General features: G+C 45.1%; 4 protein-coding genes across 4 annotated transcripts; 2 read left to right on the top strand and 2 right to left on the bottom strand.

The window, feature by feature from the left end:
* Positions 1–3,347: 3,347 nt before the first annotated feature.
* On the top strand, positions 3,348–6,344 carry LOC109752599 (vesicle-associated membrane protein 711). The gene is made up of 4 exons (XM_020311498.4): positions 3,348–3,717; positions 4,612–4,802; positions 5,070–5,233; positions 5,894–6,344. Exons 1-4 carry the CDS (start codon positions 3,498–3,500, stop codon positions 5,982–5,984), a joined length of 666 nt encoding a protein of 221 aa, XP_020167087.1. The 5' UTR covers positions 3,348–3,497; the 3' UTR covers positions 5,985–6,344.
* Positions 6,345–47,689: 41,345 nt separating this feature from the next.
* LOC109752610 (uncharacterized) lies at positions 47,690–55,256 on the bottom strand. Its single transcript, XM_020311508.4, has 4 exons — positions 55,074–55,256; positions 53,183–53,474; positions 52,801–52,920; positions 47,690–52,727 (listed from the first exon to the last, which is right to left on the bottom strand). Exons 2-4 carry the CDS (start codon positions 53,465–53,467, stop codon positions 47,877–47,879), a joined length of 5,256 nt encoding a protein of 1,751 aa, XP_020167097.1. The 5' UTR covers positions 53,468–53,474; positions 55,074–55,256; the 3' UTR covers positions 47,690–47,876.
* A 24,571-nt stretch (positions 55,257–79,827) lies between these two features.
* Positions 79,828–80,352, bottom strand: LOC109752602 (uncharacterized). The gene has a single exon (XM_073503745.1). It carries the CDS (start codon positions 80,350–80,352, stop codon positions 79,828–79,830), a length of 525 nt encoding a protein of 174 aa, XP_073359846.1.
* Positions 80,353–102,314: 21,962 nt separating this feature from the next.
* LOC109752606 (uncharacterized) lies at positions 102,315–104,026 on the top strand. The gene has a single exon (XM_020311504.4). The coding sequence runs from the start codon at positions 102,446–102,448 to the stop codon at positions 103,112–103,114; it is 669 nt and encodes a 222-aa protein (XP_020167093.2). The 5' UTR covers positions 102,315–102,445; the 3' UTR covers positions 103,115–104,026.
* Positions 104,027–144,179: the final 40,153 nt, after the last annotated feature.

Genomic DNA, 144,179 nt, shown 5'->3' with positions numbered 1-144,179 from the left:
CAGGACATTTGAAGTGGCGAACACAGCCTATCGGACCAGTCCTGGCGCACCAGCTCGGCTTCCATCTTGTCGACCGCCGTCATGGTGAGCAAGAAGGAGCCGCGCTACTGCCGCCACGTCCAAGGTAGTGGAGATGGCCACGCGCGCCACCGATCGGGCCGGGCGCCTCCTCCATCCTCACCGGGCGCCAGTAGGACCGACGGGGCGGCACCACCTCCTTGCCGAGCGGGAAACTGCGTGGTGGGGACACTGGTTGGACGAAACACACGGTCGTCCTGTGCGGCGGCGACGGCGGGTTCTCCTTGACCTCTTTCTCACGCGGCGTCTGATTTGGACGTTGCGGTAGCGCGACGCCGACGGGTTCTCCTTGACCTCCTTTCTCCCACGGCATCCGATTTGGACGTCGCGGTAGCGCGACACAGCTGGCTCCTCCTTGACGTGGAGGTTGCGCGACGGCGAGGGCGGCGCCATACCACGGTCGTGGCGCAACCGCTCGATCAAGAGTGCCATATGCACCGCGAACTGTTCATCATCCGAGGAGAGAACCACCTCCTCCTTCATTATGGCCGTTGATGGGCCCGAAGATCATGGGTGACGGCGCCACGATCCAGACAACCTTGGAGATCCACCTGCCAGCACCGAGAACCATCGGGAGTCGGAACTTGCCCATCATTATGGAGTGCGGAGGAGAGGAGATGAGAGGTGCCGGTGCGTGGATCGGAGAAGATGATGTAGGATTTGTCGACGAGGCTGTGTTGAAATATATTGCCCGCCTTCCTCCATCAGTTTGATTTTTTGGATGAATAGGTTGGTGTATAAATTCAATATGGTATCCGAGCCAACAGGTCTTGAGTTCAAGAACCTGCCAACGCAGTATTAAATAAAACGATTTTGCAGCCTACATCGATCCCACGTCTAAGAACTAAAATAGCCTAGACGTGAGGGAGAGTGTTGAAATATATTGCTCGCCTCCCTCTACCAGTTCGGACTTTTGGATAAATTGGCTGGTGCATGAATTCAATAGGCTGACTCGTGTCCGCTCGGGAGCGGCAGCGCGGCATGAATGAGGGGAGACGGTTCTGGAACGAGACACACGACAAAGACTATTGTTGGGACTGGCAGTCGGCGCCTCCACACACGACAAAGACTATTGGTGGGACCGGCAGTCGGTGCCTCCATAGCGTCTGTCTAGACGTCCGCAAACCTCCCTTAGCTTTGCTTTTGGTTTGCGGGAATTCAAACGTTAAGTCTATCTATGGACGTTTGATACACTTGGACGACACGAAATATCAGGAGTACATTGTCCAGATGTTTAGCGGCTTTTTATGCACAGCGTTGGGATGTCCTTACCTAAAGAAATAGCACGAGTGTATGCCGTGTGCAGAGCACGTTGCTGAATTCCCGAGGACAGGAACGGGCCTGAGCGCGACTCCGTTCCCCAAACCCAACGAACCCGGGTTATCCACCCACCCGCGCACGATCGCCTCCGTTTATCCGGCGACGCCGCCGACCAGCGAAGTGCAACGAATCACCTCGCTGGTCAGCACCGCTCGTAGGTCGGCCGCGGACGACAAAGAGGAGGTAAAACTGACGACGAGTAGTGGAAGAAGGTGACTCTGCCGTGTTTTGAGTTTCATCGTATTGCGCTTGTGTCATTGTCGCCGTGGCCACGCTAAGCTCGGCCAACCCAAGAAGAGTCTAAGACAATCATCATGTATCCATGCATGCTGGATCGATCCTGACATGCATGTCTCTCTTTGGGTAGCTACTAGGAAATCACCAGCACGCGTGCATATCTCTACAGAGCATGATTATTTGCAGATCGATCCGGTCACAGAGAATACCACAGAACTTTGAAGTAATGTGAATGATACTATAAAAATACTACATCCGTCCTGATTTATTGGCCCCCTTCGTATTTTATGTCAAATTTTGATCATAAATTTAACTAACAAAATATTAATGCATGTCATCAAAAATTATATCGTTGGATTCGTATTTGAACATATTTTTCAATGGTATAATTTTTTATAACATGCATTGACATTTTGTTAGTTACGTCTATGATCATAATTTGAACCTAAATACAAAGGGGGCCAATAAATCAGGACGGAGATAGTAATGATGAGACTTTGGACATGATAGGGTTTTGTACAACGGAAATTGCAACAAATATTTCTTTGTTCGGTGTCCCAGTGCTCCAAAAATGCCTCCTGCCATGGAAAGTGTGCCACCAACATGGGTTTTGGTCATGCGCTCGCTGATCGGAAGAGGTTGTCTGGCTTGATCCAGCCAACGATCATGTTTGAAAAGAGGTGGGGAACTTTGGATTGAAGAGGCAAAGATAGTGGGCGAGGAAACAGGGAGAGATTTAATGGGGGGAAATCGACAATGCCACCTGTTGTGTCGTAAATGTGACAATTTATGTTCAGCTAAAAAAAGATAACAAGTGTCAAAGTATTATGTATACCCGTTGCAACGGACAGGCAATTGCCTAGTGGACTTAAACAACATTTAACGGTAATGAATTATGTACCTCTATTGCTGGCAAGTTCTGCCCATATGCCACCAGCTCCTGCATGGTTCATCTCCTATAACATATGCCGCCAGAAGTTAATATGGGAAATAACAGAATATTGTTGAGCAGGGATTGTGATGAAAATTGGGTAACCTCGAATTGCAACCAAGATATGCATCAACATTGACGGTGGGGGGGTGGGGGGGGGGGGGGGGGGACAGTCCCCGCGTTCACAAGGGCATTTTACCGGCCACAAATGGAGCTTTGGAATATACGTGTGCATTGTTTTCGCTTGAAATGGGAATGGGAACCGGAACTGAAGATTATTGTGAGTCAGAAGTAGGCTCTGGAAATAGGGGAGGAGGGGGGGGGGGGGGGGGGTGCACGTCAGGCTAAAAATGCCCAAAAACGACGTTCCAATCACCCGGTTCGGTGCCCATCCGAAACTTTTACCGGCTGGTCACAATGAAAAATACCATATATTAGTATCATGCATATAATACTGTCGTACTATACTACCTCCACAATCCACAATATCATAGTTTGGTATCATAGTGCCTAATTCATTGTCACGCATACACATACTAGTAACTAAATTTTTTTTGGCAGGAATGAGTGTATGCCGTGTGCAAGAGTGCAGAGCACGTTGGAGAATTCCCGAGGACAGTTTTCTCAACAAAAACAAATAAATCCCAAGGACAGTAACGGGCCCGAGCCGGACTCCGTCTCCCCAGCCCAACGAACCCGCGCCCAACCGCAACAGCTCACGTCGGCTCACCGGGCCCAGCCGCCAATTAAACAACGGCTCCACCCAACCCGAGCTGTCCCTCGCTGCTGCCAGATCATCCTACTCCTACTCCTGCCTACCTACATACCCCGTCTCCCCTCCCTCCCTCCCCTTTCTCCTCCCCCTGCCCCCGAGGAAAGAAAGAAAGAAGAACAGAGTCCACACGGCAGAGGCCAGCGGCGGAGAAGCGGGATGCCGATCCTGTACGCGGTGGTAGCGCGGGGCGCGACGGTGCTGGCGGAGCACAGCGCGGCGGCGACCAACGCGGGCGCCGTCGCGCGCCAGGTCCTCGAGCGCCTCCCCGGCGGCGGCGCCGACAGCCACGTCTCCTACACCCAGGACCGCTACGTCTTCCACGCCAAGCGCACCGACGGCATCACCGCCCTCTGCATGGCCGACGACGCCGCCGGACGTAAGCCCCCCGCCCCTCCCCTCCCCTCCCCTCTCTCCCCCCATCTGCTCTGGTGCTCCGTCGCGCCAGAGCGGCTCTGTTGTTTTTTTCTTTAATCGAAGGAAGCGGCCGGGGTGGAGGGAATTTCGAATCTCTCTGGGGTTTTGGTTCCGTCAGCGGGGGAATATCGGAGATCCGGGGGAATTTAATGTGCTGCTGTGCTGGGGTTTGTCAGTACGCGCGTCTCCGGTCTCTGTCTGCTGCTGCTGCTGCTCGAGCCGCGGGCCTGCTGCAGGCCTGTTTTGGGGGATTGCTAGATCGGGTCAAACGGGGCAGATTGTTCGGATTGATTCAGGGCTCGCCAATTGCCGCTCGAGGATACATGGACTCCAGCGGCTGCCCCCCTGGATTTTGACCTCGAGGTCAAACGCATTAGGTGCTGTGAAAGGGCTACTGGTGTTTATCGTTTAGCTAACTCTAGCTGTCTGATCTTTTTAAAATCTCGGTCACCTCGAATTGCAAAGTATTATCGAGCCTAAGCATTCTAGTCAGGAAAATTGTGCAATTTCAGCAAAACTACGCTGCAATTTGTTCTCTGTTCCTTATTACATCGAGTGAGGTTGGGATGATGATGATATTGATCCTGAGGCAACTTTGGAGTAGATGACTTCTACTGTTTAAGCTAGGTTGTCTGGCTTGGCCACCTGGTATATAGCCCACCTCGTTGCTAAGAGCAATCTGCCAAAATCCCCAAGAGCAAATTGATTCTGTTATGTACTAACCAAATCTTTTCACATTAAGTATCAACTGACATCTAAAGGTTCATACCTGTAGTCTTTGTCTCTGCAGCTTACTATGCCCCTCTTGTGATATGTATCAGCTAGCAATCTCCTTATGAGCTTCTTTTTGTTGTAGGGCGTATCCCATTTGCTTTCCTCGAGGATATCCATGGAAAGTTTGTTAAGACATATGGCCGTGCTGCACTGACAGCTCTTGCTTATGCAATGAACGACGAATTCTCAAGGGTTCTCAGTCAGCAAATGGACTACTATTCAAATGACCCTAGTGCAGATCAAATCAACCGAATGAGGGGCGAAATCAGTCAGGTATAACCTTCTTTCTCAGTTGTTTTGTGAACACCATAGATGAAATGTTCTAGAAGTTAATATTGAAAAGCATATGTTCTAGAAGTTAATTGAGCTCATGCTGGCATTCTTAAATCTAGTAAACATGCAGTGGTCTGTGGAGTACTTGAACTGGCATTTTATTTAAGTTGCTAGTTGTCAGACTTGCATTGCTTCTGTGTCAGATGCATGTTACCCAATAGATTTGTCAGTTCAGAATGATACCTACTCTTCATTATTCTCTTGCAGGTTAGGAGTGTTATGATTGATAATATTGATAAAGTCCTTGAAAGAGGTGACCGTTTAGACCTATTGGTGGACAAGACTACAACTATGCAAGGAAATACGGTTCGATTCAAAAGACAAGCTCGCCGCTACAGAAGCACAACTTGGTGGAGAAATGTCAAACTCACGTATGTAGTCCTCTCCTATTAACTTTTGACACACATTTTTCATTCCATAAGTTACTATATTTGGTTCATGAACTTCTTTGCAGCAACCTTCTACACCCACCATAAACTTTTCCTAATTGTCCTGATATTCACTTCAATGTATACGAATTGACAGCTGCAAATTTGTTGTGATATTTGTTCAGTGAGCACTTTCTGACATGGTTCTATTTAGGATTAGTGAATGCAACTTTGTGGTTACTGTAGTGCTTTGAGTGCAACAAAGACTGGCCTGTATGTACTTCAGTACTTGTTAGTTCAATCAATAGCAAAGTGAGCAACATAAATTCTGACATAAATTGTCTTATGGTTGATTCAAAGACTGGAAATTGCTGCATGTGAATAAGTAGATGACACTGATATGTTCTGAATCATCTCTCAGTGAACTTGAAGCCATGTGCTATATGAACTTGAAGCGTAGTATGTTTAGTCTGAAGCTCCTCTGTTTTTTCTGTGCCAAGCAGCTTGCTCACGTAGCTTACACGACCTAACAGCGAATTGTATTTATATGCCAAGGGTGGCTACCTAAACCATTAGCTGTTCTCTTCATCGGCTGCCTTTTCAACCTCTTGTTGGCAAAAATAAATAAACATCTCATATATTTCCTCCTTTTTTTTCCTGCAGGGCCGCGTTGATACTCCTCCTGCTTGTAATAGTATACATCGCCCTCTTCTTCGTGTGCCACGGCTTCACCTTGCCGACTTGCATCAGGTGAGGGGGGCCAGGGGCATATAAATTCGCCTCGTGGTGTGCTTGTGTCCATGGCTTGCCTGTCTCCCAGCCCAGGAGAGCGACCGTTGCAGCACCAGTGCAACCAGTCGCATTGCAAAATTATTTTTTGTGTGTAGAGAGGAAGGGGAGGGACCTGAGCCTGCTATTTATTCTGTAATTGTGACGCCTTGGATTGTGAAGACTCCTTTTGGAACGTAATCGAGTGCCTTGCTCATTCAACGCTGGAGTGGGACCGTTGTGTTGTGTAGCCACCGTTGCTGTGGGTGGTTGTACATATATGGTTTCAGCAACTCGTATGCTGACATGGGTCCAGTCCAATAAGTATCATCTGTACAGGCTGCAACTATTTTGTTTCACCCGGCACGCCGTCCTCTTCATTTGCATCTTTGTGACCATCAGATCGTGACGCCGGGTGGATCAAAGGGGAATTTGCCATATTCGGATCATTGGAGACGCTTGACGCCGATCCTGTACCATGCAATATCGAGCGCCGTGCAAACAGGCTAGAAGCTTGCGGGCTTCGCTGCGCCCTGGACACACTGGCATCTATATTGAGTTTTTCATCGCATCGTACAAATTAAGTTGCCTTTGACATGGAGCTGCAATATGAGAGCTAGAGAAATATGAAATGGTTCTTACCAGCCTAAGAGCAACTCTAGCAGATGCGCCCGTCCCGCAAATCCCCGCAAAAATAAAATAAAATTGTGGCACCACAAGGGTTTCGATGGAACAGATCCTTTAAACTCATAAAGCAAATTTCTTGTGGTATGAGTTTACATGATCTGTTCCGCATTGGAGCCCTCCCGGTACTGCAATTTTTTTTGCAGCCAAATATTGACATGATCTCGAGTTCATATAGATGCACGAAATTCATAGAAAATAGGCATGCCACAATGGTTCACATCCAAAATTATGCGCAATCAAACAAAATACGACATGATCAAGCACAACCGGCCATGATCAGATCAAGCAACATCATTTTTGCCAAGATCGTCGCCACCACCACCGGCCATAGCATCACGAGCACCACCTTCATCAACAACGACCGAAGAATGAGCAAAGCACCACCACCTCCATGGTCATAACCTTCGCCACCACCACCTCCAAAAACCCCACCACCACCACCTCCACCTCCAAAACCACCACCACCACCATGGTTTCAACAATGGTGGTGGTGGTGGTTTCCCGTAAAAAAAACCACCACCACCACCATTGTTGAAACCAACACCCCCCACCCTCCCAACACCACCACCATGGCCGAAGTCACCCCCACCTCCATTACTGTGAGGACATTTCCCTACTTTGTGTTTTGGATGATGATGACAACCCTTTGTTGGTCTAATCTTGTGCTAAGTGCTTCAGGTTCTCGGTGATTAGGCTTACATCGGTTAGCTATTCTCTCTAGAAGGAAAAGATCGAAGACGGTGTTTTTCTACGTGTTTACCTCTTTGGTCGTAGGGAACCCGTACTATTAGGAGGGAATCCACATTGGAAGGAGTTGGGGGAATCATTGCACGTACACTTCTGCCTCACCCTCCTTTGCCTTCCTTGTTTTGAGAGAGAGAGAGAGAGCTCCCTTTCATTTTCAACTGCTTGCTGTGTTCTCCCAGCGGTTGTACCGCTCGTTCGAGCGGTTGTACCGCTGGCCCTTGGCACTAACCCAACCATCACCCCAGGGGTGATACCCTGGGGTTGAACAGCCCAATCATGACCAAGCGGTTGTACCGCTGCTCCCGGGCGGTGGTACCGCCACCGTGCTTAAAATTGGCTGTGGTGTGTCACTGGCAGTTGTACCGGCCAAGTACCGCTCAACAACCGGTCCGGTTTCTGTTTTGATGCGGTACTTGGGCGGTGGTGGCCCGGTTGGTCCGGTTGTGCCCCGCACACCGGTACCACCGGTGCCCTAAGCGGTTCTACCGCTTGGGACTTAGCCACCCAAGTGACCAGGGTCAGGCGGTTGCACCGGTGCTATACCACTCGATCACTGCACACAGGGGTGACACCCTACTGTTTCAAAGCGGTGATTGAGCGGTGGCTGGGCGGTTGTTCCGGTTGTGCTCCACAACCAGTACTACCGCCTGTCTGCCCGGTTGTATCGCTTGATAGGGTTTCTGCAGGTAATCCGTGAGTCCCTGTTGTACCGGGACGAGGAGCGGTTGTACTGCTGCAGTGCTGTTTTCGCAGTAACGGTTGGATTTTAGGGTTTGCTATATAAGGGTGGTTCTTCCACCTACCACATCTACCTCTTGCCTCTCTCACTCCACCATTAATGCCATTCAAGCTCTCTTGCCCGATCTCTCTCTGTAGCCACTCAAACTTGTTGATTTGCTAGGGATTGAAGGAGGAGACCTAGATCTACACTTTCACCAAAGGATATTTGCTTCCCCCATACTTTCTTGTGTGGATTTTGTTACTCTTGGGTGTTTGAGCACCCTAGACGGTTGAGGTCACCTCGGAGCCACATTTCACTATGGTGAAGCTCTGTGGTTTCGTTGGGAGCCTCCAATTCAGTTGTGGAGAGAGCTGCAACCTTGTTTGTAAAGGTTCGGTTGCTGCCTTCATGGGCACCAATAGTGGAATCACGGCATCTTGCATTGTGTGAGGGCGTGAGGAGAATACGGTGCCCTAGTGGCTTCTTGGGGAGCATTATGCCTCCACACCGCTCCAACGGAGACGTACTTTCCCTCAAAGGAAAGGAACTTCGGTAACACATCCTCGTCTTCACCGACTCCACTCTTGGTTATCTCTTACCTTTACTTGTGCAAGCTTATATTGTGTCGTATCCCTCGCTTGCTTGTATGTTCGTTGTTGCTGCATCATATAGGTTTCTCACCTAGTTGCATATCTAGACAACCTACTTTGATGCAAAGTTTAAATTGGTAAAGAAAAGCTAAAAATTGTTAGTTGCCTATTCACCCCCCTCTAGTCAACTATATCGATCCTTTCAATTGGTATCAGAGCCTCGTCTCTTTATTAAGGATTTTGTCATCCGAAGAGTATGGTTGACACCGTAGACGGTGAGGAGGAGCACCCCGGTGTGATTCCGTCCTGTCTACGGCCGATGGGGGAATCTCGGTCTCACGTGAGGAGTTCAATGTGGCTTTGGACAGATTGAAAACCTCCATGACGGCCGAGGTCAAAGGCATGCTTAAGAACTTTCTTGATGGTCTTAAATTATCCACCGCACAGTTGGAAGTGGTCGATCCCACTAACAAGGTGACAGATGCTAACTCCGACAAGGGGGAAGCTACTAGTGATAAAGTTCCTTTGTCTAGTGGTAAAAGTGGGAACGACATCTTTGCCCATGTTGAACCACCTCTTACTTATGGAGGACCGGTTCCCTCCACACGTTTAAATCATGCCGGCTCTCCTCCTATGATTGTGAAAAATGAGGATTTTGACTCTTGGGTCTATCGTTTTAAACGTCATTTAAATCATGTTAATACTAATCACTGGAGAATCATTGAGCAAGGTTTCTATCCGCATGACCCAAGAAACTTCACCCCTAGAGAAGCCGCGGACCATCAATTCAACGAGAATGCTCTCTTCATCATCCAAGATGCAATTCCATCCAAAGATATTGCGCATCTCCGACCTTTCACCGTGGCCAAGGAAGCATGGCACCATGTTGTCTCCCTTTACAAGGGAAGCGCAAGCATTCAACGCTCCAACTATGAAGTGGTACAAGATGCAGTCGATGAGTTTGCAATGAATGAAGATGAAGAACCTCGGGAGCTTTACCGGAGACTAACCACTCTCGCGGTCTCACTCTGAGATCATGGGAGCAAGGATACGGATGACAATTGGATCAAGCGCAAGTTTCTCAAGGCCATGATGCCTTACCATAAGGCCATGTCCTCCTTCATCCGTCAAAGGCCGGACTTCCACACCTTGTCCTCAAGTGAAGTGTTGGATGAGTTTGTGGCAATGAGGATCTTGGACAAGACCACCAACAATGCGGTGTTGCGTTCTCAACGCACCAAGAAGCCCAACCTTGCCTTGAAGGCCAAGGCTAGTGTGGAAGAAGAGTAAGAAGAGGAGAGTAATCCCGAAGATACAAAATATGCTTATCATGAGCACATGGCGCTCGCTTCAAGGCAATTTTGGAGCAAGAAGAACTCAAGGCCAAACTTCAACAAGAACAACTCAAGTGGCACCAAGGGCAAGCAACGTGTGAGGACATGCTATAATTGTGGCAATGTGAGCCACTTTGTTGTGGAGTGCCCATATGAGAAGAGGGAAGGCAATGGTGGCAAGCTTATCCGAAAAGACAAGGCCAAGTCCTTCCCCAACAAGAACAACTTCACCAAGAAAACTCCTCCAAAGGGGTTGGTGGCACAAGAAGAGTACAATGAGGATGACGATGATGATGAAGACGGTGAGACGGTTGCCATGGCCTCCATTGCCATTGCAACAACTCCTCGGGTGTCCCTCTTCGACTCACCCAATGAGAACATCACTGCCAAGTGCCTCATGGCTAAAGCCACCAACAAGGTAACCCCGAACATCAAAACCTCCATCACCACTAATCCCTCTTTGACGGATTGCATTGATGAAAGTGAGGGGTGCAATGAGGAAGAAAATGAATTTGAGTCTTTTATGAGTAAGATTAAAGGTAAATCCAAGAAGCACTTTGTTGCTCTCTTGGAACAAATTGGTGAAGCCAATGACATGATCGAGGCTCACGAAGACACCATCTCTAAGATGAAGGGACATAGCCGTGACTATGCCGATGAGATATCGGATCTCTCTAATGCTCTTGAGGAAGATCATGGTCATCGTTTGGCTCTTGAGGAGTCACACAACGATGATCATGCTAAACTAAAGAAAGATCTTGATCATGCTCTTGTGGTATCTCGTGTGCTCACTTCCGAGAAGGCCAAGCTTGGGGTTGATCTTGCTAGACTCAAGGAGGAGTTTGATATACTCGACAAGGCTCATAAAGCCTTGAAGGGTGCTCATGCTAGCCTCAAAGTGTCTCATGATCAACTCCAAGTGAAGCTAACTAAGGAAAAAGCCACTTTTCCTCATATGGTCTTAATTGATAATGCAAATGCTACTAACCCATGTTGTGAGCATGTGCATCTTGTGGAGGAGAATGCTAAGTTGAAGAAGCAACTTGAGAAAGGCCTTGTGTCTTGCATACAAGGTGAGAAGAACCTCAACGACCTTTTGAGCAATCAAAAGGAAGTTGTGGCCAAGGAGGGAATTGGGTTCGCACCCATGTCCAAGAACAAGAAGAAGAATGACAAGGCCAAACGACCTCCTCCTCTCAAGCAAGCTTTTGTGAAGGAGGGAGAGGGTGCTTCCAAGGAGAAGAAGAACAATGTGAAGGGTGGTGGTGTCAAGAAAGGCAATGCCACCCCTTCCAACAAAGCTGGTGACTTTAACCCTTCTTATGTGTTGTGCCGTGCTAGTGATGGGCATGTTTATGCCAAATTTGTTGGTTTCTCCTTATGAGTACATTGAATGGTCTATTTGGGTTCCTAAGACCCTTGTTACTAACATCAAAGGAACCATTACAAAATGGGTACCTAAAACCAAGCATTGATCTCTTGTAGGTGTTTGCTTCCAGTGAGGGATCATGGTTGCTCGATAGTGGAGCAACTAATCATATGACCGGAAGCAAGAACTTGGTGGTGGACGTGCACAAGATTCCATCTATGCCCACCAATGTCGAGTGGGGTGATGCCTCGTCCTCTAAGGTATTGGGACTTGGCAAGGTTGTCATTTCTCATGATCTCACGATCGAGAAGGTCATGCTTGTTGAGTCCCTTGCATACAATTTACTTTCCGTTCGTCAACTTGCACTCATGGGCTTTGCCAATTTCTTTGATATTGATACCGTGACCCTCTTGTGGAGAAAGACTCTTAAAGTAGCCTTTGTTGGGCATGTCGAGAATGGTCTCTATGTGATTAACTTTTCGGAGCGACCCACTAAGACAGGTCTTGCCTAATGGCTAAAGTTGACGTGGGATGGCTTTGGCATCACCGTTTAGACCATGTCAATATGAGATCTTTGCAAAGTCTTCTCAAGAGGGACCATGTCCGTGGACTAACAAATGTTAGTTTTGCCAAAGATCGTGCTTGCGGTGCTTGTATCGAAGGAAAGCTACATGAGAAGGCTCACCCTCCCACGACTATCATTTACTCGAAGAGGCCTTTGGAGCTCCTTCACTTGGATCTCTTTGGGCCTCCATCCTTTGATAGTCTTGGGGGTAGAAAGTATTGCTTGGTGATTGTGGATGATTATTCAAGATACACTTGGGTGTACTTCTTCAAGAGGAAGAGTGAGACCCAACAAACCGTCATTGATTTTGCAAATGAAGCTCAACGCCAACATAATGCAAAGATCTTGACAATAAGAAGTGACAACGGCACCAAGTTCAAGAACTACACCTTGGATGAGTTTCTTAGTGATGAGGGGATCAAGCATCAATATTCCGCACCTTACACCCCTCAACAAAATGGTGTAGCAGAGAGGAAGAACCAGACGTTGATGGATGCGGCAAGGACCATGATAGCGGAATTCAAGTCTCCATACAACTTTTGGGCCGAAGCCGTCAACACCGCGTGTCATGCATCCAATCGGCTCTATCTCCGCAGAGGCTTGAACAAAACTCCATATGAGATACTCACCGGTAACAAGCCCAACCTCAAGTACTTTCGGGTGTTCGGGTATAAGTGTTTCATTCTTAAGAAAGGTGTTCGTTTGTCTAAATTTGAGGCTAGAGCTCATGAGGGCATATTTGTTGGTATGCTACAAACTCTCATGCTTACCGTGTCCTCAATAAGTCCACGGGACTTATTGAGGAGATGTGTAACATGGAGTTTGATGAGAATAACGGCTCCCAAGTGGAGCAAAGTGGTACTTGTGATGTAGGTGATGAAATTCCTCCCCAAGCCATAAGAAGAATGGGTGTTGGCTTTATCCTACCCATTGAGGAACCCCTTGTGTCCGAAGGAGAAGGACAATGTTCCCCTCAAGTGGAACCATCACCAACCCAACACCCACATGCTTCCGAAGAACAAAGTGAAGGCCCTCAACCTCATGAACAAGATCAAGGGCAAGGTCAACCTCAAGATGGTGTTGAACCACCAAGTGATGCCCAAGGTCAAGTTCTCACCTCCGAGCAAGTTCAAGATCAAGAGCAAGCTCAAGATCAAGAACAAGCTCAAGACGACGCTCAAGATGATCAAGTTACCGCTCCTCAACTCACTCCTGAGGAGGAATTGGAGCGTCGTGCCGCCAAGATTGCATCTAAGCTCACTACCAAGGGTCATCTCATGACGAATGTGCTTGGAAGCATACGAAAGGGGGTAAGCACTCGTAGACAATTAACAAACTATTGTGAACATCACGCATTTGTTTCTTGTGTTGAACCCCAAAAGGTCTATGAGGCGCTCGAGGATCCGGATTGGCTTAATGCCATGCATGAAGAACTCAACAACTTCGAGCACAACAAGGTGTGGAGATTGGTGCCAAGGCCAACGGGGAATCATAATGTCATTGGAACCAAGTGGATATTCAAGAACAAGCAAGATGCTCATGGGATTATCATTCGCAACAAGGCTCGGTTGGTAGCACAAGGCTACTCCCAAGTCGAGGGTATCTACTACGGTGAAACCTTTGCTCCCGTTGCTCGCATTGAATCCATTCGTTCGTTGATTGCTTATGCTTCTCATAATAACTTTAAGTTGCAACAAATGGATGTGAAGAGTGCTTTTTTTAATGGTCCTATTAATGAGTTGGTGTACATCAAACAACCCCCGGGGTTCGAGGATCCCTATTTCCCCGATCATGTGTACCAACTCGAAAAGGCACTATATGGCCTTAAACAAGCCCCACGTGCGTGGTATGAGCACCTTATCGAGTTGTTGCAATATCGTGGGTTTGAAATTGGGAAAATCGACCCAACTCTTTTTACTAAGAAGGTCAAAGGGGAGTTGTTTGTATGCCAACTATATGTTGATGATATTATCTTTGGTTCCCCTAACAAAGCTTTCAATGAGGAATTTGCCGCTCTCATGGCCTCAAAGTTCAAGATGTCCATGATGGGAGAGTTGAAGTTCTTTCTCGGGTTCAAAATCAAGCAAAGAAGAGAAGGAACCTTCATCAACCAAGCCAAATATACTCAAGACATGCTCAAGAGATTCAAGCTAAGTGATGTCAAGCCGGCTTCCACTCCAATACCCGTCAAATGTCAACTTGACATAGATCCCAATGGTAAAGCGGTGGATCAAAAGGTATATCGCTCCATGATTGGCTCCTTGCTTTACCTTTGTGTTTCTAGACTGGATATCTTGTTGAGTGTGGGAATTTGTGCACGGTTTCAAGCCGCACCTAAGGAAAGCCACTATGTGGCGGTTAAGCGAATCTTTCGATATTTGGCTCATACCCCAAACTTTGGCTTATGGTACCCAAGAGGAGCACACTTCAACCTTGTGGGCTTTTCGGACTCAGATTGAGCGGGAGACAAAGTGGATAGGAAGTCAATGTCCGGAGGGTGCCAATTTCTTGGTTGCTCTTTGGTAAGTTGGTCTTCTAAGAAGCAAAGTTGTGTGTCTCTCTCGTCCATCGAGGCGGAATATGTGGCCGCCGGTAGTTGTTGTGCACAACTTCTATGGATGAGGCAAACTTTAAAGGATTAAGGTGTCATTTGTGACAAAGTGCCCCTTTGGTGTGATAATGAAAGTACCATCAAGATTTCTCTCAAACCGGTGCAACACTTCAAGACGAAGCATATTGAGATTCGGTATCATTTCATCCGGGATCATATAGGCGAGGGGAGATCAAGCTCAACTATGTCAACACTCATGATAACCTTGAAGATATATTCATGAAGCCTTTGGATGAAGCAAGATTTCGCGAGTTAAGGCATGAGCTAAATATCATTGATTCGAGCAATGTGGCTTGAACCTTTGCACACCCACCATACTCATCATTATGTCTTGTTCTAGGTGTAGGCATGGACATAGGGGGAGTATTGTTCTCTCAATGAACTCTTCCTTCCCCCATTATGCATAAATTGATCAAGTCTTTCACATTAGCCATTTTTATGGTACTTGTGCTTCAAAGATGAGTTTTGGTCATGGGCCCAAGGTTAAAATCTTCGCGGTGCCATACCTTTACACTCAACCATAGGTGGCCTCGGCCACCGCCCTCCCTTTTGAAGGGAGTTGGCATTGGTTTTCTTGGGTCCTTGTTGTTTTTTCTTTAGTCTTGTTTTAGGCCCTAAGTGTTGTGGTCTCCAAGTTGTGGTTTCTCTCATTGGTTGCTTTTTGTTTTCTTGGAGATCATCACACCATATTCCAGTGTCGTGCTCCATCCCAAGCCTTTCTCCATCTCCTAAACCATCCAATCCAATTGCACACATATTGTTCTTGGTGTTGGTAATGCTGACTGGGCGGTACAACCGGTGACACGAGCGGTTCAACCGCTGGTGCACTCGGTTTGTACCGTCCCAGGAGGACTCCCAGGGGTGTAAGCGGTTCCACCACTCGACCCCAGGCTGTGCTTCTGGCCGGTACTACCGGTTGGTTCCAGGCAGTACTACCGCTGCCTTCCAGGCAACGGAAGTACCGCCCGCAACCACCGGCAAGTACCAGGAAGCGGTACAACCGCCCCTTGATGCGGTACAACCGCTTCGCGTCTGTGGGCTTATAAATAGGGTCGGGGCCGAAGGGGTTATCTTTTTCCCCTCCCCTTCCCTTCTCTATCTCCTGCCCTAGCCGCCAGTCACCATTACCATTGCCCCGGGGTACTTGTCGTGCTCCGGATCCGTGGGCTCTCCGTGGATCCGCTCCGTGGAGGCCCCCTCCTTCCCGATCTCTTCCCATGGATGCCGGTAATGCCCCATTTCCTTCGTTCTTCGTTCTAGGGTTCTTTCCCTTCTTCTAGGGCATTACTTGACATTCCGCATTTATTGTTCAAACTATTGGGTGGAAGAGATCTATATATGCCTCCTGCTTAGTTTGCATTTCTTAGAAGTTAGAATATTGTTAGTTTGATTCCAGTCTCGTGGTTTGTCCTTCTCCAACTGGTAGTGTTGCTTTCCCAGCGGTTCTACCGCCTCTAAGGGCGGTACAACCGCCGGAGCGGTACTACCGGTCGTAGAACCGGTACAACCACGGTGTTTGAACCACGTGGCACTGTTCTATCTTCTCTGTTTTGCAATCTATCTATTCCTCTGCTCGTGTGTGCAATCCTCTCATCTTTGTCGGGTTTCTTGTGTTCTTCTCGTGTGTGTGTGTGTGTGTGTGCAGGTGGCTCTGGTTCTCGCTCTGCTCCTCGTAGCAAGACCAAGAAGAGGGCTAGGGGATGCAAGCGCCCGGTTGAGTCTGATGAAGAAGAAGAGGTTGTGATTCCCACCAAGCCGACTCGCCGTGAGAAGTCTGCCGCTGCCAAGCAAAGTGTGGTTATGCCCTTGCACCAGTGGAAAGCCAAGGATTGGGAAGCCTTCCATTCAAAAAATCCTTACGAGGTTCCCATTGCACCTCATTGGACCACCGTTCAGTTCCGGAATGAGATGCAAGTGCGGATTGTTCATGAACTCTTTGAGCACAACAAGAATAGGTATGCTAGTGGACCATTGATCTTGACCATTGGAGGAGCAACTTGGAGTATTTTGGTGAGGCTTTGGCTCTCTGTGAGGAGTTTGATTTGGTCAAGCTCATGTCAGTCAACTGTGACTTTGATGTTCAACTTATCCATTAGTTTTATGCCACTGTTCATTTTGGAGAAGATGACGCTCGCACAATCATGTTCATGTGCCGTGATGAGCTCTTTCAAGTACCCTGGAGGGCTTTCTGCAATGCTATTGGGTATGACGATACCGAACTTGAAGGGAATGGTGGCATTTGTCCTCACAACCATCATGATTCCATGCCTAAGGAGAAGCTTTCCCCTCTGAACATTTGGGGCCGTGGTATTATTGGAGAATCCAAGGATCTTGAGAAGGTCTATGACATCATGCATCGAGTGTTTTGCAATGTGCTTTTGCCCAAGGTGGGAAATCAAGATGAAGTCCATGGCTACCTTGTTGACTTGATGGTTGCTATGAAGACCAAGGTGGGCTCTGGTTCAACGTTTGATGTGTCCAACTGGATGTGGCACGAGATGTACAACATGGTCATCTACAGAAAGGTCCCTATTTATGCTCCATTTGTCATGTGCTTTCTGAACTCAGTTTGGGCTATTCGTCGTCCTGGAGAGCTTCTCACTTCTCCAGATAACCTCACCGTGCATGAGGTCAAGTAGCTCAAGAAGAAGAAGCACGTCGAGCCTCGCTTTCCTGCCAATGATCCCGAGGATGTCTATGCTACTTTAGATGATGAGGATTTTGAGCTGGATCCTGGGGCCAAGCCCTCTTGGGTGACCAAGCTCACTGCCAAAGTGAAGAAGACTTTCTGCCTCCAGACTGACATTCATAAGAAGATGTATGAGGCCCATGTCAATGAGAAGCATGCCAGGCGTCGTCATATTGCTATGATGAAGCACCTCAACATGCCTGTTCAAAGTGGCTCTGAGAAGAGCATCACACCGGAGGAGCGGTGGATCTCTGCGCACAACACTTGGTCTGATGATGAGGCTCCTCGCCAGCCCTCCACCTCCTTTGCTGCTGATGATGATATCATGCAGGACGCAGATCGGGATGATGATGCGGAGTCTGATGATGATGAGGATCCAGATGCGACCGAGGAGTCAGAGGAGGACTACTGAGATCTAGGGCGCTAGCTTCGCTCTTTTCCTTTTTAGTGTCTTGATGCCAAAGGGGGAGAGAGTTCTATTAGGTCTTGGGATTTGCATGGGATTTGCTTGGGTTTGTGTTTTGTTCTTTCGTGCTTCGTGTTGAACTTTAGTTGGTGGACCTTGTTGCTTATCTCTACTTGCATGGTGTGAGACATGCACTCCTCTATTTATCATTCTTATCGTTAATGTCATCTATTTATCATTATTATCGTTAATGTCGTGTATTTATCCGTTATAGTCTTTACTCTCTTATTATGTGCTTATTGCTTATCTTTGCATGTCTAGTAGGAGTGGTGGGTCTATAAAATCTAGGGGGAGTCTTGCTCCTAATGTGTGCACTTGCATTCGAATAGCAAATTCAAATTAGAGCACACATATAGGGGGAGTCCCATCTATATTTTCTAGACCTCTCTCTTGCAAATCGTGTTGTTGTCATCATCCACCAAAAAGGGGGAGACTGTGAGGACATTTCCCTACTTTGTGTTTTGGATGATGATGACAACCCTTTGTTGGTCTAATCTTGTGCTAAGTGCTTCAGGTTCTCGGTGATTAGGCTTACATCGGTTAGCTATTCTCTCTGGAAGGAAAAGATCGAAGACGGTGTTTTTCTACGTGTTTATCTCTTTGGTCGTAGGGAACCCGTACTATTAAGAGGGAATCCACATTGGAAGGAGTTGGGGGAATTATTGCACATACACTTCTGCCTCACCCTCCATTGCCTTCCTTGTTTTGTGTGAGAGAGAGCTCCCTTTCATTTTCAACTGCTTGCTGTGTTCTCCCAGCGGTTGTACCGCTCGTTCGAGCGGTTGTACCGCTGGCCCTTGGCACTAACCCAACCACCACCCCAGGGGTGATACCCTGGGGTTGAACAGCCCAGTCATGACCAAGCGGTTGTATCGCTGCTCCCGGGCGGTGGTACTGCCACCGTGCTTAATATTGACTGCGGTGTGTCACTGGCGGTTGTACCGGTCAAGTACCGCTCAACAACCGGTCCGGTTTCTGTTTTGATGCGGTACTTGGGCGGTGGTGGCCTGGTTGGTCCGGTTGTGCCCCGCACACCGGTACCACCGGTGCCCTAAGCGGTTCTACCGCTTGGGACTTAGCCACCCAAGTGACCAGGGCCAGGCGGTTGCACCGGTGCTATACCGCTCGACACCGCACACAGGGGTGACACCCTACTGTTTTAAACCGGTGGTTGAGCGGTGGCTGGGCGGTTGTTCTGGTTGTGCTCCACAACCGGTACTACTGCCTGTCTACCCGGTAGTACCGCTTGATAGGGTTTCTGCAGGTAACCCGTGAGTCCCGGTTGTACCGGGACGAGGAGCGGTTGTACCGCTGCAGTGCTGTTTTCGCAGTAACGGTTGGATTTTAGGGTTTGCTATATAAGGGTGGTTCTTCCACCTACCACATCTACCTCTTGCCTCTCTCACTCCACCATTAACGCCATTCAAGCTCTCTTGCCCGATCTCTCTCTCTAACCACTCAAACTTGTTGATTTGCTAGGGATTGAAGGAGGAGACCTAAATCTACACTTTCACCAAAGGATATTTGCTTCCCCCATACTTTCTTGTGTGGATTTTGTTACTCTTGGGGTGTTTGAGCACCCTAGACGGTTGAGGTCACCTCGGAGCCACATTCCATTATGGTGAAGCTCCGTGGTTTCGTTGGGAGCCTCCAATTCAGTTGTGGAGAGAGCCCCAACCTTGTTTGTAAAGGTTCGGTTGCCGCCTTCAAGGGCACCAATAGTGGAATCACGACATCTTGCATTGTGTGAGGGTGTGAGGAGAATACGGTGGCCCTAGTGGCTTCTTGGGGAGCATTGTGCCTCCACACCGCTCCAGCGGAGACGTACTTCCCCTCAAAGGGAAGGAACTTCGGTAACACATCCTCGTCTTCACCGGCTCCAGTCTTGGTTATCTCTTACCTTTACTTGTGCAAGCTTATATTGTGTTGTATCCCTTGCTTGCTTGTATGTTCGTTGTTGTTGCATCATATAGGTTGCTCACCTAGTTGCATATCTAGACAACCTTCTTTGATGCAAAGTTTAAATTGGTAAAGAAAAGCTAAAAATTGTTAGTTGCCTATTCACCCCCCCCCCTCTAGTCAACTATATCGATCCTTTCAATTACCGATAGCAAAACCACCACCCGGCATAAGATTTTGAAATTCCATCCTCCTCCAGCACATGATCTACAGTCTTTTCATCTTCCAAAATTCTCTTGTCATCGCATCCTGATACGTCCATTTTGCTGCATGTTTTACTATTGTTATTATTATTTTTTGAAGTTATATTCCATATTATGATGCAATGCTAATGCCTTTTCTCTCTGAAAATGCAAGAATTAATGGATGTTATTTTCAAGTTGATTCACGGCAATGATTTATTAGCATCTTGAGACCTTGAGTCACAATCTAATGTAGAGGGCCATCTCGGTCTATCTTGGGGCCCAATAACACTTGGGGAGCGCCCCCTAGATTGTAGGACAAGCTAGAGGGGGCGAATTTGGAGTGGGGGAGGAATCCTCCTCCCCCTTGACCGACGCAAGGGAGGGGAGTCCTCCTCCTCCCCCCTTGTGGCGCCCCCTCCCTCTCCTCCAACCTACATATACTAGAGATTTTGCCCCTTGGAAGACACAAGTTTTGGAGCCTCCTCTAGTTCTCTAGTTCTAATTGATCCAACTAGAGCTAGATCTAATCCTCTCTAGTCCTCATAATTAGAAGCCCAATGTGGTTCTAATCTTCTCCCTCTAATTTTCTGGCATCGATTAACTCTGGACGGCGAAGCGCTGCTAGATCATGAAGACCGTACGCTTGCAAACTGTGGAGAGGTCGTGCTTTCGGTCTTCGGTTTGAGGGATCGTTGGTGAACGGTTCGAGGGACTTCAAGTATGATCTACACCAACTCTTCTTCCACTGCAACTCAGAGTTGCTAATGATCCAATCTAAACCGTTAATGCATCTTCATAGTGCTCCTGGTTTGATCATAGGATGGACTTTTTTGTTTTCTATGACGTTTCCCAGTAGTGGCATCATTAGCTCTTCTACGAGTATATGTAGGTTTCGATCTAGATCACATGTGGATGTGAGGGTTTGATGATCTTTTTTTTGTTTTCCTCAAGTGTTGCTTCGGTTCAGTTCACTGGCGGCATGATGTAGCTTTGTACAAAGTTCTGACAATCGATTGACTCTAGCTATTGACGATCTGCTAACAGTTCTTTGGGCTTCATCATAATCAAGAATAGCAAACTATTGCAAACATGAGAGGGCAATGAAGATGTTTGATCTTCACGGGGGTCACGCGTATTAACGAAGTTTAGTGTGGGGTTAGAGGTTTTTAATTAAGTCTCTTCCCTCACATACCCAACAAAGTTAATCCAGCAACAAGAATTGTCATCTTGATGGTGGACGTAGGCAGTGGCGGAGCTAGCGAAGGATCTAAGGGGGATAATAGAAAATATGCAACATTGGGGGGGGGGCAAATGAGTGCACTCTACTAAATTTGAGCCTTCACAAGAAAATTTCCTTCACTAATTAGCAATGGCTGGGGCACCGGCGCCCCCAGTAATACATGCAGCTCCGCCCCCGGATGTAGGTAGCTAGAGTTCTCTAGAAACCCTAGAAGCCACGTAATTAAAATTTGCCAACCCGATTAGAGGACGTCAAACTTGGTTTTGTAGGATGCATGTGATGTGGTATAGCCTTCGTCATGATAATGAGTTTATGTATGAGATGGTTATATGACGTAATGTTAAGTGACTTGCGCATCACAGTATGACGTGATGGCTCCGGAGCCAAGGGATTGTCACTTTAATGACCCACGTGTCAACCTTGTTACTTTATTTTATCGACGAGAGTGATGGATTTGCTACGGAGGACACCAGCGCAAGGAGGCTTCACCAGCCGCAAGAGACCAAGATGGTTTCCACGGCAGCACTTTGGAGTACTTTCATGAAGACCTTGGAGGATCATGGAGACATCCCCAGCGCCAGGGGCTATACCATATCATGCTATTATGAATTGCCTGAGATGTTTATCTTTTTTATTGCACCCTTTGATTGTGCAGTAGTCAATTTTTAGGGTGATCTCTCACTAAAAATATCAAGTTGTTAGAGCATCTCCACTCGTTCGGCCCCCAGCGCATCGGCCGACGCTTTTTTGGCCCTAGGGGCGATCTAGTTCCCAGCCACCCCCCCAGGTGTCGGCCCCAAGACACTTATAAATTCAAACTTGACATTTCCCGGTACCCAAAAAATGCCACAAGTTCAACGATCAGCGGCTGCCACATAGTTCGGTGATCACCATGCAACAGTTTGGCGATGAATCACACTCAAAAGTTCGGCGTTCAAAAGGAAGGACGTGTAGGCAATGCATCAAACGGTGGCATTGTCCTCCCGCATCAGACTGGCGGGAGTCGGCGTGCGCGGCCTGGTCGGCGTCGGCGCGGCTTCTGTGATGGGCGTCATGGAGGCATCGTCGCTCGGGCTTAGCGACGGCGTTGGGGTCGGCGTGGGAGTTGGCTCGGTCGTCGACGACAACTGGTTGAAGATGAGGCCTGATACGTCTCCAACGTATCTATAATTTTTTATTGTTCCATGCTGTTATATTATCAATCTTGGATGTTTTATAATCATTTTATAGTCATTTTATATCATTTTTTGGGTACTAACCTATTGACATAGTGCTAAGTGCCAGTTGTTGATTTCTGCATGTTTTTTACATCGCATGAAATCAATACCAAACGGAGTCCAAATGCAACTAAACTTAACAAAGAATTTTTATGGACCAGAAGACACCCAATGGGCCAAGGCTGCGCCTGGGGGGTGTTTGGAGGGGAGCACAACCCACCAGGGCGCGCCAGGAGGCCCAGGCGCGCCCTGGTGGGTTGTGCCCACCTCGGGTGCCCCCCGGACCGCCTCTTTGCTCTATAAATACCTCAATATTCCAGAAACCCTAGTGGAGTCGACGAAAATCAATTCCAGCCGCCGCAGAGTCCCGAACCACCAGATCCAATCTAGACACCATCACAGAGGGGTTCACCACTTCCATTGGTGCCTCTCCGATGATGCGTGAGTAGTTCTTTGTAGACCTTCGGGTACGTAGTTAGTAGCTAGATGGCTTCCTCTCTCTCGCTGGATTCTCAATACAATGGTCTCTAAGAGATCCATATGATGTAACTCTTTTTGCGGTGTGTTTGTTGTGATCCGATGAACTTTGAATTTATGATCAGATCTATCTTTTTATATCCATGAAAGTTATTTGAGTTTCTTTAATCTCTTATATGCATGATTGCTTATAGCCTCGTATTTCTTCTCTGATATTTGGATTTTGTTTGGCCAACTTGATCTATTTATCTTGCAATGGGAAGAGGTGCTTTGTGGTGGGTTCGATCTTACGGTGCTTGATCCCAGTGACAGAAGGGGAACCAACACGTATCTATCGTTGGTACTAAGGATAAAACGATGGGGTCTATCTCTACATTGATAGATCTTATCTACATCATGTCATCGTTCTTATTGCATTACTCCGTTTCTTCATGAACTTAATACACTAGATGCATGCTGGATAGCGGTCGATGTGTGGAGTAATAGTAGTAGATGCAGGCAGGAGTCAGTCTACTAATCTTGGACGTGATGCCTATATAATGATCATTGCCTGGATATCGTCGTGATTATTTGAAGTTCTATCAATTGCCCAACAATAATTTGTTCACCCACCGTTTGCTATTTTTCTCGAGAGAAGCCACTAGTGAAACCTACGGCCCCCGGGTCTCTTTCTCATATTATTTGCCTTTGCGATCTATTTTATTTGCCTTTTATTTTCAGATTTATTAAACCAAAAATACAAAAATACCTTGCTGCAATTTATTCTTATTTATTTTGTTAGGCGTTCGATCTATGAATCTACTACAATTTTATTCACGTCCGTTGCCTATCTTGGGGCACTGCTACCCGAAAGGGATTGACAACCCCTTTTACACGTCGGGTTGCGAGTATTTGTTATTTGTGTGCAGGTGCTATTTACGTTGTGTTGCTTGGTTCTCCTACTGGTTAGATAACCTTGGTTTCATCACTAGGGGAAATACCTACCGTCGCTGTGCTGCATCATCCCTTCCTCTTTGGGGAAATACCGACGTAGCTTCAAGCCGCAATCAAAAGGAATTTCTGGCGCCGTTGTCGGGGAAGCTCTTCAACATATACCAGGTTCCTAATCACAAATCTCATCTCCTCGCAATTTACATTATTTTCCATTTGCCTCTCATTTTCCTCTCCCCCACTTCACAAAAATTTGCCATTTTATTTGCCCCTCTTTTTCGTTCGCCGTTTTCTTGCCGGGTCTGTTTTTGAGTGCAATCTTGTTGTGTAGTCATCATGACTCAAGAGAACACCAAGTTATGTGATTTCTCAAATACCAACAACAATGATTTTATTGGCACTCCGATTGCTCCTCCCGCCACTAGTGCGGAGTCTTGTGATATTAATACTGCTTTGCTGAATCTTGTTATGAAAGATCAATTTTCCGGTACTCCTAATGAGGATGTCGTGTCCCATCTTAATACCTTCGTGGAATTATGTGATATGCAAAAGAAAAAAGATGTGGACAATGATGTTGTGAAGATGAAATTATTTCCGTTTTCTTTGCGTGATTCTCAAAATTTTGGTTCTCTTCTTTGCCTCGCAATAGTATCGATTCTTGGAATAAGTGCAAAGATGCTTTTGTCACTAAGTATTTTCCGCCCGCAAAAATTATTTCCCTTAGAACCCAGATCATGAATTTCAAGCAACTTGAACATGAGCATGTTGCACAATCTTGGGAAAGGATGAAAATGATGCTAAGGAATTGCCCAACTCATGAGTTAAATCTTTGGATGATCATACAAATTTTTTATGCGATATTGAATTTTGTTTCTCGTAATCTTTTAGATTTCGCCGCGGGTGGTACTTTTATGGAAATTACTTTGGGTGAAGCCACTAAATTTCTTGATAATATCATGGCAAATTATTCACAATGGCATACCGTAAGAACTCGTACTAGTAAAAAAGTTAATTCGGTTGAAGAAATTTCTTCTTTGAGTGAAAAAGCCGATGCTCTTATGAAATTCGTTGCTAGTAAAAGTGCTCCTATTGATTTTAATGATATGCCTTTGTCTACTTTGATTGAGCAAAATAGTGATGCCGTAGATGTGAATTTTATCTCTCGAAATAATTTCAACAACAATGCTTATAGAGGTAATTTTAATCCTAGGCCTTTTCCAAGTAATTCCTCTAATAGTTATGGTAATTTCTATGAAAATCCTTCTTATAATAATAATAATAGGAACACCTCTGATCTTGAGAATAATATTAAAGAATTTATCAACACGCAAAAGGTTTTCAACACCACCATAGAAGAAAAGTTGAATAAGATTGATGATTTGTCTAGAAGTGTTGATATAATTTCTCATGATGTTGAAAATCTCAAGATGAAATTTTTTGTGCCTAAAGTAGCGGAATCAATTAAAGCTCTTTATGTTTCTATGGATGAAAGTAAGAAAAGAACCGCTATGCTTAGAGCTTGAAGGATTTTTTTTGAAAAAGCGTTTTCCAGTGATTGCTTTCACAAAAGTGATGAAAATCTTAAAATGATTGGTGTTTCTTCTATTGATTCCTTGTTTAGTAAAGTTAAGATTGATGAAAAAGGGACTGGAGAAGAGTCAAATTTAGCTACAAGGCATCCCGATAATTCGGAGGGTGAAAATCTTGTTGAGAAAATTGATAAAAGTGGGTTTGAAGAGGTCAAGACTTTAAGTAGTGATGTGCCCACTCTTTTGGATTACAAAGACTTTAATTATGATAGTTGCTATTTGATTAATTGTATTTCTTTGTTGCAATCCATGATAAATTCACCCCATGCCTATGAACAAAATAAAGCTTTTACTAAAAATATTGTTGATGCTTTGATGAAAGCTTTTGAAGAAAAATTGGCATTAGAAGTATCAATTCCTAGAAAATTACATGATGAATGGGAACCTACTATCAAATTCAAGATTAAAAATTATGAGTGTTTTGCTTTATGTGACTTGGGTGCTAGTGTTTCCACAATTCCGAAATCTTTATGTGATGTGCTTGGTCTTACCGATCTTGAAGAATGCTCTCTAAATTTGCACTTGGCGGATTCTACTATTAAAAAGCCTATGGGAAGAATTAATGATGTTCTTATTCTTGCAAATAGGAATGATGTGCCCATAGATTTTATTGTTCTTGATATTGATTGCAATCCGTCTTGTCCAATTATTCTTGGTAGACCATTTTTACGCACCATTGGTGTCGTGATTGATATGAAAGAAGGCGATATTAGTTCCAATTTCCTTTGAGGAAAGGTATGGAACACTTCCCTAGAAAAAGAATTAGGCCACCATATGAATCAATCATGAGGGCATCTTATGGATCTCGAAACAAAGATGACAAAACTTAGATCCTTGCTTTATGCCTAGCTAAGGGCATAAAACTATAGCGCTTGTTGGGAGGCAACCCAATGAATAAAATCTATTTTTACTTTTTGCTTTCTGTTCTTGAGTGTTTGCAAAATTATGCTACTGTTATGATTGTGTTTTTTGTGTTTTAATTAGTGTTTGTGCCAAGTAAAGCCTTTAGGATCTTCTTGGGTAATAATTGTTTGATCTTGCTGAAAAACAGAAACTTATGCACTCACGAAAATAATTTTCATAAATCACAGAAACGTGCTTTTGCCCTGATTCTTTTTGAAGAAGATTAATATACAAATTGCTCAGATCGTCCTTAGTTTTCAGAATTTTTGGAGTTTCAGAAGTATTTGAAATATTCAGATTGCTACAAACTGTTGTGTTTTTTATAGATTCTGTTTTCTTTGCGTTGTGTGCTTGTTTTGATGGCTCTATGGTTTTCTTCGATGAGTTTTTGCCATAGAAAAGTTGGAATACAGTAGATATAATGCAAAAACAAAATATGAATAGGTTGCAACAGTATTGATAGTAGTGACTTAGTTTCTTATACTAACGGATCTCGCGAAGGTTTGTTGAGTTTTGTGTGATTGAAGTTTTCAAGTTTTGGGTTATCTTACGATGGATGAAGGAATAAGAAGTAAGAAGAGCCTAAGCTTGGGGATGCCCCAGCATCCCAAGCTATTATCCAAAAGAAGCAAGCAACTAAGCTTGGGGATGCCCCGAGTGGCATCCCCTCTTTCTTCTAACGACCATCGGTATTTTACTCGAAGCTATATTTTTATTCGTCACATACTATGTGTTTTGCTTGGAGCGTCTTGTATGGTATGAGTCTTTGCTTGTTTTATTTTGTGTTTTAAGTCTTGGTTCCTTGCTGGACACACCTTTTTGAGAGAGCCAAAATTATGTCATGACTTGTTAGAATTGCTCTCTATGTTTCACTTAAAATTTTTATGAACTATGGACTTGCTCTAGTGCTTCACATATTTTTTTTAGCACGGTGTGCTTTAGTATTTTTGAAGAAATGCTCTCTTGCTTCACTTAGATTTATTTGAGAGTTAGTAAAATTTTGAAGAAATTCTCTCTTGCTTCACTTAAATTAATTTGAGAGAAAGAAATTTTATGCTCATGATCTTCACTTATATTTGTTTGAGCTTATGAAAAGCAACATATGAAAATTAGTCCCAAAGTGATAGATATCCAAGAAGGATATAATAAAAACTTTCATAAAGATCATTGGACAAAATAAACTTGATTCTTAAGAATAGTTTTGAGATATGATGATGTGATATGTGAGTTATGTTGATGAGTAATTATGCTTTAGTAAGAATATTGGTGTTCAGGTTTGTGATTCCCTATGCAAGCACGAAAGTCAATAGTCATGCAATGAAATTATATCCTACTTGTGGTGCATTATTCGGTGTTAATTATGCTTAGTGCTCGCTTATGAGATTATTTTTTTCTTGGTTGGTCGCTTCTCAATCTTTTGCTAGCCTTCATTTTGCACTAAGTATGATCACTACTTGTGCATCCAAAAACCTTTAAACCAGTTTTGCCACATGAGTCCACTATATCTACCTATATGCGGTATTCTTTTGCCATTCTAAGCAAATTTGTATGTGCCATCTCTAATTTTCAAAATAAACTTCTCTTTTGTGTGTTCGTACTGCTCGCGGAGCGGTGAGGGGTGGCTAATATGTTCCATGCTAGATGTGTTATTCTCATGATGAGTGTTTATTCACTTGTCATTGCACGAGAGTAAGGCAAAGGTATTAGGGATGCCCAGTCCTGAAATGAAAAATGAATTTACTTTATGTTGTCAAATAATAAAATCCTTGTAAAGTGTTGGTATGGAGGGAACCGTGGATACGGCTAGCCATGGAAAGTGAAAGTATGGTTGAAAAAGGAATACACTTTATTTTCTGTTTGGGAACCGCCTATGATATATCTAGCATGGTAAGTGTTGGGAACTCTAAGTCGTTTTCGTTGGTGGGAAAGACACACCTCGCAAAATGTTTTTATCTCTAAGTTTTTCGCTTTGAGCTCTGGCACCTCTACAAATCCCTACTTCCCTCGACGAAGGGCCTTTTTTACTTTATGCAATTTTTATTTTGAATTTGAGTCTCCATCTTCTCTTATAAAAGCACCAACTAGGAGGCAATATGATCGTACTTGAGTATTGGATGTAGCTAATATGTGAGTGTGTTTCATGAATGGATGGCCCAACCTTCAATTGCAGAGAATAGCAAGCCCCCTTTGCTGAACTGCAGGAAAGCAACTTGATATTGCGATCCAGATCCAGCAAGAAGTAACGTTGCCCTCAAAGCGCTAACAAAGTCGTAAGTAGAGAAGTATTGAGCATGATGGGCTACGGATAACTTATTTTAGCGTTGATATTTTGAAAGACATGGTTGCTTGTTAATATGCTTGAGTATTTAAATTATCGTGTCAAAACTAGACTATTACTTTGAATCACATAAAAGTCCAATTGTCCATGCTATAAAGAAAAGAATATGATATCACATGTTAGGCAGCATTCCACATCAAAAATTCTGTTTTTATCACTTACCTACTCGAGGACAAGTAGGAGTTAAGATTGGGGATGTTGATACGTCTCCAACGTATCTATAATTTTTGATTGTTACATGCTATTATATTATCAATCTTGGATGTTTTATAATCATTTTATAGTCATTTTATATCACTTTTTGGTACTAACCTATTGACATAGTGCCAAGTGCCAGTTGATGTTTTCTGCATGTTTTTTACATCGCAGGAAATCAATACCAAACGGAGTCCAAATGCAACGAAACATTACGGAGAATTTTTATGGACCAGAAGACACCCAATGGGCCAAGGCTGCACCTGGGGGGTGCTCCGAGGGGAGCACAACCCACCAGGGCGCGCTAGGAGGCCCAGGCGCGCCCTTGTGGGTTGTGCCCACCTCGGGTGCCCCCAGACCGCCTCTTTGCTCTATAAATACCCCCAATATTCCAGAAACCCTAGGGGAGTCGACGAAAATCAATTCCAGCCGCCGCAGAGTCCAGAACCACCAGATCCAATCTAGACACCATCACAGAGGGGTTCACCACTTCCATTGGTGCCTCTCCGATGATGCGTGAGTAGTTCTTTGTAGACCTTCGGGTCCGTAGTTAGTAGCTAGATGGCTTCCTCTCTCTTTCGCTGGGTTCTTACAATGGTCTCTTGGAGATCCATATTATGTAACTATTTTTGCGGTGTGTATCCGATGAACTTAGAGTTTATGGTCAGATCTATCTTTTTATATCCATGAAAGTTATTTGAGTTTCTTTAATCTCTTATATGCATGATTTATTATAGCCTCATATTTCTTCTCCGATATTTGGGTTTTGTTTGGCCAACTTGATCTATTTATCTTGCCATGGGAAGAGGTGCTTTGTAGTGGGTTCGATCTTATGGTGCTTAATCCCAGTGACAGAAGGGGAACTGACACGTATGTATGGTTGCTACTAAGGATAAAACGATGGGGTCTATCTCTACATAGATAGATCTTGTCTACATCATGTCATTGTTCTTATTGCATTACTCCGTTTCTTCATGAACTTAATACACTAGATGCATGCTGGATAGCGGTCAATGTGCGGAGTAATAGTAGTAGATGCAAGCAGGAGTCGGTCTACTAATCTTGGACGTGATGCCTATATAATGATCATTGCCTGGATATCGTCGTGATTATTTGAAGTTCTATCAATTGCCCAACAGTAATTTGTTCACCCACTGTTTGCTATTTTTCTCGAGAGAAGCAACTAGTGAAACCTACGGCCCCCGGGTCTCTTTCTCATATTATTTGCCTTTGCGATCTATTTTATTTGCCTTTTATTTTCAGATCTATTGAACCAAACATACAAAAATACCTTGTTGCAATTTATTCTTATTTATTTTGTTAGGCGTTCGATCTATCAATCCACTACAATTTTATTCACGTCCGTTGCCTATCTTGGGGCGCCGCTACCCGAAAGGGATTGACAACCCCTTTTACACGTCGGGTTGCGAGTATTTGTTATTTGTGTGCAGGTGTTGTTTATGTTGTGTTGCTTCGTTCTCCTACTGGTTCGATAACCTTGGTTTCATCATCGAGGAAAATACCTACCGTCGCTGTGCTGCATCATGCCTTCCTCTTTGGGGAAATACCGACGTAGCTTCAAGGCCGCGCTCCGCCAAGTACCACGCCTTGACCTGCTCGTCCATCGTCGACATGTTCGCCCCCATCAGGAATGCCAGGTCGGTGTTCCTCTTCTTCGCAGCGACGTTGGTCCGGAGTAGGTCGACGTTGCTCCGGAGTAGGTCGAGCTTGACGGCGCTGTTCGTTATCAACACCGACCACCGCGCCTCGGATTTCTCTTCCCTCTGGGCAGCGTGGTTCCTGGTGTCAGCGATGCACTGCTCGATGGACGCGTGCAACCGCTCGACAGCCGGCGCGGCATCCTTCGCCGTCTTGGCTCGTTTGTTGCCGTTTAGGCGCCCATCAGCCGCCTCCGGTGTCGGCGTGTCCGGCTTGTATGTCTCCTTTGCCTTGGCGAGGGTGCGCCGGACATCCGCCCACTTCTCGCACTTCTTGATCCGGGAGAACATGTGGAGGTACTTGAACTCTTAGTCAGTGCTGCCATCCTGTCGGTACATGGCGAACATCCGAACCATCTGCGCTGAAGAACAAGAGTCGGCGACGCACACGGCGAAAAGAAATGAGAGCCGGCATCTGTGCATACCTGACCCTCGACGTTGGCGCCGCTTTCTGGGCGAGTCGCGAACTCCTCGATGATCCCATGCCATTTTTGCAGGCCATTTGGATGAGCGCCCAATGGTTCGCAATGGCCCTCGAGACGCGATGCATGTGGATGGTGGCGAACTAGGGGTCGACCAACTTGCGCTCATCGAACTTCGACTTGATGCACTCCTAGTACGTGTCGGCGTTCTGGTTCGCACCGGTGATCGGGTCGATGTAGACAGTCTTCCATGCTTTGGCGAGGCAGTCGTCTTCTTTGGACGTCCACTTGATGCGCGGCTCGCCGGTCCTGGCCCCCCGCTTCTCCTTTTTCCCATTCCTCGCCGGAGCTGGCGCCGGCTCCTCCTCCTCGCCATAGTCGAGCTCGTTTGTCCATGTCACCGGCAAGGTCCATTGTATCGCCTTGCGCCTGGAACCCGGCGGCGGCGGCCGAGCTGCTCGTGATGATCTCGTCCATGTCGGCTTCCGTTGCGTTAGGGTTGCCGAAATGCGACGACGAGCCTTGCGAGAAGTGCAGGGCGCCACGGCACAGAGGCGATGTCGGGGAGGCGGCGTAAGCTGGTGGCGAGTAGGTATACGAGGGGTACTGGACGCCGGGGAACGCGGGCGAGGGCATGCGCTGGTCGGGGTTTAGACCGGAGGGCGAGGCGCGCTGGCCATGCGGCAAGGTGATGTTGGGGTTGAATCCGCTGTGCGCGTCGCCGTCGGCGTAGCCAGGCGAGGGTGTGCACCCCCAGGACTGTGGCGCCGGCGAGAAGCTGGCCGGCGACCTAATGCTCTGCTGGCTCCAGGCAGCTTGCGGGCCGTGGCCATGCCCACCGGGTGGATTCATCATCTCTGTGTGAGACGCCTCTGCCTGCTCCGCCACAGCGGCCGCGTCCCAGTCCTCTTGGCGTTGAGCTTATTCCATCGGTCGGTATTGACAGCCTCCCGGCACTGAATCTCCGCCTTCCAGTCGGCGTTCGACATGCCCGGTGCTTTTGCCGGCGGCGCCTCGGCTTCCTCTGCTTCGACTGGCTGGCATCGGCAACGACAGCGGCTTGAGGGTCCGTATACTTCTTCAGCGGCATGGCGGGATGGCGGCCGGATGGTGGGGAGAGGGAGGAGAATGGCGGGAGAAGCTAGGCAGAAGGGGGGAATGGAGGGAAACGGAGGGGAAAAGCGGGGGTATCAGCAGGAAAAAGATCCGTCTCTCGCTGACAGAGCGGACCCACACACCTTTTTGCTTCTGCCGGTGCCCCAGGCGGCCCTCGGGGGCTTGGGTTCGGCTCGAATTCGCCGGCTGTTATTTCGTCCCAAACCGACGATAAACAAGGTACTGGGGGCGCGACTGGGCCGATTTTTCGGTGCCGGCGCGAAAAATGAGCCCTGGGGGCATGTTGGGGGGGTGAGTGGAGATGCTCTTAGTGCTCTTCCCAGTGTAGCGACCGTCTATAACACACAACTTTTCGGGGTACGCCATGTCCACATTAGTACGAATGGGTCGTTAGGTGTTACGCGGGTGAAGGTCAGACCTCAGGGCGGAAACAATCGGTAGTCTTGAAGTTCTAGCAGGATAGTCCTGAACTCGGAACACAAAGCATCAAAAGATGAACATGAGTCATATATGGAGATATGACCGGCAAAAGTTTGCGTACCAGTTGAAGTTCACGTCATCAGTGATGTCCACATCAATGGCTGTGAATAAGATCAGGGTCTTGAATCACTCACCTTCAATTATGAGAGATATTTATTTCAGTGGGGTTGCACTTTATATTAAAATTTGTTTAAACACTAGTGAAAATTAATATGAACAATGTCTAAGTGAATCATGTGTTTATCATTGTAGATCAATGGCTCGCAATGTTTTCAACTTAGCCCCTATGTTAGAGAAAGACAAGTTGGCTGCAAACGGTGGAAACTATGAGGATTGGATCCAGAACCTTAAATTTGCTCTCATGAGTGCTAAGAAAGAGTATGTGCTGGATCAGCCCCTAGGTGATCCTCCTGCGCTAGGTGTGTCGCAGGAAATTGCAGCTGCCTATACTGCTCGTAGTGATGGCTATGAGTCAGTCCAGTGCCTCATGCTGACTTCATGGATCCTGAACTACAAAAACATTTTGAACGGTCTAGTACTCAATTTATTATTGGGTCACTGGATGCTATGTACAAGAAACAGGCAAGCACCAAACATTTTGAGATAACCAAGGCCTTGATTTAATGCAAGATGACAGAAGGTTCCTCGATGAGTGAGCATATAGTGCTGGTTGGCTATGTTGATAGACTGCCTTCTCTAGAATTTGGAATTCCTCCAACACTCGGTATAGATATTGTGCTTTCTTCATTCCCCCCATATTACGATGGTTTTAGCTGCCACAATTTTGAGTATAGTGAACAACTTGTTTGCACTTTTTTCCATCCCATTCATGTTGTAATTCATGATGAAATGCAAAAGAACAAGCAAGTGTTGCTAGTCAATAAGACCGCCAGTTTCAAGAAGGGCAAGTCCAAGAGTAAATCTACTGGTGCTGGTCTGACCGTCTCCCAGAAGAGGAACAAGGGTGGAGCCAATAAGGAGACTGAGTCTTTCTACTACAAGCAAAAGGGACACGGGAAACACAACTATAAGAAGTACTTGGCAAATAAGAAGACAGTTCTTCCGGCAAAGGTATAAAAGTTATACAAAATAATCTAATTGATATTCTACTTGCAAAAGTCATGGGTATGTGATACTGGATTGGTTGCTCACATTTGCAACATGGTACAACAACCACAGAGAGTTCGCAAGTTGGAAAGGAATGAAATCGTGGTGCACGTCGGGGATGGTGATGGGATCATTGCTCAAGACGTCGGAGTCATGTCTTGAAGTTTATCTTCAGGATTTATCTTAGAACTTAGTAATTGTTATTTCATTCCGAAGTTGTGTAAGAACATTATCTCTGGATCATGTTTAATAAATGACGGTTATTCTTATAAGTCCGAGAGCAATGGTTGTTCAATTTATTATAAGAATATGTTTTATGAATTTGCCCCTATTGTCGATGGTTAGTTCATATTGGATCTTGAATGTGCAAAAATATATCTATAACATTAATTCTAAACATTTCAAGAAGACCGGTAATACCACTTACATGTGGCACTGCCGTCTTGATCACATCAGAAAGAAGCGCATGCAAAAACTTCATAAGGATGGAGTGTTACCATCTTTTGATTCTGAATCATTTGACACATGCGAGGCTTGTCTGATGGGTAAAATGACTAAGACGCCATTCACAGGTCATCCTGAACGGGCGGGTGAATTATTAAAAATAATACACAGTGATGTATGCAGTCTGTTGAACACACCTGCGCGTGGTGGATACTTATACTTCGTAACCTTCACTGATGATTTGAGTAGACATGATTATATTTACTTGATGAAACATAAGTCTAAAACATTTGAAAAGTTCAAAGAATTTCAGAACGAAGTTAAGAATCATCATGGCAAAAACATAAAATTTCTACAATTAGATCATGGAGGAGAATATCATAGTCATGAGTTTAGCGAACATTTAACTGATTGTGGAATTGTATCACAACTTACTCCTCCTGAAACTCCGTAGATAAATGGAGTATCTGAGAGGCGTAACCGAACCTTGTTAGACATGGTGAGGTCAATAATGTCACTTACCGATCGGCCTTTATCATTTTGGGGACATGCAGTTGAAACAACAACATATACACTAAATTGAGCACCGTCTAAGTCTGTTGAGACGACACCATATGGTTATGGAATGGGAAGAAACCCAATTTGTCGCATCTCAAGATTTGAGGTTGTGATACTTATGTGAAGCGTCTACAACCAAATAAGCTCGATCCCAAAGAAGAAGAAAAGTTACTTTATAGGTTATCACAAAGAAACAATTGGGTATTCCTTCTACCAAAGGTCTGACAACAAAATGTTTGTTGCAAAGAATGAACACTTTCTCGAGAAGGAGTTTCTCGCTAAAGTAAGTGGGAGGACATTATAGCTTGACGAGATTACTGAATCTCTGGCGAAAGCAAGCTGGACTAACAAACCGGAATATGTTCCGGAAGTTGTCCACACAACTGAACCCAAAGTTACTACACCGGTTGTAGAAACTCCAGTTAATTCTATAACTGAACTGCGTAGGTCAGGAAGAGTTAGCCAACTCCTAAGTGGTTTCATAATGAAATACTCATCTTAGAGAAAGATGAACCTATGCACTATAGAGAAGTAATGGTGGCGCCCAACTCAAAAGAATGGCTTAAAGCCATGAAATCCAAAATGGAGTCCATATACAAGAATCAAGTTTGGAATTTGGTTGAGCCTCCAGAGGGTGTGAAACCCATACGATGTAAATGGATATTCAAAAGAAAACGGACGCGAATGGTAATCCCGCTATCTATAAAGCAAGGCTAGTTGCGAAAGGGTTTTCGCAGATTGAGGGAGTCGGTTATGACGAGACTTTCTCACGAGTAGCCAAGCTAAAGTCTGTGCAGATTATGATGGCAATTGTTGCTTATTCCGATTACGAGATATGGCGATGGATGTCAAAACTGCTTTCCTAAATGGAAATCTAAAAAAGGATGTATATATGATGCAACCAGAAGGTATTGTCGATCCTAAGGATGTCGGAAAGGTGTGTAAGCTTCAAAGTTCTATCTATGGTTTGAAGCAAGCATCAAGGAGCTGGAATCAATGTTTTGATAAAGTGGTTAAAGAGTTTGGCTTCATTAAAAATGATGAAGAAGCTTGTGTATACAAGAAGTTTAGTGGGAGTTCTATAGCATTTCTAATCTTATGTGAATGACATACTATTGATTGGAAATGATGTAAAATTTCTTAGCACAATAAAAGTTTCATTCAAAAGTGTATTTTGATGAAAGACTTAGGCAAAGCAGCTTATATATCGGGCATTAAGATCTATAGAGATAGATTGAGACGTCTAATTGTGATAAGCCAAAGCACGTACATTGACAAGGTTATAAAGAGGTTTAAAATGGAGAAGCTAAGAAAGGTTTTCTCCCAATATCACATGGGACGACACTTAGCAAGAATCAATGTCCTAAGACAGTTGATGAGCTTGTGCAAATGAGTGGATTTCCATATGCCTCGCCAATTGGATCCATCATGTATGTTATGATATGTAAAAAACGAGATGTTTCTTATGCGCTAAATGTTAGTAGCAGGTACCAAAGTGATCTAGGAGTGGCTCACTGGGCAGCTGTTAAAAATATTCTTAAGTACCTCTAAAAAGAACAAAGTACATGCTCCTTGTCTATGGAGAATATGAAGAGCTCGCTGTAAATGGTTACACCGGTGCTAGCTTGATGACATCTATAGTGGACTATAGATCTCAACCGGGCTATGTTTTTACCCTCAATGGTGGGGCAGTGGTTTGGAAGAGTTTCAAGTAGAACACTGTTGTGGATTCTACGGCGAAAGCAGAATATATTGCGACTTCAGAAGCTTTGAAGGAGGCAGTCTGGATCAAGAAGTTTCTTGAAGAAGTTGGTGTGCTCGCAAGTGCGATGAACCCAATGGTGCTCTGTTGTGATAATAGTGGCACCGTTGCTCGAGCAAAGGAACCAAGATCCCACATGAAGATAAGACAGATGAAATACAAGTATCACATTATTTGATAGTATGTCGATAAGGGGTTTGTGAAAGTACTCAAGATTCACACTGATTTGAATGTGTCAGACCCGATGACGAAGCCTCTACCATGAGCAAAACAAGAGCAACACCAGATAGCCATATGTGTTAAAGAAGCTACTTTATTGACTCTAGTGCAAGTGAGAGTCTTGGAAATATGCCCTAGAGGTAATAAAATTTTATTATTATATTTTCGTGCTTATAATTAAGAGTTTATATTATATATCATAAGTGTTATGATCCTAGAATGTGCGATTTAGTGGAAAACTCATATGCATATGTGGAATGATAAACGACAAAACCTAATTTCTAGTCTCGCCTCTAAGACTAGCTCAAATGTTGTTAGTGATCATGTTTTCTTGATCTTAGGATATCATTAAGTGTAGCAATAGTCCTAAAACAACTTCGAGAATATGACATTGGAAGAGCGATCATATTGCATTAACCCAAACTTGTTTGTTATACTTTGAGATACAATTATCACAAGTCAATCATTATAACACGAAGAGTTAACGCATGCTTTAGTTCCTTAGACCATGAGATTATCGTAGTCACTTCTTACCGTACGATGAACTTTGGGGTTGCTCAAACGCCATCTATACACGGTGATCATAATGACAACTTACAGGTTCATCAGAAAGTTTGACAAGGGCTAGATAGCTCAAGAGTGGGATTTGCTCCTCCGACGATGGAGAGATATTCTTAGGGCCCTCTTGGTGTGACGACATCCATTGTCGTATGGCCAGACACAGGTGACTAGGTCAGAGGGATGCCGGAACATGTCAACGAGAAGGAACAAAACTAGTAACGAGGAGACCGATATATTGACCATGAGAATGAGGATAGTGATATATCTCACCTCGGGTTTTTAAAGTACCACGAAGCAAAGGGAATAGCAGAGATAACCAAAGGTTCACGAATGTCATTCGTGTATTCATAGGGATCAATATGGATGTCCACGGTTCCGTTATTGGTCATTGAACGAAAGGGGTTTTGTTCATGTCTATGTTTTACTGAACCTATAGGGTCGCAAGCTTAGAAATAGTTTCGAGAGAAACGGAAGCGTTCCGAGGTTACCGGAAGGGTTTTGGGGTTTATCGGGTAATACCGAGAATTGATATATAGGTGGAAAATGTATCTGAAGATGTTAAATTAATAATAAAAGGCTCTAATAATGATTAGAAGGCTTTTATAATTATTTAAATATCAATGGGCCATGGGAAATACTTGAAAGGCCAAGTGGTGTAGAGTTATTGGGCCCCCAATAACACTTGGGGCGCCCCCTAGCTTGTAGGACAAGCTAGATGGGGGCGAATTGGAGATGACATGATTGGCATCTATTTCAAAAAGTGTAAATACTTCGACAACTGATAGATTTTGCTTTATTTGTTCACATGAAGATATGTTTACTTATTGGTATCATACAAGTCGATAGCAATAGGCAAGGATTGCAAAGTTTATATGTACTATGCTTGTGTGTTGTAATTTTATTGATTAGTATCTTTCCTTATTCCTTATTGCCAATGTGTTGCTTCCAAATTTAAATGTGGCATATTTTGACAAACTGTATTAGATGGCGCCAATTAATCTTAGATGTCAGTTGACATTTGCAAACTTCACAAAAAAACAGTGGAGCCTAGGCAAATTTAACATGCTTTCTCATATTTTGAAGAAAGGGAAAAACCCTATTAGCTAACTTAAGCTATTTATTATAGATTCATAGACTTCGACGACCTCGAATATTCTGATACATTCAGATATTGTAGCATATGCATGAGGGTAAATGTCAAATTTCTGATTAATTTGAGTGGTAATAACCTTCACTTTATTCTGATGGACAGATTTGTAAGTCTCAAGCATGTTTAGATTGCTAAAATAAAAATATGTTTGTTACCATCTAACATTTTCCAAACCAATTCTACGGATGCCACAATCAAGGCAATAGTTGCAGGAAAAGATTTAGTGCATAAATTCAATCTTACATTGCACATGTGTCGTACGTACATCATTCATGGTGTTACTGTTCGGGCTAACTTTGAAGAAACTGGAGTGTAGGTATATTGAATACACATATGACTCAGTCAAGGACATTTGTTGAGTCGACATATCCAAAGCATTTGATGTCATTCCAAGAAGTTCATAGATGTCAAAAAACCTTTCGTAAGTATGAATTCAGGCATATAACACAGATATAATCTTGATAATTAAATTTGACTAATGATATTTGATACAAACATAGTTGGCATAGTCGTTTATTATGATGAACATGAACAAATCGAGAGATGCCCAACTACACATACCAAATATCAATGAAGGTGACATCTCTATAGATTTCATCAGATGGGTACCTACCGATGTGTTCATGTTCATCATAATGAACGACTATGCCAACTATGTCTGTATAAAATATCATCAGTCAAATTTATATACCAAGATTATCTCTGTGTTAGTAGGTACTATATTCATAAATGCATACCTACGGAAGTCTTTTTTGGACACCCCTGAACTTCCTGAAATGACGTCAAATGATTTGGATACCTTGAAAAATCAAGTGAGAGGGACTCTACAAATGTTCTTGCACTGACGGAACACTCATATGTGTGTTCAACGTATGTACAATCAAGTTATTCAAAGTTAGTGCGAATAGTAACACCATGAATGATGTACTTATGACCTAGGTGCAATGTAAGATTGAATCTATGCATTAAATCTTTTCATGTAACTATCGCCTCGATTGTGGAACCCTTAGAATTGTTTAGGAAAAAGTTAGATGATAATAAACACATGGCTATTTTAGTAATCTAAACATGCTTGAGACTTACAACTCTGTTCATAAGAATAAAGTGAAGTTTATCACCACTCAAATTAACCAAAAATCTGACATCTACCCTTACACACATGCTACAAGTTCTGAATGTATCTGAATATCCGAGGTTGTCGAAGATATATGAATCTATAACAAATAGCTTAAATTAGCTAACATGGTTTTTCCTTTTCTTCGAAATATGAGAAAGCATGTTAAACTTGCCTAGGCTCCACTATTTTTTTGTGAAGTTTGCAAATGTCCGCTGAAATCTAAGATTAATTGGCGCCATTATACAGTTGATCAAAATATGCCGCATTTAAATTTGAATGCAACACATTGGCAATAAGGAATAAGTTAGAGCAACTCCAACAAGCCGACCCAAACGAACGCGCGTTTTGTCCGCTTTTCGTCCGTTTGGGTCGGCCAGACGGACGTGCGCGTCCGCATTTTCATATGTGTCGGCAGGTGTGCCCAACGGGAGACAGACCCAAATTTGTCGGCGTAGAAAAAAAAGGTCACAGAAATAAACATTAAAGTGGCCGGTCAACCGCCGGCCAAAGTCCACTTAAACCGAATTAAACATTAATTCAAAACATAAAAAAGTCTGCACGTTACCCTAGACGTCCTCCGCCTTGCCCTTGCCCTTGACGTCGCCATCGCCGCCGGTGAGGTCGATGAAGACGGGAGCAGGGCCAGCCCACCCGAACGCCGCTTGGGCCTCCTCCTCGATCCTGCTCGCCTCCAGCACCTGCTGTAGGGCTAGCTCGAGGGCGGCTTGGTACACCGCCTCTTCGTCTTGCTCGTGCGGCAGAACCTCATGCGGCGACGGAGGAACGTTGTGGTCGACGTGGACGCCCTGGCGGTGCTCCTCCTCGTGCTCTAGCGCGAACCAGCACTCCCAGCTGGGGGAGTCTGGCGCGTAGGCACGCATCCGCCGCTGCTCCGGAGTGAGGACCTCGTGACGCCGGCGAACCTCCTCGGCGTGCGCCTGCGGCGTGCGTGGCACTGCCGGAATAGGGATCCGTTGCGGATCCAGATGCCAGCCGTGAGGTAGGTTGACATCCAGATACTGCAGTGGAACGCGGTACTGCTAGTGCCACCACGCCTGGTGGATTGGTATGTACAGACGCTGCCGCTCTGGTGGCGAGCCGCGTCTACGAGGCGGTGGCGAAAGAGCCGGCGAGCCACGAGAAGAGCTCGCACCGGGGGTCAGCTTCCCCCTCCCCTTGCCATCGAAAACCCCATGGTGGTTTGGGCTTGCTAGGGTTCCTGGTCGCCGGCGAGGGAGCACGGTGTGGCCAGATGTGGACGGGCATTGGAAGTGGATGAGGTAGGCCCCGCCGCACGCTTCCATTAAAAAGGACGGGCTCGCGGACCTTCCACAAGCTGCCAGGTGGGCCCCGAGGCAGGTGCTGGCATTTAATAAGACGTGTGTGGTGGTTGGGCGGCCGACAAGTGGGACTGCGGCGCGTCCGCGCCGACGCATTTCAGGCGCAATTTTGGGCTTGAAATGGGTCCGCGCGGACGCCATGCAGACGGATTTTAGGAATGGGTCGATGCGTTGGGCCGGTGTTTTTGTCCGCGCCGACCCAAACAGACGTGGGTGGACGAAATCGGTCTCCCCGTTGGAGTTGCTCTTAAGATACTGATCAATAAGATTACAACACATAAACATAGTACATATAAACTTTGCAGTCCGTGCCTATTGCTATGATTTGTATGATAGTAATAAGTCAATATAGTACACACTTTTTGAATTAGATGTCAATCATATCATCCGATACAGTAAGAACACAAGCAAATAGAAAAGCAATGGCAAGACACAAAATCTCTAGTCAGATTCTTTTTCATACCCGGAAGAAGAACCTCGCTGCTCTTTTTCAGTGGTGCCTCCAACTTCCTTCTATAAAACTGCAGTACAGCTTGAACCAGCATTCCTGGGAGCAAAGGACAAGTGAAAATAAATGTTTGTAGAGGCCAATAACTGGAACAACAATAACTTCGAAAAGGAAAATTGATCAAACTTGTACAACAGGGCTAATAATATATATGTGGTCTGTAGGTGCCAATATAAATGAACATCTTTAAGTGAAAACTGCTCTTCCAAAAAAAATGAGAACTCAAGAATCCAAACGAAACCAGGTTACTGACCATTGACTTTTCGAGAACTCAAGAAACATTATAAAATTAAAGGAGAAGATTCGCATCGATCAATGTGTATATGTCAGGGTGCAATATTTAATTGAACAAATTGCAGAAGATAAAAAAGGGTGTTGTTTCTAAGTCAGATACTTCATAATGATCCTCTTTAACAAGCTACTTTTGCCTGAGCCTTGTGACTACATCACGGGAAAGGAGGTTGCACTAACGAAGGACATCAACGTTGTGTTGATAAATCGAGCTAAATTAATTTTGATGACATTGCCTATTCCACTCATTCATGGCGCTCAAAGAAGACCAGTGCCACTAGCCCATCTATTCCTGGATGTGTGTTGTTTCTAGTTGTGAGTATCATATAATTTTTCCTTCAGACTCAAGCATCAACCTGAATTTATCCATGCATACCATCTTGGTATTGGAGTTACAAGTGTATTAATGTGTTTTCTTTTATAGGTTATATCTGGATATTTTGGTGTGAGAGCCTTCAACCAATCGCATCGTTACACCATGCATAACTAATTTTACGAGGGAGCAAATGTTGAATCTCATAGAGCAAGATAAGAGTGGATGACGGGGTTGAAACATTCAGGGCTTTGCGGGTAAATTGCTCAACTATTGTATTCCCCAACGCATTTCTTTGATAACATCTTCTAACATATGGTATTCTTTTAATTTCTTCTTTTACTAGTTTAGGAGACAGCACACCACTTGCTACACTGAGGGTGGTGCATCCCCTTCAACGAGTGTCCCTCCTCCAGCCAGTTCAATAGATATACCTTTTGGATCCCATTTTGCTCCTCCTACATCTTTTGTTAGCATGCATCATCATCTCACTGGTTGCTGCCACAAATCATCAAAGCAACCAACAAAATGATGATGCATGCTAACAAAAGTTGCAGAAGAAGCATAAAAGGATCCAGAAGGAATATCAGGTGAACTCGGTGGAGGACGGACACCTGTTGAAGGGGATGCAGCCAGCATGTACCATGTACCTTGCTGGGACCTCAATTAGTACAAGAAATTAAAAAAATGTTAGAAGATGTTATCAGATAGTTGAGCAACTGAGCGACAAAGCCTCGGATGTCTCAACTCTGTCATCCACTCTGTTATCTTGCTCTACGAGATTCAACATTTGTTGCATCATCAATCAGTTATGCGTGTTGTAATGATGGGAGTGGTAGAAGGCTCTTGCAACAAATTATCCATACGGTAAAACTAGAAAATATCATACATTAAGACACTCGCAACTCCATATCGAGAGGATATGCATGGATAAAATCAGGTTGATGCTTGACTGTGAAGAAAAAATAATATGATAGTCACAACAAGAAACAACACAACCATGAATAGAGGGCTGGTATCACCGGTCTTCTTTGAGTGTCGTGAATGAGTGGAATGGCCAATGTAATCAAAAACTAATTTAACCCAATTTACCAGGCACAACGTTGTGATGTCCTCCGTTAGTGTAACTCTTTTCTTGTGATGTAGTCAGAAGGCCCTAGCAAAAGTGGTTTGTTCAAGAGGATCATTATGAAGCACTTGGCGGAGAAATCAAACTGCAATCTACTCAATTAAAAGGTGCACCATGCTCCTTGATCGATGCCAATCTTTCACTTTTGTTTGTATAATGCTTCTTTCTAAATATGTTTCTCGGGTACAATAATGTGTCTACACCTATTCGGCAAACAAACAACACACTGGATGGCATGCCTAGTAATTTGGAGGCGCTTATCATTAGCAATGCAAGGTAAGCGTACACGCTATCCATAGAAGCATCAATAACTTTGTGTTCTCAATGATTTTCAGTTTCAAATCCAAGAAAAATTCGAAGGTCATACTCTCTGAGACTATCTTTCATGGCTTTATACAAAGTTTTGCCGACAAATACAATTTGTTTGAGAGCACACCTACAACTAGGGCATATCCTTTGAGGATGATTAGATCGGCAGAATGGTGGCTTGGTTGGATGCAAGATGGTGCTCGATCGATCGATCAGGGTGAAGAATAGCTTATTCTAACTGAAAGGATATGCCCTAGTTACAAGTGTGCTCCAAACAATTTGTTTGGGATATGCTAGTTGTTTGTTCTTTAATGCATCTTTTGTGGTCATTGACATACTCTTTTGGTGCATCCTTTGTGGTCATTGACATAATTTATATTTTGTTGACGCACTCCACCAAGTTTCATGTGCTATATAAAAGTTTCTCGTATACCTAGCCAATTATGCATTTGCATTCAAGCGCAAATTTTAAATAATGCACAAATTTAGGGGGAGCTCTTGTATACCACATGCTTCTCAAAGCGTTGTTTATAAATGGTGAATTATAGTAATTTTATTGAATATTTGATCAAAATCTCCAAGGTGAATTTTGGTAATTCATGTCAACAAAGCTCAAAGAACTAATGGCACTTCAAAGTATATTTCAGGAAAAGTTCTTTTAGGTACAACATTGGAATGGAAGGTGACCACTGAAAATGCTTAAAGACAAGTATTGGACAAGCTAAAGGATTCTACTCAAAGTTTTCAACTATATCTAGCTAATTCCATGCAACTCGGTGTTGCCAAAGCATTTCTACTCGGAGCCACCGAAACAAATGGATTCCAAACCCTAGTTCAAACGGATCTTTCAACATTCCATTTGGAGCCACGGAAGCAACTTGGAAAACTTTGTTTACACATCAAAAATTCTGACCCATTCCAGTCGGAACTTCTGAAGCGTAAACAGAGTGTGCCACCACTGAGGTACTCACTTCGGAGCCACCATTTTATTTCATTCGGGCCTACTGATGCATCTAAAAGTTGACTCTTTTGTTCATTACGGAGTCACCGAGCAAATCAGCCGGAGCCTCCGAGATGTGCAAAAATGTGTGTAATTGTCAGATTTCTGGTCCAGCCTACATATACCCCCACATATCCCACCAGTTCAACTCAAGCAAGCTCCACTCCAATCATTTGTTTTGAGAGAGAACTCCACCTCCTTGTGCTGATTTCAAAGGAACATCTACTCCAACCATCCAATCAAACCCTTTGAGATCTGGTCCCCTCTTTCTTTCCACTCCTACCTCTTCAAATCCATAGCCAAATCTTGAGAGTGTATCTTTTGAAACACAAAAGCAAGGGATTCATTGTCTAATCAACCTCTATCTTGCTACTTTTGGAGGGTGTGCGCCTCCTAAATCGACTAGGTGTACTTGGAAGTCTTCAAGTTTGTGAAGAAGCCAAAAAGTTTGTATGGGCCCGAAGATCGCCTATTTCCTGAAGATCTACCATAGTGGAGGCTAGTCCTTCGTGGGTGTAAGTCATGGTGGAATAGGTGTGGTTGCTCCTTCGTGGACACGTCGTTGGTGAGTGTCCTAAATGGACCAATCCTCCGTGAAATCTCGCAACCAAGATCCTTGTGCTCTTACATCCTTCATGGATCGAAGTCTCCATCAGCGTGGACGTAAGATAACACCAACTATCTGAATTACAGAAAAAATCTTCACCAAGCCAATTGTGTTTGCGATTCTCTCAACTCTACCTCCTTGTCTTTTACTTTCTGCTCTATACTCTAGACTTGCAGGTGTATGGTGCTCTATAGCTTTCTAGAAAAGCCTAAACTCTGACAAGAAATTAAAACTTGGGAAAAGAGTGCATTATTGTGCTTAGTATATAGTCTAATCACCCCCTCTAGACATACTTATCAATTCTACATTCATTACTTCGATAAATATATAAATACAAAAATGACATGTTACAACATCACACTAAAAAAGGACTAGAAAAATAAAGGTTTTACACACTGTAATTTCTTAATCTGGATGAATTAGTAAACCAAAGAGAACATAAACTATTAGAATTATGTAAATGTTTAAAATTAGAAAAATTCTACAAGAACTAATGGAACCTTAAACTTTTGATTTCTCCTCCTAAACAAGAAGTAAACATAAATCTCTAGGATTTTGAATTTCAAATCTTGACATGATAATTTACATCCATGATAAAATTCATACAGTTTTTTTAAGGAAAACAATTAATAATAGCATACAAGCTAGTTTGTAGACGGGGATTTTTATTAGTAATGAAGGGGATGCAACATGCAAGCCAATAGTCTACATTAGAACAAGCTAGTACTAACAAAAAAACCAACCATAGAAAAGAAGCCACAAATTCCATATTCAGACTTATGGGCATAAAACTGAGTCTTTCCAGTTTCAAAATTGAAGAGCTTCAGTTTTTGAAGAAAACAAACTTTTTAGGCAAGATGTGCATGGTATGCGGCATTGTTGGACACTCTTCCATCAACCATGGCATCTACATGACGAGTAGAAGTAAACTAATACTGACACGGTCTATGAACAAAAACAAGGACAACACCTGCTCGAACACATACCAACTAGGCAAAAAGATATTAGTGTCGAGTATTAAGCTTGTAGGACATCTATAACCAAAACAAATAAACTGGAGGAGGAGGTCAAAACTGAAACTGCAATGCCTAGCCTATGCCTGTTGGGACATGATTATTAAAATGCAGATACTTAAACTTCTTAACTAAATCAAACATATTATTAGGATAAATGGACACATACTCCTGCAAATTTATGGAGAGGGGGTGATACTGGAGAGCTCCATCGACGAAGACCTGGTTACCAACCGTCTTTGATGGTAGGACATGCAAACCACATCAACAAGCAAGCCAGCGGTCAAAGAAACCTGACGCCGGGAATCACCGGCGCTGCTGCACGACTGGTCGGCCTACTGCGAATTCACAACCACCCACCACAATGGGAAAAATGGAGTATACCTAAGAAAATGAAGTTACAGTGTTAAATACATGAATAGAACCACAAGTGAGCATATTACTGTAAAATGTTAGATAACCTTCTTTGATAAAAGGCTCGATTCCTGCTTTAACAAAAGTGATAGTTCTGTGGGCACCAGCTCTTACAGGAACATCAAACTAGCTACTTGGGAGGAGCATGGCAAAGCAATTTGGAATGAGCACGACAAAGGGAAACCTAAGTGGAACCTAATTGGAATTTTGGAACGGAAATCGCTATAATTGGGGTTGCTCACCTCCTCCCGTGCACTCAAACCCAACCAAACTTCAATTCGAACAGCAGCAATGCCGTCACGTCACGTAGCAGGCCATGCACGGCCACCCTCTGCAGCGCCCGCGGCGATCACCGGCCACAGCGCCGCCCAAGACCTAGGCAGACGCCGCACACCATGCCGCCCCAATTGCCTAGCAGCCACCCCCGCGTCGAGGTCATGCCGGCCCGCCAGCCGGCCAAACGCTGCCGTTGGCCGTCGTCCACGGGGGCTTTCCTCTTGCGTCGCCGCTGTGATGTGATGCTGATGGCGACGGCTCCGGGGAGGCTCTCCTCTTGCCTCGCTGCGCTGGCGGCGCAGCTTCCGGTTGGGCCTCCCCCGACCGATCGGTCACCGGGGTGCGCCGCCGCCTCCCTGCCCTCGACCTGGATCCCGACGCCTCGTCCTGCGTGGTCGGCGCCATTCTTAGGGTTTGGCTGGCTCGGCCGAACCACAAGATCGCCTCCCTCGCTGTGATCTACTACTTATTCGGCAGGGGTCGGTTGTCAGGTCCCTGCTTCTCCGCACCTGACGAAACTGACGAGGCCCGAAGAAATCGACGCTGAAGATTGCTTCGAGGCGAAGATGTACGCCGGGTGGGAGATGGACGGCTACGATGCGCCGCCACGGGTGAAGATCGACGCACCAGATGGACCGATGCCTCCTCTGTTCACCGTCATTTGCCGGGACGGGAGATCTAAACGAAAGGTTCGAACCCCGTGAATTTTGCATCGGATCTTGAGGTTTGGCACTGAATTCGTCCTCGTTTCGGTGCCAATTTGTATCGTCTCATCGATTTTTTTTTACCATCTTGTTCATGGATTTGTTCTCGGGTTCTGTCACTGCTCCCTGCACGGCGCCGGCGCCGGCGCGAACGCTGCCGCACGGCCATCCGTATCCGTTCACCGCCGCTGTCACTGCTCCCTGCTTCTGCTGCGTCAGGAACGCAACGCAATGCAATGGCCGACGACCAGATCAGATCACAGGTCATATCCCCATGACCCCAGCCAGCGCAAGTAAACACAAGGAGGCAACCACGGAGAATTCTGTGTTACAGCAATTCTATGTTTCGTTTCAGGCAGAGGTGCTTGGAAAATCCAGAAAGTGTTACATACACAAGTTCGGATAAATCTTGTTGCTTTGCAGGAATTAATAAAGACGAAGCCGGTTTGTTGGCGTTGCCGGTGCAAATCTCCTCCCAGGTAGTGCCGCCGCAGCAGCAGCGGCACGGTCAGTGCGGTTCCATCTCCACGCCGGGGTCATGCGAGAGCATGATCATCTCAGCAGGCTCGCTCGAGGAGCCGTCGAAGAAGCTCGACCTGGACCCCGAGTTTGTGCCAAGGAAATCGTTGACAACAAGGTGAACAGAGGTGCTGTCAGTTGATACCCCACTCTTGCTTCCGTAACCCTTGCCGCAGACCGTAAATGAGTCCGTGGAGTCAGACATTTCATGAGCAGCTGCCACATTTTTGGTTTGGTAACTTTGGCATCGCATCTCCTCTGCTTTCCTCAACTCAAGATCATGGGGAGGCGAGCTGCTTCGACGTCTGTTCGGTGACATGGTGTTGCTAGTAGTACCTTCATCATCTTCAGAGCCTGTCAGTGGGTTTGCAGCTTCACCATCTTTGCCCTGAGGGATTCCAAGGATCATGAGGGTAATTGTGTCCTGATGATCAGTAGCCACCATTTCCAAAGTTCCATCCTCATCATGGCTGGGCGATGATTCCATGGTTTCAGAGTTTTCGACAATCAACATTTTATCTGCATTAACCCCTCCAGAGCAGCTCCTAGCACTTTGGTTTTGCTTCTCTTGGAGGGATGTTTCAGTGTCCACATGGCCGAAACCAGCCTCACTGCCAGTTTCAACAATGGCCTGCATGTCACCGAGACCAAGCCTGTGAAACAGGTTTGCATTTCCAGAATCTCCGAGAATCGATGATTTATCACCTGTCACATCTTCGCAGCAGCCTTGGATCCTTCGCTGTTCTTCGGCTTCGAGATAAGCTCCAGGCATCTCAGTATAGGTGTCATTAGATAACAAACAGATGCTATTGAGTTTACAGTTCTCATCTGATACTTTCAGCATGTTCTCGGTATTGCCAGCAACATCTTCGCAGCAGCCTTGGATCCTTTGCTGTTCATCTTGCAGCTGCACTTTGGTTTCAAGATAAGCTCCAGCCAGCTGAGTACATCTGTCATTAGATGACAAACTGATGCTCTTGAGTTTACAGTTCTCATCTGATACTGTCAGCATGTCCATAGGTTTGGTGTCGTTTGGAACCAATGCAGTTTCACTTTCATACTCCTCTCCATGGTAAGATGCACTTGCTAACCGCGTCTTCTTCCTTGCTGCTTCCTGAACATCGGCGGTATAATCAGAATCTCCTCCTTCAACATTTGGATCCTTAGCACGCCGCTTAAAGTCCAGGAAAGGGGTACTGATTTCTTCTTCAACAATGACTTTGCAGCTCTCATGTACTTCAGCAAATAGGGGTTTATTTGATTCTCTGTCACAAGAGCTGTCGAAGAAACTTGTCATGGACTCCGTGTTTGTTCCAAGTTCGTTGATGACCAGATGAACAGAGGTGCTGTTAGTTGACATCCCAATCTTGCTTCCGTAATCTTCGGCGCAGACCACAAATGAGTCCGTCGAGTCCGACATTTCATGGGCAGCTGCTATATGTTTGGCTTGGTAACTTTGGTACTGCATCTCCTCTGCTTTGCTCAACTCAACATCATGAGGAGGTGAACTGCTTCGACGTCTGTTCGGGGACAGGGCGTTGGAAGTAGTATTTTCATCATCTTCAGAGCCTGTCAGTGGGTTCGTAGCTTCACCATCTTTGCCTTGAGGGAGGGTGCCGGTGTCCTGAGGATCAGTAGCCACCGTTTCCAAAGTTCCATCCTCATCATGGCTGGGCAAGGATTCCATGGTTTCAGGATTTTCGATGATCAACGTTGTATCCGTATTAACCACTCCATGGCAGCTCCTAGAACTTTGGTTTTGTTTCTCTTTGAGGGATGTTTCAGTGTCCACATGGCCAAAACCCACCCTGCTGCCAGTTTCAACAATGGTCTCCATGTCACCGAAATTGAGCCTGCGAAACAGGTGTGCATCTCCCGAATCTCCGAGAACCGATGATTTATCACCTGTGACATCTTCACAGCTGCCTTTGATCCTTTGCTGTTCATCCTGCAGTTGCACTTCGGTTTCAACATAAGCTCCAGCCATCTGAGTACAGGTGTCATAAGATGACAAACTGATGATATTGAGTTTACAGTTCTCATCTGATACTGTTAGCTTTTTCTCAGTGTCACCGGTAAAAGCTTCACGGTAGCTTTGGATCCTTTGCTGTTCATCTTGCAGCTGCACTTCGGTTTCGAGATAAGCTCCGTCCATCTGAGTACATGTGTTATTCGATGACAAACGGATGCTCGTGTGTTTACAGTTCTCATCTGACACTGTCGGCATGTTCTCTGTATCACCTGTAACATCTTCACAGCAGTCTTGGATCCTTTTCTGTTCATCGTGCAGTGGCACTTCGGTTTCGAGATAAGCTCCAGCCATCTGAGCACTGGTGTCATTAGATGACAGACTGATGCTCTTGAGTTTACAGTTCTCATCAGATACTGTCAGCATGTCCATAGGTTTGGTGTCTTTTGGAACCAATGCAGTTTCACTTTCATACTCCTCTCCATGGTAAGATGCACTTGCTAACCGCATCTTCTTCGTTGCTATTTCCTGAACATCGGCAGTAGGATCTCCTCCTTCAACATTTGGATCCTTGGCACACCGTGTAAAGTCCAAGAAAGGGCTCCTGATTTCTTCTTCAACAGTGACTTTGCAGATCTCATGTACTTCAGCAAACAGCGGGTGTTTATTTGATTCTTTGTCACAGGAGCCGTCGAAGAAACTTGTCCTGGACTCCGAGTTTGTTCCAAGTTCGTTGATGACCAGATGAATAGAGGTGCTGTCAGTTGACATCCCAATCTGGCTTCCATAACCCTCGGCGCAGATCGCAAATGAGTCACTGGAGTCTGAGATTTCATGGACTGCTCCATGTTTTGTTCCGTAACTTTGGTATCGCATCTCCTCTTCTTTGCTCAACTCAAGATCACGAGGAGGTGAAGTGCTTCGACGTCTGTTCGGCGACAAGTTGTTGGTACTATCTTTATCATCTTCAGAGTCTGTCAGTTGGTTTGTAGCTTCACCATCTTTGCCCTGAGGGAGGGTACTGGTGTCCTGGTGATCAGTTGCCACCATTTCAAAAGTTCCATCCTCATCATGGTTGGGCAAGGATTCCATGGTTTCAGGATTTTCGATGATCAACGTTGTATCTGTATCAACCACTCCATAGCAGCTCCTACCACTTTGGTTTTGTTTCTCTTGGAGGGACGTTTCAGTGTCCACATGGCCAAAACCCACCTCAATGCCAGTTTCAACAATGGTCTGCATGTCACCAAAACTGAGCTTGCGAAACAGCTGTGCATTTCCAGAATCTCCGAGCGATGATTTTTCACCTGTGACATCTTCACAGTAGCCTTCGCTCCTTTGCTGTTCATCTTGCAGTTGCATTTTGGTTTCGCGATAAGCTCCAGCCATCTGAGTACAGTTGTCATTAGATGACAAACTGATGTTATCGAGTTTACAGTTCTCATCTGATACTGTCGGCATGTTCTCAGTATCACCTGTAACATCTTCACGGCAGCCTTGGATTCTTTGCTGTTCATCTTTCAGTTGCACTTCGGTTTCGAGATAAGCTCCAGCCATCTGAGTACATGTGTCATTAGATAACAAACTGATGCTATTGAGTTTGCAGTTCTCATCTGATACTGTCAGCATGTCCATAGGTCTGGTTTGTTTTGGAACCAATGCAGTTTCACTTTCATCCTCGTCTCCATGGTAAGATGCACTTGCTAACCGTGTCTTCTTCGTTGCTGCTTCCTCAACATCGGCCGTATAATCTGGATCTCCTCCTTCAACATTTAGATCCTTAGCATGCCGCTTAAAATCCAAGAAAGGGGTCCTGGTTTTTTCTTCAACAGTGACTTTGCATCTCTCATGTACTTCAGCAAACAGTGGGGGTTTATTTGACATTCTGTCAGAGGACCCGATCAATTTTTTACTGCCTTCAGAAACAAACAGCCTTTTGCATGCACCATATCGATCAGGTTCTTTAGTAGATGCATTCCACAGGACTCTCTGAATGTTGCTTGGTTTTCCACCAGAGAACTTGTTGGATCTTCTGTCATCGTCCCAGACAAATGAATAGTCCAATGCTGGACCTTTTATCATCTTATGAGCTGAAGGCATACCCAACGTTGCACGATTATCACATGGAAAGGACTTGCTCTGCTGTGCCCTCCGCCGTTTTCTCCTCTGATTAGGGGAACTGAAAGACTTAGCATTCTTTGATGGGAATGGTTTGGTCTTGAACTTCTGTCTTTGAACAAAAGATTCAGGTCTTCCCATTAACCGAGCAAACACGCTTTTTCGCCCTTCAATGTCAGCGCGAAGCTTTGAATCTGCCAGGGGCTGATGGCAATCATCTTTCTTCCTGACACATGGTTGGTGGAAAGCTGTGTTCTCTTCAGAGTCACTACTGCCTTTCGATTCTGAAGAGTGGCTCTCATCTCCAAGCAAATCAAATAGAGTATCAACACCGTCTGAAGTATCATCCTCCAGCTGTAGTGGTATATAATCATCAGTAAACTTGTCATCCACTGCTTCTTGGGTGCCAGGTTCGGTGACAAGGTCTGTATTTGCTGCAGTGTGCAAGGAAGATCTTGAGCTGTTGGACTTAGCCACATCAGAGATGTCTAGTTGTAACTCTCTGTGCTTTAATGACATAGGCTCAGATAACTTGTGACTCGGCGATGCTGCATGTTCCCCAACACTGGAGGAGGTACATGTTTGACAGGCGCTTTTCAATGAACCATGTGAACTATTTGAACCGGAGTGGTTATCAGTTTGGTTAACCACAGAAGAAATGTCAGACTCCCTTGGAGGTTCAACCTGTAACCTTGGATTTTGACGAGGCTGTAATCTGTTCCTTGAAGAAAACAAGTGAAGAAGCTTTACAACCTGTATCAAAGAAACACCCTGGGATCAGTAGCTAACATAAATTAACATAACACCAGAAGACTCTGAAACAGACCTGTTGATGTGTCAAACCGTAATTAAACTTGTTTCTTGCGAAGTAATAATTATCCTGTACTGCATCTTCAAATTCACTTTCCATCAAAGGCTTGCAAAACCAAATCCTCTTAAAGCGTATCTGTATTTAGTGAACATAGCAGGAAAAGTATTAGTCTGTCTCCCATAATATGCCAGGAAGGGCAAATTTCCAAGCAATACAGAAATTTGCTGACAATTTCTTTTTACCATCGGTAAGATATGAATCAGTGTGAAATATGGAATAAGTGGAGGATAGAGGTTCCAGATGGATTATCAAAGACATGGCACTGAGAAATTTCATAGAAACCCTGAAATAAATGAAATGGATGACTATGCTTGGTATGTGTAGAACATACTCATACCTGACAAGGATACTGAAACCCTGATGAGGCATATGCATCAGGAATGATATTCATGGCTCCATCTGAAGTTGCTTCAAACACCCCATGAAGCTTACGCTGCTCAACATCATACAGGAATAGTGTCGCGCCAGATTTAACTTTATGTATAAACTCAGTACATTTAGATGAAAGGCCAAAAAGCTTTCTGTGAAAGCACTCCTTCCTGGTCAGGTGGTTGCACAGAAAAATTGCTCCATCATAGGCTGGAACATTCTTACTCTGTACCTTCCCCATCCACAAATTCATTGGTTTTCTTTGATACCATGAAACAATCAGAATGAAAAAGGGTCAGGAGATTAAATACTAACTCAAATCCAAAGAGAGGAATCTAGAACATGCTTTTTAAGAACATGCCTTCTGGCAGGTGCAGTTATATATTGTATAAAACTGTAACATAAAGACAACAATGTGATGGTATAAAGCCAATCATCAATCATGATCAGAAGCTCATTTTTTTCCCTTAAGGAAATCAGCAGGGGAGTCCGTACCTATATTTCACCGATGAAATAAAAATACAGCTAACATATTACTAGTTCCTACCTGTAGATGTTCATACATACTAACATGCTGAACTGAAGACAATCAGCAATTGCCAAAAGAGGATTCGGAGGAAACACAAACACGGACATGTAATGACAGCACAAATTGGCCCCATATGCAATCCATTCCCATTTCCCACCTTGTAGGTTCCAAAGAGAAGAATCTAGAACATGCTTTCTGGAAGGTGCAGTCATATACTGTATAAAACTGTAAGATAAGGCAGCAATTTGATGGTATGAAGCCAATCATCAATCATGATCAGAAGCTCATTTTTTTCCTATAGGAAATCAGCAGGGGAGTCCCTACCTATATTTCATCGATGAAATAAAAACACAGCTCAACATATTAGTTCCTATTTCCTAGCTGTAGAAGTTTGTACAAACTAACACGCTGAACTGAAGACAATCAACAATTGCCAAAAGAGGAGTCGCAGGAAACACAAAGAGGGACATCTAATGACAGCACAAATATGGCTAAACACTATTCAATTTCAGTAACCAGCAATTGGGCCCCATAAGCTGTCCATTCCCATTTCCCACCTTGTGGGTCTACACTGCCTGATTTTGCAATGAAACACGGCTTTCGACCGAACCATTTACATATATTTCTTGCAACTCGAACATGAGAATCAGAGGTTCTCCCCGGGCATGATGTTCCACTAAGCATTAAAAACTTGCAGATTTACTAACAATCAAACACGCCTGCCTGAAAAGTGAAAACACTTGAGGATCCCCATCCTTCTCCCAGTCACTTACTCCAACAAGTCTAATGCCAGCAAGAGCATCTCCAACTACACGATTTGTGCACAGGAAATTTCGCTACCATACATGCACACGTCTGAAGAACAGAGCCATCCATGGGCGCCGCTAGAGAAGGCACCCCACACACACGTGTTGGTTTGGTCCCCGTTGTGAAACAACGCCGTCCTGGCTGAAACCCTCACAAGAACAAGAAGCCACCCACTGCTACGCCGCGCAGGCAAGATGCCGTGCCAGGACACGGCGTTCTTGGACGGACGGACGGACGGACGGGCGAGCGGGCGGGCGGATCCCCTGCGCTGCGGTTTCCGGGAGGGTTTTAGCGCTAGAAAAAAACAAACAGAAACCCCAATTTCCCTACCCTGCCAAGAGCGATTGGAGACCCTACAGGAACGATGCTGGCATGCCGCGACGAACACACGGCGAGACTACGGGGGCGGAACATGAAAAATCATGGCGAGAACAGGGGCGGCCTAGGCATGGATTGCAGGGTAAAGCAAGAAATGGAAAAAAAGAACGCAGCAGGGGAAGAAACAGAGCAGGAAGCAAGGTACCGGAGGCCAATGCAGGAGGAGGGCGGCGGCGCGGTGGATCGGATTGGCCCGGGCGGCGGGCTCGTCGGTGGGATTGGGGGAGGAGCGGCCGAGGAGGAGGAGTAGGGGGAGGGGTGAATCCTTGGCTTCCCGGTGCGGTTTCTCTCCCTCCCTCGCCTTTACTTTTGGCTTTCTCGCTTGGCAGGGGAAGGCTGGACGGGTTGGTGAGGCGATCAGAGGGTGGCAGAACCCCCCACCCCACCCCTCTCTCCTCTTCTCTCTCTCTAGCCCTCTCTCTTCTTCATTGCGAGCTTTGCCTTGCCTCTTTTTCGACTGGTTTCTTTCCGTTGCAGTCTGAAGTCTGATCGTGTGCCCCTCCCGTTCTGGTGCACGGTTCCGCTTGCCACCGGCACGAAACTTCCGCGAAGGTGCCGCGGCGGTCCGGTTTGCTTGCCCATGGTGCCGTCCCGAACGGTGATCACGTACCGCCGTGCTCCCCCTAACTTGTTGCTGGTTTTGGACGAGACACCACCGTTTTGGTAATGCGGATGTGATGGATCGTCGCATTTGGTTGATGCTGCTGCGGCCGCTCGCGTGACATGGTGTTGGAGGCACTTCGTGAGACCCTTGGGACCGTCCATAACTCCATGTCACTTGTGATTATTTTTTTCTCTTTTCCGGAGAGAAAGTATGTATACGCGAAGATTCAAAACGGTGCCCGGTCTCATCTACACTCAATGAACAGTAAATTCGGGAGAAAATATATTTAAATTTCGAAAAAAAACTGAATTTTTAGGCAGCTAATAAGATGGTAATGCAAAAATTTCAGATTGTTTGGACATCTGAGGGCCTCATATAAAATGACAAAATCGGCTCCGAATAGCGTTCTTTAAAAAAAAAGAAAATTGGTTTTCCTTTGTTGAGGAGAAATATAGGACTGCCGAATTAAACTGCTTCAGAACTCAACAAGATTTTACTCCCACCTTTTGAATGTTTGCATAGCAGTGGTGCTAACTAGCTACTCCGTATGAATTTGTATAGTGTGTAAGAGCATCTTGGAGCTTTAACCAAAGAAGCCCCTACAGCCACACATAGCGAAATTGAGCCCTCCCACATACTTCACCTCCCACAACCACACTCTCCATTTCACGATCCCCATTTCCATATAAAGACATGCAACAGCCACCTTGTGGAGGAAGTGGCAACTGGCTTTCGCCTCGACTCCGAGTGTATGGAGTCCAGGATTGCCTGCTGCTCCACCTCCTCTTCCACTTGGACGAGCTCGAACTCCGCGAGCACGTCCACCATCCGGCTTAAATAGCAGGACTTAATCCCTCGGCGCGCCGCCATGAATGCATCCTAACCTAAATTTGGAGGAACCACCCATCGGACCGTTGAGTTTTTTGTGTGGGTCCCGCCCGTAAGTCTGATGTGGCGGGCACGTCCAGGCGTCCCATATCCACCCCACATATGGGCTGGATATGGGCGGTGGTTAGCCCGGGCGTTTGTGCCGGGTTTGCCTGGTCCGATTAGAAACATCTTCTTGTCCAGTCAATGACTGGGAAGACCGTGTAGACGTTTGAGGCGAGTATGGGGGCTTTGGTTGTAGATGCTCTAAAAGAATACATATGTTCTCACAATTACAAACTGTCTTATAGAGCCACCAGTGCAGATAGTATGCACACTGATGCATTATGATTGACAATAAATAAGTAAAAATATTTAGTGTTTCTTGCCTTTTCACTGTGGTGATCTCTTTACATTTTGCTTTTTACACTTGGTGGGGCAAAGGCTGACATATGGGCCTCACTGTCATAACATTCAACTTAATAGTTCAATGTTAGGGAGTTGACTTTTGCTTATAATTGCGCTCAATTTTAATAAAACAGGTCATCAATATTTTTTGTAAATTTGTAACCCTTACCGCAATCGCGTTCCATCCTCTTTCTTTCTCTGTCGTCCCACCTTTTGTCTTTTCGTTGCGAGCTTATCACTCGTTTTTGGTAGTACTCCCTCAATCCCATATGTAACACCATTTTGCAAGCTAACATAATGGGATGGAGGGAGTATCTTTTTAGTACGGTCTGGTATCTGAAAATCCAGGTGTTCCTTTCTGTTCTAGTGCTTGCTGGGTTTTCTTTTGTAAAATTTTAGGAGAAACATAGCGCGAAACTTCCTTGACTCTCCGGCATCAGCCATTTTTTTCTATATTTTTGTACGATCCTGGCTCAGTGCTATTTTGAAAGTACCACATCCTCCTGTTTCGTGCAATAAATAAAAGTGACCCTTTGTAAATCGGATGGCCGAGCGACACTGATTCTGCAATCGTAATCGACTATGTTTTTTGTTAAAGTAGGTGATTGTGTCTGAAAATACACTATTGTGTAGATTCCACGACCCAATCCACCTAAAATGCGCGACAGCTATGTCTCGCATTAAGCGAGACAGAACGCAGGCGTGGGGGATCAAACCCGACACCTCGAGGTAGAAGGACGTCGCTGCTAGCCACTCCACCCACCTGGGGTTCGTGGTTAGTAGTAGGGGGCATTCTTCTTGAGGTAAGAAGAGCCGTTTTTTCTTAGTCTTTTTCCTTAATTTTCCTGTTTCTTTTCTTTTTTCTTCTTCTTTTTTTATTTTATATACATGATCAAATTTTTATTATTTTTTAGTACATGGTCAATTTTTTTCTATACGCATTTAACATTTCCAAAATGCTTGATTAACATTTTTTAAATACTTGTTCAATATTTTTTAAAATTCTTTATTAACATTTTATATACATGATAAAAAATCATCAATTTTCTAAAACATGTTAAAAAAATTGTACACGTTCAACATTTTCCGAATGCTTGATTACATTTTTCAAATACTTATTCAACATTTTATGAATGCTTATTTAACAAATTTTTTCAAATACTTGTTCAACATTTTCCAAATGCTTGATTAACATTTTTTAAATACTTGTTCAACATTTTTCAGATCATTGTTCAACATTTTTCGAATACTTATTCAATATTTTCCAAATGTTTTTTGTAATATATATATTCAGAATATTTGAAAGTATAAACAAAGTTCAAAATTAAGCAAAAAACCAAAAAGAAAACATAAACAAAAATAGATTGTGGCCTTGCGTGCATGTGGGCTGGCCCATCTTGCTCGCCCCCTTCAGCGAGTCGGATGTTACACTCGCTGAAGGAGAGGTATAGGGGCGCCCCTTAAAATGATCTGCACAAACATGTATGCATTAGGCTACACTATCTACAAGGCCCAAAAATTCATGGCATGTTCAAACTGGCCCAAATATTAGCCTTTTTATCTGCATAGGGTGTATGCGCTCGAACCTATGCTTGAGCACCCGGGCAGTCTCCTCATAATGTGCGCACCATTTTTTTGTTGGGAAATGCTTATAATAAACTGATGGATTACTCACACCTCGTCGACCACCTCGTTCGGGTGTCACATATCTCATGGGTCCCCACTCATCGCACCCCCTTCTTCCTCAACTCTACCATTCTACTCGTGCCATGGATGGGATCAGGCGGTGGAGCTCAAGTGGAGACCCACAACGCCTCATCCCCTGATGTGTCCTCTTCCCGAGCGACCCCCTCCTCCTCCTCCAGCCCACATAGAGCTCGTTCCGTGGACCTACTCAGAGATGGAGTTCTAGTTGGAGACCCTCAGTGCCATGGATGGATGCCAGGCACGTGAGCTCGAATCCATGCCAGCCAACAACTTTGTTGTAGAGGCTGGCGACGATGTAGCAAGGTTGGCGTCGGCTATGTCGTTAAGCCAGGTGGTGGTGGTGGTGCAAGGTAGTCATCAGCGCAGGAGGCAGTTCTGGCCTAAAAGACCATGTCCATATGTGACCTCAACATGGTCCATGTTCCAATGGGTTGCCGCAACATTGTCCATGTTGTAATGGGTGAGCAAAGGCCCACACTATGCAAGTTGGAGGTGACCGTAACATGGTCCATGTTGATATGGATGACTGTAACATGATCCATGTTGCAATGGATGACCAAAGACCCACGTCATGCAAGCTAGAAGTGATCGCGACGTGGTCTATATTACAATGGATGACCTCAACATGATCCATGTTGCAATAGGCGACCAAAGGCCCATGTGGTGCCTGATGACCTTGTGAGCGCAACGAGGTTTGTGTTACAAAGTCCCTGAGTGCAACATGGCCCTGTTGCAAAGGTTGAGGCTAGCGAGACGGGAGACGGCTGTCTCGTGCACCATCCAATGGCTGCTGAGGCGGCTGATCCAATTGATTCATCACTCGGCCGAAGTGTAGCGTCCATTTCTTTGTTTGTTGTACGACCCAAATTATAACAATTTCTGTTGTAGTTTTGTGAAAAGTTCAGTATAGAAAAGTTCACAGTGAAAAAAATAGAATCCTACCTGACTATTCATTGAAATAGTGGTTTTAAATATAGCTTTTATTTCACCATTTTGCCCAAAATAAAATGGGTGCAATTTCTTCATTAAACTTCTTATGTGAGCATACCGATCGACCATGTATGTTACAAAAAAAATCAGGTATTTTTTGAAAAAATCCTAGTATTTTTTCTGAATTTACAATTCATAAGGGGTTCCCATGGAACCATGTTCCACAAATCCGTGTTGATGCAAGTAGCCACTATGAAATATGAAAAGGTTTTATTACGGACTGGAGAATTTAAAAAGATTTCAACCAAGTTGAATTATCACTATTTGACTTTAAACTCCAAACTATATATTTAATCATGATTCACGCATACTATATTAACGTAATCACCTCACTATTGTAAAACATCATCAAGATTTCCAACAATACAGTGCATTCAAATCAATTGGATGATCCATGTTACAATTGATATTACAAAACGTCGTAATGTCTCACCATTTAAGAAACACAATTGCACCACAGTAACATTGACTATGACGATGCACCTTCTATTAAGCTTTGTTAAATACGTGCACAGAAATATATAATATGCTTAAGAAGAAAAATCATGGATAATAGTAGATAAAAGTTTAATTGCAACTTGTGACATCCGGGTGAAAGACATGTAGGCAGTAGACCGGATTGAACTCCATTTTCATACAATGATTGGTAAAGAAGATGTTACAGGTGTCCATCGCTGTTTCCGCCTCCTCCACCTTCGCCACCGCCACTTCCACCATTTTGACCATTACCTCTGTTGGAAATATGCCCTAGAGGCAATAATAAATGGTTATTATTATATTTCTTTGTTCATGGTAATTGTCTATTGTTCATGCTATAATTGTGTTATCCGGAAATCGTAATGCATGTGTGAATACATAGATCACAACGTGTCCCTAGTAAGCCTCTAGTTGACTAGCTCGTTGATCAACAGATAGTCATGGTTTCCTGACTATGGACATTGGATGTCATTGATAACGGGATCACATCATTAGGAGAATGATGTGATGGACAAGACCCAATCCTAAGCATAGCTCAAAGATCGTGTAGTTCGTTTGCTAGAGCTTTTCCAATGTCAAGTATCTTCTCCTTAGACCATGAGATCGTGCAACTCCCGGATACCGTAGGAGTACTTTGGGTGTGCCAAACGTCACAACGTAACTGGGTGACTATAAAGGTACACTACGGGTATCTCCGAAAGTGTCTGTTGGGTTGGCACGGATCGAGACTGGGATTTGTCACTCCGTATGACGGAGAGGTATCTCTGGGCCCACTCGGTAATGCATCATCATAATGAGCTCAATGTGGCTAAGGAGTTAGTCACGGGATCATGCATTGCGGTACGAGTAAAGAGACTTGCCGGTAACGAGATTGAACAAGGTATTGGGATACCGACGATCGAATCTCGGGCAAGTAACATACCGATTGACAAAGGGAATTGTATACGGGATTGATTGAATCCTCGACATCGTGGTTCATCCGATGAGATCATCGTGGAACATGTGGGAGCCAACATGGGTATCCAGATCCCGCTGTTGGTTATTGACCGGAGAGGCATCTCGGTCATGTCTGCATGTCTCCCGAACCCGTAGGGTCTACACACTTAAGGTTCGGTGACGCTAGGGTTGTAGAGATATGAGTATGCGGAAACCCGAAAGTTGTTCGGAGTCCCGGATGAGATCCCGGACGTCACGAGGAGTTCCGGAATGGTCCGGAGGTGAAGAATTATATATAGGAAGTCAAGTTTCGGCCACCGGGAAAGTTTCGGGGGTCACCGGTATTGTACCGGGACCACCGGAAGGGTCCCGGGGGTCCACCGGGTGGGGCCACCTATCCCGAAGGGCCCCATGGGCTGAAGTGGGAAGGGAACCAGCCCTTAGTGGGCTGGGGCGCCCCCCATGGGCCTCCCCCTGCGCCTAGGGTTGGAAACCTTAGGGTGGGGGGGGGGCGTCCCACTTGCCTTGGGGGGCAAGTCTCCCTCCTGGCCGCCGCCCCCCCATGCAGATGGGTTCTGGCCGGCGCCCCCCTCCCAGGGGGCCTATATAAAGGGGGGGAGGGAGGGCAGCAATACGACAGCCTTTGGCGCCTCCCTCCTCCCATGCAACACCTCTCCCTCTCGCAGAAGCTCGGCGAAGCCCTGCCGAGATCCCGCTACATCCACCACCACGCCGTCGTGCTGCTGGATCTCCATCAACCTCTCCTTCCCCCTTGCTGGATCAAGAAGGAGGAGATGTCGCTGCTCCGTACGTGTGTTGAACGCGGAGGTGCCGTCCGTTCGGCACTCGGTCATCGGTGATTTGGATCACGGCGATTACGACTCCTTCAACCTCGTTCATTGGAACGCTTCTGCTCGCGATCTACAGGGGTATGTAGATGCTCTCCTTTCCCCTCGTTACTAGTATACTCCATAGATGGATCTTGGTGAGCGTAGGAAAATTTTAAAATTCTGCTACGATCCCCAACAGTGGCATCATGAGCCAGGCCTATGCGTAGTTACTATGCACGAGTAGAACACAAAGCAGTTGTGGGCGTAGATGTTGCCAATTCTTGTTGCCGCTACTAGTCTTATCTTGTTTCGGCGGCATTGTGGGATGAAGCGGCCCGGACCGACCTTACACGTACGCTTACGTGAGACAGGTTCCACCGACTGACATGCACTAGTTGCATAAGGTGGCTAGCGGGTGTCTGTCTCTCCCATTTTAGTCGGTCGGATTCGATGAAAAGGGTCCTTATGAAGGGTAAATAGAAATTGGCACATCACGTTGTGGTTTTACGTAGGTAAGGAACGTTCTTGCTAGAAACCTATTCAAGCCACGTAAAAAAAAACTTGCAACAACAATTAGAGGACGTCTAACTTGTTTTTGCAGCATGTGCTATGTGATGTGATATGGCCAGAAGATGTGATGAATGATATATGTGATGTATGAGATTGATCATATTCTTGTAATAGGAATCACGACTTGCATGTCGATGAGTATGACAACCGGCAGGAGCCATAGAAGTTGTCTTTATTATTTTGTATGACCTGCGTGTCATTGAATAACGCCATGTAAATTACTTTACTTTATTGCTAAACGTGTTAGCCGTAGAAGTAGAAGTAATCGTTGGCGTGACAACTTCATGAAGACACAATGATGGAGATCATGATGATGGAGATCATGGTGTCATGCCGGTGACGAAGATGATCATGGTGCCCCGAAGATGGAGATCAAAGGAGCAAAATGATATTGGCCATATCATGTCACTATTTGATTGCATGTGATGTTTATCATGTTTTGCATCTTATTTGCTTAGAACGACGGTAGTAAGTAAGATGATCCCTTATAATAATTTCAAGAAAGTGTTCACCCTAACTGTGCACCGTTGCGAAGGTTCGTTGTTTCGAAGCACCACGTGATGATCGGGTGTGATAGATTCTAACATTCGCATACAACGGGTGTTGACGAGCCTAGCATGTACAGACATGGCCTCGGAACACACGCAATACACTTAGGTTGACTTGACGAGCCTAGCATGTACAGACATGGCCTCGGAACACGGAGTACCGAAAGGTCGAGCATGAGTCGTATAGAAGATACGATCAACATGGAGATGTTCACCGATCTTGACTAGTCCGTCTCACGTGATGATCGGACACGGCCTAGTTAACTCGGATCATGTTTCACTTAGATGACTAGAGGGATGTCTATCTGAGTGGGAGTTCATTGAATAATTTGATTATATGAACTTAATTATCATGAACTTAGTCTAAAATCTTTACAATATGTCTTGTAGATCAAATGGCCCACGTTGTCCTCAACTTCAACGCGTTCCTAGAGAAAACCAAGCTGAAAGATGATGGCAGCAACTATACGGACTGGGTCCGGAACCTGAGGATCATCCTCATAGCAGCCAAGAAAGATTATGTCCTAGAAGCACCGCTAGGTGAAGCACCAATCCCAGAGAACCAAGACGTTATGAACGCTTGGCAATCACGTGCTGATGATTACTCCCTCGTTCAGTGCGGCATGCTTTACAACTTAGAACCGGGGCTCCAAAAGCGTTTTGAGAAGCATGGAGCATATGAGATGTTCGAAGAGCTAAAAATGGTTTTCCAAGCTCATGCCTGGGTCGAGAGATATGAAGTCTCCGACAAGTTCTTCAGCTGTAAAATGGAGGAGAATAGTTCTGTTAGTGAGCACATACTCAGAATGTCTGGGTTACACAACCGCTTGTCTCAGCTGGGAGTTAATCTCCCGGATGACGCGGTCATTGACAGAATCCTTCAGTCGCTTCCACCAAGCTACAAGAGCTTTCTGATGAACTTCAATATGCAGGGGATGGAAAAGACCATTCCTGAGGTATATTCGATGCTGAAATCAGCGGAGGTGGAGATCAGAAAAGAACATCAAGTGTTGATGGTGAATAAAACCACTAAGTTCAAGAAGGGCAAGGGTAAGAAGAACTTCAAGAAGGACGGCAAGGGAGTTGCCGCGCCCGGTAAGCCAGTTGCCGGGAAGAAGTCAAAGAATGGACCCAAGCCTGAGACTGAGTGCTTTTATTGCAAGGGAAGTGGTCACTGGAAGCGGAACTGCCCCAAATACTTAGCGGACAAGAAGGCCGGCAACACCAAAGGTATATGTGATATACATGTAATTGATGTGTACCTTACCAGTACTTGTAGTAGCTCCTGGGTATTTGATACCGGTGCGGTTGCTCATATTTGTAACTCAAAACAGGAACTGCGGAATAAGCGGAGACTGGCAAAGGACGAGGTGACGATGCGCGTCGGGAATGGTTCCAAGGTCGATGTGATCGCCGTCGGCACGCTACCTCTGCATTTACCTACGGGATTAGTTTTAAACCTCAATAATTGTTATTTAGTGCCAGCTTTGAGCATGAACATTCTATCTGGATCTCGTTTAATTCGAGATGGCTACTCATTTAAATCTGAGAATAATGGTTGTTCTATTTATTTGAGAGATATGTTTTATGGTCATGCCCCGCTGGTCAATGGTTTATTCTTGATGAATCTCGAACGTGATGTTACACATATTCATAGTGTGAATACCAAAAGATGTAAAGTTGATAACGATAGTCCCACATACTTGTGGCACTGCCGCCTTGGTCACATTGGTGTCAAGCGCATGAAGAAGCTCCTTGCAGATGGACTTTTGGAGTCTCTTGATTACGAATCATTTGACACGTGCGAACCATGCCTCATGGGTAAGATGACCAAGACTCCGTTCTCCGGAACAATGGAGCGAGCAACCAACTTATTGGAAATCATATATACTGATGTGTGCGGTCCAATGAGTGTTGAGGCTCACGGAGGATATCGTTATGTTCTCACTCTCACTGATGACTTAAGTAGATATGGGTATGTCTACCTAATGAAACACAAGTCTGAAACCTTTGAAAAGTTCAAGGAATTTCAGAGTGAGGTTGAGAATCAACGTGACAGAAACATAAAATTCTTACGATCAGATCGTGGTGGAGAATATTTAAGTCACGAGTTTGGTGCACACTTGAGGAAATGTGGAATCGTTTCACAACTCACGCCGCCTGGAACACCTCAGCGAAACGGTGTGTCCGAACGTCGTAATCGCACTCTATTGGATATGGTGCGATCTATGATGTCTCTTACCGATTTACCGCTCTCATTTTGGGGCTATGCTTTAGAGACTGCCGCATTCACTTTAAATAGGGGTCCGTCGAAATCCGTTGAGACGACACCGTATGAATTATGGTTTGGGAAGAAACCTAAGCTGTCGTTTCTAAAAGTTTGGGGATGCGATGCTTATGTCAAGAAACTTCAACCTGAAAAGTTCGAACCCAAGTCGGAAAAATGCGTCTTCATAGGATACCCTAAGGAAACTATTGGGTATACCTTCTACCTCAGATCCGAAGGCAAGATTTTCGTTGCCAAGAACGGTTCCTTTCTGGAGAAAGAGTTTCTCTCGAAGGAAGTAAGTGGGAGGAAAGTGGAACTTGATGAGGTGATAGTCACCCCTTCCGTACCGGAAAGTAGCGCAGCGCGGGAAGATGTTCCTGTGGTGCCTACACCGACTGGGGAGGAAGTTAATGATGATGATCATGAAGCTTCGGATCAAGTTACCACTGAACTTCGTAGGTCCACAAGGACACGTTCCGCACCAGAGTGGTACGGCAACCCTGTCCTGGAAATCATGTTGTTAGACAACGGTGAACCTTCGAACTATGAAGAAGCGATGGCGGGCCCGGATTCCGACAAATGGCTAGAAGCCATGAAATCCGAGATAGGATCCATGTATGAAAACGAAGTATGGACTTTGACTGACTTGCCCGATGATCGGCGAGCCATAGAAAACAAATGGATCTTTAAGAAGAAGACAGACGCGGATGGTAATGTGACCATCTATAAGGCTCGACTTGTCGCTAAGGGTTATCGACAAGTTCAAGGGGTTGACTACGATGAGACTTTCTCACCCGTAGTGAAGCTGAAGTCCGTCCGAATCATGTTAGCAATTGCCGCATACTATGATTATGAGATATGGCAGATGGACGTCAAAACGGCATTCCTTAATGGCTTCCTTAAGGAAGAATTGTTTATGATGCAGCCGGAAGGTTTTGTCGATCCTAAGAATGCTAATAAAGTGTGCAAGCTCCAGCGCTCAATCTATGGGCTGGTGCAAGCATCTCGGAGTTGGAACATTCGCTTTGATGAGATGATCAAAGCGTTTGGGTTTACACAGACTTATGGAGAAGCCTGTGTTTACAAGAAAGTGAGTGGGAGCTCTGTAGCATTTCTCATATTATATGTGGATGACATACTATTGATGGGAAATGATATAGAATTCTTGGAAAGTATAAAGTCCTATTTGAATAAGTGTTTTTCAATGAAGGACCTTGGAGAAGCTGCTTATGTATTAGGCATCAAGATCTATAGAGATAGATCAAGACGCCTCATTGGTCTTTCACAGAGTACGTACCTTGACAAGATATTGAAGAAGTTCAATATCTGTCCAAGAAGGGGTTCTTGCCTGTATTGCAAGGTGTGCAATTGAGCACGGCTCAATGCCCGACCACGGCAGAAGATAGAGAAAAGATGAGTGTCATCCCCTATGCCTCGGCCATAGGGTCTATTATGTATGCCATGCTGTGTACCAGACCTGATGTAAACCTTGCCGTAAGTTTGGTAGGAAGGTACCAAAGTAATCCCGGCATGGAACACTGGACAGCGGTCAAGAATATCCTGAAGTACCTGAAGAGGACTAAGGATATGTTTCTCGTTTATGGAGGTGACGAAGAGCTCGTCGTAAAGGGTTACGTCGACGCTAGCTTCGACACAGATCTGGATGACTCGAAGTCACAAACCGGATACGTGTATATTTTGAATGGAGGAGCAGTAAGCTGGTGCAGTTGCAAGCAAAGCGTCGTGGCGGGATCTACATGTGAAGCGGAGTACATGGCAGCCTCGGAGGCAGCACAGGAAGCAGTCTGGATGAAGGAGTTCATTACCGACCTAGGGGTGATTCCCAATGCGTCGGGCCCGATGACTCTCTTCTGTGACAACACTGGAGCTATTGCCCTTGCCAAGGAGCCCAGGTTTCACAGGAAGACCAGGCATATCAAGCGCCGCTTCAACTCCATTCGTGAAAGTGTTCAAAATGGAGACATAGATATTTGTAAAGTACATACGGACCTGAATGTAGCAGATCCGTTGACTAAACCTCTCCCTAGAGCAAAACATGATCAACACCAGGACGCAATGGGTGTTCGATTCATCACAATGTAACTAGATTATTGACTCTAGTGCAAGTGGGAGACTGTTGGAAATATGCCCTAGAGGCAATAATAAATGGTTATTATTATATTTCTTTGTTCATGGTAATTGTCTATTGTTCATGCTATAATTGTGTTATCCGGAAATCGTAATGCATGTGTGAATACATAGATCACAACGTGTCCCTAGTAAGCCTCTAGTTGACTAGCTCGTTGATCAACAGATAGTCATGGTTTCCTGACTATGGACATTGGATGTCATTGATAACGGGATCACATCATTAGGAGAATGATGTGATGGACAAGACCCAATCCTAAGCATAGCTCAAAGATCGTGTAGTTCGTTTGCTAGAGCTTTTCCAATGTCAAGTATCTTCTCCTTAGGCCATGAGATCGTGCAACTCCCGGATACCGTAGGAGTACCTTGGGTGTGCCAAACGTCACAACATAACTGGGTGACTATAAAGGTACACTACGGGTATCTCCGAAAGTGTCTGTTGGGTTGGCACGGATCGAGACTGGGATTTGTCACTCCGTATGACGGAGAGGTATCTCTGGGCCCACTCGGTAATGCATCATCATAATGAGCTCAATGTGGCTAAGGAGTTAGTCACGGGATCATGCATTGCGGTACGAGTAAAGAGACTTGCCGGTAACGAGACTGAACAAGGTATTGGGATACCGACGATCGAATCTCGGGCAAGTAACATACCGATTGACAAAGGGAATTGTATACGGGATTGATTGAATCCTCGAGATCGTGGTTCATCCGATGAGATCATCGTGGAACATGTGGGAGCCAACATGGGTATCCAGATCCCGCTGTTGGTTATTGACCGGAGAGGCGTCTCGGTCATGTCTGCATGTCTCCCGAACCCGTAGGGTCTACACACTTAAGGTTCGGTGACGCTAGGGTTGTAGAGATATGAGTATGCGGAAACCTGAAAGTTGTTCGGAGTCCCGGATGAGATCCCGGACGTCACGAGGAGTTCCGGAATGGTCCGGAGGTGAAGAATTATATATAGGAAGTCAAGTTTCGGCCACCGAGAAAGTTTCGGGGGTCGCCGGTATTGTACCGGGACCACCGGAAGGGTCCCGGGGGTCCACCAGGTGGGGCCACCTATCCCGGAGGGCCCCATGGGCTGAAGTGGGAATGGAACCAGCCCTTAGTGGGCTGGGGCGCCCCCATGGGCCTCCCCCCTGCGCCTAGGGTTGGAAACCCTAGGGTGGGGGGGCGCCCCACTTGCCTTGGGGGGCAAGTCTCCCCCCTGGCCGCCGCCCCCCATGCAGATGGGTTCTGGCCGGCGCCCCCCTCCCAGGGGGCCTATATAAAGGGGGGAGGGAGGGAGGGCAGCAATACAACAGCCTTTGGCGCCTCCCTCCTCCCATGCAACACCTCTCCCTCTCGCAGAAGCTCGGCGAAGCCCTGCCGAGATCCCGCTACATCCACCACCACGCCGTCGTGCTGCTGGATCTCCATCAACCTCTCCTTCCCCCTTGCTGGATCAAGAAGGAGGAGACGTCGCTGCTCCGTACGTGTGTTGAACGCGGAGGTGCCGTCCGTTGTAGCGACCAGACCTCAAATGGTCTGTGCTGCTGTGCACCAGTGTCATCCCTGGATCAGTAATGCTGACACGCACAATACAAATGGAGGATTTATAACAGAGTAGCAATCACACGCTTATTACATCGAATATCTCCAAAGAGAATAAGTATGATAAACTTGGCTTAAGGCCATCTAATAACGATAACAGCGGAAGACTTGGAAGATAAGTGAGTCCATCAACTCCAGCGGCATCACTGAGTATAAGACCACGACCTAAGGCACCTTACTCGTCGTCTGAAAATTCTGCAACATGAAACGTTGCAGCCCGAAAACGGGTCAGCACATAGAATATGCTGGCAATGTAACACATAGAGAATAATGAACAATAATAATGCTATACTACATGCATATATGGCTGGTGGAAAGCTCTATGGTTACAGTTTTGCGAAAAGCCAATTTTATCCTACTCCAAAGGAATAATTTTATTTAACTATCATGGTGGTTGTGAAACATTGAGATGGCTGACATCATCTCAATCCCAATTAAATGTCATCAATAACCCAACAAAATTAATTAGAAGTAACATGGTGATGAGATTCACATGATAATCCAAGTACTAGATACTCAAGATGTCCATAACCGGGGACACGGCTAACCATGATTAGTTTGTACACTCTGCAGCGGTTTGTGCACTTTTCCCCACAAGATTCGATCGCCTCCGCTTGATTCTCGCACTACATGATGTTTGAGAAACGGATGACCGAGACACAGTCTTTCAGAAGTGTTTGCACCTTACGTATGGGTAGACAGTTACACCTACTTTCCCCTACATCTGCTAGTCTACCACTGTAAGAGTTCACACAACTTAGTCAACTATGCTAGAGCCCATAATAGCTTGCGGCTGCACACGGAAGTTTCTAGCATGAATAATCTCATGATCCCTTTGAACCTAGGTGGCGGTCCAAAAGAAAAACAGGCAATCCTGGAATACCCAGGTACCTCAATCCACCCAGATGTGAGTTTTAGTTGCCACCTTAAGTAAACCATTAATTAACAATCTCACATCTCTCATGGAAATCTCTCAAACCCAATCCACGTCTACGAGCATAGCATGGCAATATAATAGCAAACGTAGAAATAACTCCCAAGGGTTTGATAATAAAACAGGTGATAGGTACTACCTCAACTACTTCCCAAAACCCACAGTTTAATTAGATCCTAATCATGCAATGTTTGAGGAATAGATCTAATGCATAAAAACTGGGTATGGAAAGTATATGATCAAAGTGTTACTTGCCTTGCTGATGATCCGCGAAACCTAGCGATTCGAAGTAATAAGCGGCACACTCTATCGCAAACAAACAAGCATACGATCAATACTCATCTAATGCACAGGTAAAACTCGAGTAAAAGATCCAACCAGAAAGTTCAACTTAAGAACTCCGGTTTGCAAAAAGAATCAACTCGAAAGAAGCAACGGAAGTCAAACGGCGAAAGAAAGAAACTTCGTTTGCTAATCTGGATCTAGGTCAAATTTTACTGTAGCAAAAACTTGTTTGAGTAGGTTAAACGGAAAGAGAATTTCGAGATGAAACTCTAGGCGCTTGAATCGCCTGATTCCGATAAACGAGCGAGAAGTTAAACAGAATCAAAGATTCGATCAGAAATCGAATCTCAGAAAAATAACGGAAAAATCCGACGGAAAAGAAAAAACGGACGAACGGTTAAAGAACGGACGTTCGTTAATAGAGAAAAATCGACGAACGCGTTCGTTAAAACGAACGGTTCGGTGAACGCTCGCAAAATAATAAAACAAAAAAAACCGATCTAGGTTTTTTTTAAACAAAGGGTTTTTTTTATCAAAAACCGGCAACGACGAACGGGCAGCGAGGCAGTACCTCGTCGGGGCAGTGCTCCGGCGGGGCTCCGGGCGAGGTGCGGGCTCGGGGGGGCGCGAGGGGCGGCGAGGGGGCGGCTCCGGCGACGAACGGCGGCGGCGGCGGCTCGGGCTTTCGGCGGCGGCGACGTAGGCGAGTGCGGCGGCGGCAGCGAGCGAGATGAGAGGAGAGAGAGAGGGGGGTATATAAAGGGGGGGAGCCGGGGTGGCTTGGGGGAGGGGCTAGCGCGGCGGCGGGGCTTCCCGTGTCCACCATGGACACGGCGGCGGCGGCGTCGTGCTGGGGAAGGAGAGGGGCGCGGGGGTGGGCCGGCGGCCTGGGCTCGGCCCAGCGGGCGCGCGCGTCTGTTTTTTTTTAAATTACGTTCCGCGGAAAAATTCGTAGAAAAAAATAAAAAATAAAAATCAGAAAAATATAAAATAAATTTTCCCCATCTAGTTAGAAAATCTAGAATAGGGTGAACATTTTTTTAACACCAAATAAATATTTTGAAAACATGCAATATTTTTAATGCAATAAAAATTGCAAATAAATCCAAATAAATTCCAATAAAAGATTTTAACATTTTAACTCCAGTATTTCAATTGTTTTGGAGAAGTCATATTTTCTCCTCTCATTTATTTTGTTTAATGAAATATTTTTCCGGAGAGAAAATAATTAAAACCAAAATCCTCGTTTTTTTATTTGATGAAAATCAAATATGAAAATTCGAGAAAATCCCCAACTCTCTCCGAGGGTCCTTGAGTTGCTTAGGATTTATCGAGGATTTGTCAAAATGCAATAAAATATGATATGCAATGATGATCTATGTATAACATACCAAATTGAAAATTTGGGATGTTACAAACCTACCCCCCTTAAGATGAATCTCGCCCTCGAGATTCGGGTTGGCTAGAAAACAGGTGGGAGTGGTCCTTCCGTAGATCTTCCTCTCGCTCCCAGGTGGCTTCATCCTCCGTGTGGTGACTCCACTGGACTTTGCAAAACTTGATAACCTTGCTGCGGGTAACTCGGCTGGCATACTCAAGAATCTTAACTGGCTTCTCCTCATAAGTCAAATCACTTTCCAGCTGAATCGCTTCCAGTGGCACAGTATCTCTCGGTGGTATCTCAGCCATCTCTGCGTGGCACTTCTTCAACTGCGAAACGTGAAATACATCATGAACTCCAGACAATCCTTCGGGCAATTCCAGCTTGTAGGCAACCTCTCCCATACATTCCAACACTCTGTATGGTCCGATAAAACGGGGTGCTAACTTTCCCTTAACTCCAAAGCGCTTCACTCCTCGAAGGGGTGATACTCGAGGATATACTCGGTCTTCGACTTCGTGAACTGTCTCTTTTCGTTTAGAATCAGCATAACTCTTCTGCCTGGACTGGGCTACCTTGAGCCTATCGCGAATCAACCTCACTTTCTGTTCAGACTCCTTAACCAAATCTGGCCCAAACAACTGACGGTCTCCAACTTCGTCCCATAACAACGGTGTTCTACACCTCCTTCCGTACAAAGCTTCGAAAGGGGCCATCTTCAAACTGGTTTGATAACTGTTGTTATAAGAAAACTCCGCATATGGCAAATTGTCGTCCCAACTAGATCCATAATCTAGTGCACATGCTCTCAACATGTCCTCCAAAATCTGGTTGACTCTCTCGGTCTGTCCATCTGTCTGTGGGTGAAATGCTGTACTAAATTCCAGCCTGGTTCCCAATGTTTCATGTAACTGCTTCCAAAACTTCGAGGTAAATTGGGTTCCTCTGTCTGATACAATGGTCCTCGGAACTCCATGCAAACATACGATCCTGGTCATGTATATCTTTGCCAACTTAGCACTGGTGTAAGTGGTCTTTACTGGAATGAAATGAGCCACTTTCGTCAAACGGTCGACTACAACCCATATCGAGTCATAGCCTGAACGAGTCCTGGGTAATCCTGTGATAAAATCCATGCCTATTTTATCCCACTTCCATTCGGGTATCGACAATGGTTGTAGCAATCCTGCTGGCTTCTGATGCTCTGCCTTCACTCTCTGACATACATCACAAACTGCTACATACTCCGCAATATCCTTCTTCATTCCGGTCCACCAGAAAGTATTCTTCAAATCCAAATACATCTTGGTATTCCCTGGGTGAATCGAGTACGATGAATCATGGGCTTCTTGCAAAATCAACTTCCTGATCTCCGGATCATTTGGCACATATACACGGTCCTCGAACCATAAGGTATCGTGCTCATCCTCACGAAATCCCTTGGCTTTTCCTTTGCTCATCTTCTCCTTTATCTCTTCAATCTCCTTGTCTGTCTTCTGAGCTTCTCTAATCCTTTCCATCAAGGTAGACTGAATCTCCAATGTCGCTAAATAGCCTCTTGGGACTATCTCCAAACATAGCTCGCGAAGGTCCTCGGCTAACTCCTGAGGTAACTCTCCTGTCATGAGGGTGTTGACATGACTCTTGTGGCTCAACGCGTCTGCTACTACGTTAGCCTTTCCAGGGTGATAATGCAATCTCATATCATAATCCTTAATGAGCTCCAACCATCTCCTCTGTCTGAGATTTAACTCCTTCTGTGTGAAAATATACTTCAAACTTTTGTGATCCGTGTACACCTCACAATGGTTTCCGATGAGAAAATGTCTCCATGTCTTCAATGCATGCACCATGGCTGCTAATTCCAAATCATGCGTAGCATAATTCTTCTCATGGGGTTTAAGTTGTCGTGAAGCATATGACACAACTCTTCCTTCCTGCATGAGCACTGCTCCAAGTCCTCGACGAGAAGCGTCGCAATAAACTTCATAGTCCTTGCGTTGATCTGGCAGAATCAACACTGGTGATGTAACCAATCGTTTCTTCAACTCCTGGAAACTAGCTTCACATTCCTCAGTCCAATGGAATTTGGTGTCCTTCTTCAATAGCTCGGTCATGGGTTTAGCAATCTTCGAGAAATTCTCGATGAATCTCCGGTAGTATCCTGCAAGTCCAAGAAAACTCCGGATTTCTCCAACTGTCGTGGGTGATTCCCAACTTGTCACTGTGTCAACCTTGGCAGGGTCTACTGCTATTCCTTCTCCAGAAATAACATGTCCAAGGAATCCAACTTCCTTCAGCCAAAACTCACATTTGCTGAACTTGGCGTATAACTGATGTTCTCTGAGCTTCTCAAGTACCAATCGTAAATGCTCCTCATGCTCTTCCTCATCCTTGGAAAAGATTAAAATATCATCAATGAACACCACGACGAACTTATCCAAAAACTCCATAAACACTTTGTTCATCAGGTTCATGAAATAGGCAGGTGCGTTAGTCAGACCAAATGACATAACAGTATACTCATACAATCCATATCTGGTGGTAAATGCCGTCTTGGGTATATCCTGCTCTCGAATCTTTAACTGATGGTATCCTGATCGTAGATCGATCTTGGAAAATACTTTAGCTCCTTGTAGACGGTCAAACAAATCATTGATCATCGATAGTGGGTACTTGTTTTTGATGGTCACTTCATTCAATCCTCGGTAATCAACAACCATCCTCGGCGATCCATCTTTCTTCTCCACTAGAAGTACTGGTGATCCCCAAGGTGACGAACTTGGGCGAATATAGCCTTTATCCAGTAACTCCTTGATCTGCTTCTTAATTTCCTCCAAATCCTTTGCGGGCATCCTGTACGGTCTCTTAGATATTGACCCTGTGCCTGGCAAAAGTTCAATCAAGAACTCAATGTCTCTATCTGGTGGCATGCCTGGCAACTCTTCTGGAAATACATCCGGATAATCCTTCACCACTGGTACTTCCTCCTGTACAACTCCTGATAAGGAATTTACTTGAGTCCTCTTCGGCATATGTCGGGATACATACTTGATCCTTTTTCCTTCCGGGGTGGTAAGCAAAATCATCTTGCTGGCACAATCGATGTTTCCTCCATACAACGATAGCCAATCCATTCCCAAAATCACATCCAAACCTTGCGATTCCAAAACAATGAGGTCTGAGGGGAAAACATGCCTACCAATGGCCAATGGTATCTGAAAACATCCTTGGGTGGCCATATACTCTGCTCCTGGCGAGGTTACTAACATAGGGGTTCTGAGAACTTTGGTGGACATCTTAAACTTATTCACGAATCCCCTTGATATGTATGAATGCGATGCACCAGTATCGAAAAGAACGGTTGCAGTAAATGACTTAACCAAAAACTTACCTATTACTACATCAGGCTAAGCTTCAACCTCCTCCATGCTCACGTGGTTCACATGTCCTTTGTTGAACGGGTTCGGCTTCTTCCCAGAGCTTCCATTGCCATTTCCATTTTGGGCTTCAGGACATTCATTGGCATAATGTCCATTCTTCTGGCACTTAAAACAAGTGACTTGGCTCAGGTCCCTCTTGGCTGGGGTAGATGGGTTGGTGCGATTCTGTCCGTTGCTTCCTCCATTCCCATTACCATTTTTAGAGCCATTATGGTTCTGCGAACTACCTCCTCCATGGGTATGCTGAAACTGTCCTCCCGGCTTCGGGGTAAATCGAGGCTTCTGCTGAGCTCCTGAGTTATACTTCCCTTGTCCATACTTCCTCTTACGATTTTCAATCTGCTGTTGCTTCCCTTCAATCATGAGAGCTCTATCTACCAGCTCCTGGTAGTTGTTGAAGGTTGCTACCATCAACTGCATACTCAGCTCATCATTCAGTCCTTCCAAAAATTTCTCCTGCTTGGCTGCATCTGTAGCAACGTCATCTAGTGCATAACGTGCTAACTTACTGAATTCCTCCACATACTGGCCTACGGTGCATCCACCTTGGCGTAGGTTGCGAAACTCACGCTCCTTCATAGCCATAGCTCCTGCTGAAACATGAGCCATACGGAAAGCTTGCTGAAACTGGTCCCATGTGACAGTGTCAATAGGGTGCGTGGCTGTATAATTCTCCCACCATGATGCTGCGAGTCCATCTAGCTGATGTGCGGCAAAACGCACTCTCTCCGCATCTGTGCATCCTGCAGTGGTCAACTCCCTTCCAACTTTGCGGAGCCAATCATCTGCAACAATCGGCTCGGCGCTACTGGAAAACACCGGCGGGTTTAGCCTTAAGAAACGGGCTAAGTGATCAACAGGTGGTGGTGGCGGTGGGTTGTTGTTGTTGTTGCCTTGGTTCTGCACTAACACTTGCATCAGGGCATTCTGTTGCTGAATCAACTGGGTGATCTCTGGCGGGAAAACAAATCCGGTGTCGCCTCTCGGAGGCATCTGATAGGTTTAGAAAAGATGAGAGTTAAGAATAGAATGAGGTCTAGAGAGAAAACACTACCCATATGCTCATGAGACAAATTCAATCAATATCACTCAATCAATTCAAACAAGGTAAAACAATCGATCTAACTAGCGTTACAAAGTGCTTGAACTATACTATTAAATGGGGGAAAACTACTACTGATATGGTGGTCTACTAGAAATTCTGATCCGTTGAAGACTCCATGATGTCTGCTCCAGCTTCGTCAACCCAGTCATCTTCACTTGGTTCCGAGTCAGTGTCGTCGATGATGATGTAGTTATCCGGACAAGTGCATTCGTCGACTTCTGCTTTTGGCACTGGATTTCCCATGAATACTCCAATCTTCTTCTCCAGGTCGTCATTCTTCCCTACTAGTGCGTTGATTTCCTCCAAATAATCTTCGCGTGTAGCCTTGAGTTCTTCTTGGAGCTCCTTGATCTTGGTTAATGCCTTCTTCAGTTCTTCCTTGTCCGTGCACATCTGGTTCTCCTGGCGACGAATATGTTGGTTCTGCTCCTGGATGAAAGCTGCAATTGATCCATCCTTCTTGGTTCTGATCATCTCCCATTGCGCGTCTCGGCGTCCACAAATTTGGTAAATTGTGTCCTTAAGCTCCTGGTGATAGACTTCTCCAATGCGTCCCATGGCGATGTGTGCGGCCATGCTCTTCCCTAAACTCCAAGTTGGTGCTTCGAAAACCAATCTTATGGCACTAAACATCCTTCCTGGAATGATAACTTGAATCTTCCAGCTCTCCTCTTCGGGTAATGTGGCGTTGTAGGTTCCGGTGATGCTTGGTATTCCTATGTTCAAGTACTTGGTGACTTCCTTCAAGTGTCGACCAAACGGCGTGTCTTCCTCTGGTTGCATGAACTTGCTCCTTGCATTCGCCATTCCTAAAAGAGTAGAAAGTGGAGAGGGGTCAGAAATGAGAAGAGAGAAGCTTTCTAGGGCTTAAGCTTAGTGGTCGTGTCCTACAGTCAGCGTGTGCTCTGATACCAACTTTGTAGCGACCAGACCTCAAATGGTCTGTGCTACTGTGCACCAGTGTCATCCCTGGATCAGTAATGCTGACACGCACAGTACAAATGGAGGATTTATAACAGAGTAGCAATCACACACTTATTACATCGAATATCTCCAAAGAGAATAAGTATGATAAACATAGCTTAAGGCCATCTAATAACGATAACAGCGGAAGACTTGGAAGATAAGTGAGTCCATCAACTCCAGCGGCATCACTGAGTATAAGACCACGACCTAAGGCACCTTACTCGTCGTCTGAAAAGTCTGCAACATGAAACGTTGCAGCCCGAAAACGGGTCAGCACATAGAATATGCTGGCAATGTAACACATAGAGAATAATGAACAATAATAATGCTATACTACATGCATATATGGCTGGTGGAAAGCTCTATGGTTACAGTTTTGCGAAAAGCCAATTTTATCCTACTCCAAAGGAATAATTTTATTTAACTATCATGGTGGTTGTGAAACATTGAGATGGTTGACAGCATCTCAATCCCAATTAAATGTCATCAATAACCCAACAAAATTAATTAGAAGTAACATGGTGATGAGATTCACATGATAATCCAAATACTAGATACTCAAGATGTCCATAACCGGGGACACGGCTAACCATGATTAGTTTGTACACTCTGCAGAGGTTTGTGCACTTTTCCCCACAAGACTCGATCGCCTCTGCTTGATTCTCGCACTACATGATGTTTGAGAAACGGATGACCGAGACACAGTCTTTCAGAAGTGTTTGCACCTTACGTATGGGTAGACAGTTACACCTACTTTCCCCTACATCTGCTAGTCTACCACTGTAAGAGTTCACACAACTTAGTCAACTATGCTAGAGCCCATAATAGCTTGCGGCTACACATGGAAGTTTCTAGCATGAATAATCTCATGATCCCTTTGAACCTAGGTGGCGGTCCAAAAGAAAAACAGGCAAACCTGGAATACCCAGGTACCTCAATCCACCCAGATGCGAGTTTTAGTTGCCACCTTAAGTAAACCATTAATTAACAATCTCACATCTGTCATGGAAATCTCTCAAACCCAATCCACGTCTACGAGCATAGCATGGCAATATAATAGCAAACGTAGAAATAACTCCCAAGGGTTTGATAATAAAACAGGTGATAGGTACTACCTCAACTACTTCCCAAAACCCACAGTTTAATTAGATCCTAATCATGCAATGTTTGAGGAATAGATCTAATGCATAAAAACTGGGTATGGAAAGTATATGATTCGAAGTAACAAGCGGCACACTCCGGGTACTCTATCGCAAACAAACAAGCATACGATCAATACTCATCTAATGCACAGGTAAAACTCGAGTAAAAGATCCAACCAGAAAGTTCAACTTAAGAACTCCGGTTTGCAAAAAGAATCAACTCGAAAGAAGCAACGAAAGTCAAACGGCGAAAGAAAGAAACTTCGTTTGCTAATCTGGATCTAGGTCAAATTTTACTGTAGCAAAAACTTGTTTGAGTAGGTTAAACGGAAAGAGAATTTCGAGACGAAACTCTAGGCGCTTGAATCGCCTGATTCCGATAAACGAGCGAGAAGTTAAACAGAATCGAAGATTCGATCAGAAATCGAATCTGAGAAAAATAACGGAAAAATCCGACGGAAAAGAAAAAACGGACGAACGGTTAAAGAACGGACGTTCGTTAACAGAGAAAAACCGACGAACGCGTTCGTTAAAACGAACGGTTCGGTGAACGCTCGCAAAATAATAAAACAAAAAAAACCGATCTAGGGTTTTTTTTAAACAAAGGGTTTTTTTATCAAAAACCGGCAACGACGAACGGGCAGCGAGGCAGTACCTCGTTGGGACAGTGCTCCGGCGGGGCTCCGGGCGAGGGGCGGCGAGGTGCGGGCTCGGGGGGGCGCGAGGGGCGGCGAGGGGCGGCTCCGGCGACGAACGGCGGCGGCGGCGGCTCGGGCTTCCGGCGGCGGCGACGTAGGCGAGTGCGGCGGCGGCAGCGAGCGAGATGAGAGGAGAGAGAGAGGGGGGTATATAAAGGGGGGGAGCCGGGGTGGCTTGGGGGAGGGGCTAGCGCGGCGGCGGGGCTTCCCGTGTCCACCATGGACACGGCGGCGGCGGCGTCGTGCTGGGGAAGGAGAGGGGCGCGGGGGTGGGCCGGCGGCCTGGGCTCGGCCCAGCGGGCGCGCGCGTCTGTTTTTTTTTTAAATTACGTTCCGCGGAAAAATTCGTAGAAAAAAATAAAAAAATAAAAATCAGAAAAAATATAAAATAAATTTTCCCCGTCTAGTTAGAAAATCTAGAATAGGGTGAACAATTTTTTAACACCAAATAAATATTTTGAAAACATGCAATATTTTTAATGCAATAAAAATTGCAAATAAAATCCAAATAAATTCCAATAAAAGATTTTAACATTTTAACTCCAGTATTTCAATTGTTTTGGAGAAGTCATATTTTCTCCTCTCATTTATTTTGTTTAATGAAATATTTTTCCGGAGAGAAAATAATTAAAACCAAAATCCTCGTTTTTTTTATTTGATGAAAATCAAATATGAAAATTCGAGAAAATCCCCAACTCTCTCCGAGGGTCCTTGAGTTGCTTAGGATTTATCGAGGATTTGTCAAAATGCAATAAAATATGATATGCAATGATGATCTATGTATAACATACCAAATTGAAAATTTGGGATGTTACATCCGTTCGGCACTCGGTCATCGGTGATTTGGATCACGGCGAGTACGACTCCATCAACCTCGTTCATTGGAACGCTTCCGCTCGCGATCTACAAGGGTATGTAGATGCTCTCCTTTCCCCTTGTTGCTAGTATACTCCATAGATGGATCTTGGTGAGCGTAGGAAAATTTTAAAATTCTGCTACGATCCCCAACAACCTCTCCCTCCACCGTTGCCAGAAGCATTAGCATTGGCATAAGCACCACCGGACCAGTACCCATTGTTTGACTCACTAGCGCCAGAGCCAGTGCCGCCACCATTCCCAGAACCACTAGATCCATCGTAGCCTCTAACTTGTCCTCCGCCTCGACCGCCACCATGACCACTAGCACTAGAAGATCCACCAAAAGGGTCTGGACCAATCTGGGTCGAGCCTGAGCCCAAGGCAGATCCAGATCCACGTCCAGACCCACCATTTTGTCCACCACCGCCACCTCCTCCTCCTCCACCACCACTTCCATGGACGAACCCCCCATTTTCACCATTTCCTGCAGACCCAACAGCAACCCCAGACCCTGATCCAGCACCATTGACGGAACCACCACCCTCTCCTCCTCCCGTGCCGGTTCCTTCGGAACTAGAGTATTTAGCTACCCTCGCAGCATTGGCTAACCCAATGCCAAACACGACAATCAAACCAAGAGCTAAGCATTTAGTGACTGCCATATCGCCAGTTTTGTTAGAGTGCAAGATGAAGATGTGTGCTAAACTCAAAGAATAGCATGGGTATTTATAGGACCGGAAGCCATGAGCGGATCTTTGTGTTAATGCTTCGTTGCATGGTACGTTGCATGTTTACGCAGCAAGAACTCTCATAAGACTACCCACATTGGGAGTAACATAGGTAGTAACATCACACATATCTAGATAAAATAGATGATGTGGCAAGAAATAAATGAAGAAAGAGAGGCATATGGTAACATAGCTAGTTACTAGTAGTATGAGTAACATCACACATATCAAAGCAAGATGAGTCTATAGCCTAATAAATGAAGTGTTGCATGTTACCATACATATGTTACTCCCCACTATAGAGATAGTAACATAGAGTAGTAACATAGACATGTTACTACTCTATGTTACTTTCAATTATGGCTAGTCTAAGAGATCAAGTAATGTGCAAGCAGAGGCTTATACACAACTAGTGGATGGATCGGAGCTCTTTGCGTGCATTATTGGATAAACATGTTGTTTATCTGATTAGTCTTCGTACACAAGTTTGCTTGTCACGAAGCTCGAGAGCACAGTAGCACACGCAGTTGATAGCACTGAATGGATCTGTGAGTGAGATGGTCAAAGGAAATATTGATGTCAGAACGAAATGTATAGCTAGCGCTCCTGCCTACCTCTTGTACTCACAAGGACCTCTAGCAGTCTGCTCCTCGGTCAGGAGAAGGTCTTACAACAAACACACATATTTTTCAGTATTTAAAGTGTTTTTTCATTGCGAGCATAGATTATAGCTAGATTTCTTCTTAACAAATAAAATAAACTTAGATTTAATCCGTGCCCGAGAAAGTTCTTTTTTGTTATAAGAGGAGTAAAAGAACACAAAGTTGATGCGCCATCGGAGCTGAGATCTGAAACACAACGCTGCCTCCACCCCGGTCTGCCTTCCCAGCAGGCGCCACCTCCTACCTTTCGGTCCTCTCTTCTCTTGCCGCCGTTAGAGACTAGTGGCTGGGCTAAGCCCCGGTACTGGTCAAGGTGGCAACGGGGAGGTCTCCGCCCCGATAACCTACAAAAGTGAGATGTAATCTATGAATGGAATAACGTACCAATGTGTAATGTACCCAAGAGTAGCACCGAGCCTCGAAACGGCAAGCCATGCTTCAAGCTAAGTCAGTATGGATCTACTTGATTACTAAACTGAAGGAACAATCTCTATCGAAGATTCTCATTCTGGCCTAGCTCTGGAAGGATGGACCGGATCACATCTATTTAAATTGAAGACCATTCTATAACACTTGTTTTTTGAGTGGGGAAGGAAAATAAGCACACAAGCAAACAACCATCTAACCGTCAGTATAAACTCCCAGGGGCACCTTCAGGCAGTGTATATGGTTGTGCAGCGGCGGCAGTGACATTTCTTATCCACCCTGCGGTCTCTAGTGGCGAGACATCGGTGGTCGTGACCATGTCTGCAAGTACGAGGGCGGCCATGGCGGCCTGCTGGGTCCCAACATGGTGGTTCTCTACTTGGCCGTGCGGTGGCGCCATGGTCCCACACTGCATGCCGATTATTGCGACTGGACTAGAGGGTCTTGGATCTCTGAATCCGGCAGCAACGACGAGTACGCTTTGCCGAGTGAGTCTTGGGCCACAGGCGAGGACAATGGATCATGAGGACTACACGGGATTGCCAGAACGTCCCGAATTGGGATTTTGGCATTGTTGGTGACTGATACGTCTCCAACATATCTACAATTTTTGATTGTTCCATGCTATTATATTATCCATCTAGAATGTTTTATATGCATTTATATGCTATTTTATATGATTTTTGGGACTAACCTATTAACCTAGAGCCCAATGCCAGTTTCTGTTTTTTCCTTGCTTTTGAGTTTTACAGAAAAGAAATATCAAACGGAGTCCAATTGACGTGCCAATTTTTGATATTTTTTTATGGACCAAAAGAAGCCCCCGGAGTAAAAGAGTTGGGCCAGAAGAGTCCCGGACCGTCCACGAGGGCGGGGGCGCGCCCTACCCCCTGGGTGCGTCCCCTATCTCGTGGACGACTCAGAGACCCCCCTGGCGTGAGACCTATGCCAAAAATTCCTATAAATACAGAAACCTCCAGAAAATAACCTAGATCGGGAGTTCCGCCGCCGCAAGCCTCTGTAGCCACCAAAAACCAATCGGGACCCTATTCCGGCACCCTGCCGGAGGGGGGATCCCTTGCCGGTGGCCATCTTCATCATCCCGACGCTCTCCATGACGAGGAGGGAGTAGTTCACCCTCGGGGCTGAGGGTATGTACCAGTAGCTATGTGTTTGATCTCTCTCTCGTGTTCTTGATTCAGCACGATCTTGATGTATCGCGAGCTTTGCTATTATAGTTGGATCTTTGATCTTTCTCCCCCTCTACTCTCTTGTAATGGATTGAGTTTTCCCTTCGAAGTTATCTTATCGGATTGAGTCTTTAAGGATTTGAGAACACTTGATGTATGTCTTGCATGTGCTTATCTGTGGTGACAATGGGATATTCACGTGATCTACTTGATGTATGTTTTGGTGATCAACTTGCGGGTTCAGTGACCTTGTGAACTTATGCATAGGGGTTGGCACACGTTTTCGTCTTGACTCTCCGGTAGAAACTTTGGGGCACTCTTTGAAGTTCTTTGTGTTGGTTGAATAGATGAATCTGAGATTGTGTGATGCATATCGTATAATCATACCCACAGATACTTGGGGTGACATTGGAGTATCTAGGTGACATTAGGGTTTTGGTTGATTTGTGTCTTAAGGTGTTATTCTAGTACGAACTCTATGATAGATCGAACGGAAAGAATAGCTTCGTGTTATTTTACTACGGACTCTTGAATAGATCGATCAGAAAGGATAACTTTGTGGTGGTTTCGTACCCTACAATAATCTCTTCGTTTGTTCTCCGCTATTAGTGACTTTGGAGTGACTCTTTGTTGCATGTTGAGGGTAGTTATATGATCCAATTATGTTATTATTGTTGAGAGAACTTGCACTAGTGAAAGTATGAACCCTAGGCCTTGTTTCCTAGCATTGAAATATCGTTTACGCTCACTTTTATCGCTTGCTACCTTGCTGTTTTTATATTTTTAGATTACAAATACTCATATCTATCATCCATATTGCACTTGTATCACCATCTCTTCGCCGAACTAGTGCACCTATACAATTTACCATTGTATTGGGTGTGTTGGGGACACAAGAGACTCTACGTTATTTGGTTGCAGGGTTGTTTGAGAGAGACCATCTTCATCCTACGCCTCCCACGGATTGATAAACCTTAGGTCGTCCACTTGAGGGAAATTTTCTACTGTCCTACAAACCTCTGCACTTGGAGGTCCAACAACGTCTACAAGAAGAAGGTTGTGTAGTAGACATCAAGCAATTTCTGGCGCCGTTGCTGGGGAGGCTAGGTAAGCGGCACTAACACCCCGTCAAGTAAGCTCTTTTCTAGCGCCGTTGCCGGGGAGGTTAGTGCTTGAAGGTATATCTTTAGATCTTGCAATCGAATCTTTTTGTTTCTTGTTTTATCACTAGTTTAGTCTATAGAAAACTACAAAAAATGGAATTAAGGGTGCCTCATATGCTTCATCTTTTTAATGTCTTTCGTGAAAATGATGGGAAGGAAAATTGTGCTCAAGTACTAGAGGAAGAATTACATAGAATGCTTGGCATAAAATATGTGAATTATGAGCATGATTGCAATGTTGTTAGTATGAATTCTTTGAATACCCATGATGCTAATTGTATGCAAAGCCACAAGCTTGGGGATGCTATGTTTGATGAAGATGATATGTTTAGTCCCCCAAGTTTTGATGAGCAAATTTATTATGATGAAAGCATGCCTCCTATTTATGATGATTATTGTGATGACACGTATGCTATAAAGAATAAAGATAACCATGAAAATTGTCATCATGATTTCAATTTTCAATTGGATTATGCTTCACATGATAGTTATTTTGTTGAGTTTGCTCCCACTACTATTGATGAGAATAAATTTGCTTATGTGGAGAGTAGTAAAATTTCTATGCAAGTAGATCATGAAAAGAATGCTTTATGTGCTGGTTATATGGTTGAATTCATTCATGATGCTACTGAAAATTATTATGAGAGAGGATCATATGCTTCTACATATTGCAATAATATCAAGTTTCCTCTCTATGTGTTAAAAATCTTGAAGATTTGCTTGTTTTACCTTCCTATGCTAGTTGTTTCATGTTCCCATAAGTTGTTTGCTCACAAAATCCCTATGCATAGGAAGTGGGTTAGACTTAAATGTGCTAGTCATATTCTTCATGATGCTTCCGTTATGTTTCAATTCTTATCTTTTATGTGAGCATCATTGAAATCATCATGCCTAGCTTGGGGCGTTGAACGTAAGCGCTTGTCGGGAGGCAACCCAATTTTATTTTTGTTCTTTGCTTTTTGCTCCTGTTTAGTAATACATAATTCATCTAGCCTCTGTTTAGATGTGGTTTTATATTTTAATTAGTGTTTGTGCCAAGTAGAACCTTCGGGGAGACTTGGGTGAAGTCTATGCGATCTTGCTGTAAAAAACAGAAACTTTTGCGCTCACGAGATTAGCTGCCATTGTTTACTGGAGAGTTATTTTAGGTTGATTATTTTTGCAGATGATTAATAGACAAATTCCTCAGGTCCACCAATTTATTTCAGAATTTTTGGAGTTACAGAAGTATTCGAATGATACTGATTACTACAGACTGTTCTGTTTTTGACAGATTCTGTTTTCTATGTGTTGTTTGCTTATTTTGATGAATCTATGAGTAGTATCGGAGGGTATGAACCATAGAGAAGTTGGAATACAGTAGATATTACACCAATATGAATTTAGAGCGAGTTCATAACAGTACCTAAGTGGTGATTTATTTTCTTATACTAACGGAGCTTACGAGTTTTCTGTTGAGTTTTGTGTTGTGAAGTTTTCAAGTTTTGGGTAAAGATTCGATGGACTATGGAGAAAGGAGTGGCAAGAGCCTAAGCTTGGGGGTGCCCAAGGTACCCCAAGGTAATATTCAAGGACAACCAAGAGCCTAAGCTTGGGGATGCCCCGGATGGCATCCCCTCTTTCGTCTTCGTTCATCCGTAACTTTACTTGGAGCTATATTTTTATTCACCACATGATATGTGTTCTGCTTGGAGCGTCAATTTATTTTATTTTGTTTTGCTTGCTGTTTGAATAAAATACCAAGATCTGAAATTCTTAAATGTTAGAGAGTCTTCACATAGTTGCATAATTATTCGACTACTCATTGATCTTCACTTATATCTATTGGAATAGTTTGTCGTTTGCTCTAGTGCTTCACTTATATCTTTTAGAGCACGACGGTGGTTTTATTTTGAAGAAATAGTTGAACTCTCATGCTTCACTTATATTATTTTGAGAGTCCTAAACGGCATGGTAATTTGTTTTGGTTATAAAATTAGTCCTAATATGATGGGCATCCAAGATGGGTATAATAAAAACTTCCATATAGAGTGCATTAAAAACTATGAGAAATTTGATACTTGATAATTGTTTTGAGATATAAAGATGGTGATATTAGAGTCGTGCTAGTTGAGTAATTGTGAATTTGAGAAATACTTGTGTTGAGGTTTGCAAGTCCCGTAGCATGCACGTATGGTAACCGTTGTGTGACAAATTTGAAGCATGAGGTGTTCTTTGATTGCCTTCCATATGAGTGGCGGTCGGGGACGAGCGATGGTCTTTTCCTACCAATCTATCCCCCTAGGAGCATGCGCGTAGTGCTTTGGGTTTGATGACTTGTAGATTTTTGCAATAAGTATGTGAGTTCTTTATGACTAATGTTGAGTCCATGGATTATACACACTCTCACCCTTCCATCATTGCTAGCCTCTTCGGTACCATGCATTGCCCTTTCTCACCTCGAGAGTTGGTGCAAACTTCCCCGGTGCATCCAAACCCCGTGATATGATACGCTCTATCACACATAAGCCTCCTTATATCTTCCTCAAAACAGCCACCATACCTACCTATTATGGCATTTCCATAGCCATTCCGAGATATATTGCCATGCAACTTTCCACCGTTCCGTTTATTATGACATGCTTTATCATTGTCATATTGCCTTGCATGATCATGTAGTTGACATCGTATTTGTGGCAAGGCCACCATGCATAATTTTTCATACATGCCACTCTTGATTCATTGCCCATCCCGGTACACCGCCGGAGGCACTCATATAGAGTCATATTTTGTTCTAGTATCGAGTTGTAATCCTTGAGTTGTAAATAAATAGAAGTGTGATGATCATCATTATTAGAGCATTGTCCCGTGTGAGGAAATAAAAAAGGAGAAAGGCCAAATAAAAAAAAAGAGAAGGCCCAAAAAAAGGCCAAATAAAAAAAGAGAAGGCCCAAACAAAAAATGAGAGAAAAAGAGAGAAGGGGCAATGTTACTATCCTTTTCCCACACTTGTGCTTCAAAGTAGCACCATGATCTTCAGGATAGAGAGTCTCTTATTTTGTCACTTTCATATACTAGTGGGAATTTTCATTATAGAACTTGGCTTGTATATTCCAACGATGGGCTTCCTCAAAATGCCCTAGGTCTTCGTGAGCAAGCAAGTTGGATGCACACCCACTTAGTTTCTTTTGTTGAGCTTTCATATTTATAGCTCTAGTGCATCCGTTGTATGGCAATCCCTACTCCTCGCATTGACATCAATTGATGGGCATCTCCATAGCCCGTTGATTAGCCGTGTTGATGTGAGACTTTCTCTTTTGTGTCTTCTCCACACAACCTCCATCATCATATTCTGTTCCACCTATAGTGCTATGTTCATGGCTCGCACTCATATATTGCGTGAAAGTTGAAAAAGTTTGAGAATACTAAAGTATGAAACAATTGCTTGGCTTGTCATCGGGGTTGTGCATGATGGGAGCATTTTGTGTGACGAAAATGAAGCATGGCCAAACTATATGATTTTGTAGGGATGAGCTTTCTTTGGCTATGTTATTTTGAGAGGATATAATTGCTTGGTTTGTATGCTTGAAGTATTATTGTTTTTATGTCAATATTAAACTTTTGTCTTGGATCTTTTGGATCTGAACATTCATGCCACAATAAGGAAAATTACATTGAAAATTATGTTAGGTAGCATTCCACATCAAAAATTCTGTTTTTATCATTTACCTACTCGAGGACGAGCAGGAATTAAGCTTGGGGATGCTTGATATGTCTCCAACGTATCTATAATTTTTATTGTTCCATGCTATTATATTATCCATCTAGGATGTTTTATATGCATTTATATGCTATTTTATATGATTTTTGGGACTAACCTATTAACCAAGAGCCCAGTGCCAGTTTCTGTTTTTTCCTTGTTTTTGAGTTCTACAGAAAAGGAATACCAAACGGAGTCCAATTGACGTGCCAATTTTTGATGATTTTTTATGGACCAAAAGAAGCCCCCGGAGTAAAAGAGTGGGGCCAGAAGAGTCCCGTGTTGGAAATATGCCCTAGAGGCAATAATAAAATGGTTATTATTGTATTTCCTTGTTCATGATAATTGTCTATTGTTCATGCTATAATTGTATTAACTGGAAACCGTAATACATGTGTGAATACATAGACGACAACATGTCCCTAGTAAGCCTCTAGTTGACTAGCTCGTTGATCAATAGATGGTTATGGTTTCCTGACCATGGACATTGGATGTCATTGATAACGGGATCACATCATTAGGAGAATGATGTGATGAACAAGACCCAATCCTAAGCATACAAGATCGTGTAGTTCGTTTGCTAAGAGCTTTTCTAATGTCAAGTATCGTTTCCTTAGACCATGAGATTGTGCAACTCCCAGATACCGTAGGAATGCTTTGGGTGTACCAAACGTCACAACGTAACTGGGTGGCTATAAAGGTGCACTACAGGTATTTCCGAAAGTGTCTGTTGGGTTGGAACGAATCGAGACTGGGATTTATCACTCCGTATGACGGAGAGGTATCTCTGGGCCCACTCGGTAATGCATCATCATAATGAGCTCAATGTGACTAATGAGTTAGCCACGGGATCATGCGTTACGGAACGAGTAAAGAGACTTGCCGGTAACGAGATTGAACGAGGTATTGGGATACCGACGATTGAATCTCGGGCAAGTAACATACCGATAGACAAAGGGAATTGTATACGGGATTGATTGAATCCCCGACATCGTGGTTCATCCGATGAGATCATCGTGGAACATGTGGGAGCCAATATGGGTATCCAGATCCCGCTATTGGTTATTGGCCGGAGAGGTGTCTCGGTCATGTCTGCATGGTTCCCGAACCCGTAGGGTCTACACACTTAAGGTTCGGTGACGCTAGAGTTGTTATGGGAAATAGTATGTGGTTACCGAAGGTTGTTCGGAGTCTCGGATGAGATCCCGGACGTGACGAGGAACTCCGGAGTGGTCCGGAGGTGAAGATCGATATATTGGACGAAGGGTATTGGAGTCTGGAATTGTTCTGGGAGTACCGGGTGACGACCAGCGTGACCGAAAGGTGTTTCGGAGGCCCCGACAAGCGTTGGGGGGCCTTATGGGCCAAGGGGAGGGGGCACATCAGCCCACTAAGGGGCTGTGCGCCCCTCCCAACCCCTCTCACGTAACGTGGAGAGGTGGGGGCGCCTCCCCTAGGGCAGCCACCCCTCCCGGCTTGGGGGGCAAGTTTCCCAGGGGTGGGGGCGCCCAAACCCATCTAGGGTTTCCCCTGTGGCCGCCGCCCCTCCCCTAGGGAACCCTAGGGTGCCTCCTCCACCCCCTTTCCCCTATATATAGTGAGGGAGAGAGAGGGCAGCCGCACCCCTTGCCTGGCGCAGCCCTCTCCTCCTCCAACTCCTCCTCCTCCTCCTCCTCCGTAGTGCTTAGCGAAGCTCTGCCGGAGAACCACGAGCTCCATCGCCACCACGCCGTCGTGCTGCTGGAGTTCTCCCTCAACTTCTCCTCTCCCCTTTCTGGATCAAGAAGGAGGAGACGTCCCCTGGCTGTACGTGTGTTGAACGCGGAGGCGCCGTCCGTTCGGCGCTGGATCGGATCTTCCGCGATTTGAATCGCCACGAGTACGACTCCATCAACCGCGTTCTTCTAACGCTTCCGCTTAGCGATCTTCAAGGGTATGAAGATGCACTCCCTCTCTCTCGTTGCTAGCATCTCCTAGATTGATCTTGGTGACACGTAGGAAAATTTTGAATTATTGCTACGTTCCCCAACATCCCGGGCCGTCCATGATGGTGGGGGGCACGCCCTACCCCCTGGGCGCGTCCCCCTATCTTGTGGACGACTCGGAGACCCCCCTGACGTGAGACCTACGCATAAAATTCCTATAAATATGGAAACCTCGAGAAAATAACCTAGATCGGGAGTTCCGCCTCCGCAAGCCTCTTTGACCACCAAAAACCAATCGGGACCCTGTTCCGGCACCCTGCCGGAGGGGGGATCCCTCGCTAGTGGCCATCTTCATCATCCCGGCGCTCTCCATGACGAGGAGGGAGTAGCTCACCCTCGGGGCTGAGGGTATGTACCAGTAGCTATGTGTTTGATCTCTCTCTCGTGTTCTTGAATCGGCACGATCTTGATGTATCGCGAGCTTTGCTATTATAGTTGGATCTTATGATGTTTCTCTCCCTCTACTCTCTTGTAATGGATTGAGTTTTCCCTTCGAAGTTATCTTATCGGATTGAGTCTTTAAGGATTTGAGAACACTTGATGTATGTCTTGCATGTGCTTAGCTGTGGTGACAATGGGATATTCACGTGATCTACTTGATGTATGTTTTGGTGATCAACTTGCTGGTTCAGTGACCTTGTGAACTTATGCATAGGGGTTGGCACACGTTTTCGTCTTGACTCTCCGGTAGAAACTTTGGGGCACTCTTTGAAGTTCTTTGTGTTGGTTGAATAGATGAATCTGAGATTGTGTGACGCATATCGTATAATCATACCCACGGATACTTGAGGTGACATTGGAGTATCTAGGTGACATTAGGGTTTTGGTTGATTTGTGTCTTAAGGTGTTATTCTAGTACGAACTCTATGATAGATCGAACGGAAAGAATAGCTTCGTGTTATTTTACTATGGACTCTTGAATAGATCGATCAGAAAGGATAACTTTGAGGTGGTTTCGTACCCTACAATAATCTCTTCGTTTGTTCTCCGCTATTAGTGACTTTGGAGTGACTCTTTGTTGCATGTTGAGGGATAGTTATATGACCCAATTATGTTATTATTGTTGAGAGAACTTGCACTAGTGAAAGTATGAACCCTAGGCCTTGTTTCCTAGCATTGGAATGCCATTTACGCTCACTTTTGTCGTTTGTTACCTTACTATTTTTATATTTTCAGATTACAAATACTCATATCTATCATCCATATTGCACTTGTATCACCATCTCTTCGCCGAACTAGTGCACCTATACAATTTACCATTGTATTGGGTGTGTTGGGGACACAAGAGACTCTTTGTTATTTGGTTGCAGTGTTGTTTGAGAGAGACCATCTTCATCCTACGCCTCCCACGGATTGATAAACCTTAGGTCATCCACTTGAGGGAAATTTGCTACTGCCCTACAAACCTCTGCACATAGAGGCCCAACAACGTCTACAAGAAGAAGGTTGTGTAGTAGACATCAGTGACCTTCCTCCCTTGTCAATCTCCATCACATTGTTGGGTAATGCAGTAATTTCAAAAAAATTCCTACGCACACGCAAGATCCATCTAGGTGATGCATAGCAACGAGAGGGGAGACTGTTGTCCACGTACCCTCGTAGACCGAAAGCGGAAGCGTTATGACAACGCGGTTGATGTAGTCGTACATCTTCATGATTCGACCGATCCTAGTACCGAAAGTACAGCACCTCCGCGATTTGCACACGTTCAGCTCGGTGACGTCCCACAAACTTTAGATCCAGCTAGGTGTTGAGGGAGAGCTTCGTCGACACGACGGCGTGATGACGGTGATGATGAAGTTACCGACGCAGGGCTTCGCCTAAGCACTTCAACAATATGACCGAGGTGGAAATCTGTGGAGGGGGGCACCGCACACGGCTAAACAATCAACCTGTGTGTCTTTGGGGTGCCCCCTCCCACGTATATAAAGGAGGGAGGGAGGAGGTGGCCGGCCAAGGAGTGGCGCGCCCAAGGGGGGGAGTCCTACTCCAAGTAGGTTTGGCTCCCCCCTTTCCTATTCCTATTAGGAGAAGGAGGAACGAGGAGGAGAGAAGAAGGAAAGGGGGGCGGCCCCCCAAACCATAAACCAATTCAGTTTTGGCATAGGGGGGCGCGCCCCACCACTTGCCCTCTGCCTCCTATCTCCACTAGGGCCCATTAAGGCCCATTGACTCCCCGGGGGGGTCCGGTAACCTCCCGGTACTCCGAAAAATATCCAATACACTTCGGAACCCTTCCGGTGTCCGAATTTAACCTTCCAATATATCGTCTTTATGTCTCGACCATTTCGAGACTCCTCGTCATGTCCGTGATCTCATCCGGGACTCCAAACAACCTTCGGTCATCAAATCACATAAACTCATAATACAAATCGTCATCGAACATTAAGCGTGCGGACCCTACGGGTTCGAGAACTATGTAGACATGACCGAGACACATCTCCGGTCAATAACCAATAGCGGAACCTGGATGCTCATATTGGTTCCTACATATTCTACGAAGATATTTATCGGTCAAACCGCATAACAACACACATTGTTCCCTTTGTCATCGGTATGTTACTTGCCCGAGATTCGATCGTCGGTATCATCATACCTAGTTCAATCTCGTTACCGGCATGTCTCTTTACTCGTTTCGTAATGCATCATCCCGCAACTAACTCATTAGTCACATTGCTTGCAAGGCTTATAGTGATGTGCATTACCGAGAGGGCCCAGAGATACCTCTCCGAAACACGAAGTGACAAATCCTAATCTCGATCTATGCCAACCCAACAAACACCTTCGGAGACACCTGTAGAGCATCTTTATAATCACCCAGTTACGTTGTGACGTTTGATAGCACACAAGGTGTTCCTCTGGTATTCGGGAGTTGCATAATCTCATAGCCAGAGGAACATGTATAAGTCATGAAGAAAGCAGTAGCAATAAAACTAAACGATCATTTATGCCAAGCTAACGGATTGGTCTTGTCCATCACATCATTCTCTAATAATGTGATGTCGTTCATCAAATGACAACACATGCCTATGGCTAGGAAACTTAAACATCTTTGATCGACGAGCTAGTCAAGTAGAGGCACACTAGTGACACTCTGTTTGTCTATGTATTTGCACATGTACTAAGTTTCCGATTAATACAATTCTAGCATGAATAATAAACATTTATCATGATATAAGAAAAATATAAATAACAACTTTATTATTGCCTCTAGGGCATATTTCCTTCAGTCTCCCACTTGCACTAGGGTCAATAATCTAGATTACGCAGTAATGATTCTAACACCCATGGAGTCTTGGTGCTGATCTGTTTTGCTCGTGAGAGAGGCTTAGTCAACGGGTCTACAACATTCAGATCTGTATGTATCTTGCAAATCTCTATGTCTCCCTCCTTGACTTGATCGCGGATGGAATTGAAGCGTCTCTTGATGTGCTTGGTTCTCTTGTGAAATCTGGATTCCTTTGCCAAGGCAATTGCACCAGTATTGTCACAAAAGATTTTCATTGGACCTGATGCACTAGGTATGACACCTAGATCGGATATGAACTCCTTCATCCAGACTCCTTCATTTGCTGCTTCTGAAGCAGCTATGTATTCCGCTTCACACGTAGATCCCTCCATGACGCTTTGCTTAGAACTGCACCAATTTACAGCTCCACCATTCAATATAAATACGTATCCGGTTTGTGACTTAGAGTCATCCGGATCAGTGTCAAAGCTTGCATCGACGTAACCATTTACGACGAGTTCTTTGTCACCTCCATAAACGAGAAACATATCCTTACTCCTTTTTAGGTATTTCAGGATGTTCTTGACCGCTGTCCAGTGATCCACTCCTGGATTACTTTGGTACCTCCCTGCTAAACTAATAGCAAGGCACACATTAGGTCTGGTACACAGCATTGCATACATGATAGAACCTATGGCTGAAGCATAGGGAATGACTTTCATTTTCTCTCTATCTTGTGCAGTGGTCGGGCATTGAGTCTGACTCAACTTCACACCTTGTAACACAGGCAAGAACCCTTTCTTTGCTTGATCCATTTTGAACTTCTTCAAAACTTTATCAAGGTATGTGCTTTGTGAAAGTCCAATTAAGCGTCTTGATCTATCTCTATAGATCTTGATGCGCAATATATAAGCAGCTTCACCAAGGTCTTCCATTGAAAAACTCTTATTCAAGTATCCTTTTATGCTATCCAGAAATTCTATATCACTTCCAATCAACAACATGTCATCCACATATAATATTAGAAATGCTAGAGAGCTCCCACTCACTTTCTTGTAAATACAGGCTTCTCCGAAAGTCTGTATAAAACCGTATGCTTTGATCACACTATCAAAACGTTTATTCCAACTGCGAGATGCTTGCACCAGTCCATAAATGGATCGCTGGAGCTTGCACACTCTGTTAGCATCCTTTGGATTGATAAAACCTTTGGGTTGCATCATATACAACTCTTCTTCCAGAAATCCATTCAGGAATGCAGTCTTTACATCCATTTGCCAAATTTCATAATCATAAAATGCAGCAATTGCTAACATGATTCGGACGGACTTAAGCATCGCTACGGGTGAGAAGGTCTCATCGTAGTCAACTCCTTGAACTTGTCGAAAACCTTTCGCAATAAGTCGAGCTTTGTAGACAGTAACATTACCGTGAGCGTCAGTCTTCTTCTTGAAGATCCATTTATTCTCGATGGCTTGCCGATCGGGCAAGTCAACCAAAGTCCACACTTTGTTCTCATACATGGATCCCATCTCAGATTTCATGGCCTCAAGCCATTTCGCGGAATCTGGGCTCATCATCACCTCCTCATAGTTCGTAGGTTCGTCATGGTCAAGTAACATGACCTCCAGAACTGGATTACCGTACCATTCTGGTGCGGATCTTACTCTGGTTGACCTACAAGGTTCAGTAGTAACTTGATCTGAAGTTACATGATCATCATCATTAGCTTCCTCACTAATTGGTGTAGAAGTCACATGAACTGATTTCTGTGATGAACTACTTTCCAATAAGGGAGCCGGTACAGTTACCTCATCAAGTTCTACTTTCCTCCCACTCACTTCTTTCGAGAGAAACTCCTTCTCTAGAAAGGATCCATTCTTAGCAACGAATGTCTTGCCTTCGGATCTGTGATAGAAGGTGTACCCAACAGTCTCCTTTGGGTATCCTATGAAGACACATTTCTCAGATCTGGGTTCCAGCTTATCAGGTTGAAGCTTTTTCACATAAGCATCGCAGCCCCAAATTTTAAGAAACGACAACTTGGTTTTTTTGCCAAACCACAGTTCATATGGTGTCGTCTTAACGGATATAGATGGTGCCCTATTTAACGTGAATGCAGCTGTCTTTAAAGCATAACCCCAAAATGATAGCGGTAAATCAGTAAGAGACATTATAGATTGCACCATATCTAATAAAGTACGATTACGACGTTCGAACACACCATTACGCTGTCGTGTTCCGGGTGGCGTGAGTTGTGAAACTATTCCGCTTTGTTTCAAATGAAGACCAACCTCGTAACTCAAATATTCTCCTCCACGATCAGATCGCGAAAACTTTATTTTCTTGTTACGGTGATTTTCCACTTCACTCTGAAATTCTTTGAACTTTTCAAATGTTTCAGACTTATGTTTCATCAAGTAGATATACCCATATCTGCTCAAATCATCTGTGAAGGTCAGAAAATAACGATACCCACCGTGAGCCTCAATATTCATCGGACCACATACATCAATATGTATGATTTCCAACAAATCTGTTGCTCGCTCCATTGTTCCAGAGAACGGAGTTTTAGTCATCTTGCCCATGAGGCATGGTTCGCAAGTACCAAGTGATTCATAATCAAGTGATTCCAAAAGTCCATCGGTATGGAGTTTCTTCATGCGCTTTACACCAATATGACCCAAACGGCAGTGCCACAAATAAGTTGCACTATCATTATCAACTCTGCATCTTTTGGTTTCAATATTATGAATATGCATGTCACTACTATCGAGATTCAACAAAAATAGACCACTCTTCAAGGGTGCATGACCATAAAAGATATTACTCATATAAATAAAACAACCATTATTCTCGGATTTAAATGAATAACTGTTTCGCATCAAACAAGATCCAGATATAATGTTCATGCTTAACGCTGGCACCAAATAAAAATTATTCAGGTCTAAAACTAATCCCGAAGGTAGATATAGAGGTAGCGTGCCGACGGCGATCACATCGACTTTGGAACCATTTCCCACGCGCATCGTCACCTCGTCCTTAGTCAATCTTCGCTTAATCCGTAGTCCCTGTTTCGAGTTGCAAATATTAGCAACAGAACCAGTATCAGATACCCAGGCACTACTGTGAGCATTAGTAAGGTACACATCAATAACATGTAGATCACATATACCTTTGTTCACCTTGCCATCCTTCTTATCCGCCAAATACTTGGGGCAGTTCCGCTTCCAGTGACCAGTCCCTTTACAGTAGAAGCACTCAGTCTCAGGCTTAGGTCCAGACTTGGGCTTCTTCACTTGAGCAGCAACTTGCTTGCCGTTCTTCTTGAAGTTCCCCTTCTTCCCTTTACCCTTTTTCTTGAAACTGGTGGTCTTGTTGACCATCAACGCTTGATGCTCCTTCTGGATTTCTACCTCCGCAGCCTTTAGCATTGCGAAGAGCTCGGGAATCGTCTTATCCATCCCTTGCATGTTATAGTTCATCACGAAGCTTTTGTAGCTTGGTGGCAGTGATTGAAGAACTCTGTCAATGACACTATCAACCGGAAGATTAACTCCCAGCTGAGTCAAGTGATTATGATACCCAGACATTTTGAGTATATGCTCACTGACAGAACTATTCTCCTCCATTTTGCAGCTATAGAACTTATTGGAGACTTCATATCTCTCAATCCGGGCATTTGCTTGAAATATTCACTTCAACTCCTGGAACATCTCATATGCTCCATGACGTTCAAAACGTCGTTGAAGTCCCGGTTCTAAGCTGTAAAGCATGGCACACTGAACTATCGAGTAGTCATAAACTTTGCTCTGCCAGGCGTTCACAACGTCCGGCGTTGCTCCTGCAGCGGGTCTTGCACCCAGCGGTGCTTTCAGGACGTAATTCTTCTGTGTAGCAATGAGGATAATCCTCAAGTTACGGACCCAGTCCGTGTAGTTGCTATCATCATCTTTCAACTTAGCTTTCTCTAGGAACGCATTAAAATTCAAAGGAACAGTAGCACGGGCCATTGATCTACAACAACATAGACATGCAAGATACTATCAGGTACTAAGTTCATGATAAATTAAAGTTCAATTAATCATATTACTTAAGAACTCCCACTTAGATAGATATCCCTCTAATCATGTAAGTGATCACGTGATCCAAATCAACTAAACCATGTCCGATCATCACGTGAGATGGAGTAGTTTTCAATGGTGAACATCACTATGTTGATCATATCTACTATATGATTCACGCTCGACCTTTCGGTCTCAGTGTTCCGAGGCCATATTGCATATGCTAGGCTCGTCAAGTTTAACCCGAGTATTCTGCGTGTGCAAAACTGGCTTGCACCCGTTGTATGTGAACGTAGAGCTTATCATACCCGATCATCATGTGGTGTCTCGGCACGACGAACTTTCGCAACGGTGCATACTCAGGGAGAACACTTTTACCTTGAAATTTAGTGAGAGCTCATCTTATAATGCTACCGCCGATCTAAGCAAAATAAGATGCATAAAGGATAAACATCACATGCAATCAATATAAGTGATATGATATGGCCATCATCATCTTGTGCCTTTGATCTCCATCTCCAAAGCACCGTCATGATCACCATCGTCACCGGCGCGACACCTTGATCTCCATTGTAGCATCGTTGTCGTCTCGCCAACTATTGCTTCTATGACTATCGCTACAAGGACCGGGCGCAGTCATACTTGATTCAACTAAAGTTGGAGAAACAGACACCCACTAGCCACCTGTGTGCGAAGCACGCGGTAGAACGAGTCTCATGAACGCGGTCATGTAATGTCGGTCTGGGCCGCTTCATCCAACAATACCGCGGAATCAAAGTATGACATGCTGGTAAGCAGTATGACTATTATCGCCCACAACTCTTTGTGTTCTACTCGTGCATATAACATCTACGCATAAACCTGGCTCGGATGCCACTGTTGGGGAACACAGTAATTTCAAAAAAAATCCTACGCACACGCAAGATCCATCTAGGTGATGCATAGCAACTGAAGGAAATATGCCCTAGAGGCAATAATAAAGTATTATTTATTTCCTTATATCATGATAAATGTTTATTATTCATGCTAGAATTGTATTAACCGGAAACATAATACATGTGTGAATATATAGACAAACAGAGTGTCACTAGTATGCCTCTACTTGACTAGCTCGTTAATCAAAGATGGTTATGTTTCCTAGCCATAGACATAAGTTGTCATTTGATTAACGAGATCACCTCATTAGGAGAATGACGTGATTGACTTGACCCATTCCGTTAGCTTAGCACTCGATCGTTTAGTATGTTGCTATTGCTTTCTTCATGACTTATACATGTTCCTATGACTATGAGATTATGCAACTCCCGTTTACCGGAGGAACACTTTGTGTGCTACCAAACGTCACAACGTAAATGGGTGATTATAAAGGTGCTCTACAGGTGTCTCCAAAGGTACTTGTTGGGTTGGCATATTTTGAGATTAGGATTTGTCACTCCAATTGTCGGAGAGGTATCTCCGGGCCCACTCAGTAATGCACATCACTATAAGCCTTGCAAGCATTGTGACTAATAAGTTAGTTGCGGGATGATGTGTTACGGAACGAGTAAAGAGACTTTCCGGTAACGAGATTGAACTAGGTATCGAGATACCGACGATCAAATCTCGGGCAAGTAACATACCGGTGACAAAGGGAACAACGTATGTTATTATGCGGTCTGACCGATAAAGATCTTCGTAGAATATGTGGGAGCCAATATGGGCATCCAGGTCCCGCTATTGGTTATTGACCGGAGATGTGTCTCGGTCATGTCTACATAGTTCTCGAACCCGTAGGGTCCGCACGCTTAACGTTACGATGACAGTTTTATTGAGTTTTGATGTACCGAAGGAGTTCGGCGTCCCGGATGAGATCGGGGATATGACGAGGAGTCTCTAAATGGTCGAGACGTAAAAATCGATATATTGGACGACTATATTCGGACTTCGGAAAGGTTCCGAGTGATTCGGGTATTTTTCGGAGTACTGGAGAGTTACGGGAATTCGTATTGGGCCTTAATGGGCCATACGGGAAAGGAGAGAAAGGCCTCAAAAGGTGGTCGCACCCCTCCCCATGGGCTAGTCCGAATTGGACTAGGGAGGGGGGGCGCCCCCTTCCTTCTTTCTCCTTCCCCCTTCCCTTCTCCTACTCCCACAAGGAAAGGAGGAGTCCTGCTCCCGGTGGGAGGAGGACTCCCCCCCTTTGGCACGCCTCTCCCCTTGGCCGGCTGCCTCCCCCTTGCTCCTTTATATACGGGGGCAGGGGGCACCCCATAGACACAACAATTGATCCTTGAGATCTCTTAGCCGTGTGCGGTGCCCCCTCCACCATATTACACCTCGATAATACCGTTGCGGAGCTTAGGCGAATCCCTGCGTCGGTGGAACATCATCATCGTCACCACGTCGTCGTGCTGACGAAACTCTCCCTCAACACTCGGCTAGATCGGAGTTCGAGGGACATCATCGAGCTGAACGTGTGTAGAACTCGGAGGTGCCGTACGTTCGGTACTTGATCGGTCGGATCGTGAAGACGTATGACTACATCAACCGCGTTGTGATAACTCTTCCGCTATCGGTCTACGAGGGTACGTGGAAAACACTCTCCCCTCTCGTTGCTATGCATCACCATGATCTTGCGTGTGCGTAGGAATTTTTTTGAAATTACTACGTTCCCCAACAGCAACGAGAGGGCAGAGTGTTGTCCACGTACCCTCGTAGACGAAAGCGGAAGCGTTATGACAACGCGGTTAATGTAATCGTACGTCTTCACAATCCGACCGATCCTAGTACCGAAAGTACAGCACCTCCACGATCTGCACACGTTCAGCTCGGTGACGTCCCACGAACTTTAGATCCAGCTAAGTGTCGAGGGAGAGCTTCATCAGCGCGATGGCGTGATGACGGTGATGATGAAGTTACCGACGCAGGGCTTCGCCTAAGCACTTCAACGATATGGCCGAGGTGGAAATCTGTGGAGGGGGGCACCGCACACGGCTAAACAATCAACTTGTGTGTCTTTGGGGTGCCCCCCTCCCACGTATATAAAGGAGGGAGGGAGGAGGAGGCCGACCAAGGGGTGGCGCGCCCAAGGGGGGGAGTCCTACTCCAAGTAGGTTTGGCTCCCCCCTTTCCTATTCCTATTAGAAGGAGGAAGGAGGAGGAGAGAAGAAGGAAAGGGGGGCCGGCCCCCAAACCCTCAACCAATTCGGTTTGGGCCTAGGGGGCGTGCCCCACCACTTGCCCACTGCCTCCTATCTCCACTAGGGCCCATTAAGGCCCATTGACTCCCCGAGGGGTTCCGGTAACCTCCCGGTACTCCGAAAAATATCTGATACACTTCGGAACCCTTCCGGTGTCCGAATATAACCTTAAAATATATCAATCTTTATGTCTCGACCATTTCGAGACTCCTCGACATGTCCGTGATCTCATCCGGGACTCCGAACAACCTTCGGTCATCAAATCACATAAACTCATAATACAAATCATCATCGAACGTTAAGCGTGCGGACCCTACGGGTTCGAGAACTATGTAGACATGACCGAGACACATCTCCGGTCAATAACCAATAGCGGAACCTGGATGCTCATATTGGTTCCTACATATTCTACAAAGATCTTTATCGATCAAAACGCATAACAACATACGTTGTTCCCTTTGTCATCGGTATGTTACTTGCCCGAGATTCGATCGTCGGTATCATCATACCTAGTTCAATCTCGTTACCGGCAAGTCTCTTTACTCGTTCCGTAATGCATCATCCCGCAACTAACTCATTAGTCACATTGCTTGCAAGGCTTATAGTGATGTGCATTACCGAGAGGGCCCAGAGATACCTCTCCGAAATACGGAGTGACAAATCCTAATCTCGATCTATGCCAACCCAACAAACACCTTCGGAGACACCTGTAGAGCATCTTTATAATCACCCAGTTACGTTGTGACGTTTGATAGCACACAAGGTGTTCCTCCGGTATTTGGGAGTTGCATAATCTCATAGTCAGAGGAACATGTATAAGTCATGAAGAAAGCAGTAGCAATAAAACTAAACGATCATTTATGCCAAGCTAACGGATGGGTCTTGTCCATCACATCATTCTCTAATAATGTGATCCCGTTCATCAAATGACAACACATGTCTATGGCTAGGAAACTTAACCATCTTTGATCAACGAGCTAGTCAAGTAGAGGCATACTAGTGACACTTTGTTTGTCTATGTATTCACACATGTACTAAGTTTCCGATTAATATAATTCTAGCATGAATAATAAACATTTATCATGATATAAGGAAATATAAATAACAACTTTATTATTGCCTCTAGGGCATATTTTCTTCACACATGTGCGATGATGACTTCGTTTTTCGAGGATTTGGTGACGGTAGGCTATTGTCGCGGCTCAACTACCTGCTTGTACGTGCATTGTCTTCATTTGCATGGCATGTCAAGACCATGATACACATGTGGTGACTGGGATCGCGGAAAGTGGTGGTAGTAACAACACATGATGACTTTGATTTGGTGGTGCTTCTCGAGTACCCGATCTCGAGCTCTGGGTGAAAACCCTAAGTCTGAACTAGTTGTATACCTGACAATGGTGATGATTTTGCATTGTGACCTTATTGACGACATTGCTCTGGGTTGATCTTCAAGTTGAAAACCTAGGATATGACCTTCTATGGTTGGATCCGGCAACAGCAGACCTTGAACATCATTCCCTTCCTCAAGGCGTTGCTGTTGGAGAACATTTTTCATTGTCCTTGTGATGTCAAGAGATGGTTGGTGTGGATATGTTTGTGTTATAGTTCGTCGATCGCTATTATGATCGCTTTGAATTTTTTTTCCTCCACCTTGGCATAGATTTGGTCTTGTATGACTTTGCTCTTTGTCCACGTGTTTCTTTGTGTGTGGTTGTGCATTGGTGTTGACTTTATGCATCCTAATTATGTAGAGGCCGGATATGCGCTCATTGTGTTTGTATTCTCTTGATGTTCTTTTGAGTCAATAAAATCCATCATTTATCAAAAAACAAAAACAAAGTTAAGGTGACTGCAACCGACTTTGCATTTAAAATAAACAAGAAATGGCGGCAGCTACAACAATAGGATAGAGAGGAGCGAAGGGAAAGAGTAAAAGAGTACAAGGAAAGGAATGAGACTCTGCATCTGAGCTCTGGACGCCTCAACTAAAACAGAGTTCTTCAACTCCATTTTCATCTAACCAAGGAAATATACTAAGGTTGGACGATCCAAGATTCAAACCCATCGTAACTAATATCCATGACGATCAATGGAAATGCTTCTAGCTACACTTGATTGTCAAACCGTTGAGTGCTGAGCACAACACGCAGTAGATTTCAGGTTTCCATGTACATCTTGGCACATACGTACGCATGTACAGCTCGACCGCAAGCTCCAAGGTCGTCGCTGCATTGTCAACTCAAGCTAGTTCATCGTTCGGCGCATGGAATCTTATGGGAGTTGCAGTCAACTTGATCAATCCGCTAGACAACTGCAACTACTGCTGAGCCAGTAACCAGCTAAAACTAGAGCGCCCCTTGCTTGGGCTCGCGGCACTATAAGTACCCATGCAAACTTCCACGTACCATATTCATCTCAGCATCCACTTTACAAGTTTACAACACACACCAACAATGGCTGGTACCAAACTTGTAGCACTTGGTTTCGTTGCCCTGCTAGTAGTTGGACTATCCAATGCTGCACGGGTAGCTAGATTGTCTAGCGCAGAGGGGCAAGGTCAGGGAGGGGGAGTGGGAGGTGGAACCGGAACCGGTGCCGGGGCAGGGTCTGGGGGTGGCGATGGGTCGGCTGGCAGTAGCGTTAGTACGTCTGGGTCGTCGGATCATGCCCGGGCTAGTTCCGGTGGTGGCGGTAGTGGTGGCGGTGGTGGCGGTAGTGGTGGCAGTGGGTATGGCTCTGGGTCAGGGTCAGGATCTAGCTCAAGTACTAGCCGTGGTGCCGGAAGAGCATGGATTGGCGGTGGGCGCACTGACGCCGGAGGTGCCGGCGGTGGTGGGGGCGCCGGAAGAGGAGACGGTGACCAAGGTTCTAGTGGCCATGGCGATGGCTCTGGCTTTGGGAGCGGCTCCAGCAAGGTGGACAGTGAAGGCTATTATGGGGCAACTGGCTATGCTAACGGTGGCGGCAATGGTGATGGTGGAGGTCATGGCGAAGGTGGTGGATACGGTAATGGTGGAGGGAATGGGTCAGGTTATGGCAACGGTGAATTCCCTTAAATTACTTCACAGATCAGCAAACTAAACATGGAGCCCGTAGCAGTCTGGTGATTTGTCTTTTTTTTTGTTGTCTGGTGATTTGTCTTAGTATGGGACGTAATGTACGTCTCGTTTTCCACAAATCAGCATCATTTATCTTTGTGTATTGTGCAATAAGGAATAATGCTCTATCCTTGCTGAACGTGGTTACATTTAGAAGTTACGCATGCAACTTATGAGAAGATAGAACTATGTGTTGTACTTCATCCCTAAAATATAAGATGTGTTTTGACCTGTTAAGACTAGACTTGTTAATATGTACCAAAAATAATAAGTCCATTTCAAATTATAAGACCATTTTTTATACTATCATAGTGCCAAAAATAATCTTACATTTTAGGACGGAGGGAGTATTTTATAGGATACATCATGGATGCATTAGATTCGTATTAAAGAAATAAATTTTTTTTTTTGAATGTTGGCATAAGATTTGCCAAATTCATTGATCAGGAAGGGGAGCCAAGTACAAAAGGACCCAAGGGGCAAGCACCAGAAACAAGGCAACTAGGTGCAAAACAAGAAAAGAAAGGCAAAGGGACTCAGCCCGGATCAAAAGGAATGCCGGCTCCGGCCATATTCCAAAGTCTAATTTCTTCAGCGATCTTGCGTCCAAGTGCCACCTTGGTCATAGCCTCATTCTGGAACAAACGCCTGTTCCGTTCGCGCCAAACTTCCCAGGAAATCAGGTGGATCAGCGATAGCGTGCCCTTCTTCTTACTTGCCGGAGCGCGAACCATGCAGGAACCCATCCAGTCCTTGAAGTTGGCGCAGCTAGTCCAAGTCGCCGGTGCAAGCAAAGGCAGGCTCGTGAGCGAGGCCGTGGAGGCCCAAATGTCCACGGCCCAAGGGCATTCCACCAGCAGATGAAGCGGTGTCTCAAGGTTGCGCTCGCAAAGGGGGCAGAAATAATTATTCTCCCAACCGCGCCGTAACAGAGCATCGGCAGTTAGAATCTTCCCAAGGACTGCGGTCCAGATAAAGAATCTGCACTTCCCAGGTGCCCAAGCTGACCAAATTAGGTTGAAACCGTCCATGGGAACAGAGCCCTCGAATTGTAGTAGGTACGCCGAGCGAGCAGAATAGACCCCATCCGTGGACATGCGCCATGAAATCTCATCACGATGGCCATGAGAAAGCTCGACCGTATCTAGCAGTGCGGCCAGGTTCACAAGTTCTGAGGTCATGTGATCAGTTAAACCCCTTGTCAGGTCCGAAAGCCAAGCCTCTCCAGTGAGAGCCTCCTTCACCGTCCTATTCTTGCGAGACGATATCTTGTACAGGCTGGGGGCGATGACTTTGGGGCACTGCCCACTCAGCCAAAGGTCATGCCAAAATCTGGCCAAAGTGCCATCGCCCAACGTAATGCACGTAGCCATAGAGAACAGTGCCCTTTCAGTATCATCGCACGGCAAACGGCCATGCACCCAAGGCCTGGTCGGCTCCTGCCAGGCAAACCATAGCCATCTAAGTCGCAAGGCCATGCCAAACTTCCTAAAATCCATAACGCCGAGGCCTCCAAGCTGCTTCGGCCGGCAAATGAGACTCCAGGCGACTCTGCATTGGCCACCGTTGCATGTGCTTTCGCCGCACCACAGCCAAGCGCGGCATAACTGAGTGAGGCGTTTGATAGCCCAGGCAGGTAAACGGTGAACTGTCATCATATAGATTACCAGGGTCGTAAGATTTGACTTTAGAAGTACCAGGCGTCCACTTTTCGCCATGAGCCCACCGCGCCAAAAGGACAGCTTCTTCCCAAATTTGGAGATCAGGGGGTCCAGGTCGATCTTGGTCAGATTCCGAAGCGAGAGCGGCATGCCGAGGTAGGTCGTCGGAAAATGTTTCACCGGGATGCCAAGCGGGGCAAGGATAGAAGGCAAGTCAAGAGCATCACATCTAATAGGCATGGCCGAGCTTTTGGTGACGTTGGTGTGCAGGCCAGAGACATTCGCAAAGCACTCCAGCAGAAGCTTAATCATACGGGCATCTCTCACAGTTGGGTTCATGAATAGAGCGACGTCATCGGCATAGAAGGAGCAACACATCAAATTCCGTCTCCCCGGCAATTTGGAGAGCATACCCGCATCCATGGCCAGATTCATAATTCTGTGCAGCGGATCCATCGCTAAAATGAAAAGGAAGGGGGAGAGAGAATCCCCCTGCCGAAGTCCCTGCCTGTGCAAAACATCCTCCGATTGTTGGCCATTAATAAGTATCCTTGAAGAGGAGGTGCGTAAGAGCATGGCGATCCAGTCCCGCCAACGGGCACCAAAACCTCTTGCTTGGAGCATGTCAAGGATATATGTCCAGGAAATCGAGTCGAAGGCCTTAGCAATATCTAACTTGAGCAACACAGAAGGCTTCTTAGTCTTGTGCAGGTATTTGATGGTGTTCTGAACATAAAGAAAATTTTCCTGGATGCTTCGCTTTTTAATAAAAGCGCTTTGGCAAGGATGGACAAGCTCCGCTAGCTTGGGCGCGAGGCGCCTCGCAAGCAGTTTAGTGAACAACTTGACAAGACTATGAATCAGAGAGATCGGTCTAAAGTCTTTGATATTAGCAGCGCCATGCATCTTAGGAATGAGGACAATGAAAGCCTTGTTAATGCGCGCGAGACCTCTGCAATCAAGTTGGTGCAGCTGATGTAAGGCGTCCATCACGTCGCCCTTGATAGTATCCCAACAACATCTGTAGAAGCCATTCGAAAATCCATCCGGCCCGGGAGCCTTCTCTGAAGGTATGTCGTCAATGGTTTGTTTGACCTCCTCCAACGAGAAGCACCCCTCAAGATCAGAGAGGTCGGCATGGTCCAGATCTAACTCGTCCCAAAGCAAAGCAGAAGAAGTGCGCCGCTCGGTGCCGAAGACATTCGTGAAATGATGGTGAGCCAAATCTGTCATCGCCATGGAACAAGTAACTGGGCCAGAGGGTCCATGCATGACGTGGATCGTGTTGCGGTTATGCCTGGCGTTCGCTTTCCGCTGAAAGAAACGGGTGTTAGCATCACCGGCCTTAAGCCAAAGCACCCGACTTCTCTGCCTTAATTTGATCTTAAGCAGAACCGAGAGACCCAAACTCCTCAACTTGAGCTTGGAGCGCAAGTTCCTCTCCTCAATCGACAAGGCACGGAAATCTTGTGCCATGTCCAGCTGCAAAACAATTTCGTTAGCCATGCACAGCTGCTTGTTAATGTCCCCTACGATGGACTTGCTCCAAGCTCTAAGATCCTTGCTGAGTCGCCACAACTTGTGATTGAAACGTGAGATTGGGCAGCGGCTACCGGCTGGTTTAGACCACGAGTGCTGCACCACCTCATGGAAACCCTGAATGTTCTGCCAGTATGCTTCGAATCTGAATCTTCGGTTAGTTTTGATTACCACCTCGCTGCGGAGGAGAAGCGGGCAGTGGTCCGAGATGGACGAGGCTTGCGGGAGAAGTTTCGCAGCCGGGAACATCAGTTCCCAGACAACATTGCAAAAGGCACGATCTAGCCTAACTAGTGTGGGCGAGTCTTGCTCGTTACTCCATGTAAACCTTCTACCAACGAGAGGAAGCTCGCGAAGGCTAGAGCTATTCAGAGTGCGGCGAAACTTATTCATCCAGCGGCGGCAAATTCTATCATTGTTTTTGTCACATGGGTCCGTGATCAGGTTAAAGTCGCCGATGATTAGCCACGGCCCAGCCATCGAGTTGTGAATGTCAGCAATCTCATTCAAAAAGGCTTGCTTGCGCTCATAGTCATGTGGCCCATAGACCGTTGTTAGCGTCCAAGCCGCCGTCTGCCCCAGGAGGCCAAGAGGGGAAAAGGTGGCCGTGATCGAGAAACGGCGCACCACGATTGCGGAGGCGCAAAGGCGATCCGTGCGCTAGCAGAGCAGCACACCGCCCCGAGTGCCATCAGCAGGGAGCACCGCGTGTTGATCAAAAGTGGGTCCTGCAATTTCGGTGATGTCTGATCCAGCAACCGTCGCTAGCTTGGATTCCTGCAAGCAAATGATCGAGCATGACAACTGGTCAAGCATGGCGCGCACCGTAGCCCGTCTGGCTCTGCTGTTTAAACCTCTCACATTCCAACAAGCAACAGAAAGAGGACTAATCATAAGGAAACACATAGGTCCACTTAGAAAGGTCATTGGCGAGACAACCCCAGCAAATAGGATACAAGGCAGCCACTAGGCGCCCAACAGTACGCATCATAAAGTTCAGAGGAAGATAAACCATGGGAAACTAAGGTGCAACACAGCGGAGCAGGGCTGACAGAAGGAGCCTAGGCAGCGTGGCCAGCAAGCTCCTCCAAGATCGCCTGCAATTCAGCGTCAGGAAGCTGCAGTTGGGCCGGGGAGGACAGACCCGCAATCTCCGCCAGCTTGGCGATGTAATCCGGAGGCAAAGGCGTGCGGAAGAATTGAAGATAGGCCAGCAAAGTGTCGTCGTTGAAGTCCTCCAAGAGCTTGATGAACCCAAGCTTGACGCTGATGGCGGCTTGTGATCTCCTAGATGAGGACAGAGTGGATTGCATATGCTGAAGTCTGGAGCTCTGACGGGAAGCTTTGACCGCGCTCAACAGCCGCTGCTTCAGCTTCCGAGGGGAGGGCGTAGAGGCAGGAGGGGTCCCCAGAATTGAAACGGACAGGAGCGATGCAATTTTTCCGATGAACTGCCTTTGTTCATCCAAGTGGAGATCGGCAACCTTCGCAGTGATCGCAGAGAGCAAACCCGAGCCAGATAGGTTTGCCTCTGCCAGCGCGCGCCTTGCTCTCTGCTCTTCAATGGATTGTTGGTCTACAGAACTTGGCTCCCAACGGTTCTCGGTCCATAGAGTACCAGGGCAGGGCTGGCTAGACAGGGCGGTCTCCACTCCAGGTCCGAAACCCACATCAGGCCCAACGGCCCAGCTGGAAAGCAGCGGCAGGGGCGGTTGAGGCTCGGCCCAGCTAGGCAGCCAGCATGAGCCCGGAGAGAAAATCGGCGTCTCCCAGGCAGCCGATGGCATCATGCCCTGGAAAGGAGGAACCCAAGCAGGCAAGCTCCAAGAACCCAAAGAGGGTGGCAGAGGAGGGAGTTCAGAGCTGCAGCTACGATGCAGAGAGGAAGATACATCAGCGTCCACGGTCACCATGCCGGTCCAAGCAAGACCATGCTGCTGCTGTCGGGTAGGGGAGAAGATCTGCATTAGTCCTCCAGTGGTAGGGACGAGACTCCACTCACGCATGACCCCAGGCTCCCCAGCCCAAGCAAAGCAGCTGCTGGGCAGGTCCACACCACCCATCTTTTGTGTCCCCTGACCAAAGAGGAGCGCCCGGCCAGAAAGCGCAGCGGGAGGCAGGTCACAAGGTTGCACCATCTCAGCCAAATTAGCATCAGCCCAACCTCTAAAAGCCCCCAAATCAGCCACACTCATCACATCACTGTCTTGGCCTTCAACCATCATCGTGTCGGGCTGCGCCCTGGGCAGCAGGTCCGTGCCAAGAAACGTCTCAGCATCAGACGTCTGGGTGTCGGGCTGCGCCCCTGGCAGCGAGCCCGCGCCGACCGCAGGCACGTCAGCAGCCAACAGAGCGCCGGGCTGCGTCCTAGGCAGCAGGTCCGTACCCACGACCACCTCCAGAGCATGGAGCTCCGGCGTGACGGAGACGGAGACGGGTGACTGGCTCAGCCTCTGAGCATCCTCGAACACGGCCGCCGGAACTGAAATGTCCATCGGAGCCACACCGGAGGGATCAGCAGCGCGGCGCCGATGGCGCCGGGGTTCAGGCTCTCTGATGTTGTTGTCCCTGCACATTGCCTGTTCACGCAACTTCTGGAGCCGCTTGCGCACACCACCGCAAGTTCCCCGACGGCGGCTGTTGCCTCCCCCATCGCCGCCATCATCATCACTACGACGGCCGCCAAGGAGAGCAGAGCTGGAGCCCACCGACCTGGCCCTGCCATCACCATCATGAACGCCGAACTGCCACTTGCCCTTGAAGCTGTAGGTGCGCGGCCACTTCGCCAGCTCGCCATGCACCGGCGAGGCACAAGGCGAGATCGGAGTGTAGTCTTTGACCACGTCGAGGTGGATGAGCACCGGGAAGGAAGGCCCCTCCTTGCCTTCCTCCGCAGGGGTGCCCTCCGGCAGGAACTCACGGGGCCGGACGATGTCGGGTCGCTGCAGGACACTGAAGTCGGAGGCGCGAGGGATCTTGTCGGGGTGCCAAGTCCAGAGCCAAGCGAAGAGCGCCGAGCAGTTGGCCTTGGTGGAGGATTGGCGCTCGATGAGGTCCAGGTCGCAGTCCTTGCCGAGGACCTCCTGGACGCTCGCCCAGTCCCACGAGTTCAGCGGCAGCCTCTCAATGGCCACGCGGCAGTAGTAGCGCCAGATGCGGCTGGTCCCAGGGGGAGGGAGCCAAGGCCTGAACTTGAAGTGCACTCCGGCCACCTCGATGCCCCGCTGCTCAAGCGCAACGTCCCGTTGGGCAGGCCTGAACGTGGTGAGGAGGAAGTCGTCGGGGAAGAACGGCGCCACAACAATGTCGCCGCGCGAAAAGCGGAAGACGCGCTCCACAGCCCGCGCCACCATGTCAGCGGAAATGCCGGAACAGCGGCCAGCCGCGGACAGGATGAGGGCGGTCGAGCGCAGACGGTGGGCCTCCTCCTCCATGGCAGGGGTGCTGACCACCGTGCAACTTGAGTTTGCCGGCCTTCTTGCCGCCTCGCCAGGGATGTAGGCCATGACAGGCGTCGGCGAAGCGACGCGGCGCACTGAGGGGGCCGGGACAGGGGGCGCCAACGCGGGCGGCGCCGACGGACACGACGAGGAAGCAGCAGCAGCAGGGCCTGAGGGAGTAGGTGGGCGGGGGAACTCGAGGCTGGGCTTCGCGCGCTCCGGGCAGCTACGCTCAAGGTGACCCGAGCGCTTGCAGGAGTAGCAAGTAATAGGGTCACGGCACTCGAAGAACTTGTGCCTCGAGCCCAGAGAGCGATAGCAAGCATTGCCAAAACGCCTCTTGAATGCATAGGCAGCAGCAGTTGAGGGAGGGCGTTCATGGCGCGGATCTTTTGGATACTGGGCGGCAGCGCGCGCCTGGCGCCGCGCCAGTTTTTGAGCGCGCCGAGAGGAGACATCAGTCCATCCCTCTCCAGCTGCACCTGCAACAGAGGCCAAAGAGGAGCGAATCGCCGGGGCAGCCGGAGGAATCGACGAGCCAGGACCCGGCACAGGCGCGCGTGGCCGCGAGCCAGATGCGGAAGGCACCACGCGGACCGGGGCAACCACCAGCGATTGAAGCCCCGGCCTGGCAGAAGCGGCCACCGTCGCCGCCCAAGATGGGGGGGAGGGCGCTGCGGCGGGCGGCTTGGGAACTGGCAGAGAGCAAGAAAGGGGCTGAGGGGAATCAATCACCGGGATCTCACCATTACTCACCTCCTGCAGAGCCACACATGGGAAGACACGCCCGGAGACCCGGTCAACAAGGCAAGGGGCGGAAGCATCGATGGCCTCCCGCAAGGCAATGCAGGGGAGCACGCGGCCGGAAGCGCCATCAATGAAAGGTGAGACCGCGTCAGCTGAGGTGGGTGGGGCGGGGACGGCCGCCGAGGGCGGAGAGGGCGCTCGGGCGAGAGCCATTCAGGCTACCCTGTAGTTTCTCGGACAGTTGTTTTTTGCTTGCTCAAAGGAATAATTTTGGAGATGGATGAAGATATTATCTGAGAAGATTGTAACTTATATTCGAGCCTCGCTGCAGGGCAGTGTTTATTGTACTCAAATGGTATGGAATTCTCGGGGGGCATGCAGGGACAGGGACAGGAGCACGCATGCATGCAACTGTTCAATTGCTTTAAGATTTGTGAACATGTTTGATTTAAGCCATTTGATTACTGTAGGTTGGGTTCTATCCATACATGTTTTTGGCAGCTTTTGCTAGAGCAGCATCGCCATCCATCCCACCTCTAATACCTTTTTCATTTCATCTTTATTTCAATCTACTATATCTTTTGAACCAAAAATTCAAATTAAGTTTTGTTTGCATATTTGTGTTCACTGCAACGAGAACTTTTGAAAAAGACCAATCTTGAATACACTTTGATAACTTAAAAAAAAGGTCCAAGTTTCAAATATTGTATTTGATAGTCGTAAGGTTAAGTTTTACGAAGTTTCATCTGCTTTTAGGGTTCTGGGGTTAGGGCTTAGGGCCTATGGTTTAGGGCTTAGGACTTACGGTCTATGCTTTAGGGTTTAAGTTTAAGTTTTTGTAATTTGCTGAATTTATTGTCGTTTCTATCAAGTTTTAGTAGTTGAAACTTGCCTGGACGCCTAATAGACTCGCGATCCGCAGAGACGTTGGATACCGCACGTGGGCGGACCAAGTTTTAAGTTTCAGTTTCTGAAACTTGCGATTTTGTCGTTCGCTTGTACCAAGATTGAAGAGTTGAGACTTAACAAAGTTTCATAAACTCATCAAAACATATTCAAAATGGATCTTATTTCAAAGTACTCATCACAAGAAACACAAATATGAAAACAAAATGTAAATTAAAATTTTGGTAAAGATATAATAGGTTCAAATTTGAAAGTAAAACGAAAAAGCATGTGATGTGGGATGGGTGGAGCTGCGAAAAGCTGCACGCATGGACCCATCTAAGGTAAATAAAGGTTAAAGCACATGCAAAGATCAAACAAGTTTCTGAATCCTAAAGCAATCGAATGGCCAAAAATTTGCGTGTCGCCCCACATATATGCCACAAATCCGCGTCCCAAATAGTATGGTGGTTTACCTCCACTGATGTTGTTACTTGTTGTGAATGCGCGCCGCGGCATGCCACACAACGCGGTATGTTTGTGGAGTGATGTCTAATATTTTCCAACAACCGGCAGAAGCTTTTCTTGTTCATTGAGAATTTTTCTTTGACTAGTTAATAGTAAAAATCAATCAAAAATCCCACACATTTGCAACACAGGCACACGCCAGCTTCGAGGCTGCGCAGCAACCGCGTTCACGATAGTGCCACAAAAGGTGCCACAGGCTACACCCTACTACCTTCGTTCTAGTTTATGTCCCCTTTGTATTTTGTGCCAAATTTTAACTAAAAATTTAACTAACAAAATATTAATGCATGTCATCGTCGGATTCTTATTTGAACATAGTTTCCAATTATATTATTTTTTATGACATGCATTAACATTTTGTTAGTTAAATTTAAAATCAAAATTTGGCATAGAATACAAAAAGACTAATAAACTAGGACGGAGGTAGTACATCACAATGGCGGAGCAACTGCTCCAGCTGGCAAGAGGCGCGGAAGATTACCCTCAAAGCACGCCGAGGTGGGGTGACCGATGCAAATCCTTGGGGAGTACATAAATGCTAGGCCATTGGTTCAGTTTGGTCTTAGTAATCGTAGCAACCCTGGAAATCGAAGGGGGCATGGTTGGACAATGAATTTCAGCACAACGACGAGGTTTTCTTTGGAGCGTGCGAGCCAAGTTATCTATTGCAAAGTACTTTTATTTTCATACAATTGCTTAATATTTATTTTGAGATCCATGCGCACAACTACACAAGGTTGTAGGTGAACCTTCTCCTTGGCCTATTCCATTGTTTAGCGTAAACCTTTCCTGGTTTTTGAAGTTTTGTGTTGCTAACCATTGCGGTATACCTCAAACCTGGCGAAATATCAAAGGTGATGGCAAGGTGAACCTGCTCCATCGAAGCACTAGGTGTTTGGATAACGTCACCTTGCCATCACCTATAAACCTAAGTCTGGAATTAGGATGATACTTCACGATCCAAAGTAGATCAAAGGAATAAGAGGCATGGTGGCATGAGCAGTAACAATTGAGCACAACGACGTCCTTCTTCGAGCAGCCGGTGCAATGGCTCACGTAGTACCATGACGGTCTTCACCTCCAATTCCTCGATGCCATGGATTGATGGGAAGTCGAGCGCTCAATGCGTGATGAGGCATGGTATCGGTAGGAGGCTGACAAGTTCACGCATGAGGTTGTTGGTGCGCGCTCATGACCGTGCCAGTCAATACCGCCACTCCGGGGTCCGCCATCATCGCCTACCAAGCTCTCAGGGAAGACCATCACCCTGCCGTTGGCCAACACATGCTTGCACATGTCAACGGGCGACGCGGTGAGATAGGACGCCACTGGTGTCCGCAGTGACACAACATTTCCGTTGACACACTTGTCATTGTAGTGGCCTAGCACGAGGTGGAGGCGCTGATCTCGTTGCGGTCAGGGCTAGAGAGCCGGTTCCAGGAGCCCAGACTTTAGGGACCATTGTGGGAGGAGGTGAGTAAGAACATGGCGGCCATGTGTATGACGGCTAGAGCACCACATGGTGCAAGAATAGCAAACAAGAAGTCCATGAAAAATCGCCTCGCGTCGCCTAGCCCTGGGCGACTCGGGCGCGGACAGGGGCGGGCCCACCTTAATTCAAGGGTATTCAACTGAATACCCATTATTTTTGCCAAAATACTAGTATATCTATACCTATTATTAAAAAGAATAGATATTCTTGGTTTGGTTCCGCTTTGTTTGGTCTTGTTTAAAATATTTTTATTATTTAGTACACTATTTCATACTAAGCAAACCGGACGTACAAAGAAAACCGGGACGTAGGTGTAAAGGAAACTTAAAACTAAACAAAGCAGCCAGCCGGCCAGCCTATATCTCTATTTTTCAGTTGCGAAACAAAACCAAGCCGCCGGCCCACATGTCTATTTAATGGTTGCCAGCCTATATCAAGAGGATGGTTGCTCCGTCGAGGAAAGAACGCACGGTGTATGGCGGCGTACGGCACCACCGTCCGCTGGCTTCTCTGAAGGCATGTTCGGATCTCCGTAGACGGACGTGCACCGGTGAGATGTCTTCGCATTGAAGGTGCATGCATGACGTGTTCCTGGCAGCGCCAGCAACGGTGCTGGGACAGAGCAGGTTGAGCTTGACTTTAATTTGCGGCTCGTCTGCAGCGAAGTACATGGCACCGGCTACGGTGACACGGACGAGTAGATGACGCCGAGACAGACGTGCAGCCGACGCGGCGGCAGAGCTGCAGGCCGAGCGTGGGCATGGCGGTCGTTGTGATGCCGACGTGTAGCCCGCGGGATTGCACTGCACGAGCTGTATGTTGGAGCAGCCCGAGGAGGAGGAAGAAAGGACACACACAAGAGCTTGAGGTAGAAGAAGAGCGCACAGGAAGTTTTGCGGCACCGCACACACTTGTGCCTTTTCTCTGTTTCTTCTCAACACACACAGCTGATTACAAAGTCTTTTAATAGAGACACACACGTACTACTCCCTGCTACGTACTGCCTGATCCGCTATTTTCTCTTCACTAGCCGGTAGCATGGCCACGAGTAACAACCTCTTTGACACGGCCACACGATTCAGCCGGCGTCACGCTTATCTCCTAATTACTCGGTCTACGTCTAAGCCGCTATCGGCTATACAGCACGTTCATGCAACGGAAATACGCGTACGTGCATGCTACTAACCTGATGGACGCCCGCACATGCATCCATTCTCTACTGACTTTCTCTCAACTAACTAACTCACTCTATCAACCAGCTTTGCACCGTGTACGTGATCACAACTTGACGTACACAACCTGCCGCAGCTTAGACTAAATGCATGACCGAAACTAATGCGACGAAATAAACATGATGACTACTTAGACAACAAGGTAAACTCTATCAATCACCCCCTTAACCTTGTTGCTGTTTATTCGAACACCTCCATGTCGATCTTCAAAGCAGCCCCGGCTCGTCGGCGGCCGTCGCGGCAGCAAGAAGCGCCCGCTGCTTCCTTGGCTCGGTGCAATCCTTGGAGTAATGCCCGTACTCTTGACAGTTGTAGCAATGCACCTTGCGTATGTCGAAGTTGCCCTTCTTCTTGCCGGTGCCGCTACGGTGGCGAGCAAGCCAGTCCTCCTCCGTGAGGAGCAGGCGACTCCCACCACCCTGGTCGTAGTTGCTGGCGCCGTCGTCCAAGTCGCTCCGGTCCTCCGCCGTTTTGAGCCTTCCCACAAGCTCTTTCATGGACATGGTTTTAAGATCAAGAAGCTGTTCAATGGCAATAGCTACCTGGGTATACTTGGACGGCACGATGCGGAGAAGCTTCTTCACGACCATCACCTCGTCGAGGTTCTCAGCGAGCATGCGCAGCTTGTTGGCGATCCCGTTCATGCGCATGGCGAGCTCATCGAGGATGTCGCCGCTCCTCATGCGGACGGCATCAAACTCCTTGAGGAGAGTCTGCGCCTTGGCCTCACGGACGCGGGCATCGCCGACCCGCATGATCTTGATGGCATCCCATGCCTCCTTTGCCGTCGCCTTCACGACAAGCGTGGAGTGCATCTCGTCCGGCACGGCTCGCAGAATTGCCGCAAGCGCCGCCCTGTCCTGGCTGAAGCTCCCGCCTCCCTCGATGGCGTCCCACACGCGTTGGGCCTCCATATTCACCTTCATGATCAGCGACCACTCGAAGTAGTTCGTTGTCGTCAGCGGCGGGTAGACAACGGTGCTGCTGGCCTGGTGGACGACCTCCTGCTGCACCACCACCTCGCGGCAGCCACGCCGCGTCGGGCTCCGGCCTCGGCGCACCACCGGCCAGGCCGAGACACGGCGGCGACCCGGCGACGGAGTGCGCGAACCTTCAGTCACTATGGCTCTGATACCAAATGTTGGAGCAGCCCGAGGAGGAAGAAGAAAGGACACACACAAGAGCTTGAGGTAGAAGAAGAGCGCACAGGGAGTTTTGCGGCACCGCACACACTTGTGACTTTTCTCTGTTTCTTCTCAACACACACACAGCTGATTACAAAGTCTTTTAATAGAGACACACACGTACTACTCCCTGCTACGTACTACCTGATCCGCTATTTTCTCTCCACTAGCCGGTAGCATGGCCAGAGTAACAACCTCTTTGACACGGCCACACGATTCAGCCGGCGTCACGCTTATCTCCTAATTACTCGGTCCACGTCTAAGCCGCTATCGGCTATACAGCACGTTCATGCAACGGAAATACGCGTACGTGCATGCTACTAACCTGATGGACGCCCGCACATGCATCCATTCTCTAGTGACTTCCTCTCAACTAACTCACTCACTCTATCAACCAGCTTTGCACCGTGTACGTGATCACAACTTGACGTACACAACCTGCCGCAGCTTAGACTAAATGCATGACCGAAACTAATGCGACGAAATAAACATGATGAATACTTAGACAACAAGGTAAACTCTATCAATCACCCCCTTAACCTTGTTATTGTTTATTCGAACGCCTCTATGTCGATCTTCAAAGCAGCCCCGGCTTGTCGTCAGCCGTCGCGGCAGCAAGAAGCGCCTGCTGCTTCCTTGGCTCGGTGCAATCCTTGGAGTAATGCCCGTACTCTTGACAGTTGTAGCAACGCACCTTGTCGTCGTTGCGTACCGTTTCAAAATCGAAGGTCTCCTCGAGCTTAATGCTGAAGCGCCGATCTTCGTCCAGGTGAGGCCTGTCGCATAGACCTCGATCGTCGTGGCACCAGCTGCACTCCCCCGAGAGACTTCCGTCGTCCGAGTATGACATTTCCTACGTTCATAATTCAAAAATTAAACTTGTACAATTAAATATATGTACTAAAAAACCTAAATTACATCATTATTATTCATCACGGGTTGACTATCGGTCTGTCGAGTCTTTTTCTTGAAAACTCTCAGCTCACGTGGTGTATACATTCGACCGTTGGTGATGGTCGCTCCTCTTTTCCTTCCCGATTGCATTACATCAAAATGTCTAGCACACGGGAACGAAGGAGAAGCGACCCCCACGACAACAGTCGGGATTCTTCGTCCTCTCATATATGGTGGAGACTCTCCCTCACTGATTCCTCTCTGACATTTGCGACCGTCGGTGATAGTCGTTACTCCTCCTTCCCCTAGTGCATAACAAAGGTCTAGCACAAGGAGAAGAAGGAGAAACGACCCCCACGACAACAGTCGGGATTCTTCGGCCTTGACAGACTTAAAGTCAACCCGAAATGTCGTTTAATTATTTTTCGAGAAAATTCAGGCCACTCGATATTTCCTACATATTCTAGCACAAGTCATGCGAAAATTCACGGAAAATTCCGGCATGACCTTTGCCAAAAAGGGACATATCGAGCGCCTGAAATTTGCCGGAACGGAAATTAATCAACACTCCGGCAAAACATAGGCCACTCGGAGGTGTAACCTGAACACGACCGGCCACTTGGGCAACCACATATTCTATTTGAGCAACACAAGCTATACATGTTTTTATCTACATCATATCTTATAGGACTCATATTGACATGGAGATTTGGCTGGTCTCACCTCGAGGTCGGAGGGGGTCGGTGACGGGGACGACGGCGGGGATGATGGAGGGGCTCCTTGATTTCTGCAAAAACAAAAACCCTATAAGTTATCACTAATACATCCCGAATAATTGCTTAAACTAAAAAAATAACAACAAATATGACATGTTCAACTAGTTCTATTAATTCAACTAGTTCTTACTAAATATAAACTTACTATAAATAGAAAAAAACTAGTTCTTTCTAAAAATAAAGTAGTTCAACTAGTTATATTAATTTCCTTACTAAAAATACATTAGTTCTATTAATTCAACTAGTTTATTAATTTACTTACTACACTAGTTCAACTAAAACTAAACTAGTTCAACTACTACTAAAAATCATTATCTATGAACCCTAAATTAACATCTAGTACTACTAAAAAACATCTACTAACTAAGCAGAGAGAGGGGGTGGGGGAGGGGTGGGGGGCTTACAGAGAGGGGAGAGACGGTGGCGGGGAGGTGCTCGGCGACGGAGGTAGGGACGGCGAGGGCGGGCTCGGGATCGGGAGGCGGCGGTCCTGGGCGGGCTCGGGCGGCGGCAGTGAGGTTGAGGGCGGCGGCGGTGAGGTCGAGGGCGGCGACGGTGAGGTCGACAGCGACGGCGGCGAGGTTGAGGGCGGCCTCGGGCGACGGCGGTGAGGGCAGGCTCGGGCTCAGGCGGCGGCGACAGAGGAGTAGGGGATCAGGGGGGGGGGGGGGGGGGAAGGAGGGACTTAGCAAAATTTTGTGCCCGCGCGGGTGGTTAAGTCGAACTAGCAGTAGCGCTCATTAGGAAACGTGCTATAGCTAATTTAGCTATAGCGCGTTTCAAAGATAAACGCTACTGCTAATGGAAGCCGTTATTTTTTTAAAGAAAAACACTATAATTCTAAGCAATGTAAAAAACATCAAAAATATACATTGGTCATCATTGATCTTTTTGTGTAGAATCTAAATAGTCAACATGAATCCTCACTGTACCTGTATAGGTACAGACGAGGATTTATATTGCAGCCACAAATCCTACACATATAGTTCAATGAAGACCAAGTGCTCGAGATAGTTTGAGAAGTAACATATTTAAGGTGGTAAACACCTTGTTCGCTTAGCAGTATGAGACTAAACTTAATTAGTTGCGGTGATACTTAGCAGCAGCGAGTTTTGAAGAAAAACGCTGCTACTAAGTACTTTAGCAGTAGCGCGCTCAAGATAAGGGCGCTGCTACTATATCTAGCCTGGGGGCAACGCCGTGGCAATTATAGTAGTAGCGCTCGTTTCACCTAGAGCGCTGCTGCTACTCAGCTATTAGTAGCGCGGTTTCCTAAAGATCGCTACTGCTAGTTTGTTTTTGAACCACACTGCTGCTAAGATTCTGTGTATAAGGTTTTCCCTAATAGTGTACGGTCCACTGGGCCAGGGTTGCACCGGACCACGTGAATCTTGAGCTAGCAGCAATGCCATTGAGATCGAGTTATCTTGTGAAACTTGAAGAAGAAGAAGAAGAAGAATAAATTAGGGAATCACTGGTCATAATCCATGCACGTAAATTATGGACATGGCAATCAGTTGGATCCATGTATTCCTGAACATGTGCAGACGGAAACTACACATCGAGAGAATTGTACTAGCAAACATGTAACACAGCTGAGAGGTACTCAAATTCCTTGATCATTACGCACATTAAAACGTATGGCTGGAATGCACTTTTAGCATTCTTTTCTTAGGGGTAACTAATTTGAGCTAAGACTTCAAGTTGCTTTGTCTTTCTCGGTAGTACCACATCTAATTATGTGCATGATCATTTTCTTTTGAATATATTCACAGACTAATTACTCACACCAGTAATCATCTATGTAAAACTTGAAGTCTATCGGGAGCAAATATAGCCATCTCATGGCATTACTTGAAGCCAATTGCAGAGGCCGGGGTCATCCTTTTTTTTAAAAAAACTTAAAGCCAATATATGTCTTTGTTTCGATCTGGACGGATTTGTAGTTGTGCACTAGGTAAACACTCGAATACGACACAAACTATTAAATTTATTTTATACAGGTTGCAAGGCACGGGTTGCTTATAGGTGGAACCAATTAACATGTTTATTTGTTAGAGGCAGCCTCTAAAGCTAGAAGGACGCTAAGCTTGGAGATATCGACGCCAAGGCTTGCACAGTATGAAGCTGCCTCTATAGGTTGTGATAACACCATATGTTTTTAGTATTTTGAATGGCCTTTTAAAATTTCTTTTCTCAATTTAGGTTTTTTTTAAGTCTCTACGATGTCTCCACCGTCTGAGTTTTAACCTTGCACGATGTGTTTTGTTAGTACCAGAGTGCGGTCGGATGTGTATATTTTATGATTTAGATAGGACGAAGAAGGTGTATGAAACCATCTGTGAAATTTTTAATGAATTGCCAACTGTTGCCATCAAGCTTCATCGTGTAAGGCATTTGTTATTTGATTCAAAATTTTCCAACAGTAATTCTCTCTATTATATATCACGCACCGTGAGAAAAAGGGCAGTTGCATACAATGCAGGGACGATGCATGCATCAAGTAAAGATGAGATAAGGATAACGCTCACCATCATTAATAAATCCGTAAAATTATAAGTCAGTGCAGGTAGGGGCTCACGAAGCGGCGTTCCAGAGTATGATCACCTAGCTTAATGCCTTAGGTTTGAACACTTTCACCGCGAATAAGTGATAGCATGATTATCATTGGCGACGATAGTGAAGAGGAGAAGCGGTAATACAGATGGGTCACAGCTAGGCACATGAAAAGATTTGTTTCTCCCGTTGCAACACACGGGTACATTTCCTAGTATATATAGCGTATATCATATGTGTGTACAAGAAAAAACGAAATCTACGCAATAGACGTGCTAGCGAACTAATTCAGGCCGAAAACGGAGGCTAGCCCAGCTTTGCTATTCTCCCACACCATCCACGACATTGGCCCATAGGCCCAAAACGCTTTAGGCTGCAATCGTGTGCACGCATCCATCGTTGATTCAGTTTTACCATCGCCAAAAATCGATACAAACCGGGGCAAATCCTAAACGGCGAGCGCCCGTTATAGTGTTAATAGTACATGGCGCACACCCCCCGTCCCCGATGGGCCAGCCCATGTTCATTTCTTCTCCTTCGGGGTTACAGCGCAGCACCCGCTAACCACCCGAGCCAATGGAGCTCTTTGATCATCTTTAGCTTCTTCTTTCTCATTTTTCTTTTTCCTTTTCCTCTTCCTTCTCTTTTTCTTTTTTCCTTTTTTCTTTTTATTTCTTCTTTCTTCATTTATTTATTTGTTTCCTTTTTCCGTTTTCTTTCTTCTTTTTATCTTTTTCTAATTCAATATAAAAATTTCACCGGATTTTACGAACGATTTTTCAAATTCGATGAACTTTTCTCAAAATTCATGAAAGTTTTTCAAATTTGATGAACTTTTTTCAAATTTGATGAACTTTTCTTTTTCCAAATCTGTGAACTATTTTTCAAATTCAATGAACTTTTTTCAAAATTCATGAACTTTTTTTCTAATTCGATGAACTTTTCTTTTTCCAAATCTGTGAACTATTTTTCAAATTCAATGAACTCTTTTCAAATAAGATGACCTTTTTTCAAATTCGGTGGTCTTTGTTGAAATTCGATGAACTTTTTCTCAAGTTTGATAAAAAAATTGAAGTTTGTGAACCTTTTTCAAAACCGATGAACTTTTCTGAAAGTTCATCGGTTTTGAAAAGGTCCACAAACTTCAATAAGATGAACTTTTTTCAGAATCGATGAACTTCTTTCAAAATTGACGAACTTTTTTTCAAATTTGATGAACTTTTCTCAGATTCGATGAACTTTTTTCAAAGTCGATGAACATTTTTTCAAATTCTATAAAGTTTTCTCAAATTTGGTGAACTTTTTTCAAAATTCGATGAACTTTTTCTGGATCAATGAACTTTTTTTAGAGTCGATGAACTTTTCTCCAATTCGATGAACTATTCTCAAATTTGAAGATTTTTTTCCAAATTCAATGAACTATTTTTCAAAATGATGAATGTTTTCAAACTCACGATCATTTTTCAAATTCTTGAAATTGTTTCTCAAATTAGTGAACTTTTTTCCATGTTAATGAACTTTGTGAATATGTGAACGTTTTTCTAATTCGTGAACTTTTTTTGAATAGACCGATGTTCCTTTGCTTGTTCATGAACTCTTTTTGAAATCTGTGAAATTTCCTTTTTTTAAAAGAAAATCATGTTTATCCAAATTGACTTTCCTTTTTTAAAAGAAAATCACGTTTATCCAAATTCTTGTCAATTAATTCCAAAAATAGAATTGATACACAAATAGCGCGGCTACTGTTATTCTTATAATGTTCGCGGTGAATTAAATCACGAGTATGTGGATAGTCCAGTGGTTCGCAAGATGCATAGAGGAATCTAGCGTGCGGGGGACGATTCCTCGCTCAGCTTCTTTTTCGAGCGTTTTGGTTGTGAGCATCGAGCGCTTCGGTTTTTGCCACGTCATGGGCTGGCCCATATTTGGAAGAGCGTGGGCGTCAGAAACTCCAGCCGGCCAAAACCGGCTCCGCTTCCCTGTTCCCCAAATTCTGCTCCCAAGCAAGCCGCCAGGCAGCCGGCTGATTGTCGCATGCGGCGCGACGCGGCGCACTATCCAGATTCCGGCGGCATGGTATCCGACCCTCGCCCCTATGATACTGATCTTTACATGCATCGGTCTTTAATTTTGAAGCCATAGGTTCAACTAGCAGCAAGTATTTTCTGTTCATCGAAAATAGATGTGTTCATGTGGCCTAATACATTACCACTATTAAAATTGGGATCTGGGGTTGCTCCTCATGCTGATTCTTAGTTGAACTAAATTCATCTTGCTAATGAGATGTTGGTTATTGATTTCTCTCTGTATCTCACGCTTCTTAGTTTTTTCAAAATATTGTTAAGAAGCTAATAAAACGATGGGGCTTTACTCTTTCAAAAAACTGCCTTTGAAATTTTGAATACACACTCATGAAATCCTGGGCCCGTCCCTGGGCGCGGCTTGCAACCCTCGCACCACCATCATTCCTTTCCCCCTCCTTTCACCGCGCCGCCGCCCAAGGACACTGCCTAGAGAAGCCAATGCGACCGACAGTAGCGGCGGGGCCTCCTCTTGAGGTCACCTCCGCTTGTAGGGTACCCCTTCTAAAGTGCAAAGTAATTTATATTGTATTATATATTAGAAATTAATTATCTAACAACTTGATGCTATTTGAAGACAATTAATTGGAATCATGATGGCATTTAGATCAAATAAAATTATTTGGCACCTCTTGTGATGCAGTCCTAGGTATGCCACTTCCTGGGGGCGCGCGGTGTGCCACCACAGTGGTGACGCCGTACTCCTGGCACTAACATGGATGGAATGGTTTACGGTGGTGATCGACACAACTAGGGGTGCAAGCCCGCATATTCCCACATAACTACAAAATTAGTTCAAACTAAACTAAATCCTAGCTCAAAAGTTATAACTAACTTACTAACACGATTGACTTTGACCGTTCAGCGGGGCGGATCGGACACTGCTCTGCACCGCTACACATAACTATTGGATTGGCATGCCTGCGCCAGTCGTTCTGGTCGGCAGTCGCCAGTGATCCACGGGGCGACGAGTGGTGGAGTACGGCAAGGACAACGTGCTCGTACTACTCGTCCAGGTGCGGCTGGGATAACGACGTGGCGGCGAAGTGTGTGAACCCGGTGATGCACGGAGGGTTTCTGGAGGAGGAGGTGATGCTGGTGCACGGAGGAGGTAGTCCATGCTAGTAGTGGGCTTTCTCCAAGAAAAGGAACTAGTAGTGGGCCGAGTCGTTTGTTTGGTGGCAGTTGGCTCAAATCAATAATTAAGCAGTACTTTTTTCAAAGACCACCGACGAGGCGGAGTTGGAATTGCTGCGGTCAGGCCCTCTCACTGACGAGGCTGGAGACAGGCAGAGAATATTGCTAATGGAGATAGAAGAAAATTTGGAGAAGGAAGAGATCTATTGGGTACAACGTAGCCGCGCAAACTGGCTAAAATTCGGTGATCAGAACACTAGTTTCTTTCATAATTTTGCATCGGCTAGGAAGAAAAAAAATTATATTAAATGCTTGCTTGATGACTCAGGTGTATGGAGAGAGAACAATGAAGCTATGCGAAGTTTGATTACTGAGTACTTTCATCATCTCTTCTCTGCTGAAGTTAATGTACCAGCGATGAATGTTATAAATAAAGTTAAGAGGCGTGTTACGGATTATATGAATGAGTCACTTATGGCTCCATACACAGAGGAGGAGGTCAGGAAAGCTTTATTCAGTATTGGTGATTTGAAAGCACCGGGACCAGACGGATTACATGCTATCTTTTATAAAAAGTTTTGGCACCTGCTCGTCGGAGATCTAACGAAGGAGGTTCTTGCAGCTGTCAATACAGGTACGATCCCAGGAGGTTGGAACTCTACTACTATCGTGTTGATTCCCAAAGTGGACAACCCAGAGAAGATCACCCAATTTAGGCCTATCAGTTTATGTAATGTGGTTTATAAGGTGATCTCAAAAATGCTCATAGCACGCCTGAAGGTTTTTCTTCCAGATATAATCAGTGAGACACAAAGTGCATTTGTGCCAGGGCGCATCATTACTGATAACGTCATAGTGGCATATGAGTGCTTACATACAATGAAGAAGAGAAAGAAGGGGAAGTTTGGAACATGTGCAATCAAGTTAGATATGCACAAGGCATATGACAGAGTTGAGTGGGTATTCTTGGAGGCCATGCTCACCAAATTGGGATTTCATGCTCAGTGGATTCAAATGGTGATGACCTGCGTAAGGTCGGTTGAGTATAAGGTTCGGTTCAACTCAAATGAAACGTTGCCTTTTTCACCAACGAGAGGTTTGAGACAGGGGGATCCCCTCTCCCCATATCTGTTTCTCTTATGTGTTGAAGGACTGTTGGCCCTTATTGCTCATGAGGAGGCTGGTAACTTGAATGGTGTGCAGGTGTGTAGAGATTCGCCAACGATTTCTCATTTACTTTTTACTGACGATTCTCTTATTCTCATGAGAGCAGACGCCCACAATGCAAACACCCTGCATGGGATTTTAGATGAGTACTGTGCAGCCTCAGGTCAATTGGTGAGTGAATCAAAATGCTCTATATTTTCAGTCCTAACACAAATGTAGAGGTGAAGGCAGAAGTATGTCAAATTCTGATTATTATGACAGAGTTTATTTCAGACAAATATTTGGGTCTACCATCCATGATAGGGGTGGACCGTGTTGATTGTTTTAAACACATAATAGAAAGAATTCAAGCAATGGTGAATGGATGGAAAGAGAGAACTCTCTCATTCGGAGGCAAAGAGGCTTTACTGAAAGCGGTGGCCCAAGCCATCCCAACTTATGCGATGGGCGTATTTAAATTCCCAAAGAAAATTTGCAAGGGAATCACTGATGCGATGTCGCAATACTGGTGGGGTGATGAGGAGGACCAACGAAGGATGCATTGGTTTGCATGGTGGAAGATGTGTATTCTGAAGGAGAGAGGAGGTATGGGATTCCAGGATATTCATAGCTTTAACTTGGCAATGTTGGCAAAGCAGTGTTGGAGACTAATGGAGAACTTTGGTTCATTATGTGCACGAGTTCTGAGAGCCAAGTACTACCCTACAGGAGATATTCTGAATTTTTAACTAAAGAAGGGGTCGTCCTATGTGTGGCCAAGCATTTGGTCTGGAATTCAAACGTTCAAGAAGGGTTACATTTGGAGAGTAGGCAATGGAGAAAAGATTAATATATGGGATGACTGTTGGATCCCGAACAGTGCCTCCAAAAAAGTTTTAACAGTAAGGGGGAACCAAGTACTTACTAAAGTGAATGAGTTAATTGACCCAATCACGGGAGAATGGGATGAGATGTTAATCCGGGAGAATTTCTGGCACATTGATGCTGAACGCATACTACAAATCCCATTATTCCATGTGGAGACAGAGGACTATGTTGCATGGCATCTCACGAGGAGCGGCGTTTTTTCAGTACGTTCTGCCTATTATAAGCAATGGGAAGTGAATTATGATACAGATGACAGCGATGACAGCGGTCTGGCCCGCTTCTCCATGGCGCCCCATCCAGTTTGGAAGAAGTTGCGGAGTCTGAGAGTGCCAGTGAAAGTTAAAATTTATATCTGGAGATGCTTGCACAAAGCCATCCCATGTCGGAGTACTCTTATGAATCGCCATGTTGGAAACTTGTCCCAATGCCCATACTGTACAGATGGTGCGGAGGACTTAGCCCATATGTTGTTTAAGTGTGCAAGGGCGCAAGCAGTTTGGGAAGCTTTGGGAATCGCAGCAAATATTAACTTTGCTTCATTGGCTGATCGAGCAGGTTCAGCAGTCTTGGAGTTCATTTTATGTGATGATTCTTATCGGCGAAAATATTATGGATTGGTCGAGCTACCAGAGCTCATATCAACGGTTTGTTGGTTCATGTGGTGGCAAAGAAGACAGTTCGTGAGAGGGAAGAAATATTGACTCCAGAACAAACAACGCCGGCGGTGGTTGCCCTAGCGATTAATTATGTGCGCAGAGCACAAGCTAAATCTACACCCAAGATCAACAGGTGGCCGACGTTCCTAGCAGGACAGCTTGTCCTCAATGTCGATGCTTCATTCACAGAGGGCGATTATGCTGGGTCTTGTGGTGCTGTCATCCGAGATCATTGGGGATCTTTCATGTCGGCGTCCACGACGAGATTAAAACATGTAGCTGATGTGTTCACGACAGAAGCGGCAGCTCTGCTTGAAGGACTAAAGCTAGCAAGAGATACGGGATGCAATAACTTGGTGGTCAGATCGGATAATATCACAGTGGTGGATGCACTTAGATTCAATGAAGGTTATTCTATGGTGGCAGCGCCGGTTCTTGATGAATGTCGTAGTTATCTAGTAGATTTCGGGAGGTTTACTATTGAGCATTGTATTAGAGAGTCAAATTATGTAGCTCATGAGCTGGCTAGATGGGGACGTGCTAATAATCCATCTCGTTGGATTGATGCCCCGCCTGATTTCATTGTGAGTCTGCTGGCAGACGATATATCCGTCCTTTGATTAATAAGGTAAGCTTTCCGTAAAAAAAGACCACTTCAACCTTGCCAGGTTGCGACAGTGGCATTGCATGTGCGCCACTTGACGCAATCTGAGAGTGTTTCTTTTTTCGTAAATTCATTAATTCAAAACTTTTTTATCTTTTAAACTGTGCATCCAAATCTCGAACCGTTTTCACTGTTGGGTCCCTCATGTCGAGATCTACAAAACTAGATCCCATGTTGATTGGTTTGGGCGAACTTTTTTTCATGAAAAAACGGACGAAAAAACCCGAACCGTGAGCATGTATTTTTTCCTTCCCGAAGAGGCACGCGTTCTTTCCCCTTTCCGAGAGGCACGGACATGCCTCTCGTGGAAGCAAATCTGTGTCTCCACGAGTAGTAAATCTGTGCCACTTGCACACAGAAAAAAACATGTTTTTTCGCTTTCCAAGAGGAGTAAGTCTGTGCCTCTCGCGGAACGAAAAAAAGACATGTTTTTCGCTTTCCGACAGGCACAGACTTACTTCTCGTGGAGGCACGGATTTACTCCGCCAAATCCCGTTTAGTGCCCACTGCGCCGGTTACTTTGTAATCGGTAGATTGCGCACAACCCCTCCCTCGCTAGATTTCTTTTTATGGGCCAACCTATTCAAAGCATGAGCGAGAGAGCTCCCTTTCCTGGTTTTTGGAAGCTCCCAGAAGCTTCTTGTGCCGGTTTTGGGTAGCTTTTGGAAGCTTCATGTTGTCTGTGTTTCGGTTTTTCTGGACCAGTATTTTTTGGGTTATCTAAACCTTTTATCCTATTTTTTTATCTTTTCCTTTATTTAAAATGTGGGAACTTTTTTTCAACTTCAAAATCTTTTTTCAAATTCGTGAACTTTTTCCAAATCTATAACCTTTTCAAACTCATGAACACTTTCTCAAATTCGTGAACTTTTTTTGAAAACCCGTGAACTTTTTTCAAATCCGTCTACTTTTTTTTGAATGCATGAATATATTCAAATCAACTTTTTGTCCAAAATTTGCAATTTTTTTCAAATATGAATATAAAAATCAACAAATTTTTTTCAAATTTACGACGTTTTCAAAATCCGTGATATTTTTCAAATTCTTGAACTATTTCTCAAAATCGATGAACACTTTCTCAAATTCGTGAACTTTTTTAGAAAACCCGTTAACTTTTTTCAAACCCGTTTACTTTTTTTGAATGGATGAATATATTCAAATCAACTTTTTTCCCAAAATTTGCAATTTTTTCAAATGCATGAATATAAAAAATCAACAAATCTTTTTTTAATTTATGACTTTTTTTCAAAATCCATGATATTGAAAAAATTGTTGAACTTTTTCTCAAAATCAATGAACCTTTTCCAAATTTGTGAATTTTTTTATCAAAATGCATGAACTTTTTCAAACTCTTGAATATGTTTTGCAAATTTAATAAGTTTTAAAATTGGTGATAGTTTCGAAATTCGTGAATTTTTTGAATTCCTGAACATTTCTCAAGTTCGGGAAGTTTTTCAAATACATATTTTTTAAAAATCATGAATTTTTTCCAAATTTGTGATTTTTTTGATGAATTCATGAACTTTTCATAAATTCGTGAAAAATTCTTTTGGATTTCATGTTTCTTTTGGACTTTTTCAAAAAGTCAACTGTCAATGGTTTGCCGGCCAACTCGTCCATCAGTCAACCTCTTTATCTTTCATTCGATCGAACGACGACTGAGCTAGCAACCTCGCTCTGTTAGGTCAGCTAGCGCAAGCAGATCCATCAGGTCATGGAGGCAACAAATGATTCCACTACAACTTCTTTATGCATGATTATCAGGTCATCCATTCAAGATTAATAGCATATCTTCTTAAGATAGGAAATGTAGGCATACACCCTTTACTAAGTTTACACATGCTATGTTTGAGGAACTTGGCAAGCAAGATAGGGCAACGACCCAACTTATTGTAGATGTTAAAACTAGGAACACACTTCCTCTGCCACTCTATGAGGAATCTAGTCCACCAACATCATCAAGAAAAATTAAGGCACACAATAATTATTTATATAGTCATTGTATCAGTGCTTCATTGCTCGCTATTTGCTCAACGATGCATGAGAGGGTAGAGTTGCACAGGAAGGTGCGGCTCAGGATGTAGCACTAGCGGTTTATCCACAAAGAGGTCATGCTTGGACTCCCTGAGATTAATGGCTGCCAGTTTGGTCCAGGTGAAGCCATGCAGGAGCCTGCCTAAAGAGCATGACATTTATGGTTGTTCCAATAGATGCCGCGATGCTGAAGGAGATGAACTGCAACTCGCTCTCAGTAAGCACCACATTGATGTTGTCTTTTATACTCTGGCTTGAAGTGGAGAGGTTCGTCCCAAACGGTGGGGTTCTGGCCCAGGCATGCTACCCTTGGGCATGTGCTAGCCCGCATTACAACCCATACTAAGACAAATCACCTATAGACAACTACAAAAAAGACAAATCACTAGACTACGAGCTTCATGTTTAGTTTGCTAATCTATGAAGCAATTTAAGGGAATTCATCGTTGCCATGACCTGACCCATTCCCTCCACCATTACCATATCCACCACCTTCGCCATGAACTCCACCATCACCATTGCCGCCACTGTTAGCATAGTGAAAGATCGTGGATGTCGCCTAGAGGAGGGGGGTGAATAGGCACTTTAAAATAATTACGGCTTAGGCTTGAACAAATGCGGAATAAACCTAGCGGTCAATTTGTCATGCACAAAACCTACAACAACTAGGCTCACCTATGTGCACAAACAACTTATGCTAAGCAAGATAAACTACTAGGTGATAGCAAGATATATGACAAGAAACAATATGGCTATCACAAAGTAAAGTGCATAAGTAAAGGGCTCGGGTAAGAGATAACCGAGGCACACGGAGACGATGATGTATCCCGAAGTTCACACCCTTGCGGATGCTAATCTCCGTTTGAAGCGGTGTGGAGGCACAATGCTCCCCAAGAAGCCACTAGGGCCACCGTGATCTCCTCACGCCCTCGCACAATGCAAGATGTCGTGATTCCACTAAGGGACCCTTGAGGGCGGTCACCGAACCCGTACAAATGGCAACCCTTGGGGGCGGTCACCGAACCCGTACACTTTGGCAACCCTTGGGGGCGGTCACCGGTACCCGTCAAATTGCTCGGGGCGATCTCCACAACCTAATTGGAGACCCCGATGCTTGCCCGGAGCTTTACACCACAATGATTGAGCTCCGAACACCACCAACCGTCTAGGGCACCCAAGCACCCAAGAGGAACAAGCTCAAGGGTACCAAGCACCCAAGAGTAATAAGCTTCTCAACTTGTAACTTCCATGTATCACCGTGGAGAACTCAAACCGATGCACCAAATGCAATGGCAAGGGCACACGGAGTGCCCAAGTCCTTCTCTCCCAAATCCCACCAAAGCAACTAATGCTAGGGAGGAAAATGAGAGGAAGAACAAGAAGGAGAACACCAAGAACTCCAAGATCTAGATCCAAGGGGTTCCCCTCACATAGAGGAGAAAGTGATTGGTGGAAATGTGGATCTAGATCTCCTCTCTCCTTTCCCCCAAAAACTAGCAAGAATCCATGGAGGGATTGAGAGATAGCAAGCTCGAAGAAGGTCAACAATGGGGGAAGAACGCGAGCTAAAAGGGATAAGGCTCAATGGGGGAGAAGACCCCCTTTTATAGGTGGGGAAAAATCCAACCGTTATCCCACATCTCAGCCCGCAGAGAGCGGTACTACCGCTTGAAGGAGCGGTACTACCGCACTAGGTAGTGGTACTACCGTTAGGCCCAGCGGTAGTACCGCTGGAGCTTTGCACAGAGGCTGGAAAGAAGGGGCAAGGAGGAGGAGGCCCCCGAGCGGTACTAGTAGCGGAGGTAGAGCGGTACTACCGCGCCTACTGCCGCTCCTACTACCGCCCAACCCGGCACGAGAGGCGACGCCCTCGAATCGAGGCGGTACCAGCGCAGAACAGGAGCAGTACTACCGCTGATGTCCACGAGCAGTACTACTGCTGAGAACAGTGGTACTACCGTTTGAGGCTGTCAGCGGTACTGCCGGTTGCTACCTCTTGAGCATGCGTTGGTTTTCCCTTGAAGAGGAAAGGGTGATGCAGCAAAGTAGCGTAAGTATTTCCCTCAGTTTTTGAGAATCAAGGTATCAATCCAGTAGGAGACTACACGCGAATCCTTGCAACCAACGCGATAAAGGGGTTGTCAATCCCTTCACGACCACTTGCAAAAGTGAGATCTGATAGAGATAATAAGATAAATATTTTTGGTATTTTTGTTGTATAGATTTAAAAGTAAAGATTGCAAAATAAAATAGATCGGAAACTTATATGATGAAAGGTAGATCCCGGGGCCATAAGTTTCACTAGTGGCTTCTCTCAAGATAGCAAATTCTACGGTGGGTGAACAAATTACTGTCGAACAATTGATAGAAAAGCGCATAGTTATGAGAATATCTAGGCATGATCATGTATATAGGCATCACGTCCGTGACAAGTAGACCGAAACGATTCTGCATCTACTATATTACTCCACACATCGACCGCTATCCAGCATGCATCTAAAGTATTAAGTTCATAAGAACAGAGTAACGCATTAAGCAAGATGACATGATGTAGAGGGATAAAATCAAGCAATATGATATAAACCCCATCTTTTTATCCTCGATGGCAACAATACAATATGTGCCTTGCTGCCCCTGCTGTCATTGGGAAAGGACACCACAAGATTGAACCCAAAGCTAAGCACTTCTCCCATTGCAAGAATGATCAATCAAGTAGGCCAAACCAAACTGATAATTCGAAGAGACTTGCAAAGATAACAAATCATACATAAAATAATTCAGAGAAGAATCAAATATTTTTCATAGATAATCTTGATCATAAACCCACAATTCATCGGATCTCGACAAACACACCGCAAAAAGTATTACATCGAATAGATCTCCAAGAGAATCAAGGAGAACTTTGTATTGAGATCCAAAGAGAGAGAAGCTAATAACTATGGAGCCGAAGGTCTGTGGTAAACTACTCACACATCATCGGAGAGGCTATGGTGTTGATGTAGAAGCCCTCCGTGATCGATTCCCCCTCCGGCGGAGCGCCGGAGAAGGCCCCAAGATGGGATCTCACGGGTACAGAAGGTTGCGGCGGTGAAAATAGGGTTTTGTGGTGCTCTCGGATGTTTTCAGGGTATATGAGTATATAAAGGCGAAAGAAGTAGGTCAGTGGAGCCACGAGGGGCCCACGAGGGTGGGGGCGCGCCTCCCTGTCTCGTGGCCGCCTCGTTGCTTCCTTGACGTCCACTCCAAGTCTCCTGGATTGCGTTTTTTACAAAAACGATTCTCGCGAAGGTTTCATTCCGTTTGGACTCCATTTGATATTCCTTTTCTGCGGAACACTGAAATAGGCAAAAAACAACAATTTGCACTGGGCCTCCGGTTAGTAGGTTAGTCCCAAAAATAATATAAAAGTGCATAATAAATCCCATTAAACATCCAAAACAGATAATATAATAGCATGGAACAATCAAAAATTATAGATACGTTGGAGACGTATCATCGCTCAGGCCCGGCGGTACTGCCGCTGACTCCTCCCAAGTGTCACTTCCACGAAAACAGATAAACTCCAAGGAAAGCCAAAACTGCCACAACTTCTGCAAATGAGCTCCGAATTGAGCAAACTCAAGCTTGTTGGATAGATGACAACGAGAAGCATCCAACGGCGACTAGTTATAGTAAGAAGAGGCAGCGGAGGTATGCCTAACATATAGAGGAGTTAAACCTCCAACAAAGAAGAACCGACATAACCTCCAACATCGAAAACATCATAGAAGAAGCAAGTGAAAGCCATTTTTGATGAACTCGAGCTTGTCATCAAGATGACCATAAGCTCTAAGACTCACAATGAGAACCAAACAAGAACGAGAAAGATGATGCAAGGATGCTATGGTTTGAGCTCTCAACGAACGATACGATCAAGCTACTCATCGTGAGCCCCCCTTGATAGTACGGCAATCGATCCTATAACCCGGTCTCCCAACTACCACCACGAGACTGGTAAAATAGAAAAACTATCAAGGGAAAACCTTTGCCTTGCGCATGATCCACTTGAGCTAGATAATGACGATCTTGTCCTCCTCAAGATGGACCACCTTTCTTGATTGCGTTGGGTCGATGAAGACCAGTTGATTGCTCCCCCATAAACTATGGGTGAGCCACTCTTCGGCACATCTTCACAAGTCCATTGACACCAAATGGATGGCAAGCTTCAAGGATGATCTCTTCGTGATGCTCCACTTGAACTTGCACACCGCAATCTTGATGACGATCACCACTTGATGTCATCCTCCATGGGTTGTATGAGATCTTCCTCTTGATTCAAACCCATGGACACGTACCTAACCCCACATAGAACTCTCACATAGACCATGGGTTAGTACACAAAGCGTAATGGACAATGCTTACCATACCATGTGATCACCTGATCCCTCTCGGTACATCTTCTACGCTTTGTGAGTTGATCAACTTGATACACTCTTGACTTAGTCTTGATCAACCTTGAATCTTTCCAACACTCTTTATTTTGATGATGCCTTGAAGGTAAGCATGAATGATCACACAATCTTCTTCTTCAAGACATGCTTGCAATAAGCTCAACTTTCACATGACCAATCTTTGGATAATTCCTTAATAGCACCTTGGTCAACACATAAACTCCTTGAAACCAACACATGGACTTCAAGAAATGCCTATGGACAAATCCTTCAAGTATAACTCAATGCAACCATTAGTCCATAGAGAATGTCATCAATTACCAAAACCACACATCGGGGCACCGCATGTCCTTTCACATAGCCAGTTGCCCAATAATAGCCTTCACTGTCCACCTTGCTAGAGCCGCTCCCAAAGCCAGACCCATCGCCATGGCCACTAGATCCTTGGTCACTTTCTCTTCTTCCAGCACCCCCACCACCGCCGGCACCTCCGGAGTCAATGCACCCACTACTAATCCATGTTCTTCCGGCACCACGGCTAGTACTTGAGCTAGATCCTGACCCTGACCCAGAGCCATACCCACTGCCACCACTACCGCCACCACCGCCACCACTACCGCCACCACCGGAGCTAGCCCGGGCATGATCCAGTGACCTAGACGTACTAACACTACTGTCAGCCGACCCATCGTCACGCCCAGACCCTGCCCCGGCACCGATTCCGGATGGATGCTAATCACTGCTTGACAGTTGACCAAGACAATTAGATGTGGACTTTTAGAAAAGTATTGTATTTGAAAAAAAGTTTATAGATTTTAAAAAAGGTTTACAAATTTTAAAAAAGTGTACCGCTTATGAAAAACGTTCGTTGCATTTAAAAAAAATCATCAATTTTGAAAAAAATGTCCACAAAATTGGAAAAAGTTCATCGATTAAGTACATCAATTTTAAAAAAAGTTTGTCAATTTTGAAAAAGTAAGTTCAGACAATTAAGAAATTCATCAATTTGAAAAAATATTCATTGTAAACAGAAAATAAAAATAAGAAAGCCAAAGACATAGAAAAAGAAAGAAAGAAAAACAAACAAAACCAGTCCAGACAACCAAACGGCGGGGAAGCTTCCCAAAACCAGCGATCAAACTCCCTCGTATACCTTTATAACGGCCGGGATATGCAACATCAATGGAGGAGGAGGCGGTGTGTGGGCCCATTTGCGCTAGTGCATTTAACATGTGCAATGGGCGATGAATAGGATTTTCCTTCGTGCCAGGCTATGTCTCATTTTTATCATTCGACGAAAGCAGGTGGAGTAGTGAGCCAGCCCAATAGTGTAGTCTTGGGAAATTCATGGACCAGCACAGCCTTGTTTTAGAACTTTCCGAGCTGTTTTTTCTTTTTTTCCTGTCTCTTTCTTCATTGGTTTTTTTCTTTTGTTATTTCTAGTTTTTTGGTTTTTCAAATACATGTCCAATATTGAAAATATGTGTGGAACATTTTATGTATGCAGTTTGGACTTTTTTAGATAGACAATGAACATTTTCGAAATACATGTTAAATACTTATGGTAATACATGTGAAGCATTTGTTAGATGCACATTGAATATATTTTTAATAAACAATGACCATTTTTAAATAATGAACAGTTTTTGAGAAAATATGCAATCATTTTGTTATATGTTAGACCATTAAAACTGGACAATAATTTATATGTTATGAACATTTTTTCTAAAATTGTCTAAACAAAGTTTTACATTTCACTAACATTTACCTAAAATGTCATCAAACATATTTTAAACAAGTAAATAATATATAAATGTAATAAACAATTTTTGAATAGTAAAATTTTTCTAGAAATCACATGCTTTTTTATATTTTCAAGAACATTTTAACTAAATTTCCTTAAACCAATTTTTAAACATGTGAATATCTTTAAATGTCATAAACAATTTCTAGATGCTATGATTTTAAAATAAATTGTGTAAACAATTTTTCAATCTGATGAACATTTGTTAATACACGGTAAAAGTTCCTAAATTGAAATAATTTTGGATTGCACACACACACACACACACACACAATATTTGAAATATAAAAAAGGTAAAAATAAAGTAGAATAAGAAAAAAAAAGAAACGAAGTTACAAAACAAGGAAACTAAGGAACGTAACAGGCTATTGGGCTACCCCACTAAAGGGTCGGCTTGAGACGAGAGAGGTGGCAGTCGGGACTAGCAGGAAGCGAGACATGAACGCTCCCCTTTTTTCCAATGTCTCAATTGTTTTGTCAATTTTTTTGTGAACAATTTAATCCATGGGTTTCCGGTAGATTTTTGGTATGGTTTTCATTCTATTGTGAATTCTAGTTTTTACTTTTTACTTTTTTTCAATTTGATACATTTTTGTGGTCTCTTTTAATATTTCTTTGAAGAAAATTATATAATCAAGTCCTTTTCTACACTTTCCACTATTTCCATTTTCCTTTTATTTATATCTCATTTGAATTTTTCCATTTCCCTGATTTCCCTCTTTATTTTCTGCGTTTTCCTTTTTTTATGTTAACAAACTGTTTTTCTATATAATATATGACATTTTTCTGAAACTACATGAGCGTTTTTTGAAGATGCTAAAAGTATTCTAATTGCATGAACATATTTTAATGCATAACTCTTTTAGACATTAAAAAGAGACATGGAAACTTTTTTTAAATCCATGATTTTTATCTAAATTACATGATTATTTTTTATTACATGAACATTTTCTAAAATATATGAAACTTTTGAATTGCGTGAAAAATTTGTAGATGCACAATGATTATTTTCAAATACAGATTGATCATTTCTACACAAATCATTTTTAGACTATGTATGAACATTTTGAAAATACATGTTGAACATTTTGTAAACATATGATGAATATGTTTGAATATAGAATAAAATTTTTGTACAAAGATTTTCTAGCGGACACGATGAAAATTTTATAAATATACGTGTTGAACATTTCTATAAATTTAGTTAATAAAATTATTATTTTCAATTATATCTTCTAGAACATTTCTTCTTTTTGTTGCGACCAGATCTTTTGTAAAAGTGTAACGAAAGTACAAAGCATCTCAAACATAATAAAAATTACATCGAGATTCTGACCATCGAACGACCACTACTGCTGCCAGAACAAGTTGCCGACGCGTCGCTGCCGTCGCTACCCTACCGGAGCCGGCTTGACCTCTTCGATGACACCTGGAAAGTCTTCATGCAAATGCCCCTAAGGACCAGCACCCTCGAGCCACAGTTGTCATCGTTGAACCCTTGCATAGATCTGAAGCACCTGACAGCAAATTTTGCCACATGACGAGATACCTCAATCTCACCCTGCTATGGTGCCGCCAGAAATCTATGCCGAAACTCCATCTACTGAAGGAAATATGCCCTAGAGGCAATAATAAAGTTATTATTTATTTCCTTATATCATGATAAATGTTTATTTTTCATGCTAGAATTGTATTAACCGGAAACATAATACATGTGTGAATACATAGACAAATAGAGTGTCACTAGTATGCCTCTGCTTGACTAGCTCGTTAATCAAAGATGGTTATGTTTCCTAGCCATAAACAAAGAGTTGTCATTTGATTAACGGGGTCACATCATTAGGAGAATGATGTGATTGACTTGACCCATTCCGCTAGCTTAGCACTTGATCGTTTAGTATGTTGCTTTTGCTTTCTTCATGACTTATACATGTTCCTATGACTATGAGATTATGCAACTCCCGTTTACCGGAGGAACACGTTGTGTGCTACCAAACATCACAACGTAACTGGGTGATTATAAAGGTGCTCTACAGGTGCCTCCAAAGGTACTTGTTGGGTTGGTGTATTTCGAGATTAGGATTTGTCACTCCGATTGTCGGAGAGGTATCTCTGGGCCCACTCGGTAATGCACATCACTTAAGCCTTGCAAGCATTGCAACTAATGAGTTAGTTGCGGGATGATGTATTACGGAACGAGTAAAGAGACTTGCCAGTAACGAGATTGAACTAGGTATTGAGATACCGACGATCGAATCTCGGGCAAGTAACATACCGATGACAAAGGGAACAACATATGTTGTTATGCGGTTTGACCGATAAATATCTTCATAGAATATGTGGGAGCCAATATGAGCATCCAGGTTCCGCTATTGGTTATTGACCGGAGACGTGTCTCGGTCATGTCTACATAGTTCTCAAACCCGTGGGGTGCGCACGCTTAAAGTTCGATGACAGTTATATTATGAGTTTATGTGTTTTGATGTACCGAAGTTAGTTCGGAGTCCCGGATGTGATCACGGACATGACGAGGAGTCTCGAAATGGTCGAGACGTAAAGATGGATACCGGAATGGTTCCGGGTGAGATCGGGACAATACCGGAGCACCGGGAGGTTATCGGAACCCCCTGGGAGGTATATGGGCCTTAATGGGCTTTAGTGGAAAGGAGGGGAAAGGAGCAAGGGAGGGGGCGCCCCCCCCAAGCCCAATCCAAATTGGGAGGGGGGCGGCCCCCCTTTCCTTCCTCCCTCCTTCCTCTTCCTTCCCTCTCCCTCTCCAAATAGGAAAAGGAGGAGCCCTACTCCCGGTGGGAGTAGGACTCCTCCCTTGGGCGTGCCTCCTCCCCTTGGCCGGCCCTCTCCTCCCACCCTTTATATACATAGGAGAGGGGGACCCCATAGACACAACAATTGATCTCTTGGATCTTTTAGTCGTGTGCGGTGCCCATCTCCACCATAGTCCACCTCGATAATATCGTAGCGGTGCTTAGGAGAAGCCCTGTGTCGGTAGAACATCATCATCACCAAGCCGTCGTGCTGACGGAACTCTCCCTCAAAGCTCGGCTGGATCGGAGTTCGAGGGACGTCATCGAGTTGAACGTGTGCAGAACTCGAAGGTGCCGTGCGTTCGGTACTTGATCGGTCGGATCGTGAAGAAGTACGACTACATCAACCGCGGTGTGCTAACGCTTCCGCTTTCGGTCTACGAGGGTATGTGGACACACTCCCCCCTCTCGTTGCTATGCATCACCATGATCTTGCGTGTGCGTAGGAATTTTTTTGAAATTACTACGTTCCCCAACATCTACTACATTCAGGAGAGCGAACTCGAGGAGGATTGGAGCCCAAAAGATAAACTCAAAGAAAAAGCGTCGCCATCTGCCCGAGCGCCGCACCTGCAAGGACTAAAAAGACCCTAACCTAAACTACTAGTTGGACTGAAGGCACTGGGATCACCCTCCCCGTCATCGGCCGTCGGAGCGGCAGGTAGCGGGGAGGCGAATCCACGGGCTCGCCAATGAAGTCTGGAGGGAAGAGTTTGTCCTAACTGCCTAGGGTTAGGGGGGAAAAGAAGCGGGAGTCTATAGAGAGGATAATGCATAATATACTATCTTCTAGGAAATTACTGAAATACTAAAAAAATAAAACAAAAATGAGAAAATAAGAAAGAGAAACAAAAATTCTAGAACATTTTTAAAATGCATGTTGGACATTTTATGAATGCACGTGGCTTGTTGCCACACTCTTGTATCCCTCTCAAGTTGCTAATGATATGGAAATCTATAAGGTTGGGGATGGTTGGTTTGAATTATTTTTGCTAGTGAAGATGTTGTATTTAATAATATATTAGCTATACAATAACCTTATGTTTATCATCTTGCTTGTGGTAATGAATTTGATACAAGGAATGAATATGAACTTTGTAGACCTCTTGGCCCTTGCATCGAAGATAAAACTTATTATGGTGAGAATCCACCTCCTAGTTTTGTTGATTACATTCTTATTGAAAATGGGTTTGGAGATGTCATGGTGAAAAGGTGCATTGGATTACATGGGAAAAGATGTGTACTATGAAGTGTGAAGGTGGGATGGGTTTTTGAGAATTTGAGGGTTTCAACCAAGCTCTTCTAGCAAAGCAAGCACGGAGGATCCTTCAGTTTATAGCCTCTGTGTGTGCTCGTGTATTGAAGGTTGGATATTTTTGAGAGGGAAACATAATGAAGGCAACATGTCCTAATAGTGTATCCTTTACTTTCAAAAGCAACATGCGCAAATGGGACTTGTTGCAAGAAGGTGCAATATGAAGGATTGGTGATGGAAATAGCATCAATATCCATCACGACAATTGGTTGCCACACAGTGGAATCCTCAAGCCACTAGGCAAGGACCACATGTCGGGCATATATTAGTCGTGTGAGCTCCTGAATATTCATGGGACAGCTTGGGATAGAGTGAAAGTGGAGCGTATGTTCTCCTCGAATGATGCACAAGATGTCTTATGTAACACCCCTTTTTTTGACATTTCTTTTTCTTTTTGATTTATTTGGTTTTTGCTCTGATTTTCTTTTTGGAGCAGTTCTATGGACTAGAAACCTGGGAGATCGTCATTTCTTCTTCTCCCAAGTGGTTCATCATTCTCAAATCTTCCCCAAGATCATGTCATTTCTATTTTACCCAACCCCAAATTCTTTTTCTTGGGAATATTCCTTTTTCTATTAAAGGAATAACCCCTGTTTGATCTAGGTTGTGAAGCAACCTATATTTCTGTCTTCCACGAAATTCCCAGATAATTCTCAGAATTTTTTTGATCATGTATTCCCCAAATATTTCCAAACCCTTCCTTGCCTGGTTCAAAAGTAATCTAGAAATATTCATTTTCCATTCTATCCAGAATGGCACTTTCGTGAAGGAAGTGCTATTTATCTTTTCTTAATTGCTCCCAATCTTTTTAGGGCACTCTTTCCTATTAAAATCAGTACCACATGCCAAAATTCAACTCCATTTGGCTAGTAAGTCTTACTCAGCAAATTTCCAAAGTTTCTGTTCAGATGGAAGCTTTGTCAAGGAAGTACTAGCTAGAGTTATCCGAATGAGTTGCAATTTTGCAAGCTCGTTCATATGCTCAAATCATTACCCTCCACCAAATTTGAGCTCCATACAACTATCCTTGTGAGCACAGCATCCAATCTTTGTTTCTGGTGATATTTTCAGTTTGTGAAGCAACTATATTTTATATTGCTTTATTATTGCTGAAAATTTACGAGAGCGTTCTCCTACCTATATAATATCTATCCACCAAATTTGGGCTCATTCCATCAAGCCCGTATCCTTCCATAATTTTCTCAAGTTTTTGGACAGAGAAGACCACTGTGAAGGAAGTTCCATTTTGGCAAGTCCAAATGGTATGAACTTTTTACAGCAACTTCATATGTCTATATCTACATGCCATGCCAAATTTAAGCCCAATTCAACACTCCATGTGAGTGCCTCATCTAAATCAAGTTCTTGGACCACTTTGTCAGTTGTGAAGCAACAATGTTAAGTTGTGGTCGAAATCCTCTCAAACTTCACAGGACTACAGTCCTTCTTACCCTAAATCTCATGGACATCAAGTTTACTTTGTTACCCCTCTCTTTTTACCACAACATCATGCCCAAGTTTGCTACAACAAACTTCACTTCATGCATCCCATCCATCTAGAGCTCCTTCTGTTGATCTATCACCTCATAAGGGTCCCAGGATGCAAGGACAACACCTGCAACATCTTTTCCCTGGATCTCGTGCCCTCTCCTTGCTATGTGATACGTCCATTTTGCATCATATTTTCCTACTGTTATTTATAATGTTTTTATGCATAATAATGCTTTGTGGAGTAATTCTAATGCCCTTTCTCTCATAATATGCAAGGTTTACACAAAGAGGGAGAATGCCGGCAGCTGGAATTCTGGACCTGAAAAAGCTATGTTAGAGTTACCTATTCTTCACATCTCCAAATGAGCTTAACATTTACGGAGAATTGTTTTCGAATATATAAAAAATACTGGAGCAAATAACTACCGGAGGGCCCCACCTGGTGAGCACAAGACACCGCGGCGCGCCAGGGCCCCCAGGCGCGCCCTGGTGGGTTGTGCTCAGCCCAGCCCACCTCCGGTGCCCATCTTCTGGTATATATGTCATTTTGACCTAGAAAAATAAATAAGGAGATGAATTTCGGGATGGCGCGCCGCCGTCTCGAGGCGGAACTTGGGCAGGAGCACTCTTGCCCTCCGACGGAGCGATTCCGCCGGGGGAACTTCCCTCTCGGACGGGGAAATCGAAGTCGTCGTCATCACCAAAAACCCTCTCATCTTTGGGAGGCCAATCTCCATCAAGATCTTCAATAGCACCAAACCCTAGTTCATTTATTGTGTTCAATCTTTGTACCGGAACCTCAGATTGATACCTGTGGGTGACTAGTAGTGTTGATTACATCTTGTACTTGATTACTATATGGTTTATTTGGTGGAAGGTTAGATGTTCAGATCCATTATGCTACTTAATACCCCTATGATCTTGAGCATGATTATCATTTGTGAGTAGTTACTTTTGCTCTTGAGGTCACGGGAGAAATCTTGTTGCAAGTAATCATGTGAAATTGATATGTGTTTGATACTTTGATGATATGTATGTTGTGATTCCCTTAGTGGTGTCATGTGAACGTCGACTACATGACACTTCACCATATTTGGGCCTAAGGGAATGCATTGTGGAGTAGTTATTAGATGATGGGTTGCTAGAGTGACAGAAGCTTAAACCCTTTGCGCTACTTCGTAAGGGATCGATTTGGATCCAAAAGTTTAATGCTATGGTTAGATTTTTATCTTAATAATTTTCTCATAGTTGCAGATGCTTGCGAGGGGGTTAATCATAAGTAGGAGGTTTGTTCAAGTAAGAACAACACCTAAGCACTGGTCCACCCACATATCAAATTATCAGAGTAGCGAACACGAATCAAACCAACCGAAGGAAATATGCCCTAGAGGCAATAATAAAGTTGTTATTTTATATTTCCTTATATCATGATAAATGTTTATTATTCATGCTAGAATTGTATTAAACGGAAACTTGATACATGTGTGAATACATAGACAAAACACAGTGTCCCTAGTAAGCCTCTACTAGACTAGCTCGTTAATCAAAGATGGTTAAGTTTCCTAACCATAGACATGTGTTGTCATTTGATGAATGGGATCACATCATTAGTACAATGATGTGATGGACAAGACCCATCCATTAGCTTAGCATAATGATCGTTTAGTTTTATTGCTATTGCTTTCTTGATGACTTATACATGTTCCTCTGACTATGAGATTATGGAACTCCCGAATACTGAAGGAACACCTTGTGTGCTATCAAACGTCACAACGTAACTGGGTGATTATAAAGATGCTCTACAGGTGTCTCCGAAGGTGTTTGTTGGGTTGGCATAGATCAAGATTAGGATTTTTCACTCCGTGTATCGGAGAGATATCTCTGGGCCCTCTCGGTAATGCACATCACTATAAGCCTTGCAAGCAATGTGACTAATGAGTTAGTTACGGGATGATGCATTACGGAACGGGTAAAGAAACTTGCCAGTAATGAGATTGAACTAGGTATGATGATACCGACGATCGAATCTTGGGCAATTAACATACCGATGACAAAGGGAATGACGTATGTTGTTATGCGGTTTGACCGATAAAGATCTTCTTAGAATATGTAGGAGCTAATATGAGCATCCAGGTTCCGCTATTGGTTATTGACCGGAGATGTGTCTCGGTCATTTCTGCATAGTTCTCGAACCCGTAGGGTCCGCACGCTTAACGTTCAATGACGATTTGTATTATGAGTTGTGTGTTTTGGTGACCGAAGTTTGTTCGGAGTCCCGGATGAGATCAAGGACATGACGAGGAGTTTCGAAATGGTTGAGAGGTAAAGATTCATATATTGGAAGGTAGTATTCGGACATCGAAATGGTTCCGAGTGATTCGGGTATTTTACCGGAGTACCGAGGGGTTACCGGAACCCCCCGGGGGAAATATTGGGCCTTAGTGGGTCTTAGTGGAGAGAGAGGAGGACCGCAAGGGGTGGCCGTGCCCCCCCATGGCAGTCCGAATTGGACTAAGGGGAAGGGGCGGCGCCCCCCTTTCCCTCTCCCTCTCCCTCTCCTTCCTTTCCCCTCCGGTGGAGAAAGGAAAAGGGGGGAGCCGAATCCTACTTGGACTGGGAGTCCAAGTAGGACTCCCCCCATGGCGCGCCCCTCCTGGCTGCCGGCCTCCTCCTCCCCTCCTTTATATACGGGGGTGGGGGGCACCCCAAAGGCACATAAATTGTTCTCTTGGCCGTGTGCGGTGCCCCCCTCCACAGTTTACTCCTCTGGTCATAGCGTCGTAGTGCTTAGGCGAAGCCCTGCGCGGATCACATCACCAACATCGTCACCACGCCGTCGCGCTGACGGAACTCTCCCTCGACCCTCTACTAGATCAAGAGTTCGAGGGACGTCATCGAGCTGAACGTGTGCTGAACACGGAGGTGCCGTACGTTCGGTACTTGGATCGGTTGGATCATGTAGACGTTTGACTACATCAACCGCGTTAACCTAACGCTTCTGCTTTCGGTCTACGTGGGTACGTGGACACACTCTCTCCTCTCGTTGCTATAAATCTCCTAGATAGATCTTGCGTGATCGTAGGATTTTTTTTTGAAATTACATGCTACGTTCCCCAACAGTGGCATCCGAGCCAGGTCTATGCGTAGATGATATGCACGAGTAGAACACAAAGAGTTGTGGGCGATAATAGTCATACTGCTTACCACCAACGTCTTACTTTGATTCAGCGGTATTGTTGGATGAAGCGGCCCGGACCAGCATTACATGACCACGTTCATGAGACCGGTTCTACCGACGTGCTTTGCACACAGGTGGCTGGGTGGGTGTCTGTTTCTCCAACTTTAGTCGAATCGAGTTTGACTACGGTCAGTCCTTGTTGAAGGTTAAAACAGCACACTTGATGAAAAATCGTTGTGGTTTTGATGCGTAGGTAAGAACGTTCTTGCTAGAAGCCCGTAGCAGCAACGTAAAACTTGCAACAGCAAAGTAGAGGACGTCTAACTTGTTTTTGCGGGGCATGTTGTGATGTGATATGGTCAAGACATGATGCGATATAATTTGTTGTATGAGATGATCATGTTTTGTAAAAGTTATCGGCAACTGGCAGGAGCCTTATG

The sequence above is a fragment of the Aegilops tauschii genome, chromosome 7 (assembly GCF_002575655.3).
Source record: "Aegilops tauschii subsp. strangulata cultivar AL8/78 chromosome 7, Aet v6.0, whole genome shotgun sequence".
NCBI lineage: Eukaryota > Viridiplantae > Streptophyta > Magnoliopsida > Poales > Poaceae > Aegilops > Aegilops tauschii.
Note: the sequence above shows the minus strand (reverse complement) of the source record. Positions and strands in the feature narration are given on the sequence as shown.

Bases quoted from the DNA above. Each gene is read 5' to 3' on its own strand.
- LOC109752606 (XM_020311504.4), top strand. From the start codon at position 102,446: ATGCAAACTTCCACGTACCATATTCATCTCAGCATCCACTTTACAAGT.
- LOC109752602 (XM_073503745.1), bottom strand. From the start codon at position 80,352: ATGGCAGTCACTAAATGCTTAGCTCTTGGTTTGATTGTCGTGTTTGGC.
- LOC109752610 (XM_020311508.4), bottom strand. From the start codon at position 53,467: ATGAATTTGTGGATGGGGAAGGTACAGAGTAAGAATGTTCCAGCCTAT. The intron at 52,921-53,182 runs GTATGAGTATGT...CACTAAATACAG, and splicing joins GGTTTCAGTATCCTTGTCAG to ATACGCTTTAAGAGGATTTG. The intron at 52,728-52,800 runs GTCTGTTTCAGA...TCTTTGATACAG, and splicing joins ACGGTTTGACACATCAACAG to GTTGTAAAGCTTCTTCACTT.
- LOC109752599 (XM_020311498.4), top strand. From the start codon at position 3,498: ATGCCGATCCTGTACGCGGTGGTAGCGCGGGGCGCGACGGTGCTGGCG. The intron at 3,718-4,611 runs GTAAGCCCCCCG...TTTTTGTTGTAG, and splicing joins GGCCGACGACGCCGCCGGAC to GGCGTATCCCATTTGCTTTC. The intron at 4,803-5,069 runs GTATAACCTTCT...ATTCTCTTGCAG, and splicing joins TGAGGGGCGAAATCAGTCAG to GTTAGGAGTGTTATGATTGA.